Source organism: Xenopus laevis, chromosome 6S (genome assembly GCF_017654675.1).
Source record: "Xenopus laevis strain J_2021 chromosome 6S, Xenopus_laevis_v10.1, whole genome shotgun sequence".
Taxonomy (NCBI): Eukaryota; Metazoa; Chordata; class Amphibia; order Anura; family Pipidae; genus Xenopus; species Xenopus laevis.
Window position 1 is genome coordinate 64,020,064 of NC_054382.1, and position 144,179 is coordinate 64,164,242.

The window sequence follows — 144,179 nt, forward strand, 5'->3', positions numbered from 1 at the left end:
CGCGCTGGCGTGATGACACCAGCGCGCAATGGCGCCAAATTTGAAAACTATAAAAGGCTTTTTAAAGCCACAGGACCTTGACCGTGATAGGATCTTGTTCCTGGTGCTTAGTGAGTTTTGTATTTAGTATTCTGATTCTGGTTTTGACCCCTGCCTGACTATTGACTATCCTGACCTCTATATTTGACCCTTGCCTGAATATCGACTACTCCTTCTGCTGAACTCTCCTGTCTGATTGATTACCCTGTTTTGACCCTTGCCTGCCTGATTACGATTTACTTCTGCCTGCCTCGACCTGGCCTGTTCTGACGACGATTCTGGTTTCCCGTTTTTTCCCTTGACCCTCGGCCCAAAGTCTCTAGCTAACAGTCATGCCCCTCTGTCTATCCAGAACCTCTAGCCTTGCACCTTTCGTTTAAGTCCTGGTGGCATCCAAGTAGCTGAGGGCTCCTCCAGAGGCCAAAGGCAGTCACACAACAGAAGAAGCACGAGCCGAGACCAGGGTGCTTGGCATTTGTTCTGGTGTTGGGTGCCGACCGTGACAACTTCTTATTTGTGGGGTTTTCACTTGGTGTCTCTATGGTCACTTCTAGAAGTTATGTAATTGTGGGCTCTCTCTTCAGTGTTATGTCATTACAGGTTCCTCGTAAGAGCCTGTTACCCTCCCATTGGGAAAGAGTAGCTTGCTACATCCCGGTAAGTTTAACAAGGAAAAAGAAAAGATTATATCAAACTTACTGTGATCTTCCTTTCCTTGATGAATTTTGTGTCAGCCCACCCTTTTGCAGTAGTTTTAGAAGCATAGTACAAAGACGCCAGTAGTTGGGTGTGGTTGGCCTTTAAAGTTTTCTGGAGGGGACTATCCTGGTTAGTATGAAACAATCTTCCCATATTCTTCTGCCCATTCAAATGGTAGTTTTCCATTTTCTTCCACGTCTTTCAGGTTTGGTTGTCATTTTAAAGTATTTGAGATCATTTTAGCTGTGCAGCCTCTCATTTTTCTGAACTGCTTTATATGTTTTCCCCTCTCTAAGCAACTTTTTAATCAAATTCCACAGTTCATCAGAACAATGTCTGAAAGACCTGTTATGCTCTGATTTTCAGAGAGAAATGCAGAGAGAAAAACCAGCATGTACAACATTTGTTGCCTTCCTTCCTTGAATAAGGGCCATAATTGACACCTGTTTTTTCACAGAATGTATTACCTCACTAATTGAAATCCACACTGCTATTATTTGGAACACGCTATTATTATTTTAAACAAGCCTCAATTAATGATTCAATTACACAGAATCAGCAACATGCATGTCATGACTGTTGGGTTTGTTGGTTTTCTATTACTCTAACTAGTGAATTATTTGCCATGTAGAAATAGAATTTCTACCAAAAACAGTCGTCTATCAGATTAGTGGGTGGACTGCTATTATTCTGAACACAACTGTATATGTTGACCCGAGTGCACAAAGCCTAAGATTTGCAGCCACAATGTATCTGTGCTGATCCACTAACTTGCATAAAATATTAAAGATAATCTGCTGTTAACAACTTTCAAGGAATGGCGTGTTACTAGTATAGGGCTATCTTGGCTGTAAGTAATTTTAGTTGAAAAACACAGCATTTCTAGCCATATTCTTTCTTAGACTTTATTCTGTTAAATGTTACTTACAATATGTGACATTTTTGCTTCCAGTATACACATTCTCAGAGATTTTAAATAGCCACATGGGAAAAAGCATATGACATAGTTTTGCATTTTTTTTAAAACTGTGGGATATATTGCATTACTTCCCCAGAAAAAACGATTTTAAAAAAAAATTCTTAATATCACTCTTTAATTTTAAGATGGTACCAGGCAGTCACAGTATTTTCTAAACTGGGTCAGGTTCAACTGGTTAATCTGTTAATTTGTGCATGGCGTGATCTGAATACAGCACTACTCATCTAAGTTCCTTTTTCTAGAGCAACTGCTTTAAGTGCCACAGTCCTGCTTTCATCAGTATGATTTATTTTTGTTGGGCTAGGTTACTAAGTTTAAAGAATCACTGACTATGCAAATATGGTTCCAGTTCCTTACGTTTTACATTGCTTCTACATGAAAATTTGAACCGGAATAGTTGGAATGCACTGTTCTGCAACTATAATACACTCAACTTAGCAGTGTCAACATTGGAGTCCCCCCCCCCCTCTTGCGGAGGGTCTAGGGACAGGAGGGCCCAGATTGTGGGGTCTGCTATATAGAATTCCCCCCTTCCTAGCCACTCCACTATCTGCAAATCTGTGATGCTCACAAGGGATACAGGCCCCTCGGAATTTTTTTTTGTGTGTGGGGACCGGGTACGGTATAGTTACACTACTGAATACACCACTTTTGGCAGCTAATTGGAAATAAGGAGCCAATTTCCACCTCACTAGATTTATAAGTGCCTCATAAGTCACACTGGTCTCAAAACAAATGGAGTACAATTCAACAGAGCACACATGAGCAGGGCTGGAACTAGGGGTAGGCAGAAGAGGCACGTTCACATACCTCTTGCTTGCCCACTCCCGAATCTCTCCACCCCCACCCTCCTTTGCCACCCGGGTTGTCTAGGGTACCCGGCCCTGCTCAGGAAAGCACAGAGCCCACATAAAATTAGTCCCACATGTTTATTTTTGGTAGCTGCAACACTGACTGCTATGATATCTGTTATATTAAAACATTTCTGTTAGGCTTCAGTAAACTGGCAATTTCTTTTGAAAAAAAGAGTGCCTTCTTAGCTATATTAATAGGTTATGTATGAATGATAGCCCTCTCAAATATGGGAATAACAGCTGCAGTACTGACAGCCCTACTGTTCCATTTAAGTGCAATGTTTACATTTGAGTTTACCTGAAAAGATAATATAAAGGGGTTTATGTACTAAAAGGCACATTGGGCCTATTAACTAAGATTAAAATTTCTATTTTTGTCATGAATTTCTAAAAATATGTGGGGTTTGTGTAAAAACCCTGAAAAAATTCTAATACAAAAATTCACCAAGTAAAAGCTGCCAAGGTCCTATAGAAGTCAATAGGATTGTGCTGATCCTATTGGACCATTTTTAATCAGTTCGGCCTTTTAGAGGTTTTCTGGGGGGTTTTTTGCTAGCAATTATCCAATGTTTGAGATTTTCGTAATTTTAAAGAACATCATTTTTGTTCATGCTTATATTCAGATCATTTTATTAATTACATAGTATTTAGTTTTAGATAAGTTTATTTGTGGTTCTAAAACCGCTAAAATGAGTTTAAAAGCATCTTTAAAACATCTTATTGGTTGCTTTGGTTTACTGCACCTGGGCAAAATTCATCCCTTTTTGTTATATATGGGGGAATAAATGTAATAGTTTTTTTAGTTAAAAGAGAGAAGTGATGGGATAAGTGAACACCCCCTAATCTTGTAGGCAATAATGAATAATATATAGTACTGGTTTTACTTTGGACTAAAAATTATTATCTTTAAAATGGTCCCTTTATTGGAGCTCCCCATAGATTTGCTATGGTCCCTGTCCAAGTTTCAAACGAGAGGTGGGCATGTTCTAATGGTCCCTGCCAGCGGCTAAGTTGGGGGTGACAACCAATCACAGCCCAGTCACACAAGCAAAGACAGGATTCAGTTGCCTATTAGGTCAGCCTAGCTTCTGATTGGTTCCCAACCTACAGTGCAGTACTGCTGGCTCCCCTGCTTAGTCTGGGAAAAAAGACAGCAGGAAGTGGAGCAGATGGGCAGGAATAGAATATAGATAGTAGAATATCTATCTGGTGATGTTTTCAATAAACCAACCCAAAACACTACTTTTTCAGCACATTCCTTGTATATTTATAAGAGCACAATGTACTGACACAAATTAAAGTTCCCTTCCAACAAAATTAAATTAAATTGCTGGTAGGAAAATAAATGTGTGTGTGTGTGTGTATATATATATATATATATATATATATATATATATATATATATATATATATATATATATATATATATATATATATATATATATATATATATATATATATATATATATATATAAATATATATATATATGTCCAATGGTACCTGCACTCCAACCACTTATGCTTTCACGGGTGCTTGGTAAAAAATTATGTATGTGTAGTCTGGGCTTCAGTTGGGAGGTTAAAGTGATACTGACACTAAAAAATGAATTTTGGCATATGAATGTACATTAAATGTTACCTATAGGTCATGTTGATCATTTTTTGCTGAGAGGTTTGTTTTTGTAAGTAATTGTTAGTTGAAGTTCCTAAGCCTGACTCTCTGACACTCTGACTTTGCCAACCTGACTGTCCCATCTCAGCCTGTTAGTTACAGTTTCTAATGCTAACGGACTCCTGCTGCACAAATATGGCAGCCCCCTCATACAGGAACATGGGGGATCAGACAGGTAATGCAAAAGCATCATGCAAATACTTTATGGCAAAGTTAGAAGTAGCTTGCAAAGCCAATATTATAATAGATGTAAAAAAAAGTTTAATTTCAGGTGTCAGTATCTCTTTAAGCTTAGGGATCGTCATAAATTATCAAAACAGCACAAGCCAAATGATATTTGCCATAGAAGCTGAGACTGATTAATAATCAGAATATGCAGACTGCACTGGGTCTGTGAATATCAATCTCTACACGGTCGCCAGCTACTTTTCAGGGAAACAAACAAAACTGCTCAAGTTCAGGGAAGTAAGGTGGGGGGGCTTCTCCCTGCCATTTGAAAGTATAATTGTTTCCCTTCAGAGCAGTTAGGGACCGTCTGAAGTTTCCTATCTGCAGCAGTCAGAGCAAGTAAAGAGGAATTTCACTGCATACAGTTAGGTTTCTTATAAAAACTATACACATTTTTTAATTAAAGTATATTGGTGATAGATTTATTTTTCATTACAGTAAAAAGGGGATTTTAGTTTTTTGCCTTTCATTCCCTTTAAGTATTCATTCTGAAGGTATAGTTTTCCTTTAAAACAAATATGCCTCTAAACCTGCATTCCACTACACCTTTCTTGCAGAACCATGGAATACATCTATACATTCAGGTCAGCAATCTGCATGATGCTACACCTTCCCTCAACCATTGCATTTGAATCCGTTTTGTGAACAGCCCCATAGAAGCTTAATATGCTGTGTCTCATTTGCAGTGGAATATGTCCAGAAGGCACATAGTCAAATGATTAGAAATGCAAGATTGGGGAGTAGTAAGACATGTTTAAACTGTTCTACAGAAATGGCAAGTATTTGCATGCTTATTATATACACAACACACATTTTTGCTTTATTTGGAAGCACATTCCCTCGTGGTCACCATCCCCTTCAGGCAAGACTGGATTTTTAACCCATGCAAAAGCCTATGGATTGGCCTCATGGAGTAGAGCTCCCATAGAGCAACTTTACATCTCTGGGCTAAATTGTCTCAGGTTTGCAGTAATAAGATTTGTATAAAAAATGCAATCACCTTTTTTGATGATGTTAAAGTAGATCTAAAATCAAATAATGAAACTTCTACAATAAAAAAAAATGAATGCATATTGCAAAACTACTCAGAGAAACACCCTAAGTTTACATCAGTTCCTAGTTTGGGCTTAGATCCCCTTAAGCGTAGACATGTCTTTAAAGGTTGGCTTGGTAGATTCTCTGTCTACTGGGAATAATAATAGATAAACTATGAGCCACCAACGATGCCAGAATGAGGTTCTGCTCCCTCGTTTTCTAAGCCAAGAAATGTATGCTGATGCGGAGGATGGCCAGGGGTTAGGGTTTAGTTCTCCTTTAATAATGTAAACATCATGCAATATCGATAATGAAGACCAGTTAGAAAGGTGCATAGACTCTGCCAATTTATGAAATATTAAAAGTTTATGAACTTGCTCTTTAAGTTAGCATCAGTGCCTAATTATCCATACACTAGAGAGAGGGGTAATTCAGTGAAATTAACCATAGGCAAGGTCATTTTTAGTTGATTCAAACATAATGTCCTCCAATGTCTTTAGTGTTTGTCCCCTTGTCCAAATCTATGGTATGTAGTGTAGGGGAAGGTGTAGTTATATTTTACCACTAGAATGTATGCCCCTTTTATGCAGGAAAATATTTTGTCTGCCATTGAGCACTACTGTCCAATTTGTTGCTTAAAATAGAACACAAGGAAACACTTCTTTAAGTCAGTAGGGATTAAAAATAAATTTCAGGTCATAACAGGGAAGGCAAATAATGGGTGCAATGTGGGTGCATCCTACTTTTCTAAGCCTACATGAATTAGTACAACTCTCTGCTGCTTTCATACAGTAATACTTCTCAGCTATATCATATTTATGATCAAGTGATGTCTCCCAGATCCAGCAAAACAAATGACTGCAATCAGATAAGAAGTAGCTGTATATACTTTTAATTGTATATACAATACACAAATAGTTTTATTCTATCCAGTTTTAAAGATTATTTTTATCATTCCCTTTAAATTCTACACAAAATGAATCTCACTCTTCCAAATATTCTGCAAACATCCAATAACTGTTGCCAATACATTCAAATACTTTTTTTTTTCCCTTGAAATTTTAAGAGTAGTTTCTTCAGCCTTAAACCCACACAGGTTTTAAATATATTCACAAATATTCAAAAAAATACTGCTGATTATATTTCTAGTCAAGTACCGCGAGAAAAAAATATTATTAAAAAAAATATTCCACTTTGTCTTCTGTGTCCAGAAAGATATTCAGTTCTTTACAGCCAGAAGGAGGTGGCGTTATTAATGATAATGACAAAAAAAACCACAACAGATAACATTTAACACCAACATGGAACAAGGCAGGTGAAGAACATATGGTATAGATAATGCACATAATGTGATTTTATACCACACAGTTATCCCATTCTAATGGTTTATGAGACAGATGGCACTCAATAATTTGATAATCAAGGTTTCATAAATAAGGTTCACAGCTGCAGCCATATAGCTGTAGCTATAGTCACAACTGCAGCCTTCTAGTACTCCCATATTTAAGCCATGTATTATGGCTTTACTTCCATATTTTGGAAATTTAGAAAAAAAAGTAAATTTGACCTATAATGTTCTAAGTATGGATAATTCCACCATTGGCTATATTTTTTTAGTAGATGGTACTACTCTATACTGTATGAAAAACAGTTTTCTCTGACTTTTATGGTGGTGGATATGGAGCTACCAAACACAGGGACTTTGGGGACCCTCTAGGGGTCATTAACAAAACTCTGGTTTCCAATGCTGAAGCGCTAAAGGAAGTATGAGTACACTTCTCGCAGAGGAGGCACAACCCACAAAGGGGCACTGTCCTTACCAGTCACCATATGGCAGACATTCCAGATTACCCTAGCAAACATCTCGCATCCTGGGGTAATCTGGAACGTCTACCATAGGGTGACTGGTAAGGACAGTGCCTCTTTGCGGGTTGTGCCTCCTTCCGCTACCTAACTTGTGCATCTGAAGGAAGCATAATTAATGGGATGGGTAGGGGGTTGGAGTGGGTATGCCCAGGAGCCTCCCCTTTACTAATACAGTGCTGACTAATGGAGTCATTGCTGTATTTGTGGGGGAAGTACATGGTTAGGAAACACTTTTTAACAATATTTTTTGCACTTTGTGTCGAGCTTCGCAAATGACCCCTTCTGTCTATTGTTCCCACCATTCATTTTTTCTGTGTGCTAAACTGCTTCCACTGCAGTTTAATGTCTCAACATATGTTGGGGGTGTGTACAGGCCCAGATTTGCAGTGAGGCCATAAAGGCAGGGCCTAGGGCAGTATGGCGATCTGCTGCAAGGGTAGTTTGCTTGATTTGGCACCTCTAAGCGCTAGGCTAAGTGCTCCTTTATGGAGGATGCAAATGTGCTCCATCCTGTAGGAGGGAGGGGGCGCCGGAGGATGCTGGCCCTGGGGCTTCCCAGGGGTAAATCCAGCTGGGTGTGTAGTTTAATGTTCCAACAATGTGTATTGGACTATTTAATTGGAATGGCCCATACTTAATTTTATAAGGCAAGTGGGAATGTAGAGTATGTATAGTCTTCATGTTTACTGTTATATTAGTACCCTATTATGTGGGAATGTGTTTTCTGAAAACTTGGGTAGCATCCAGTATATATAGTTTATTAAAGGTTAAGGTAAAATAACTAATGGCACTGAATAAACCAAAAACAATCAGTCTAATAAGACCCGTGCCTTCCAATATGACATTGTACAGGTACTGAGTTTGTGTCTGATTTTATATTTTACCTGTACTAATGATATTAGCTTGCCATGTTGTTTAATTCCAATAGCTCCTGACAAGGGATAATATGGAGATTAATACTCTTGTGCCATTTTAAAATGATATATTAAAGATAAATATAATAAATGCTTGTAGCACTAAAATGTGTGTAGTAGCTTAAATCTATCAGCAGTTAGGCAATCGGTTCACTCTATAAACGAATAAATACTGAGGGTATGAGAGGCTACCACATAACCTAATAAACAGTGCAAGTCAATGAACTACTGGTAAACTACAGAAAAAATGATTAAAGAGTTGCACAGTTTAAGTCAAGGATTTTTCACTGAAAAAAATTAAAAAAAAAATTATTTATGGGAAAAATTATTGTGTGGTATAAAAACACTGTTACCTAGTAATTATAACAATAATAGAAATCCCTTTTTAACTTATAAGTGGACTGCAATAAACAGACAAGTATGGTGACAAGACATAACTGCCAAAGACAAACAGGCAGACAGTGAAAGCATTGCAAGGCTTCGGCTATCACTGGTATTCTGTCATATGATCTATGATCTTAAAAGGAGAAACTTAGATAATCTGATCCCAACAATAGGATGGCAGCTTTGTTACCAGCAGAGCTTTAGCTGATGCTTAGTTGGGGGACTGGTCAATGACGTTTCATGTATGTAAGAAGGAAAAGTCTCTTCATTACAATATTGCCACTTTTAAGTCCATAGGCTGTAAAGTTGACTGTACCATTTGTGTAAGCAAGAGCTTTTGTTAGGCCCTCTCTATGGTACGCATACCCAGTATGCTAAAAAAAAAAAAAAAAGTGTCTTTTTAACCTAAAATTCCTTTTAAAAATAAAAATAGCTTGAAAAAAGGCATGGAGCAACATTGTATCTGCTCTCGCAAAGAGCACTGAAATACAAAGTCCGACTCATTCTCCATCCTCTTTTATTTCAACTATGTCTGTAAGCTCTTCATTGTGCGGTAGGTCTGTCATTGCAGAGTCTTCTCCTTCCACGGCATTTTCTGTCTCGCTCTTCTTTTTCTAGAAGGCGTCAAGAGAAACCATTAAAAAGGTTGAGAACACGATCAATATCCCTGGATCATACAACTGTGATTGTAACAATTTTTGTCTTAATAAGACTTCAGCAACAGTTTTGAATTGCATTCTGTTACTGCATCATGGACACATTCATATTTCACATTTCTCCTGCCAGTGGGGAAGCAAGATAAACCTTTAACAAAAAGGTGGAATTTTTGTATTGGCACCTTTCAGATTCATTATTGTGTTAAAAATACTTATACATATTTAATATTTAGTGTTCAAAGTAATGAATTTGTAAGAACATGACAACTAATATATTATTAAAAACTCTGGTAATACATCTATTATTTTTCTCGCATTAGAGAGTAATTCTTACCTGCTTTCGATATACATATAATGATGCAATAGCAACCATGGTAGATTCTCCTACAAAACCAGCTAGAAGAGAACCTACACCTAAGGTGGCTCCATGGACCCTGTGAATATCAAGAAAAAAAGCTTTATTTACTAGAAATACAATGCAGGTATTGTTTTCTAAAGTTATAATAGGACCTTTATCCCTGGACCTTTAGACAGTACTTTATCCCTGACATCCAAAAAAACCATTAGTTCTGCAGTTCATTCTGTTATACAGCTGGTTAGCTGCGATTCTTGTTAGCTCTGACACAGAAGAGAAATTCCTGCACCTCTTGGAGAAACCAGAAAACATTTGGTCTAAAATTAGGTCTATGTCCTATAATGCCACTGCTTCTCCCTGACAGAAGACAGACACGAATAATAGCAGGTTGCAGTTTCTAATTTAGGTTCAGCAGTAAGACATACAAATGTTCATATCACTACATAAGTACATATTATAGGAGAAAAAAGAGTAATCATGATTTTATATTAAAGTATCTATGTGGATCTTTCATGCATCCCACCCTGGGTTGCAATTTAGATGTTTTGTCAACATCCATGCTGCTAACATATTGACTTATTTTAGGCACCTACAGATTGCTCTTCAGTCTGGTGTCCACCATATCTCATAAAATTAGTATTTAATAGAAATCATATCAAAATTGGAAGGGGTAGCTAGAAAGCCTCTATTGGCTAAATCTATAACTTAACCAAAAATCCTGCAGAAAAGCATTGAAGATCTAACCTTGAAACTTTTCTTTTGAACCACATACATTTAGAATGTGTGCGCTACTGATGCAAGTGTATTGTGAAGCAGCAGTCCATATACAAATAAGGTCATAAAAAACTATTCAACAATTTATATTAAAAAGCACCTATAACCCTGAGAGTCACACAAAGATCATGAGTCATGATTTCTAGCCACAATCACTCAATGTGTGTCACCATAATGTCTAGAGTTACTGGAAATTGTTGTGCATATGTAGGTTCCTGGTCAGCCAGTTCTGTTGTAGAAAGCAGATTTACAACTGCCCCAGCAAAAGATTTTTGTTCAGTGTAGGGATTATGACTGTGTACATCAGGTGGATGTGGTTCCAGATATGATATCAAAGGTATCAAGGCAGAACAGATAAAGAGGAAAACCTCAACGTTATAAACTGTTTGTGATCACCTAACCATTTACAAAGGTATATCTAAGCCTAGGCAGAACTCCAGACCCTAAACACTGAATGTATTTAGTTGGAACAATAGCAAATGTGTAGATGCAGTGGTTAAAAAGGTGAATTAAATAAAACGCTGCTGTCACACAGCAATCTTACACGAGTAAACATATAATTCCTCCAAAATAGTGCACATAACATATAAGCTGATTTGCTACAGACATAGATAATTATAGATAAGTAATTTACCCCAAGTAAGGCAAGACAATAAGACTAGAGATGAGGACGATAATTCTTAAGATTGAACTTGGTGCCAACACGAATGTTTTCTTGAGAGTCATCAACCAACCGGTTAGGTGTGCTCTCACAGTCACTGTGTAAATGAAAAAGGAAAAAATCAAAAAGACTAAACTCATGGACCACAATCTTTTTCTAATAACTGGGAAATACTGCCCAGCTAGGGTTCCTGAAGGAGACTTATTCATGCAATATTGCTTTACTGCCTTGTTTTTTTAACCTTGGCTGCCCAGAATGCATTAATTTGTTGACGAATGCTAGGAGCTGTAGTACAGACATCTCTGGGGTCCCAAGATTAAGAAAAAGAAGTCTACTGGTAAAAAAAATACAAATGCAATAAATTCATGGAATTGTTTTATATTACAACCCCCAACTCAAATAAACATAGACATACATATACCCCTAATTATTCATACTCCTGACAGACAAGTGACAGAGAACGGAGTGTGTTGTGGTATCGGATGCACTGTGACCGGATCTCCTCGGTCTATTTGTTGGAAACATTATAAAGGGTTTAGCAAGTAAGGTTTCCTTATTTAAATACAAAGGTAATCTTGTATATGTGTAAATCTGTTTAATCAGATTAGACTATTGCTCGTTACAGAAAGCCTTGGGTAGATGAGGTCCAATGTGGATAAAAGTTCCCCTAGGCCATAGTGTCAATCAGTCAATCAACAATTGTTTGATAGATACCACTTTAGGCAAGAAAACAGTAAAAAAAACAGGAATCAGAGCCATGCAACAGCTGCAAATGCTAATAAGATGTAGCAAACGTGGTTTTAAGTTTTAGTTAAAAACTTAAACTCTAAGAGACAGAGAAGAACTGGAAAATGGACAGGGCATTGCATTCATTTTTGATCAGATTTAATTAACTGATAAAGGAGAGGGAAAGGTATAATCACCAGCAGGTGTCATGCTATCCCACCAGTGATTTTAATGAATTACTTGAGACCTGGGGCCAGGGCTCCTATTTAGTGGAAACTGCACCTTCCCAGGCTAATTCTGGAGAAGCACCATGTTACAGTCTTCTTTCGCTTCCCATCTTCTCTTTGGTCCCAGGCTGGGTGTTCATGCATTGCAGAGTTAAAAGATTGTGTGACACTACTACATTATTACCCTGGTGCAGTTTTTAGTGAACAGGAGCACCAGCCCTTGATGATTATAATCACTAGCCATTGACCTTTCCTTCTCCTTTAAAAGGGCTTAATGGATTGGTTTTACTAATAAAATAAGCACATTGTAGGAATATAATGCTGCAGGACAATTCACTGAAACTGGAAGAAAGGAGATTTCACAACTGGTTAAGGGATGGTTTTGGGAGGGTTGTTAAATAACCCATAAGGGTATAATTGACTTAAACTTGTTAAAAATCACATGGTGTTTGGCTTGATGCTCCATTTGCCCATTTTATCTTGTTAATTACGCCCCTTAATCACAATTACTTGACATTAGTCTTACCTGGTACTGGGAAGAAGGAGAATATTCTCAATGGAATCACACACAGTTCAGCAAATGCAAAATCTACTCCAATTATATCAACTAGTATCTTCTCAGACACATTAGGGGTCCAGAACATCACAAAGCAGAGCTGAAAAAAGACAAGACATAGCAGATTAAAGAACCATTCTCTGGACATACAGTACCTCTGTTGTAGTAGGCTTAAACAAATATGCAACCATGAAATATTTAATGGGTATTGTTGTGCTGATTTATGTACAACACACATGTAACAGGAATTTTCAAGCCTAAGAGAAAACAAAGTGAAGGCCAATTGAAGATGAATTCTTTCTACTTCATATTAAAATATTTTTTAAGCAAAAAACCCCTTAAACAATAAAAAACACAATACATACTAAGACAACTACAATTGCAAATCATTCTTCAATATTCATTCTTTATCGAGTATGCAAATATAGCAGTCACACAGTGCTGTAGGAGACATGACTGATGTGTGCCTTCCAAAAAATGTAATGCTGACCAATATATTTTTTTAAAATCCCAATGCAACAGTAGGCATTGTAGCCAACAGAATGACTTATTGATTTATGGTAGTAATAGTGACAAGCAGTGAAGCAGACACATATTGTACACAAGAAAAACTAACAATCTATTACCTATTAACAAGTATTATTGACACATGATCTTCCATGCAGGGGCAGATTCATGTACAGGCTACACTAGGCTATATACTAGGGGCCCAGTGTGATCAGGGGCGCATTTCTAATTTCTTTTTTTTTAACATTTACTTGCACTGTGCACCTGCTGGGAGAAGGCGGACAGGATACATACAGATCCAGTGTCATCACTGGCGCACGCTGAATTCAATCCAGAGTTCCATGTGCCCATGGATACTTGGTGTATCCAAGGCCAGTTTGTGACATTATGGAGCATTCTCACAGTCCTGATGTGAATGTCACGCTTACTTTCCTGCAACCTCCCACAATATGAGGCACAGAATTTTACAATTCTTTCAATAAAAGCAACATTAAGCAATTGTTTCTTTACATAATGTCTATAATATATGTGGTTAGGGTTGACACCTGTCCAGATTTGACCTGGACAGCTCGGTTTTCAGAAGGGCTGCATGGGTCAAGATAAGGCCGGTTTTCAAAAAGGGAAAACTGGGCAGGATCCCCCCTGATTGACATAGCCCTGCCAACAACATCACTGACCCACCCTGGTGACATCATGGCCCTGTCCCCTGCCTGGATCGTGAGCCGCACAAAGGTGGCAACCCTAAGGGGCAAATTTACTTATCTCTGAATTTGCGCTAGGGAACCTTAATAAATGTGTTCTAATGCCCTACACATGTGCCCACAGTATAGTTTAGGTGCCATATGTTATCAAATGTATGGGGGAAGGAGGGTACCCATTTTCAGCCTATCACCCTTAAAAAAGTAAAAGACGCCAGCGTTTTTTGGCACTTCGAAATAAATTCAACTTTTTTTGGACCAATCCCTCTATTGCACTTCTCCTGGTCTGAGGTAGTGAAGTAAAGTCTGGTGCAAGAGGTAACATTCACGAAAATCCACAACTTAGTGAATTAGCGTAGTTAGGTCCCTTTGCCATAGCGCAACTTCGCCTGGCATAAGTGTGCGAAGTAGCACTAGAGTAGGTCACACTGGCGGATTTTCGCTAGCTTTAGCCACTTCGCCCTTTAGTAAATTTGCCCTATATGTGGTGTTTGTACATATTTAAAGCTGATGGGGTCAGTTTACAGCACATTTTTGAAGGACAAGGAAAGTTAAACTAAGGAAGTAGGCTAGAAATGTTGTACATTATGTTTTGTGCTTCTGTACCAGCCCAACGCAAACACAGCCCTTTTGCAGTAAAGATCTATGTCTCCAAAGATGCCTCAGTAGCTCCCCATCTTCTTTTCTGCTGATTCACTGCACATGCTCTGTGCTGCTGTCAGTTAGGGATCGACTCCTGTGACAAGTTTGAAGTCCTGGATCATTGTTGCTATTGACAAGCTGAAACTTTAGTCTGGTGCAATAAGTTCAGTATATAAAACATGGCATTTTTAGCCCTATTCATTTTTAGGGTTTACTTCTCCTTTAAGTGGTGCTAAAAATGAAGACTGTGCTTAAAATTACTACAATTTACTATGTCTATCCTTTTGTCTTTGCTATTTAAAAGGAAGAGGTGGAATGCAAAATATAATACTTGCTGTGGTATTTGGCCTGTAATAAAACAATGTAAAAGCTCAGTCTCTGTAATAAAAACAAGATGACAAAGACACTGCCGAGGCAGGCCACTAATAAACTACAGAAAGTAAGTACTTTAGTGTGGTATAGCATGATAATCAGCATGGAAAACCTTGAAAAAGGAACTGGAATGTTATGAAACCATGGTATGATTATCATTTCAGTCAATAAAGTCATCACCTTTACATCACTTTCAGGCCTGGATTTCCTACACAGGTGCCCCTAGGCTGCATGTTCCTAGAGCCCGTCCACCCACCTTCACGTGCACAACCCCTCCCCCGCCCCTACAATTTTGGGGCCCTCGCCACAGATCTGGGCCTGATCAGTATTATTGTAACTGTAGAGAGGGTGCAGTGCTGGGATGTGCTGTTTGGCAACAATGACCGACAAGACATCAGCTTACAATCGGTGCCAAGCAGAGCACAGTAGTCTCCTTGCAGGTGAAAAGACCCTGCATTATTTATTCTGCATTCATTAGCATTATGAAATGCTGCTGACTTATACTTAGCATGTGCCAGGATTCCTTACTGAAGCCGCACATTTGTACAATCTACAATATTTGATTCATTTAAAATTACAGGCATAATATTTATACACTTTAAATTCAGTGGGCTTTCAGTATACTGTATATACAGGTTTATTTTATTTGCCTTTTGTGTTTTCCTTTTCTACATTTTCATTTTAAACCTAGACATGCATACTTCTACTGTATATACTCTTCATTAATACCTTTACCATGTTTCTCCCTCCTATATCCTGAAAGGCACAACAATCTGCTACACTTTGTTCTTCAGTATCAATCCCATAACAACCATTGTCAATATGTTTAGTGGGAGACCCATCTATTTAAGGTCAACTTTTTGAACGCACAATTAAACTCTATTTCTCTAAAATCATGAATGCCATGAAAGATCTGATTATTAAAATGCTAAACAATGCACAAAAAACAGGAATACCTTTAAAACCTATCAATAAAATTTAGTTTTTTGGACAATTACTGGTGGAAAAAAAAATCCTCAAAAAATCTGAATGGTTACAAAAAAAGGTACGATAGGATCTGCACAGCTCCCATTGACTTCTAAAGGACCTTGACTACTTTTAGAACTTTCGTATTAGAGATTTTGTGTTTTTTACAATTATTGAAACTTACATTTTTTGAGTTTTAGAGAAATTTTTAAAAAATCACACATTTTTAGAGAAAAATATATGTGAAAAAAATCCAAATTATACTAAATCTATTTCTAGTTGGCCCCTTCAACAAAGAAGTGTATATAGTTACAGTATCTAGCAAATAAGGTTGAAAAAACACTGCAATAAGTTCAACCTTTTGTCTAACTAAACTCTGGTCTATGAAAATGTGACGTATTAGTAAACAATAAAGGCAAAAGCAGTTTTAAGCTGTGGCACAGCAGAGTTAATCTTTCCTATACATTAAACTCTGAGCTGTCATAGGAATAATCCATGCTTGCTGAGGATGTTGGGACACCAACAACTGTTTGGAGAACTACACAGTGACCATCACAAGTCTGCTATGTGACAGTAGCTTGTAAACATATCCTAATGAGTAAACAACAGAAATTCCATATTGTAAAGTAGTGGAACAAATATCCTTATCATTCAAATACAACAAATAATAAAAAATGAAGACCAACTGCAAACTGTCTCAGAATATCACTCTCTACACAGCATACAAACAATTCATTTTAGGGTTAACTACTCCTTTTTCTCTAACCCAAGGCTTGCCTGTTCTCCTGAATTCTAAATGACGCTTTCTTCTTGATTTCTGGACTGAGTCAATGGTCTGTCAAGCTGATACATCGAAGGCATATGTTTAATGTATTAAAGCATTTTTTTTTTAATTATGGAAGTACTTCAAAGCAAGTTTGGAAATTTGTTTTTTGCAAAATTATGGGAATGAGGTGCAGCTCAGGGCTGTACAGTAGTGATGGGCAAATAAATTCGGCAGGCATGGATTTGGGCGAATTTCTGCATTTCGCCGCCCACAAATAAATTTGTGAAACTGTGGTGAAATTCCGTCGGCATAAAATGTGCCACAACAAAAAACTGCGCTCATAAAATTGTTGCACAGCAAAATTATTCGGACGCCCATTGATTGAAATAGTCACGCATATAAAAATTGTCGCGTCAAAACTGGCGGCCGTCAAAATTGTTTGACGCCCATTGACTTCAATGCGTTTCATGAATATTTCGCTGTTTCATAAATTTTTCGGTAAATTCTTAAATTGTCCGGCGAATCGAAATGCCACTCTCGCATTCTTATCATCAGGATTGTCAGTGGTTCTTTTCGTGGCATTTTATTGGCTTGCTAAACTAAGTATGTGTGAACAGTAAATTCATAAAAGGCTTAACCACAAACACTTGTAACTCACTCAGTAACATTTGACCCTTACTACATTTACAAAGAATAGTGGCAAATACCAACCAGCTCTAGAAACAGGAATTTCATTGAGAAAGAGAATGCAGAAATAATATTCTGTTGCTTCTAAAGCTTAATAGAATTCTACCGAGCAATCTGTATGTGTGAATCTGCGTATTCTTTTACTTTCTCACAACGCATTCATATCTCCTGCAAGACTTGGGGGATTTCACACAAGTGTGTATATTTATTTTTAACCAAGGGTGAAATGTGTCAGGCAGTAAAATGTTTCTTGTCTGAGTTTGTTTCCACGGCAATAAGTTCAAACAGCTGCCAGTCAAGTGCATTCTTTCTCAGTGACAGCAACAATGACGTTTTATAGAAAGTTCTGCTGGGAATCTCGAGATATTTATATAAAACTCTGAAATTTGCTATGTATAATTGTTTTACTAGCCTGTGTTTTCCTACATTTATGCCATAAATAACTACTCTTTGATCTAGGCACTAATGTTAAACTATATAAATCTACAGTTGCCTCACAAAACATCAGATAAACATGGCTCAGCTTTGATTGTCTGACTCATAGTCATTATCTGCTCTGTGTAATAAACAATAAATCCCTCTTCTCTATTTCCATTCACCTGACTCTTTTTCCAGTTCTATTCTACTGGAACGAATTATGCAAAAACAGAGATACCGTGTGGCAACAGGCATGATCAGCAGTTCCACAATGATTCAGCATCTTTTTTCCACCCACATACACAGCAGTGCTCTTATAGAGAGAGTGTGGAAAACAGAGCAACTGAAGCAAATCACTGAAAACTGCATTGTTTCTGCAAATCAAGCAAAGCATATCTCAGAAGAATAAATGTGCATGAGTGCATGCCACAATCACAAGATCTAACATCTCCTCTCCAACAATACCTGCCCCTTCACAGTCACTGCATGTAGAAGACATTATATAAGTGATCCAAGGCAATCACTCCTCCCCATTTTTGCCCGATTGCCCAGGATTGCGACATGTAATTTGTTTAAAGTGGACCTGTGACCCAGACACAAAAATCTGTATAATAAAAGTCCTTTTCAAATTAAACATGAAATCCAATTTCTATTTTTTATTAAAGCATTCATAGCTGTTGTAAACTAATTTAAAATCTCAGCTGTCAATCAAATATTGTCTGCCACTCCTCTATGCCATGGCCATAGAGACGGGGCAGACAATTACTTTCACTTTCCATTCAGTACTTCCTAGATGTCCCAGCACTCCCCACATTCCCCAGTTCTCTTCAATGTTTAATTGTGTAACCAGGGCATGGGGATGGACATCAGGTCCCCCATTCTGGTGCACAAACAAGATTCTGAAATGATGCAAGACTTGCCTTAATAATAGTGTCCACAAAATTGCGCCTGCCTGCTTGCTATAATTATGAGTTCCCAGACTGAAGGAAACAAGATTCAAATAATTGACATTGTGTAGTTAAAGTTAATTTTGCTTGACTAATGTGATAAAATAGGATTTGGAATATTTTTTTGGGTGATGGATCCCCTTTAACATACATCATTTTTAATGAGTGTGAAAGCCAAGTCTACAGCTGGTTCTTCTACACCCACCTGAATGTGACCCTGAGTAAGTACAATCGTCTCTAAGAAGAAGACTTCTGGCACTCACTTTCCCGCACCAAAAGAATGATATGAATAGACATACATGGGTGTGAGAAACTGCTATGTGCAACATCGGTGAAGACATTCTCTTGCTTTTTTATCAGCAAATGTGTTTGCTAGAATACTGGGTCTCTTTTGCTACCCATGATCCATTTATTTACTTGGCAAATTGCCATATTTTACCCAAATTCCAGTTTTCTCCCAGAATACCATTGTCAAATTTGGTACCGACTTAGTTGCTTCTTTTTTGCAATTGTGTGAATGGCATCACTTCTAGTGCCCAAATTCAATAAAGGCATTCATATCTGATTCATTTGCAGCAAATCATTTATGCCCATGGATTAAAGATGCTACGGGATATGATATGCCTTTATTTGGCCAGTTTATTGCCAGAATAATCCAATAATACTATCCACAGTTCAGAGCTAACAAGTCACACATTTTGAAATAAGAAAATTAGTCTCCAGAATTTTTTTGTTAACTGTAAATTTTGAATGTTCCTATCTGAATTAGCCAAGGAAGTTATTATGAAGGAACCATTCAAACTATGATGTGCTGTTATATTATATATGTGGAACCTAAATCATGTATTACATGGACATTGAATTGGCATGTGTGATATTTATCTGCTACAATATTCCCTCTTATTCAACATTGTTTTAAAAGATAATAGGGTTTGATAAAAGTGTGTGTGACCATATGTGTTTGTATTTTTATGAATGTTATATAGTTGGTAAAGGAACAGATTGACCAGTTTTGCAGAGGGCTTAAATAATGCACATCTTTATGTACTTTTACAATAATAGATTTAGTTACATACAGATAACCAACAAAAAGAAAGGAAACGCCAACATAAACATGTCTAAAAAACTACTCTTTAAAATATTAATGTGCATTAAGGAGCCCATTTACTAACAACTGAATTGTGTTTTTTTTTACACAAATAACAAAAAATGTGTGGTTTTCCTATTTTTCTAAAAAGCTCTAAAAATTCAAGATTTATGAAGTGTAAACGCCACAAAAGCCTTTCATGCTAAACTTCAACAAATAAAAATGGTCAAGGTGCTGCAGAAATTTTCAAACCAATCAGAATGTTAGAGGTTTGGGGATTTTTTTTTGCTATGAATTGTCTGAAAATCTAGAATTTTTTGAGCTTTTCACAGTATTCAGATTTTTTTCAGATCGTTCAGGTCTTTTTTTTATTCCTTTGTACTTTCTATAATTTAATTGTGGTTTCAAAAACCTCTAAAACCACTAAAATCCGACCTTTTATAAATAAGCTTCTAAGAGTTGCCTTTAGGTCATGTTGATGGTATTTTCTACTGCGCATACGCAGCCGCACAAAGAAAGAGGAGGATGGAACATCGCTCTTTGGTGCTCACTGGTATAACCCCGGGCCGGTGCAGTTTTCTGCTGATAGGAGCACCAGCCCGGTGTTTCAGGTAAGTCAATACAATCACTTGGGGCTGCCTAACATTTGGCACTCCCAAGTGCTACAAGCCTTTACTTCTTTTTTAACAGGGCACTGGCCATTACACATGTCTGGAATTGCACAGCAGAGATGTTGACTTAAATACCTTCAAATTACAAGTTTCTTGGTAGGACATGCTTTAGGAAATAATGCTCAGTAATTATGTTATGTCAGAGCATTTTGCACCTATCAGGATACATACACTCTGCAGGATATGGTTCTCCAATTGACATTAAACTAAAGTGGCTGCAACTACTTGCATTCTGATGAGCATAGGAGCAGCATGCTGGGGTGCAAATAAACCATGTATTTAAAGTCTGTATTAGGCTTAATTTGCAAGAGATCAGCAGGGGTTAGCTACTAAAGAAAAAAAAATAATTGGGGCACTTTTGGAATGCAGATCCATGTTGGGTTCCATCTCAAAGTACCATACATTATATTATGCTGATATGTATACCATACACATAAAATAAAAGAAAGGAAACTTTTAACTTATTCCCCATTCCAGTGTAAATTATATTCCTAAAGCAATACATCAGCTAAATATATTATTTATTTTCTTTTAAAGGTTTCCCATAGAAAGCCATTTCACATAATCAAGGCTATTAGAGGGAAAGATACAGCAAAAACAATTCCAATCAATGTCCCCACTAAGCTTTTGTGCGCACACACACATTTTGAAGCCAGTGGTGTGCACAAATAATTTTGTTTGAAAACACAAGATTTTGCATTTATTATGAACTGTGCCCATAGTTTTTAAAATTGCACTCCCAAGTTGACTCCCAAGTTGAAGCCGCAAAGGATTCAGAGGAAACATCGCTGCCGACTAAAGAAAAACTACATATTGAATCTACAAAATTAGCCGGTTTAACCTACTAACTGCATTCTTCTTACCGTTAACGAAAGTGCCATACAAGCAAATGTGAAGTTTTTGATATGGGTTTTAGACACTGGGTTGCTGCTGTTCGCCAATTTACTGCCTGGGTTACTCTGCAAAAAAATAAACAGGTTTCTTTACCTTTACTCAGAAATATACAATTTGGCCTAGCATTTTATTGCTATATAAACAATATAAGTAAACCCAATTATACACAGTGTACATAAAAAGATATACAACTACTAAACAAGAAATGCATAAGAAAGCAAAGAGTTAAATTAATCAAATATAGCCTGATGGTTAAGATAGGAAAGTTATATCTAGTGTGAGTGGGACATTTTTTATAATGATTGCTATTTAATTAACCTAATATGTTTGAGCAATTACATATTTGTTTTTGTGTGTGAGTCAACAACTGCTGAACTCATAGATGAAGTGTTTTTTGTCTTTATGGGGGTCCTGAAGTGATGAGTGATGAAATAGGGCTGCTAATGTACTGGTTAAGTATAAACATATTCAGCCACCTGTCACATTTAAAATAACTCTGCTTCATATGTTATTTTTAATCAAATCTTATTGTTTTGTGCAGATGAGAGAGGTTGGAGATACCTTTCCCAACCTCTGTGCTATTGTGTTTAATCACCATTTGTCTGATCTAACTTGTTTCTGTTCAGGGAGTGGCAGGAATCAATGCCCGTGTGAGATGTGGAGGAAGGCTGCAGAGAAGCTGGTAGAATATGCACTAAAGTTATTCTAAAGTGTGCATTTACCCTGCCAACAAAATCTTTTAACCTATTCAGAGGCCACTATAATTCAGAAATTACTAGGGAGGGTTAATACACCATAGTCTGTCTGGGCCCTGAGTGGAGGAATGTCAATCTATTGTTATACCTGCTCTCTCATATAGCTGGAAAACAGTGCTCCAAACACTTAATAAAGACTTACACAGTAGCAGAAGAAAGCTGCAAGTTTTGTTTCTGAATCAATTTAAATAATATAAGTGACTGAGTGGTTAAACATAAGGACTGAATCCAGTCTATTGTTTAGTTATCTTTACCTTGTCAAAAGCAGGGTAGACAGCCCGAATTTCTGTCAGCCATCCATATGGCATGTGTCCAACTGGGTATGTAGCAGTAAGGATAGCCACTGCCTGAAAAATGCACAAGATCCATTATTAGATTTTAAGTGTAAAAAAAGTTCCCCTTACATTTCATTTTCCCCTATTAGCTGAGAAAGGTCCTGTGCTTTTCTGTGCTCTTCTAGAAATACAAAATCAAACTGTCAGGGTAGGAAGAAGAACATTTTTTTCTTAAGAAGTAGTTCCATATTAAAGTTAATGACATAAACATGAGAGCTTGTTTACTAACAATTAGTGATTAATTAAATTAGTACTAGTGCTAAATTAGTTACTTAAATGTTTTTGGCATTTATCTTTCTAAGCAGTAAATGTCGGAGGTCAGTTATACAGTCCATAGAGCAATGATGTTGAACCTGTGATGTAATAACTCTTTTATAGTATGAGATGCTGGAGAATGCAGGGAATTGTAGTGCTGTAGTAGCTGAATGTGTATTTATTAGCAAAATACATTTTCTCTTTCCATAATTCAACTTAATAAATACAAAATTCCTTAACTCTCTTAATTATTCATATTTTGCACATTCCAAAGGTGGCCATATATAGGGAGATCCGCTCGTTTGGTGATGTTGCCAAATGAGCGGATCTATCCCTGATATGCCCACATTGAGGTGATGCAGGCAATACGGGCGGTCAGATTGCGGGACCGCAAAAACAAACAGATGCGCCCGCGATCCAACGGGATTTTTTACCCTGCCCTATCAACATATGGCCGATTTTCGGCCAGATATCGATCGGTGACACCCGTTGGATGGCTCCACACATGGGCCAATAAGCTGCCGACTCGGTCTGTCGGCAGCTTTTATCGGCCCGTGTATGGGGACCTTTAGGCTAGTTGGCCCAAAACCTAATACATTTAAAGCTGGATAAGCACCACAGGTTTATTGAGCCAATTTTACACCAATTTAGAGTAAACATTGCATGTCATGCCTTGATTACAATCTCTTCTCCTAAATGCACTGGAAACCCCCGTCCTGTTTCATGGGAGCACAGACACTGCACATGAGCAATTACATTAACTTAATGGACATTGATCAATGGAGTCGCTCTTTCAAACTGCAGGAACATGAGAAAATTTTGCACAAAGAATGGTTTCTACAGTAACACTTGGTTTAAAAGCAACATATACGTCCATATTTAATTTGTTATGTATACCCAAGCTTTCCAGAACAGTAAAGTAAAGCAGTTCCTTTGTATTAGCCATTAACTACAGCACATACTATATTATCCATGGTGGATTAATAAGGTACAAATAAGCAGTTGAATGGAGATGAGATTTCTATCCAGTGTTACAGTACAGTTACAGTAAAGTAAGTCATCCCTTTGCCATTGACCAAATTTACTTTGAACACTGACTCTTTTCTCCATTCATTTATGCAATAGTTTGCTATTTCATCATATGCACCAATATAGGTCTTATTTCATACAGTATATGTATAGTATGAATTATAACTAACCCTCATAGATCAGAAATAGAATATCAAAATAAAATAACTATGGGAATTGTCAGTGTCTATCTAGTACACCTAAATATTTGACCTTATTAAATACTTAAAACTCATGAAAGTAATTAAATACAGGTATGGGACCTGTTATCCTGAATGCTTGGGACCTGGGGCTTTTATGGATAACATATCTTTCCATAATTTAGATCTTCATACATAAATATACTAGAAAATCATGTAAGCAATAAATAAACTCAATTGACTGGTTCTGCTTCCAATAAGGATTGATTATATCTTAGTTTGGATGATGTACACGGTACTGTTTTATTATTAGAGAGAGAAAAAATAATAAACAGGACATAATTGAATTAGAGAGGGTACAAAGAAGGGCAACTAAGCTGGTAAAAGGTATGGAAAATCTTAGCTACGAGGAAAGACTGGACAAGTTGTGGTTGATCAGGCTGGAGAAGAGGCACTTGAGGGGTGATATGATAACTATGTATAAATATATAAGGGGATCATATAATAATCTCTCTAATGCTTTATGTACCAGTAGGTCTTTCCAGCTGAAGAGAGGTCACACATTCCAATTAGAAGAAAGGGGGTTCTGGCTAAATATTTGGAAGGGTTTTTTTATAGTGAGAGCTGTGAAGATGTGGAATTCTCTCCCTGAATCAGTTGTACTGGCTGATACATTACATAGATTTAAGAAAGGGTTAGATGTTTTTTTTAGCAAGGTAGGGAATACAGGGTTATGAAAGATAGGTTGTAGTACAAATTGGAGAGGTTACAAATGTTTTTTTCTCATTCCTCTGGATTAGCAGTTAGGCAGGTTATATATAGACAAAGGTTGAACTTGATGGACGTCTTTTTTTTTTTTTTTTTTTTTTTTTTCAACATAACTTACTATGTTACTATGTAATTTTTACAAATTTGGATTATTTGGATAAAATGTAATCTATGGGAGATGGCCTCTCCGTAATTCGAAGCCTTCCGGATAACAGATCTCATCCTGTACTTAAATATAATTCATAAAATACATAATTCATACATCATTGTGGCCATTCTTAATTTTACTATAGTCAAGCCATTTATTCTTCAGCAACTTGTAAATAACTCACCCCAATTAGATAAAGCTTGGTGCTTTATAATTATAATCATTCTCAGTGATTTCTAATATTCTTGCATGTTAACAGTGCTATATGGTTCCCTATATGAATACCATATTTCTGTAACAATATCCAGTAAATCTAGTTTTACATGCCTGAGCCAACACTGCATTTTTCTTAGCAAACTTACTAAGAAGCATGATTATAAATAATTGCTCCCACTGAACAAAGTGCGAGTAATGGATATGCAGGTGGGCACACGTGGGCCATCCACCCACTACCTCTAACATGCACCTCTGGCACCTTGGGTGAAATTAAACAGGCATGCTGGGAAAATGTTGCATTATGGGCTACAACATAGGCAATTACTGTACTTTGTATTTAGTAATAAACTGTATATTATTTACATCACTTACTGCTATCATAATGAGAGAGCACACCTAATTAAGACTAATGGACTTATCAGTCAGCTTATTCAATGTTTAATACTAGATTTATCCAAATAATTCTAGTTTATCCAAATCTCTTAATATACACTTTAGTTTTCACACGTCTGTAACCATTTTTCTAGATAGGTAGGTATGGGGGAGGATTAAAAAGGCAGTAGAAAAAATCTTTTTCATATAGTATAACTACCATACAGAAGACTACACAGGCTGGGCCAGGGGGAAAGGGGGGGGGGCTTCAGGCATTCAAAGGGTCTTTTGTTAGAGCTCCCAACTACACCCAGATTACAAAATATTTTTAGTTAGGACCCAGCTTCTGAATGTCACATCACTGCTTTTCAACACATTATTTGTCAGAAAACAGGTGAGGGTATTGCAACACTCCAACACCACTACACTATCCAACACTCAAGGTTAGAGAAGTATGAGAAAAATGTGTAATATGATATCGTTAGTACAATGTCCCATGCATTGCTCAAAGGGAATTGTTATGTTTTGGGTAGCCTAGGATGAGTCGAGTATAACAGTGCTTTATTAGCAGGCTCTCATGCAGCCATGATACAACAGTAACTTTCACTTTCACTTTTAAGCTGTCAGGAAGTATGCACAGTATAAATCTGAGCACAGTGACATCTACAGGCCATTTGTATAAACACCACAGGAATTATATCTGTAAGTGCAATATAAATAGCAGAAACAGAATAAATGCAATTCTAGAATTAATGCTGGGCAATAAGGAGCAATACAGGGCTCAGATGACCTACCTCTGTGGCTGCAGTACTGCCCCCCAGGTCACGAGAGACAAAGAGGTTTACGATGGGCCTGCTGATTCGCTGAGTAGCCAATATTAATGCTAAAGGCCACCAAAAACTCAGCATCTTTTTTATTGTAGCATCTCCCTGCAGAATGAAAAGTACACACATTTTTGCAAACAATGAAACAGCTGGTTCATTCCGTTTCTGGTTTACAAGTCACATACCTTTAAATAAAATTTCCTCCTATCAAATAGAATGACACAATATACTACACAAGTTTTATTTTTAAGAAGGTACCTGTGCATTGATTTACAAAAAGATAATGTATCCACAAAAAAGTAGGGGGTGATTTATCAAGTTTGAATTTGAATTTTTGCCACAATGCGAATTGTTTATCACAAAAACTCACAAATTCGAATTATATTTTCAAAAACTCGAATGAATGTATTTATTAAAGGTGAACCTGTCACCCAAAAAAAATGTTTCAAATCCTATTTTATCATGTTAGTCAAGCAAAATGAACTTTAATTACACCATATAAATTATTTGAATCTTGTTTCATTCTGTCTGGGAATTCATAATTATAGCTACAGGGTTAAAAATATTTAAAATGTGCATTGTATTACTAGGATCTTTTTCATTGTAAACTATTGATATCTGACATGTGTAATATACTATATGGTTCTTAATGGCACTGACCTGTTATTTATGTGAAATGAATGTTTTCTACAGTTTTGCAAGGAATTGTTTGATAAATATGTTTAAAGTATGGGCATACGGAAAGGAGACCCAAATGATCTTATATGTAATGTTGCTTTAACATCAGAATGTGATGTGGCAACATGTCATTGGTTTTAAGCTTTGAGGGAGGGATCTCCATGGGTTTAAATTTTGGAGCCAACTAGCATTACTAGTGCCTATGATTAAAGTGGACCTGTCATCCAGACACAAAAATCTGTATAATAAAAGTCCTTTTCAAATTAAACATGAAATCCAATTTCTATTTTTTATTAAAACATTCATAGCTGCTGTAAGCTCATTTAAAAATCTCAGCTGTCAATCAAATATTGTCTGCCCCTCCTCTATGCCAGTGCCATAGAGGCGGGACAGACAATTACTTTCACTTTCCATTCAGCACTTCCTAGATGTCACTGCTCTCCCCACATTCCCCCTGTTCTCTTTACCGTTTAATTGTGTAGCCAGGGCAAGGAAATGGACATCAGGTCCCCCATTCTGGTGCACAAACAAGATTCTGAGATGATGGAAGGCTTGTCTTAATAAAACTGTCCACAAAATGGCTGCTTCCTGCTTGCTATAATTATGAATCGCCAGACTGAAGTAAACAAGATTCAAATAATTTATATAGTCTAATTTAAGTTCATTTTGTTTGACTAATGTGATAAAATAGGATTTGGAATTTTTTTTTTGGGTGACGGGTCCCCTTTAAGTACCAGTGGGTAGAAATGCATAGGGCGGAGCATCAATGGGTCAGTATGCTTACTTTTTTACAGAATGAAATATTTTTGGAGTATAATTTTTGTAACTGATATTTGGGCCCTTTTGGACTGGGGGCTGTATTCCAAAAAACTTTGGCCCTTAGGACTGGCCTTTTATACGCAGCAGTTGGGTGTTATTAGTACTAGGCGTTTTTAAGCCTATAAACACAAAACATTTGAGACATTCAAGTTTTTTTTCATGATTGTATTTGTGTATATATATTCGGATTTTTTTTTATAAATAAGCAAACATTCCAGTTTTTTAAATTGTGAATTTATTTGAAGTAGAAAAAAACTCACAAATTGAATTTTTGATAAATAAGCCCATTAATGTTATGGGGCTGGGGTCACCTGGATGTAAAAAAAATGAACTACAAAAAAATTTTTCTATTTGTTGTTTCTTCTATTCTATTTGTGATTTAATTCATTGATACACAGTAAGACTGGGCTTTAGGCACACCTTAGTCTATGACTATTCTGGATAAAAGGATCCATACCTGTTGTAGTGAAACACAAAAAAGGCATAACCATTAACTTCTTTCTGGTTGGATGCCAGTTAGTAACCTTATTGGACAACTCCTCTGATTGATATCTTATTTTATTCTTATGGACAAGCTGAAACTGAGCATTTCATTATCACATGGGCACATGCTCAAACAAGAACAAATGCTTTATAGTTATAATGATTATTGTGCAAATATTTTCCCCTTCTAAGGCTACATATGGAGCATTGTTTTTTGTCACTGCAGCTGATACTTGTTCCTGAGGGGTTTTCAACAAGCACATATGTTCTTGCCTCTGCCATGACACCACTTTAAGCAAGTCTTGCATGAAATCTAAAAAGTAGGTTTAAACAGAATAGAAGAGTTGCTGCTTTTTTCTTCCATTCTGGCATAATTTTAAGTAACAATGACATTTTCCGATATTCCTGTAATAATGCATTATCCTCTACAGGGCCACTGGGATCAGAGAGAGAGAGAGAGAAGATAGATAGATAGATAGATAGATAGATAGATAGATAGATAGATAGATAATATAGTTGGGCAGTAAAATGAGCTTTCATACTTACTCCAATTTCTGGCCCACTACTCTCAGGAATCTTATCATGTATGTTCTTATAGTAACCTAAGCACAAGGTGGTGCAGCGTACAAGGGCTCCAATGTACAAAGATAAGATTGGGATAAGAAGCGGCTCCCTGCATTCCAGGTGACTGTGGAGCAAAATAGCTACAAACACAACCTAAGGATCAGGAAAAGAAACATTTTTTTAAAATATTTCAGTGAAACAGTTTAGATTCATGGTTCTGATTTGTGGCTTTCTTATAGATTTTTTAGATTATATAAGAATGTTAAAGGTTTTTTTTTTTTAATAAATTATGGATCCCGTGAATAAAGCACCTTCTTTGCATTGTAATAGATTCATATATCATAACATAGTAATAAAACAGTCAGACATTTACCAGGCAATGTTATATTTAAAGAATTAAAGTGATTTACTGTATGTGTCTGGGTTTCTTAAGAACTCTTCACAAGAGCAGATAATGTAATTATATATATCTAAATAATCCTCTGAAAAGCATTTTCTCCATTAAAATGTTGGTTACATGTTGTTTGTATTTTTTTTAACTGCAAGAGCCATTGAATTCACTTATTCAGACATTTTTTACATGGCAAGTATGCTTCTATACTGCATTAGTACATTAACTGCAACAAAACAATATTTAGGCTAATGTTACAAGGTACATTCTTCATAGCTCACTAAGTTCTACAGAACAAAGAACGGAGTGAGGATTTTGACAAGTGGCAAACCCCGACCACTGTATCTCTCCCAGTAATATCATAAGTCATCCTGACCTGCCTTGAAGGTTCTGCAACTCAAAAACAAACAACTCAAAATGACATCAGCTGTGTGACTTATATTCTGAGTCACAGCAGTCAATGACTAGAAGGCTTTTCAGAGCTTTAGTACTGATAGCTCAAATGTTAAATCTCCCAGCGCTTTGACTTTGTGTACATTTATTGGATAAATGTATCCTAACAAAACAACATTTCAGAAGGCATGCCTGTTTAAACAATAACTGCAAGTTAAATCAAAGTTAATAGGGCAAAATATTTCAAATTAATCAAAATTAATCAAAATTAATCACTTCAGGAGAAGATCAAGCTTCACTAGGCTACATCTATTGAATATCTCATAGTCTTCCCACAGTTTCTCAAGTTCTTTATTTTATAAAACTCCGAATATTTCTAACTATTTTGTTAAAACCTCTCCAAACTAAATCCCGCTGACTTTTTTTTACCGAATTTATTTTCACGAAAAAATCTGGTGCAAAAAAAAAAGTGAATTTTTCAATTGTATCCACTGGAAATAAAGGTATACAAGTATAGAATTATGAAAGGAGCTTTACAGTTTGTAGAAAGGTATACTGTGACAATGCCTATTCAATAACAAACTGCAAAATATAGATATCCCACAGGCTTTCTCTTATTGTTACTTGTTAAAGGAAAACTATACCCCCCAAACAATGTAGGTCTCTATTAAAAGATACTGAGTAAAACAGCTCATGTGTAAAACCCTGCTTCATGTAAATGAACCATTATTATAATAATATACTTTTTTAGTAGTATGTGCCATTGGGTAATCATAAATAGAAAATTGCCATTTTAAAAAATAAGGGCCGCCCCCTGAGATCGTAAGATTCACTGTGCACACATACAAACCACATGTAAGGTCACATGAGCCAATTAACAGACAGAGTTCTGCCTTTTGCTTCCTCACTTCTTCCTGTTACAGTTAGAGTTGTAGTATTTCTGGTCAGGTGATCTCTGAGGCAGCACAGATAGAGTCACGAAATGGTGGCTCAAGGCAAGAGATGTAAAAGGGCAATATTTATGTAAATATATATTCCAGTTTGGTAAGATTCTTAAATATGTCATTCAATTTGATATAAACTATCTGTTGCTTAAGTATTCATTTTGGGGGTATAGTTTTCCTTTAAGATCAGGGTGCCAGGTGGCAGCTCTACAAGCAAGTCAGAAACAAGTATTATAATGTAGGCCAAAAAATGCACAGCAGTGATACACCTTCTACCTGTTGGAGAAATTTATTAAGCAAAACCTGTCACCTCTACCAAAAATGCCGCAGCGATAGCTGCAATTCTGCTTAATATATGAAAAGGAAATATACTACACTTACTTTAATCAGATCATTCAATAAGAAATATTAGGTAAAATATAAAAAATCACAAATATTTATTTCCATCTATATATGCAACCTGAATTGGAGATCAGTAAAACATAACAGGGAAAGCAATTCTACTTTTATGCTGAATAAAGTAACATAAACAAGGTACAGCAGCCTTAGTGACCATGAACATATGGCACAAATTCTCTGCGGATACATTTTATATTAAGATCTGTTGGTATATTACCGTATATACTCGTGTATAAGCCGACCCGCGTATAAGCCGAGGTACCTAATTTTACCAAAAAAACCTGGGATAACGTATTGACTCGTGTATAAGCCTAATCACACACACACACACATACCGTACTATACACACAAACTCCCCACACATATACTATATATAGCTGCAACACAAATATATTGAATCCAGAAGGGCCAAGCACCTTGAATGTAGTACGGTACATGTGATTTGAACAATATTTATGTACATAAACGGACACTAGCCTGCAAGTGAGTGAGGATTGGGCCTGCAAGTGAGGGAGGATCGGGCCTGCAAGTGAGGAAGAGGATCGGGCCTGCAAGTGAGGGAGGATCGGGCCTGCAAGTGAGGAAGAGGATCGGGCCTGCAAGTGAGGGAGGATCGGGCCTGCAAGTGAGGGAGGATCGGGCCTGCAAGTGAGGGACTGCTACCACCGCACTCCTTTAAGCCGTTCCCTGTCCCCAGTCGCAGGAGCTGTGAGCCTGCTCTTACCTGGGTTTGATCCAGGCAGCGCTCCAGGCGATCCAGGCGGTGCTGTGTTCATAGGCCCTGGCAGCGGGGAACGCAGGAACCAGCGGGTCAGTAAAGGTGGGGGTCGGGTATTTTCCGTCCATCCTCCCGGGTAATTGCAGGCTTAAAGGAGCCTGCAATTTCTCGCCTCCTGCCAGCCCCTCACATCGTCTCAGGGAGGCGGCGGCAGTATTGGTGGTGACGCGGGCGGAGGGAGGGACGCTTACCTCACTCCGTGGGATCATGGAAGTGCATGCTGAGCATCAAGCTGCTCCCAGCATGCATCACTCACGGCGGCGCCTCCTCCCCTCTGGTAGTTCTGCAAATTTACCGGTAAGGCAGCGGTCTTCAAAATACCGGTACATCATCTACCAGAGGGGTTTTTTTTTATACTGACTCGCGTATAAGCCGAGGTAGATTTTTTCAGCACATTTTGGGTGCTGAAAATCTCGGCTTATACGCGAGTATATACGGTAATTACACAGGCAGTGTGTTATTATAAAGTCCCTGTTTGAGCTGTAAATATAGTTACATAGTTAATTTGGGTTGAAAACGACAAAATAAACTAGGATTAAACACATCCTTTCCACAGAGTTTTGGTATCTTTAAATTAAATATTAAAACTTTGTGCAAATCTTCGACAACTAGCAGGGCACTGCCAATACAGTCCGAACACTTAATAAGAATGCATTCATTGGAAAACTGTTATTTCTAAGCAATGTTTTCTGATCTGTTTTATTTACTGAAATGTTTTATGGCTTTAGTAATTAAAATGTCTATATCATACTAAAAGTGAATTTAAACAGTGAACTACCCCCTTAAGTGTTTCATACTGTAGTATTGCTTTCGAAAACAGCCCCATTACTATTCCATAGATGAGCCATCAAAGCATAACTAGATAGTTAATTAGATAGGTAATTCAGGTACCTATACTAAGCTAACTGTAGATCCTAAGATCAGGGTATTCCACAACCTCAGTGCCCTCACCATGACAGAACCCACACCCTGGATGAGTACTGTAGTGGATGCCCTTCCACTGAATACTGTAGCTGTCCTCATATGGGTATGTGCAGAATGAACAAGTATCCCAGAGCCACAACACCTAAGAACTTATAATGCTTTTTTGTTGCCTAAAAATCCTATATCCATAATGAATATGTTATCCATATGGAGTATTTAACCTGTTAAATGGCTGTTTCACCTACAAGTTAAGTTTTACACTTGACAAACGTGGTGAGGCCCACCATGTGCACACATTACTGAGTATGCATCAAACAAATATTACTCACAAATAATTGCTTTAGCACTAAATCCAGAATTCAGTTTTGGAATCTGGCATTTTTCGGTACAATTTAGCCAAACTTAAGTGCCTGGTCGAACCCAAACTGAATCTTTAAAATCACATGACTTTTTGTCACAAGAACAAGGAAATTACATTCTTTTAACCCTGTGCACAAAATGTGCTAGCCCTAATTCGGTACCATGCTGAAACCTTCATGAAAGATTTAGGATTCGTCCGAATCCTAAAATAGTGGATTTGGTGCTTCCCTAGCTTTTTATACATCTACTTCTAACATACACTATGGACTCTCTGGTACCAGCGAAGGAGGAAACTTGTATAGAAAATGTTTATTGTAAAACTCTATTCTTCCAAAGCAAAAACTTCAGAAGAATGACATATTGAACAGACATACACTGATGCTGCAGCAAATTTCGTGCTTTGCAAGGACCTCTATACTCTTCATTCTCCAAGTTTGCTACCCATGCACTTTTATACATGTTTTTTTCCTATTAAGCCATGACACAAGGAGAAATAAATGCTGGGCGTGAGGCGAGTAAGAATGAAACTTTATTTATTGTAAAATTAAGCATTAGCTGTACTTTAATATCTATACTTACTTGTGCTATGACATCAGAAATGGAAGCACAACCCACTAAAAAGCTGTATTTGTGTTTTAACAAAATTCCGGCATGCGTCCAAGCCTATAAAAGAACAGAGCAAATCCAAATAAATGAATTTAAAAGAATATCAGGTGGAACAAAGCTTGGTCTAATAATATAATGCATAATGAAAGATCAAATAATTAACATTGTAAAAGTTAACTTCTATTGTAGAATCAGATTGAATGTAAATGTTACCTACATTCCAGACAAACTTTTAATTTCATACTTGCTTCTCTCTTGTTTTAACAAGACACAGGTACAGTTAAAAAAAAAATGCTGTTCCAGTTTTGCCACATTGTGAGCCAATGATCCCTAAATCCCAAACCCGGATGGTTTAATTATGTGTTTCAGGGGCATTTCACAAACCTGACTGACTTGTGCATTACTGCTAAACTTAAAGGACTTCCTTTAGTTAAACAAAAACTGTAGGGCAAAGCATGGCTATTGAGTTGGTACATACATCCTTCATCTCTGACTCCTCAGTTTATGGTACTGCCAACTCCTGTTTTGTAAAGGAACAGTAACACCAAAAAATGAAAGTGTATCAAAGAAATGAAAATATAATGTACTGTTGTTCCGCACTACTGTGTTTGCTTCAGAGAGACTACTTTAGTTTGTATAAATAAGCTGCTGTGTAGCCATGGGGGCAGCTGTTCAAGCTGGAAAAAAGGCACAGCTTACATAGCGGATAGCAGGTAAAACACCATTGTACTGGTCAGGGATTATATGTTATGTTCTATGTAACCTGTGCATTTTTTTATTTTGTCCAGCTTGAATGGCAGCCCACCCCATGGCTACATAGCATCTTATTTACTGTATATACAGTAGAACCATGTTAAGTTTTTCAGGGGACCAGAAATGGTGTAAAATCAGGGAAATGTATTATGAATAATATATAGGTGGGACCACAAAACAACAATGTAAAATGAGGAAAAACTTAAAATCAGGGGATGTAAAATTGAGGTTTCACTGTAAACTATAGTAGTGTTTCTGAAGCAAACACACCAGTTTTACCATTGCATGCTAACAGTATATGTTAATTACTTTAAAACACTTTTTTAGTGTAACTGTTTCTTTGTTATACTAATGCATTTTCCGTGTTGATTGAAAGAAGTACACCAATCACTGCCAAATCTCAAAAATATAAACCACATCCTTTGGTAATTCTAAAACAAAATCAAAGTTAAACTTGTTTTCTCATATCTTCCTTCATAGAAGATCTGATCTGATTATTTTAAGTGCTTGTATTTAAAATGATTAAGGGATACTGTCAAAAAAAATTCAAAATGAATCAGGCAATAGTTCTGCTCCAGCAGAATTCTGCACTGAAATCCATTTCTCAAAAGAGCAAACAGATTTTTTTATATTCAATTTTGAAATCTGACATGGGGCTAGACATTTTGTCAATTTCCCAGCTGCCCCTGGTCATGTGACTTGTGCCTGCACTTTAGGAGAGAAATGCTTTCTGGCAGGCTGCTGTTTTTCCTTCTCAATGTAACTGAATGTGTCTCAGTGGGACATGGGTTTTTACTATTGAGTGTTGTTCTTAGATCTACCAGGCAGCTGTTATCTTGTGTTAGGGAGTTGCTATCTGGTTACCTTCCCATTGTTTTTTTGTTTGGCTGCTGGGGGGAAAAGGAAGGGGGTGATATAACTCCAACTTGCAGTACAGCAGTGAAGAGTGATTGAAGTTTATCAGAGCACAAGTCACATGACTTGGGGCAGCTGGGAAATTGACAATATGTCTAGCCCCAGGTCAGATTTCAAAATTGAATATAAAAAAATCTGTTTGCTCTTTTGAGAAATGGATTTCAGTGCAGAATTCTGCTGGAGCAGCACTATTAACTGATTCATTTTGAAAAAATGTTTTTTCCCCATGACAGTATCCCTTTAGGAGTCTGAGTCTGTACATTTTTGGCAACTGTGACTCCTGATATCCTCCAACTCCACAGCTCTGGGGCAAAGTATTGATCAGAGTAAGAGTACATACACAACAGTTTTTGACTAATTCACAGTGCTGACTGCCATTTATAAATCCTGAGTTTGGCATTTGTTTGAAGCAGTACCAGGCCAAATATAACTGGCAGCCAAGGCAAGCTCAGCACCCTCGATCCCTCCTGTGATGGGGGGCTGTAATGAGAGGAAGGAACTACTATCCAATGCTGAGGAGCGCTTGTTACCGACATGCAACCAGCCAATGGCAGCTAGAGACACAAAGAGTCAAACTATGGGTAGGTAGGTGTATGTGTCTCACACCTTTCCCTTGTTGCGCTCTATGCACATGCATCTGTTGCCCTGGTCTAAAGATGCCTGCTTGACAAAAACACCATCAAAAAATGTAATTACTTTAATTCTGATAGCAGTGCTTAATACAAAAACCTTATGATAACAAAGCAACTGCTACTAATTGATGGTAAAATCATTTAAAATTTTTCACAGAGATTTACTGATGTGATTAAAAATGATGCTCTTCTTAAAATGACTCATTGCTTCACCATGAACAGGTAGTCGACAATTAGTTCTGCTGGTTTCTGAATCTTACCATGGCATCCATGAAGGGGAACGCTGCAAGATAAAGGAAGGCCTTCCTTGTCTTACCTCCCACAGACTCATCCACATGGTGCAGCTTATTTATAATATAATAGCCCAGGTCACTGTATGCTGTGAAAAAAAAACATTAAAATTGGGTGAAAAAAATATAAAATGTAAAAACTTTCATACATAGCAGTGAAAAGTCTTATTTATTCTCTGTGAGTAAACACTGCTCAATAATATCTAGACAAAGTAGACAATGAGCTATGTGCTGATGTAATAGTCAAAGGTGGTGCAATATACAGCTGACAGTGCACAATTTGACAAATGCATTCACAGGAACGGCATTTCATGCTTTGCTGAGTTTGGATATTATACAGGCTGCGAGCATTACTTAATAACATATCTTGTGTTTTTTTTACCTCACTGCATACATACTGCATTTCTATTTCAAGCACAAATGAATCGAAAATATATATATATTTGAGTCCCTTAGATTTATATGAGGTGTATGACATGGATCCGCAGGTTAGTATTAATAAGTTACACTATATACATCAATATTGAAGTTACACAGGTTATATTACATATAGACCATGCAATGTCAGTGTTCTTCCAGCTAACCAGTTCAGTTCTGAGACAAGATAAGAAACTTAAAACTTAACTTTTAATAATAGTTGTTAATAAAAAGGTATAACAGTATACACACTGCCAGCAGTACCAAACCAAAAGGTGCACTCTTCCTAAAGCTTGGAAGCAGTGTGGGACAGTGAGCAATTACTACCTATCTACGTTGGGAACGAGTCCACCTATGCTGCCCGTCCTATTGGTTTCGCTGAAGATTTGGCTTCTTCAGGGGCATAAGTGCCGGGCACATGTCTTCTCAGTCATTAATTGCATGAGCGAATACTGAAGGATGGCATGGCAAGGGTATTTAATGACAGAGAAGACACGCAGACTGTACTTATGCCCCTGAAGAAGCCGAATAGCATAGGGCGGGCAGCATAGGTGGATGGTGGGGGACCAGCTCCCACACGTTCCCCACGTAGATAGGTAGAAACTGTGGTGGGGGATTGATTGGAAGGGAGGATATTGGGGTAGACTTCCTGGAAACTGCATTGAGCAGTAGCGGACTCCGTTTAAATTATTCAGCAACAAGTGCTTACCCCCACTACTCCACCTGATGCCTATGGTTTTTTAATTACTTGTGTTTTAGGGACACGATCCCACACTGCTTCCAAGCTTTAGGAAGAGTGCACCAATTGGTTTGGTACTGCTGGCAGCGTGTATACTGTTATACCTTTTTATTAACAACTATTATTAAAAGTTATGTTTTAAGTTTCTCATCTTGTCTCAGATCTGAACTGGTTAGCTGAAAGAACACTGGAATTGAATGGTCCATATGTAATGTAACCGGTGTCACTTCAATATTGATGTATAACGCACAAATGAATCCCAGAAATACCATACCTATGAGTGTGTGAAACACAGCGGCTATAATGCCGGCCACCACCATGCAGAGCACGGCCTTCATGCGGTCCCGCTTACTGTTCACGAAAACAAGGCCAACATTCTTGAAATCACTCATGGGACCAGTGAAGAACTTCATAAGTGAATATGCCAGCCCATAGCTAGCCAGCATTTCTATGGCATCCTCCTTTACGGCAGCAATCCCCCGATTTAATGCCTGTGAGGGAAGAAAAAACAGGCACTTTTGAACTAGATGGATAGCATTCACATATTGAAAAAAATATTTTTGTCATATTATGTGACATTGCTGACCCATGAAAAGACTGTGACATCCTGCACCCTGTTTATTCATTTGTTAGTGTGTGTAGGGAAGGGTGATTCATAGTTTTTCACATTTTGGCACGTGTTGTAGCACTAAGCAAGAAAATAATGTACGCTTTTTGAAGAATATTTTCAGTTTAATGCATGCTTTTCTGGTACCTTTCAATCTCAGTTTATATTTTGCCATATTCAGCCACCAGACATATACTGAATGTTCCTTAAAAGGGTTGTTCACCTTTGAGATGACTTTTAGTATGCTGTCTAGTGTGATATTCTGAGATAATTTGCAATTGGTTTTCATTTTTTATTATTTGTGGTTTTTGAGTTATTAACTTTTTATTCAGCAGCTTGTCAATTTGCATTTTAATCAAACTGGTTGCTAGGATCCAAATTACCCTAGCAACCATGCACTGATTTGAATAAGAGACTGGAATATTAATAGGGGAGGGTCTGAATAGAAAGATGAGCAATAAAAAGTAGCAATAACAATACATTTGTAGCCTTACAGAGCATTTGTTTTTTAGAGGGGGTCAGTGACACCCATTTGAAAGCTGGAAAGAGTCAGAAGAAAAAGGCAAATAATGATAAAAGTATTAAAAATAAATAATGAAGACCAATTGAAAAGTTGCTTAGAATTGGCCTTTCTATATTATATTAAAAGTTACCTTAAAGGTGAACCACCCCTTTAAAATGCAAATAACTGGAAATTGTACCAAGTGGTCCAGCATAATCTAGCACTTAAATAAAAGTTGTGATCAAATGGGGCTGCAGTTTCCATAGGTGTTGCAGTGTTTTCCACTGGGTTTAGCTGCACTGCTTAACTGCAAGTCTTAATTGGTCCCAGTGAGAATTACTGTTCTCTTGTGGGGAGAAAAAATAGATTGTCTGACTGGATTATGTTTCCATCTCTAAAGCTAAAGACCCTTAAATGGGTGGTTCACCTTCAAACAACTACTTGTTTTCAGATAGATTAGCAGAAATAACGACTTTTTCCAATTACTTTCTGTTTTCTATTGTCACCGTTTTTCTAATATTTAAGTTGTAAAGTGTCAATTTTCACCTTCTAAAGCAGCTCTGGGGGGGTCATCGACCCTGTAAACTGTTTTAAATGAATACATTTAGTTGATACATTTCTTATCTTTGTCTCTGCTGAGCAGAATCCCTGAGTTTCATTACAGGCAGGGGTTAGACTTGATACGATAGTTGCTAATACTCCAGATATGCTGCTGAGAAATGTATCTAACTAAATCTTGCAAAATTGTAACAGTTCAGACTCTGCACGGAATTACTGAGCTGCCAGACTCAAACACCAGAGATACGAACATTCAACTTTAAACTTAAGATTTTGGAAAAACAGTAAAAAATAAATAATGGAAAGTAATTAAAAAAAGTCTTTATTTCTGGAGAACAATCTGAAAACAACTGAACTGAAAAAAGTTTTTGGAAGGTAAACAACCCCTTTAATGCTCAGTGGGACCATCATGTCATGCAGCCATTTCCTATGGAATCACTGGTACACACTGCATGGCAACCACAATACTGGGAACTTACACAACCACTCCCACCATAGTCTAATGTCAATTGCTTTTGTGTTATACAAAAAATGTACAGACTCCTGAGTTCAAGACAAGGTACTAGCACTCTGGTACTATTATTATTTATGCTACAACAACAAACCAAAAGAAAGTAAATGTGTTGTGATATTGTATTTCAGCTACAATTAGAGCTCATACAGGTGACCCCTTTTTTCTGTAATCCCCTGCATTCAGATTAAAGGAGAAGGGAAGGCTCGATGTACTTTGGGGTGCCAAAAGTTAGGCACCCCCAAGTGATTGTATATACTTATCTCACACCCCAGGCCAATGTTCCTATGAGCAGAAAACTGCTTCCAGTGAGCAATCGGCTTCCTTCTTCTTTCTTTGCGTGTGTGCGCATGTGGAGTTACATGAAAAGCCAAACTTTAACGAAGAAGTCAGCTATTTCGTTCTACTACGCATGTGTCTGCCCTGGGATATATTAGGAAAGAAGAAGGAAGCCGTTTGCTCCATGGTGGTCACTAGAAGAACCCCCGGACAGGTGCAGTTTTCTCCTGATAGGAGCAGTAGCACGGGTGTGAGCTCAGTATATATAATCAATTGGGGTGCCTAACTTTTGGCACCCTCAAGTTCATTGAGCCTTTCCTTCTCCTTTAAATTCGTTTCACTGCAGGGGAGCGCAGGAAGGAATGCTGCATATCAAACGGGTCCCATACTGACACAGGCACCTATAAGCAGAAAATGCAAGTGAAACGCAACATGTGGTTTTCCATCTGTGTTCAGGGAAAAGTGCTTATCTGTGTGAGCCTTTAGAGGTGCACGCTGGAAAGCTCACATCAATATCCACTGACAACAATGCCTAGATTAGGTTAGGTTACCCAACATCAAGTTTGAAATTACTAACACTTATGAAGTTACTATGATGCTTTGTGAGCTGTCACTGAACAGTCACAGAAATCCCCTGTGACCACCTATAGCTTAAAGTGGTAGTATTGCTATTGATGGCAATGGTACCATAACAAGACATTTTATAGTATTTTCAAGGTAATACAATGTATTCCCTAAAGTATCAAAACACATTGCATTATATACACACACAGATACTGATCAGTGAAGGGAAGTTCCACTACTTGCTGAGGAAACTTGATGGTTAATAACTTTTTCATTCGTAAGATCTATTTTGACAGTTTTAAAGGCTTGTAATAAATGCCTCTATAAAAGTAGCTGTAAATGTATTACTGATCTCTACTGCAAATATGCTGAGAAAGAATGTGATGTACCCTTGTACTTTATTGTGCATAGTAAAACAAAGAGAAGATGATGCACACTGATTTCTTTTAAACAATTCCTGGCTGCGTTGCAATACTTGAAATTCTATAAAACTAGTTGATTGTCACATTCAGCAGATGAATTTGCACACTGATTATTACTGATGTTAATGAGAGGTGTATGGTTTGGAGAGCAGCTTCCAACACAGCTCATTTGTTCCTTGGAAACCCTTCTGCCTTCTCTGATTTCTCCTGCTGATAAAGAAGCACACAGCACTGACAGACTGGAGCACGGCCATCAGCCAATTTTAGTCAGTGCTGCTTTCAGTGTGTCCATTCCAAATTATACAAAAAGAGGAATCAATAACCATTTGATATGTTTTCCTGTCCAGTCAAATGTACATGGCATACAGTGAGGGTTACATGAGACAGTGTAAGCAGACAAAATGGCTGCAGGTTTCAGTTCAGTGCTTCTCCAGCAAACAGTATAAATGGAGGTCACGCTGATCTCTTTTGCACCTTGTACAGTAATTAAGTCCTTGGACAATGCTTCCAAAATCACTTTCAGTTCAAAAGCAGCAGCAGCAAAATTTAGGAATGTGCCTTCTGTTGCAGCACATTTGGTCCAGGCTGTTCAGGTTAGACCTTTTGCACTTCAAAGAGAACACATTGTCCAGTGTTATTTATTATGTGAGGGAACTGGTAAAGGGTCGTTTGCAAGTCACTGTGTAACAGTGGGTCATAACAAGGTTGAGTTCACTTAAATATTAAAAAAAATTACATACCACAGTTTTGCATATTATTACTAGATTATCATGCTGTAGTATTTATTACAGCACAAGGGAATGTATGGGTACTCTTTTGGTAGTATGTTTATGCAGACTGCTGATGCATGTGTAGGGGTCTGGTAAATTAACCACCCCTAATAATATTGGCAGGCAAATCCCCAGTGGTATAGACGCCTAAATGGGTCCTAACAGGGGACCTATTTCATTATTCTGCCTTAAGCTATGCCCCTGGGTGTTCACAATAGTGACCAGTAGATGGCACTGTGCTAAAGTATAAAACCCTTGGTAGCCATGCACTCAGGGTCTATCTTGTGCTGCCTCTAGCCTGAGCAGACAGGCAGAGCTTGAGTGGAACCTAGACAGGTTGGGTCTAGTAAGGATAGGATACTCACCTTAATAGGTCACTCTAGGAGTGACAGATAGACAGGCTATTTAGCTGAGCAGCTTGAGGCTCCTCTTTCAGTTTGTGAGAGGGATTATGATCCTGGGTACTAATTGCCCAGAAGTAGGGACTAAGTGTACAGACCTAGGGATGTGAGTTTCCCCTTAGATTCCACTTTGGGAAAAGGCTGAAAGCTGGGTGTACCCTGAGATGCTGTTGTGTACATTGCCCCCATCTCTGTGGGGGACAGCTACTGACCAAAGGTGCTGTACATGCCTATCCACTGTTGATCTGCTTGCTCTTTATGTACACTCCATTGAGGATTGTTCTTGTTCAATTAATATGTTCATTGGTTGAGTTATAAGAACCACTGGTGCCCAATTATTGCACCCTGTCAGTTATACTACACCCAGCCTTCACACCATTTGCGAGGGCTTACTCCCTAAGAATTAAGGTCTCATCCGGAGCACAGTATTGGGAGTGGAGCTCATAGTTCGAGAACTGTGCACTCAGTTTACTACAGCGCTACAAATGCTACTGTATGTCATGTCTTATGTCACGTCTTATAGAAATACATATTATATATAAAAACTTTCAAGCAGGACTCTAGGTCAGTTATTTAAATACTGTAAAAGTCAGATATATAAATTCTGTATATACTGTACATAAAAACTACAACAGCTAATTATCACAAATTCGGTGTGCTTGATGGCAATTGATAGAATACATTTTAGATGGCATGACTTATCAGCAATGTGGTTACCACACAATGTCTTTTTATATGTAAACAAAAGTGCTATTTACTGGAAAAAAAAACATTTACAGCCACAGAATGATCTTTTTTGGTTTTCCAAAGCACATTTTATTTTTACCCCAATAAAGTTAATTTTGAAAAAGAAAATCATATGTTTTAATGCCAACTGTACTATAGTCATTTATTTGTTTAAGGCCTTCCATGAGTTTAAAAATATCCAGTGACTTTGCCCTGCCATAAACATCTTAAGACGCTTAACACCCACAGCTCACTAGGTGGTTTATAGCAGCACAAAAGAATTTGTATAAAACCGTTCCCATAAGGATAATATATGCAACAGAATCCTCCAAACAGAATACTATTTTCTGGTTTGTGGACTTCTAATGGGTTAATTTATGTTTCTTAATCACAAGTCATTGTTTAAAATATCTAATGACTGGCCATGGAATTACTACTTAACGATAGGAAAAACATGGGAAATGCAAGAGGAAGTTTGTATTATTTTGCCATACAATACACAGCAAAACAAAACATCATATAATATTGCACTATACTCTCTTAATATCAAGATGAGAAGAGAAATGTGCTGTGTGTGAGAATGTGAGAAATGAGGGAAATTTGAGTTAAATGAAAGGGAATTTAAGTGGAAGTGAGCAGAAGTTCAGTTAGAACACATACCAGGACTCCACAAGTCAAATAGGAGTCCTATGGCAATGAAGTTAAAACTTAATTTTTAACACTAACATGAATTAAAATGTATAATTATGTTAGAACACCAAGGTGTATAATGAAAGTATAGAGTATAGAGTAAATGGCAACCTTAATCAGACAGTGAAACTCCTCACAACTATGTATACAGCAGTAGTAGCCATATCTTTGGTGTATGGATAAAAAACAACATTTAGTTATTCTATCTCCATCAAAGTGAATCCTAGAAGCAAGGTAAATGTGTAAATTAGGACAAAAGTGGACAAAACTGTAAATCCTAGCTTCAGGCTCTCAAATGGGAGTTATAGTAGCACATATTATGCAAAACTGGCTTTTATAAAATCACCATTACACTGCAGGCAAGGGTAGGGGGAGGGGGAGTTCTGACATTATAATGTATAATGTTACACAATACTCAATTGCACCCCAGTGTGCTTATCACCCACCCAATACCTAACAAACTAAGGCCATACAGTGTGAGCAGCCGAGTTTCCATTGCCCAGAAAGTCAAAAGAATTTTAGGGCACAAATTATTATTATGAACGACTCAATACCATGTCTTATTATAGAATAAGGCAGTTGCTCTGATCAAAGTAGTATACCAAAATGCACCAATCAAAAAGGTTTAAGGGCTGTAATCATACAAGTTGTAAATCAGGCTTACCACAAAGCAAATCTAACAGGGAAAGAAGTCCTGACTGTGTAAACGACTACCCAATTGCACCCCAGTATGCTTATCATCAGGGCCTGAGTTCAACCCGAAGTGTCCTTGGCCGCTTGTAGGTCCTGCCCCCCACTTGCACCCTGCTGCTGTAGGTTACCAATCGCCAGTACTGTAACCTCACATAAAAAGAAATCTAGAGCAAAGGCCAGACTAAAAGAAATATTGTCCATGCAAAAATGAACCTACCAGAAAATACATAGAACTCAAATAATAACACAGGTATGGAATCCACTATCCAGAAACCCATTATCCAGAAAGCTCCGAATTACAGAAAGTTCGTCTCCCATAGACTCCATAATTATCAACCAATCTAAATTTCAAAAACAATTTACTTTTTCTCTGTAATAATAAAACAGTACCTTGTACCGGATCCAAACTAACATTTTATTAATCCTTAATGTTTACATGATTTTATAGAAGACACGGTATGAAGATCCAAACTATGGATACTGAAGAAGCTGTTCGGATGAGTAGTGAAACATCTTCAATGATTACTCAGCAAGTCTAGTTGTTTTATAATTACCTATACTAGATATACCAGGCATTTCCAAAGTGCGGCCCGGGGGCGAATTGCGGCCGATTTTCAAATTTACACCGGCCCTCAGCCTCCTTCATGAAATTAATAATAATGAGGCCCCCAGCACAGTGTGATCAGGAATTGCGTAGCCGTAGCAGTAATATTTGGGCACATTAGTGAAATGATCTGCCACTTGGTCTACACTGCTGCCTGTGTGCTGAAGGTGTTAGCAATAGACACGTACTGGCACGTAGATGTATCGCATACTTCTTTAGGGCTGAAGGTGTCAATAGACGTACTGACGTGCCAGTACAGTAAACTAAAGATGTATGGCGGCACTGCGTTCCAGTACGTGTCTATTGTTAACACCTTCAGCACACAGGCAGCAGTATAGACCAAGTGGCAGATCATTTCACTAATGTACCCAAATATTACTGCTACAGTTACTCGATTTCTGTAATTTAATGTTAACGGTTGAAAGAATTGCGGGCTGAATGGTCGGCCCCCACACATTTTCACCTCACCAAATCTGGCCCTCGTTGCCAAAAGTTTGGGCCCCAGATATATACCATGACCTGGATGAATGAAAATCTTCACAGTCATACGGAAAGATCTGTTACCTGGAAAACTCAAGGTCCCGAGCATTCTGGATAACAGGTCCCATACCTTTACTCTTAATTGATATAGTGAAACATTTAAAAATGCTTTAAGTACAGACTAATTCAATATAAGTTCCTCCTTAGAAATTATTTAAAGGGGACCCGTCACCCAAATAAAATATTCCGAATCCTATTTTATCATGTTAGTCAAGCAAGATGAACTTTACTTACACTGTATAAATTATTTGAATCTTGTTTCCATAAGTCTGGAAACTCATAATTATAACAAGCAGGAAGGAGCCATTTTGTGGACACCGTTATTAAGGCAAGCCTTGAATCATCTCAGAATCTTGTTTGTGCACCAGAATGAGGGACCCGATGTCCATCCCCATGCACTGGTTACACAATTAAATGGTTATGAGAACTAGGACATGTGGGGAGAGCAGTGACATCTAGGAAGTGCTGAATGGAAAGTGAAAGTAATTGTCTGCTCCACCTCTATGCCTAAGGCATTGAGGAGGGGCAGGCAATATTTGACAGCTGAGATTTTAAACAAGTTATGTTTAAAATCAGCTATGAATGCTTTAATAAAAAAAGAATTTGGATTTCATGTTTAATTTGAAAAGGACTTTTATTATACAGCTTTCTATGTCTGGGTGACAGGTCCACTTTAACGCAAAACAGATTACACCGAATGGGACAACTCTCCACAGCCGCATGTAAGAAATGTGGAGATAGAGACAGGCCCTATTGGCATATGATATGGACATACCCCACAGATACTAGTCTAAAGGTGGCCATAGACACACAGATCCTATCGTATGAATCGAGGATTCGTACGATTTTCGGATCGTGTATGGCGTGTGCCGACATCTTTCGCCCGGCGGAGATCGGTCGTTTGGTCGATCGGTCAGGTTTGATTTTGACCCGACCGATCCCGCCGGAACCCAGGGCACATCGTAATCGGATTGTTCGGCCATGCGGCCGAACAATCAGATTACACCCGATATAGCCATGTTTGTTAATGGCATATCAGGGAAAGATCCGCTCGTTTGGCGATGTTGCCAAAACGAGCAGATCTTTGCATCTATGGCCACCTTTAGGTAAGAAAAGACTTGGTGGACACACTAGCACTAACTCACATTGGGGCTCATTTATTAACGCAGCGCAGCGCTAAAAAGAGCGCAGTGGCCAGACATTTGCCCAGCGCATGCGAGTATTTAATAATGTAGCGCACGATACCTTAACAGTGCGATTTGTGCGCTAATGTAGACACAAGACAGGTGCGACGTGTGAAACTGCGTATCAGCTGTCGCAGTGCTTATAATAAATTGTGCGCACAGGAAGATACCGCAAAGGTAAGGATTAGTTGTGCTCATGTATGAATGCGCTGCTTTAATTAGTTGCGTCACATATTGCGCATATTGCGTTCACTTAGACGCATCTGCATTTGTTTCTGTGCTAATATTTGTTTGGTTGCAAAGGTGTTTAGCCTACCTGATACCCTTAAAGGAACCTTGGTCAATATAAACATGTTGGGTGGAAGGCGTGGTTAATATGCACTTTACAAGGGTTGTTCATCTTGAATATACTAGCGCAGCTGGGCAGGAATGCGCATTTTGAAGAGCGTTACTATTACGCCACGAAGAGGCAGGCGTAAAAATTGTGGTGCTGTTGCCCGGGTGCAGTTTTGCACATATACAGACGCAAATCTGCGACGGCCGCAGTGCAAGCGCATTGTAGCCACGCCCACAGCCACGCCCCTAACAACCACGGCATCGTTTGCGACATAAATGCCCAATCTTTTGCGCAATGCGCATAAACAAAACCATCGCAAAAGCTCTGTGTTATGCGCAATATCACGCAAATATATTAGCGATCACGCTTGTGATGGCGCAGACAACCTTTTGCGTCCACTTATGCGCTGCGCTGCTTTAATAAATGAGCCCCATTAACTTCCCTGAGGTGTATCATCTGGGACTAGTAGATGACCTTTTTCCCACAGACCATAAAAGGGTACTGATATGGTCCTTGCTTTTTTTATGCCAAAAAATTGATTATGCAATGAATGGCTCCCTGTCCTCCCAAGAAAGGGGCTTGGTTAGAGCATGTTAATAAAATTCTGACTACCCCCTCCCTTTTACCTTCTGTACCCCTTCCTCTTATGTTTAAAATTCAATAAAAATATACATGTTTAAAAAATGCTTTGAGTATAAAAAAAACTGCTTTCTTTTAAGTAAAAAGAATTGTTTCTATGTAATTATCTGGAATGTTCTTGGTGGTAGAAATAGGCATGAGCTGAGCTGTGAGAATTAGCACACAGAAGATGTATCAGCTGTAGATCATGCTTAATGAGCAAATCTATTTATAACACAAAACTGCCGGGAGACATTTAACTGAGGCACGGTTCCTATTATTCCAGTGAATGTTTTTTATGATTTTTTCAGAGGGCAAGTGTGCCACATTTTAGGAAGCCTTTCCCAGTGAAACAAACATCAGATTATTTTAGTTTATTTAAGGTTTATTAACGTTATCTAAAAAAATCGATTTTAGGTGATTTTAATGTATTGAACTCACAGTCTTGTAGAATCCTTACACTGTAAATGGCTTGAGCTGAAATTAAAGAAAGGTACTGCACCTTAACTGTGCATAGGATCTTTCTACAGGTATATATAGAACCTTGCTTCTTGCTTAGATAAGCACATTGGCATACCTCACAACATTTTGGAAATAGAAAGAGGGACAGGTTTGTTGTGTGTAGCACGGCGCTTTGTGACTATGCCCATTTTGTGGCCACACCCCCTAATTACCATGTTACTTTTACAAAATTTGGCAGGTTATGAAACTTTGAACACTTTTCTGTGTTTTTTATGTGCTATTACAGTTTTGCTAATGAAGGTGAATTGCCCTTTAAACTGCAAGTTAGTTTCCCCAAGAGACCTGCTCATCTTAAATTGTTACAAATGTATCTATGTATTTATTCTGGGCTCTCTGCCAAAAGGTACGTAATAATTAATCCAGCACACGAAGTTTGCTCAAGGGTTATTACCCGTGTTTAATGTCAAGCCAAACAGGTTACAGGTAACAGGTAACCTGTTTGGCTTGACATTAAACACGGGTAATAACCCTTGAGCAAACTTCGTGTGCTGGATTAATTATTACGTACCTTTCGTTGGGGGTGCCGTCCTCCTATGATCCATGCACCGTGAACGTTGAAAGAGGGACCAGGTGTGCATCTGCATTTCGTTTGGCTGAAGCTCTCTGCCAAAAGCCAATTAAGTTAGAAACGTATATTTTTCTGGCTGTTCAGTGCAGAAGATCAAAGAGAAAGTCGGGACATTTCAGTACCAAGCCTAGACCTGACCCCCACCGACATTCACACAGGCCTCTGATCTCCCTCCCAAAATTTAATTTTTATTTAATTTATGTGCTCTCAGAGGAGGGTTTTGGCAGCCCCTGTAGGATTCTGTAGGGCGTGGAAGTGGCCCCTTGGGGAGTGCAGGGGGCCCTGGGGCAGCAGCCCCAGTGGGCCCGGCAACCACCAGTTCAACCCTGCAGATGTAGATTATCCACTTCCAGGTTCAAATAATTTAATTTCTGGGATTGGGCCAAATATTTGCAACAGGTAGTAGTAATTTATCTGGAAATATGATACATTGTGAGCATAAAACATGGCTATTTGTACCTTTTTTGGTGGATTTTATGAGTACTTATGAGTCTTGGGAGCAAAAATTCACCTTCTCCTTAAGTGATATGTGACAAAACTAAATGGAGCTGTAGCATTACATGATTAAATGTGAACTATTGCTATTATAAACAATCCTCGGAAGTGAAAGCTTCATCACTTCTTTTTACAAATACAATGAAACCTCATTTTGCATACCCTGATTTTAAGTTTTCCCACATTTTACATTTCCATTCAGTCTGCACCTCATAGACATGCAAAAATCACTTTTTGCTTTAGTAAGAGTATTTCAAAGTATTTCAAAGTTAAACTGACTTCTGTGCTTATATCCTTTGAGTACTTGAATTATTTGCTATAACACATTTCCCCTATTTTACATTTAGCCAAAATGTATATCTTTTTTTCCTGGTCCCCTAAATTTAAAATGGGAGTTCCACAGTACACATAATATGTTTTCTTCTTTCTAGTTCTGAAAGCTTTGTAATTGTGCTTCCTCGACCTAATATTTATTTCTACTGCAAACCACTCAAACATGTGGTTAGTCAGTATTAACTGCAAAAATTGCTGCATGCAAAATCAGTCAGTGACTCAAAGCAACGCTGAAAAAGTTAGCCTGAGAGGTTTACAAATAAACAACTGTAAAAAAAAAAACTTTTTTTTTCCATTGACTACAATTTAGTAGAATTTAATAATACTGATGGTTTCACTTCAATGAGCCCACAAAACAGATTAGAGTGCAGCACACTTAATTATTACTTATAGCTTGGATATTAGATATGCCAAATGTCCTGGCCATATCCAGTAAGAGTAAAGAATGTATTGTGTACCAGAAGATTAATTTACTTAAGCTAAAAACACTGGATTTATCAAGTACTAGGCTTCAACCCTATCGGTATAATACAGTGAATCATTCTCAATAAGATGTTTTGCGAGTGAACAGTCTCTTTGTTATGCTTTCCTCCATTCACAGTGCAAAGAATGCAGACACAGAGAGAAGACAGATTTTGTACTGGGACCAAGCCAACTGAGAGCACATACCAACCCCAAGTGATCCTCTGCAAACGTAATCTCTTTATAAAGACCACTGCATTTGGACCAGAGAAAGGAAAGACAGGAATGCAGAGGTTATGTTTTGCTGTTAATGAATTTTGTCTGTCCAGATAAAGTGTGATCATTTAAACCACTGAAAGGTTGCTAGGTCAGTGACCTTCATAAGCAGCTTTAGAGCAAAAACGGAGCATTCGGGGAGATATGTTAAAATCTTCAAATTTTAATCATCCAAGTTAAAAGAAATAACAGCGTGTCAAGTTACATCAGATCATCCGCTTTACGCGTTTCATGGCATCTCGCCACTTCATCAGAAGCGTATAACTGATCCCACTCCATAGCCACGATTAAATAGCACCTAGTCCCACCCATAAAATACATTAACCCTTTCATGATACCATGAATTAGATCACATGTTAATCAAATATTCGTTTTGCTAAATATGACTATATAAGTAAGTAAGTCCTGTAGCCCGAGAATGAATAGTAACACAATATATACCATATAATTTTAGCTGTCACATTAATTATTGTTGCATAAACATAGGGCTACAATGTAAGGTATATTTCAGCAAGAATGAAGGCTGTCTGGGAATAAAGAAATACCTAGAATACACTAAGGCATAATATATGCATAAATTTACTAAAATATCATAATACATCCTTATTTCTATATCGGTATGGTGGCTATTGACATTCAAGCTAAACCATTTCAATTATAATTAGAAAAAACACGACAATTCCCAATCCTTATTCAAACCCCCTTCCCTTTCCAACGTTTGTAGACGATAGATCCAGTATGCTTCATTTCTCAGTAGCCTTTTATCCGCATCTCCTCTTCTAGACTGTATAATTGGTTTATCAATAATTTGGAAAGAAACATTTTTTCTCCCCTCATGTTTTTCTAACAAATGTCTAGAGATTGCGGACCTCTTATCATTTCTATCCACCGCCGCAAGGTGTTCTAGGAACCTAGTTCCAGCTTTACGGACCGTCTTCCCTACATATTGGACACCGCATTGGCAAGTTGCCAGATATATTATGCCCTGTGACACACAGTTAAAATATTGCTTAATCGGGAAAGAATACCCAGTCCTCGAGCTTACAAATTCTTGCGATTTCTTAATATATTTACAAGAACCACATCTATCCCTACCACATTTGTAATTACCTCTGTGTTTTAACCAATTTTTTGAATTGGATTCTTTTGAGTTAAAAACACTTTTTGATATATGGGAACCTAGGTCCCTAGCTTTTTTATATACAAAGGACGGTTTCTTTTCAAGTTGTAGTTTCAAGACTGGATCCTGTAAAAGAATATCCCAGTGTTTCCGTACACTTCGTTCTATAAGGAATGTTCCTCTATTGTACGTAGTACAGAATCGTAGTCTGGGGGCTACTTTCTCTAAATTATTTCTATTACTCTTATTGGAAAGTAATTCGGACCTGTTACTCAATACTGCTCTATCGTAAGCTGCCTTAATTACTGACTCATCATATCCCCTTTCAATAAAGCGATCCCACAGTTGCATTGCCCTATCATGGAAATTTTGCCAAGTAGAACAGACCCGACGTAATCTCAGGAACTGTCCCACTGGAATTCCTTTCAGGCAATTTCCTGGGTGTGCGCTTTTGTGATGCAATAGAGTGTTACGTGTTATTGGTTTCCTGAATAAATCCGTTTCAATGTGGCCCTGGTCTATAAAGAATGTAACATCTAAGAAGGCTATTCTGGTTTCATGAGTTTCATGGGTGAAGGCAAGCCCTTCCACCACATGAGAGCAATATTGTACAAATTGTGTCAGGGACAATTCGTCCCCTTCCCAAATCCCTATACAATCGTCGATATAACGAAAGAAACGTATTATATGTGAACTAAAAGGATTAGTATCTCCAAAGATGTGGAGTCTCTCAAGCCAACCCATGACTAGGTTGGCGTAAGTGGGAGCAAAGGATGCCCCCATTGCGGCCCCACATCTTTGGAGATAGAATTTGCCATCAAACATAAAATAGTTAGTGTCCAACAAAAATTTAATAGATCTAATAATAAAGTCACCTTGTGCTTCCGAAATCAAATTACATTTATCTAACCAATATTGAATAGCCGTCACCCCCACTTTATGATCAATCGATGAGTACAACGATATCACATCCATGGTAAACCAGCGATATGTAGATTTCCAATTCGTCCCTTGTATTTTATTGATACACATCGTTGTGTCTTTCAAATAGGTGGGAAGTGCTTCCACCAGCGGACGTAACAGGACATCTACATATTGTGACAACCCTTCGCTCAGAGAACCTATACTCGCCACAATGGGTCTACCCTGTACATTCTTGAGGGACTTATGAACCTTTGGTAATACATGAAAGATGGGGATCACAGGATTTTTACACTCCATTCCATCTTTATCTGCAGCTGTTAAGACACCCCGATCAATACCGTATTGTAAAAGGTCATCTAGTAGTTTCATATAGATGAACGTAGGGTCACCTTCTAGGGGGCTGTACATGGTATCAGTATTAAGTTGTCTCATCACTTCAGCTACATACACCGGGGAGTCCATAACCACCACAGAGCCCCCCTTATCAGCATTCTTGATAACCAACTGTTTGTCTTCCTTGAGGTTCTGTAGTGCCTTACGTTCCCCCCACGTCAGATTCCTACAAGTTTTAGGACCCTGTTTGCCCAGACTAGAATCTATATCCTGTTGTACCAGTTTCTGAAAAAGATCAATCTGGACACTTTTAGAATGTATAGGATAGAAATCCGACTGTTTCTTTTTCCCTGACCTTATCATCACCTCTGATCTATCCCTTTCCATCACATTCTCATCTAGTAAATCATTCATTATATTTATAGTGTTAAGGTCCTGAAAATCCAAAACTTGCATCTCATACGATGCTTCTGATTTAGAGTGTACTACACCAATTTCCACCAAACCCATATCACCTGCAAATGTGGCCTGTTCCACCTCATCCTGAACAGGTGTAATTATTGCATCCAAACTTGTGCACATAGTATCCTGTGTCATAGTATCATTCACATTATCAAGTAGCGTTTTATCAGCAAAATGTCTTTTGAGTGTCAAAAGTCTCACAAATTTATTCAGATCCAGAATCGCCTCAAAAGCATCCCCATTTGTCTCTGGCACATAGTTGAGACCCCGCGATAGTAAATTAAGTTCATCAGTGGACAGTTCCCTTGTAGACAAATTAATTACATTATTCTGTGGGGCCGAACTATTAGCCATAGAAATTGCAGTATCAATGTCTGAAGTAACAGAGTCAGTAGGGCATTCCCCATTCATACTCACCACCGCGTCTTCTTCTTTTTCCCTTTGGGGTATTTCCCTTGATTTGATGAGGCGGGAGGGCCTTGACCTACGGCCCCCTCTCCGTCTCGCTTTGGTTGGCTTTGAGAGCGGGTACCCACCGGATCTTTCTTGGGGGTTGATTGGGTCATCTGGTCCGGACCTCGTTTCCGGTAATCCTGTTCCTCGTCCTGATCGCTGCCTGAGAAGTCTGTCTCCGACATTAAAAAAGAACCCGGAGAGATAGAGTGTACTGGTCGCCTTGAATCATCCTCCTTAATAAACTGTACCGGAACAGGCCACATTTGCAGGTGATATGGGTTTGGTGGAAATTGGTGTAGTACACTCTAAATCAGAAGCATCGTATGAGATGCAAGTTTTGGATTTTCAGGACCTTAACACTATAAATATAATGAATGATTTACTAGATGAGAATGTGATGGAAAGGGATAGATCAGAGGTGATGATAAGGTCAGGGAAAAAGAAACAGTCGGATTTCTATCCTATACATTCTAAAAGTGTCCAGATTGATCTTTTTCAGAAACTGGTACAACAGGATATAGATTCTAGTCTGGGCAAACAGGGTCCTAAAACTTGTAGGAATCTGACGTGGGGGGAACGTAAGGCACTACAGAACCTCAAGGAAGACAAACAGTTGGTTATCAAGAATGCTGATAAGGGGGGCTCTGTGGTGGTTATGGACTCCCCGGTGTATGTAGCTGAAGTGATGAGACAACTTAATACTGATACCATGTACAGCCCCCTAGAAGGTGACCCTACGTTCATCTATATGAAACTACTAGATGACCTTTTACAATACGGTATTGATCGGGGTGTCTTAACAGCTGCAGATAAAGATGGAATGGAGTGTAAAAATCCTGTGATCCCCATCTTTCATGTATTACCAAAGGTTCATAAGTCCCTCAAGAATGTACAGGGTAGACCCATTGTGGCGAGTATAGGTTCTCTGAGCGAAGGGTTGTCACAATATGTAGATGTCCTGTTACGTCCGCTGGTGGAAGCACTTCCCACCTATTTGAAAGACACAACGATGTGTATCAATAAAATACAAGGGACGAATTGGAAATCTACATATCGCTGGTTTACCATGGATGTGATATCGTTGTACTCATCGATTGATCATAAAGTGGGGGTGACGGCTATTCAATATTGGTTAGATAAATGTAATTTGATTTCGGAAGCACAAGGTGACTTTATTATTAGATCTATTAAATTTTTGTTGGACACTAACTATTTTATGTTTGATGGCAAATTCTATCTCCAAAGATGTGGGGCCGCAATGGGGGCATCCTTTGCTCCCACTTACGCCAACCTAGTCATGGGTTGGCTTGAGAGACTCCACATCTTTGGAGATACTAATCCTTTTAGTTCACATATAATACGTTTCTTTCGTTATATCGACGATTGTATAGGGATTTGGGAAGGGGACGAATTGTCCCTGACACAATTTGTACAATATTGCTCTCATGTGGTGGAAGGGCTTGCCTTCACCCATGAAACTCATGAAACCAGAATAGCCTTCTTAGATGTTACATTCTTTATAGACCAGGGCCACATTGAAACGGATTTATTCAGGAAACCAATAACACGTAACACTCTATTGCATCACAAAAGCGCACACCCAGGAAATTGCCTGAAAGGAATTCCAGTGGGACAGTTCCTGAGATTACGTCGGGTCTGTTCTACTTGGCAAAATTTCCATGATAGGGCAATGCAACTGTGGGATCGCTTTATTGAAAGGGGATATGATGAGTCAGTAATTAAGGCAGCTTACGATAGAGCAGTATTGAGTAACAGGTCCGAATTACTTTCCAATAAGAGTAATAGAAATAATTTAGAGAAAGTAGCCCCCAGACTACGATTCTGTACTACGTACAATAGAGGAACATTCCTTATAGAACGAAGTGTACGGAAACACTGGGATATTCTTTTACAGGATCCAGCCTTGAAACTACAACTTGAAAAGAAACCGTCCTTTGTATATAAAAAAGCTAGGGACCTAGGTTCCCATATATCAAAAAGTGTTTTTAACTCAAAAGAATCCAATTCAAAAAATTGGTTAAAACACAGAGGTAATTACAAATGTGGTAGGGATAGATGTGGTTCTTGTAAATATATTAAGAAATCGCAAGAATTTGTAAGCTCGAGGACTGGGTATTCTTTCCCGATTAAGCAATATTTTAACTGTGTGTCACAGGGCATAATATATCTGGCAACTTGCCAATGCGGTGTCCAATATGTAGGGAAGACGGTCCGTAAAGCTGGAACTAGGTTCCTAGAACACCTTGCGGCGGTGGATAGAAATGATAAGAGGTCCGCAATCTCTAGACATTTGTTAGAAAAACATGAGGGGAGAAAAAATGTTTCTTTCCAAATTATTGATAAACCAATTATACAGTCTAGAAGAGGAGATGCGGATAAAAGGCTACTGAGAAATGAAGCATACTGGATCTATCGTCTACAAACGTTGGAAAGGGAAGGGGGTTTGAATAAGGATTGGGAATTGTCGTGTTTTTTCTAATTATAATTGAAATGGTTTAGCTTGAATGTCAATAGCCACCATACCGATATAGAAATAAGGATGTATTATGATATTTTAGTAAATTTATGCATATATTATGCCTTAGTGTATTCTAGGTATTTCTTTATTCCCAGACAGCCTTCATTCTTGCTGAAATATACCTTACATTGTAGCCCTATGTTTATGCAACAATAATTAATGTGACAGCTAAAATTATATGGTATATATTGTGTTACTATTCATTCTCGGGCTACAGGACTTACTTACTTATATAGTCATATTTAGCAAAACGAATATTTGATTAACATGTGATCTAATTCATGGTATCATGAAAGGGTTAATGTATTTTATGGGTGGGACTAGGTGCTATTTAATCGTGGCTATGGAGTGGGATCAGTTATACGCTTCTGATGAAGTGGCGAGATGCCATGAAACGCGTAAAGCGGATGATCTGATGTAACTTGACACGCTGTTATTTCTTTTAACTTGGATGATTAAAATTTGAAGATTTTAACATATCTCCCCGAATGCTCCGTTTTTTGCTCTAATTCTATGGATTGATCCGGTTGGGGACGGATGCTACGTGCAGCATGGAGGTGAGAATGTGATTGAGTTGTGATGCTCCCCGTATCTGGTTCGTGTTTTCATAAGCAGCTTCAATTACAATAAGAAAAGCTGCAGAACAAAAAGTGCAATCATTTGAAAAGCCAAAAGAACAAAAATAAAGCTCTATCTTCTAAGGCTTGTGACACACGGGCAATCTCCCCGAATCTGCTCATGTGTCACAAGCCTTAGAAAACTCAAGTCTATATCATTCTATAATTTAATTGTAAGCTGAATATCCCCATATCTATATCAGTCCACTGTGTAACCCTGGCCACACGCAGACAAATTAGGCCAGTTTGGTCATTTTCAACCAAATTGGCAGGTCATTGTTCTTTGTAAAGTAACGCTTTTAGAGGCCTGAGCTGCAACACTGATGAGTCATGTATTAATTGGCAAACCAGGAGCCGGATGTTAAAATAAAATCAATGTCAATATGTCCCACATCTGTGGCTTGCTTTCATATTATCTAACTAATCAATCAGCTAATCAAAAATAGCCCTGCATGTGGGCATGCTACACTTGCTACATAGGCATAAGCTATTAAGGAAGAGTGAGTAAGGTTGAAGAGGAATGTAATATTTGTGCTGTTTAGCCATAGTTCTTTGTTAGTCATCTCATAATCAAAGTGTTCCTTTTTATTACTCTCTATAAAGATCAATGTATATATACTTGTTACAAAAAGCAGCCCCAAATACATTAATAGCACCTTAAACGTTTATAGAATTATGATCAAATATAAAGGCAACTCCTGTAAGACTAAGAGATCTTCAACATACTAGATTAGTGCTGTCCAACTGATGGCAAGCGACCCCCCCTCCCCTTTTGTGGACCCCAAAATGAAAGTTTGTCTGCTGTGACTGCTTCCTTTGTGTAAGCTTAAAAAGGTATTTACAGTATTTACTGGTATTAACTGGCCCCTTCATTGTTTACATCTGAAATTCAGACAGTAAACTCCTGCATCACACCCCTAAACCCCTGTACTTTTCACATCTCATACAAACTGCTGGAGGGTTCCCTGCATTATGTCACTGTATGTAGCACAGTATGAACTGTCCATCTTAGAGTCATGATAGGTCTCCTACTGTATTCTGCTTTCCCTATGCTCCTTGTGTGTGCCATACTCAGCCTTCCCTACCTGTGTACGCCATCCCTATGCTCTGTGTGTGCCATACTCTGCTGCCTGTGTATCCCTTACTCTGCCTGCCTTATGCTCCCAGTGTGTGCCATACCCTGCCTGCCCTATGCTCCCAGTGTGTGCTATACTCTGCCTGCCCTATGCTCCCATGTATGTGCCCTACTCTGCCTGGGAAGTGAGCCTGGTTTATTCTGGGGGTTTATTAGCATTTGGAAATTATTGTTAGGGGCCCCTAAGGTGTTTAATTATGTGCTGGGGGGGGGTGCAGTGTTATCCACAGGGGAGAACGAGGCATATAGATTTAAGGGTATGTTTTAATATGACAAACATTTTTCACATATGAGTGATGAGTGATATCCGTGCAGTGAGCACCAACCATTTGGTAATTAGGTGTGCTACCACCATTTATGTGGACATATATATATATATGCTAAATAATTCACATTTAAAATCTATAATTGTTTACATTTGGTTCTGACTCTGGTCAATAAACCATCTGGCTTCTTCATTGTTTCAGGGGTCAATGACATCAAGAAATCAAATTAATCCTGAGGTTTGATTTTTATTGTTGCCAAGTTGTCTAAGCATAAATGTAAACATCTACTTGTACAGGTCACTATAAAAAAAAATAAAAGAAGATGCTTGCCCAGTTTGATCATCAATACGATTGGCCAGATTTGGCTCATTAAATTGTTTGGATCATAAAACTCATATATATTACCCAATAATTGAGAAACCTATGTGGATCTGTTTGCAGAACAAACAGGTGCAAAACTGGTGCAGAACTCTACAATAAAGTGCCAACTCGGATTGCAGTGGCTGAGTTGGAAGCTCATATCAGCCCATGAATTGTTAGCTTTACACCTGAGCTGATATGATTTGTTTGAGGCTTGGGGGATGTGCTCTCAAAAACCTCCTGAAGTAGAATTATAGTATGAACACTTCTTCCAGTTGCTGAGGCCTGCCACTGTGCCACACATCGTGGTGCTGATTTGCTAAAATAAGTGCCAAATAGCACAGGTAAGGTTTCTCATCACAATCAATCAAAAACTAGTTATGATCAGTCTACTATAAGTGAGAAAATGAAAGCAAAGGGCTGATTGGTTGATGTGAGTAACAGTAGTGGAACAATTTTGCACCTGAAACGGTTATACCATTCACTGAAAGAAAGTGTGCCAACAAAGCTTTTTAAATTTAGATTCAGAGCATTGTAATTAAAAAAAAACTGGTGTAAAAGTTTTCTGTTTTTGTTTATATATATTTGAAAAAAAAGAGGATAATAAATAATAGTGTTGCTTTTAAAACTTAATGGAAAATACTTTAAGTTCAAGCATTCACGTGTAGAAAAATGTATTAAAGCTTATTAAACTCTCAACAAAATGCAGCTTCTAAGTAAATTGGAAAAAGATTACTAATAAACTGATCAATTTATTCATTAGCCTTTATTTATATATATTAATGTTTATTCATGCAGCGCTTTCCAGAGTTTGCATTCCCATTGTTCTGCTCATAAAATAAAGAATGCTATTGAAGCTTGGTAGAATGAAAAATGTATTAACATTCATTCAATGTATTAACATTCAGTGTCGGACTGGCCCACCGGGACATCAGGAAAACTCCCGGTGGGCCCAGGTGTAAGTGAGCCCTCATGCTGCTAAACATTTGGCTTATTTCCATGAGAACAAATAGGCTGAATAGATGGAATAATAGATTATATAGTATGTAAAGAAAAGATATACAGTAGTATAGATCTTGCGCAAAAATAAAATAAAACACTGGATGCGCAAAGTACAAAGGGATTCCGTCCCTAAAAGATTAAAACAATTGGTTTGATATGCGCTTCCGTTTATAGAATAAAGTACACCAACTTTTGTGTCCCCCAAATGTCTCAAAAGTTCCCTGTATTCTACAGGAATCCGGAGCCAAAAGATTTGTCCCGATATTGCGTTCACACCTGGCGATCGCTTCTTGTCTTTAAAATAAAAGAAAAGACAAAACGCAACAATGTGAAATATCGTAAGAGCCGGTATTAGGGCCCTGCTTAGTTAGTACTCACAGGATTTCCCAGACACGGCTACAGATAGAAACCGATCCGCAGTGTGGCAAAGCTCAACCCGTCCCTCCAAGCGGTGTTACTGCTCTCTTCACGGTATGTTGCGCTCACTATCTTTGCGATCTCGCTCCTGGACGCACTAGTTGCCTCGTGTCCCACAGTCTCGGCGTCTTCTCATCCACTTCCTAGTTCAACCAGGGTCAGATCCTCACGGGATAAGTTAGCGGATAAGAGATGCCTTGTAAGGATAAAAAAATAGTAATGGCATATAAATTCCTTATCTGTCCATGCGTCGCACTCTCTGCACCACTCCGTGTGTGTTTAGTCCCCAGAGCTGGTCCCACTCGCGTGCCAGCAGTCGTTCTCCCTGTGGTCCGGATTTCGACCTCTCTCAAATCCACACTTATTCTTGGAGCAGCTTCACTGTTTCAGACTTACGGACTCCTCACTTTCTGTCCTTAGTCTGCATCCTCCAAACCCTACGTAGGGTTAACATTTACTGCAGATTGCACTTGGGCAGTTTTTTAGCCATAAAACCTGCATCTCTTACTTACATGTTTCTGGAAATTCAACATAGGAGAACACTGCTGTTGCAACCATGCAGTACCCCCACCATCACCACCAACACCAACTAATTTTTTGGACAGCCCTCCAATTCTAGAACCAACACCACTACTTTTAACACATGAAGAGCAAAAGCCCTAAAGTGTTGTATAGTAGGCCACAAATTAAAATTCTCTGTGGTAGCACAGCTTAAAATACAAAAACACTGAAAATGTCAAGTGAAAGGCCATAGTGCTTAAGCCAAGTGCTTACTTGTCAGGCCACAGTGCTCTTTTCTAAATATTTTTTTAGAGAGCTGGGATAAAAGTAAAGCAGGAACAATGGTCATTTTAAATGGCATCAAACAAGAGTTTTTTTTTTGCTCAAAGCTTTGCTCAAAGCTGGTTAAAGGAGCAATATATTATTATTATTATTATTATTATTATTTAACATGACTTAAATAAACAGGACTTGTTTTGAACATGAAAAATCTGTTTTTATTACTTAAGCTGGCCATAGACGCAAAGATCTGATCATACGGATTGAGGATTCGTACGATTTTCGGACCATGTGTGGAGAGTCACGACATTTTTCCTCCAGCAGAGATCGGTCGATCGGACAAGTTAAAAGATTTAATTCAGCTGCCGATAGTATCTCTGCATGTATTGCCGATCAGACAGTTTTCAGTTTGAGCCTGTCACTAGCTTTTGTCGGCTGATCTGTTATTTTACTACTTTATTTGATCTGAATGATTAATTGCAGGTTGGGAGATGGGGAAGTTCAATCGTTCGAGGATTGCATCTATGCCCAGCTATAAGCTAAATGAGGCAAACAGTGAAACTAAAGTTACTCCATGTTGGTCCTTGCAAGGTAGATAAGAATTAGATTACCACTACAGAACCCTCTCTAAAACATTTGTTGTCACTGTTTAGTTTAGAAGGAATCCATTATGCATCTGGTAATCTGATTCCTTAAGGGTAATATTGATGAGCTGGAAAGAGTGCAGAGATATGCAACTGAACTGGTAAATAGAACGGAAACTATGAGAGTAACTATCAAAGTTTGGAAAAACATACACTGTTCACATACATAGTACTTCCTTCCTGCTTATTTGCATTTCAACATAAGTAGGAAATGCATTATTGCGTGCCAATAAATTAGTATGAGAAACAGGTGTTCATTACAATAAGTGCAAAAAAGTATAAAAAAATACAATACACATAATTATAACTTATTGTTACAATACATATTTAGTGCTTATTATCAAGGAGACAAAAGAATGCATTAATAGCTTTCAGTCTTAATGTTTAATGGAACAGGAACAAAACAATGAAAGGGTTTTGTGTTCATATATATATAATGCACTGTTACTTGCACTGGTAACTATTGCAATATACAAATAAGCTGGTAGCCATAGCAACAGTCATTCAAGGTAAACTGGGCTATAGGGCATGCATTTACACAGCTTTACGCATAGCAAATCAGCTGTGTACAATATAATGGTTTTAGCAGAAGAAGCTCAACACATGTTATATTTTTTGCCTATTTAAAGAAAACATGTATAAATAACTTTCCAATATTAAAGTGCTTTAAAAGTTGTTTGTAAATGTAAGTGCACTTCGACCAAACTCTCGTGCACTTTTTTACCGTATTTATAAATAAATTTACTAGAAAAAATCTGGTGCAGGAAAAGACTTCTGAATCGTACTTTTGGTTTTGACGCCTGAAAACTTTTTTTTTTTTGGATTATTGCCCAAAAACCCAATTTTTTTAATTATTGTACAAATCCAGAGCAGATCACAATATCTTCCAATTGTAAAGGGAACATCTACCATTGACTTCTACATGATACAGGTTTGAGATGGAGTACTTTTTTACTTTCAGCAGCCTAATAAAGTATAATAAATCTCCAAAAATCCTAGGTTTCTTTTCTATGAAAATTTTTTTTCCCCCTTTAAAACTCCAACCATAAAAAATTTGAGTTTAGTAGATAACCCCCTAAATTTTCAGGTGTTGCATTTTAAAGTAACCTAAAAACAAAATATGCATCTTGTATGCATCTCATTTACCATTACCCTTAAATGGGAACTATCGTGAAAATTTAAAATAAGCTTCTTCATACTGAAATAAGATATTTTCTAAATATAATCAATTACAATCCTGAACCTTTTCTGAATCAACCAAATTACTTTTCACTATCCCCCTCTCAGCATCTGTTTATCTTCATTCTCTCTTCATGCAGAAGTTGGGAGTCAGATTTTCATTGATTCCTTATTCTTTCTTCATGCTGGAGTTATGAGTCAGATTTTCATTGATAGATCCAATATATCTTTTAGAATAGCTCCTTTCGCCTAGAAGATGTATTAGAGCTTATTCTATTAAATACAACATAAATCCCTACATGCAGGATTTGTGCTAAAGTCAGTTATTATTTAAATTTTGTTTTTACTGGAGTCGGTTTTGAGTGAGCTCTAATACATCTACTAGGGGAGTGAGCCCCCCTAAAATGATATATTGGATCTAACTGGCAATGAAAATCTGACACCCAACTCATGCATAAAGAGAGAATGAAGAGAAACAAATGCTGAGAGGGTGAGAATGGAGATAAACTTGATTATTTCAGAAACAGTACAGAATTTTAATTGATTGTATTTAGAAAGTTTCTTATTTTATTAAAATGAAGATTATATTAAATTTTCATTTTCACAATAATAGACTACTGTATTATATTAGTTCTACGTATCTTTTTGCACATACAGTTACAGTTCACTTGAGAATAGCCAATGAAAACTTCACCAAAGATGTTAATCTGGTACAAACCATGATCTAGGGAAGGGATCCCCAACATTTTTTACCTATGAGCCACATTCAAATATTAGAAAAAGTTGAAGAGCAACACAAGCGTGAAAGAAGTTCTTGAGTGCCAATTATGGGCTATGATTGACTATTGGTGGCCCCTATGTGGCCTGGCAGCCTACATGACGCTCTTTTTGACACATGGTTTTTATACAACCAAACTTGCCTCCAAGCCTGGAATTCAAAAATAATCATCTGCTTTAAATCCACTGGGAGCAACATCCAAGGCTCACGAGCCACTGGTTGGGGACCACTGATCTAGGAAGAAGGCGTATCTAAAGTTCAATCTGCAAGTTTATTACCCTCTACCCTGTGTGGAGCTAGACACTGAGGTGTGCTAAGATTGAATGTTACATCTCTGCACTACAGTCATCTCTTTCTTCCTCTCCAGTAAAATAAATATGTTATTTTTTAATAGGGAAGGATTAACCTTTAACTAGGACAAAGGAGATCTGCAGGTTTGGAAAGGTCACCAGACCAGGCCCCAGAACAATAAATCTTTCAATGACAGCATGAAAAAGCAACAGTGCCTCTCAAACTATGGTGAATCATTGCTTTGTAATACGGTAAATAAAAAAAGAGTATCAGGTGCGCCCAAGTACATTATCTTGCTTCTGCGGATTTTGTACTTTTACTGCGTTAAGTAATCTATACTAAAACATAAGCATTGCACAACATATGTCGACAAAGCAATCTATGGACCAGTAATGATTATAATGTATTATAGATAAACTTTTATTATGTTATAGGATGACTTGTTCTTAGCAACTTTTTCAGTTGGCACTTTTAGTTCTGTAACAATCTGCCTCATTCTTTTGCCTCTTTCCAGCTTTAAAGTGGGGGGGGGGGTCAGTACTCCCCCCAGCAGCCAAAAAACTATTGCTCCCAAGGTTATAATTGTATTGTTATTGTTAATTTTTTTAACTTATCTTTCCATTTATATTCTAGGCTCATTAACTCAGATAGCTGCTGATTGATTATCTCTGTCCACATGTGTATATAGTTCTAGGCCAACCTTTGTTATATCCTCTTGGGTGTCTTCTCGTTTCTAAATGTAACTTGGAGAAAAAAGATTGCATACCCACCTACACACACACACACACACACACACACACACACCCTAATCCAACTTTTACTTGTATGAATGGTCGCTGTGTTGGAGTCATACTTATTTCTGCACTCACATCCAATCTCTTGCAAATCTTGACACTCTCAGTCAGGAAAAAACAAAAATACAATTCCACTCATTAATTGCCTACAACTTATCATCTCTATAATCCATCCTGAATACAGCTGCGATCCTGATCCACCTTAGGGTGGCCATACGCGGAGAGATCCGCTTGTTTGGCGATGCCGCCAAACGAGGGTATCTCTCCCCGATATGCCCGGTGGGCAATATCGAACTAATCCGATCGCGGGCCCTAGGGGATCCTAACGATGGGTAATGGCCGGTCGGATTTTAGTCCTGTCCGATCGACATCTGCCCGACTTTCGGATATCGATCGGGGAAGCACATCAGAGGGCCCCATATACGGGCCAATAAACTGCCGACTGTCTGTCGGCAGCTTTTATCAGCCTGTGTATGGCCACCTTTACTCACCAAACTACTTTCTGCAAATCCCTGGCTACCAATATTTGCATCAAACCTTAACTACAAAGCTCTTGGGTTCTATGTTTCACCTTACATTTCAAGCCTCATCTCCAGATATTTTCCAAATCCACCATTTCCCTCCTCTAATGATCTAAAACTTTATTTTGCTCTGGTAACACATGCATGGCTCCAAGACTTCAGCAGTGCAGCCCCCTATCAGTGGAATTTATTATCCCATGGCATCAGACACTCCAATTCAACCTAGAGATTTAAATGTTTCCTAAAAAAATCATCTCTTCTGTAAAGCTTACCTGATAACCTTATGGGTTTTAAATTAATCTAATTATCTCCTCACTAATACTGCCATAGCTGTCACTATTTTTTTTTGTCTAGTGGTTTTTAAATTTATAAATATTATTTAGTAGATTTTAGGTATGCTTTTATTGTAACCAGTAACCTGTAAAATCACAAACATTCTGAATGGTAGATCTTATACCTACCCCTAATCACACTAATTAAAAATTACACAAAGCTAATAAAACATGACATTTCCCATGGTAATATATATACAGGTAGGGGACCTGTTATCCAGAATGCGTGGGTCCTGGGGCTTTCCGGATAACAGATCTTCATGCTTTAAATCTACTAGAATTATGTATACATTAAATAAACCCAATAGACTGGTTTTGTTTCAAATAAGGATTAATTATATCTTAGTTTGGATCAGGTACAAGGTACTATTTTATTATTACAGAGAAAAAAAGAAAAAATAATTGTTAAAAATTTTGATTATTTGGATAAATGGAGTCTATGGGAGATTGGCTTTCTGTAATTCGGAGCTTTCTGGATGACGGGTTTTTGGATAATGGATTCCATACCTGTACCAATAACCTCCCAATAATAATAATGGTGGTGTAAGTTAAAATGCTAGAACAATTTACCCATTAAAAAAATAATTATAATAATTTTTTTTAATAAAATATGTAATATATTTATTCCACTCCCCAAGTAGATACAGTAAAGTCAAACATTTCTTCCAAGTGTGCATTATAATGTTGATGCCAGCAGCAGTTATACTCAGCCATAACTGTTTCCATAGCAATGAGAACTGTAGGAGGTATACTGCACGAAAAAAGAAAACATTCTTGTTATTTCATTTTGAAAACATAAACAAAGATTATGGGCAATTGTTGTGGCTAGAGAATTAAGTGATGTACCAGAATGTTTCTCTCTAGACTGAGTATCAGTAAGAGACACCCTTAACATCCACTAAGTGGCAAAATTTCGATACCTTGGGATTATAACATCTAGGGATACAGTACCTCACTACCCAAAAAACTTTAACTCTCAGATTTAGGGAAATTTAAGTCTGAGGGGGGTGGCAGACGGAGAGATTAGTCGGCCAGCAACAAATCTTCTCTACTGCGGGCGACTAATCTCCCTGAAATGCCTTCCCACTGGTAAGAATACAAATTGCCAGCAGGATGGCATACGAATCACTTCAGATTTCTGAAGTCGCCCCAAGATTCCTTGTGAGGCAATTAGTAGAGAAGATTTGTCGATGGGCGACTAATCTCCCCCCCTCTGCCACCACCCTAAGTCATTGGCTATGCTTTCCTCTACTGAGGCATGGTAAACATGTTAAAAGGTAACCTAACAATTGTTTCACCCAAAAGAGGTGCAGGATAAAGATCTAGCACTCCAGATGGGGAGAACAATAGTATTTTTTGCAAATGTTAGGGAACATGCATGCACATGATGAGGACGTGCCCCAGATCACTCATTATGCACATATGTCCAATGTAGGATCAGTCAACGTGCCCCTATTTTTACATTGCATGCATGTGCTTAATGAGCAAGTTGGGGCACTACCTCATTATGCACCTGCTTGTACCCCAAAAGAACTTGCAATAATATTGCATCCCCCATGTAGAGCGTCTGCTCTGTTAGCGAGCACCTCTTGTGGGGAAACCAATCTGTTTGTAATATGCACCCTTAAAGTTGATCCATGTTAATATTCCCTAATAGTCTCTGCTGTCCTAACAAATTGTTCTCTGTGAATATTTTTTAATTCAGAGTACTAAAAATCGAAATGTATTGTTTTAACATTGTTTTATGAAGACAAAATGTGTGCAATTTGCATAAGTATTCAGTCACTACACATTGTTATGCTATCATTAAAGGAGCAATAACACCAAAAAATTTAATTGTTTTAAAGTAATGAAAATATCATGTGTGTTGCCATGCACTGGTAGAATTGTGTGTTTGCTTCAGAAACGCTACTATAATTTATATAAACAAGCTGCTGTGTAGCAATGCTGGAAATTGAAAAAAGGCTATATGGCACAGTTTAAATAGTGGATAACAGATAACACTATTATGTTCTACAGAGCTTATCTGCTGTGTAACCTGAGCTTTTTCTTCTTTGAATGGCTGCCCCAGGGCCGGAACTAGGGGTAGGCAGAGTAGGCACGTGCCTAGGGCGCAAAGCTGAGGGGGCGCCAGGCACGTACCTGCTCTGTCACCTACCCCGTGTCCGGTCCTGTGTCTCCCTGACTGGCGTTGGTAATTTCTGTTTTAAATGCGCATGCACGCCGGTGCGTATTTTCGTGCATGCGCGCCGTTGCGTATTTTCGCGCATGCTCGCCAGCGCACACTAAGCCGGCGCCGTGCCCGGCCAGGTTGCCTAGGGCGCCTGGCCGGGTTGGCCCAGCTCTGGGCTGCCCCCATTGCTACACAGCAGCATATTTATATGAACAATAGTAGTGTTTCTGAACCAAGCACAGCAACTTTACCAGTGCAGGGCAACATTGCATATTTTTTTTATTACTTTAAAACACTTTCATTTTTTGATGTTACTGTTGCTTTCAGTCTGTAAGTTTTAGATACAGTAGTACCCCTATTGTATGTCCCCAGGTTTTATATTTTACCAAAATTCATAATGTTTCAACAAGGCCCCATTCAGGAAAACACTTTCTATCTATCCTGGATTTCATTACTGGTTTACGCCCTTTTGACGTGGTCCCCAGGAAAATGTACTAATGTTCATTGTTCTACTTTATGTTGGGGTAAGAACATACCAGCTCATTCCCACCCTTGTGGGAACACGAGAAAGTAACCTGAAGATGTGGTGAGCAGTTCCTGCATAGAAGGATAGATGGGTGCTGTGTGGTTTTGCACCATTCTAATGATTGCAATACACAGGGTAGTAAGGTACTAAACACTGACCAATTAGCCCTAGCATATGTCATGCACAGCTTTCTATTGTTCTATTTGTTCATGCAAAGACCATGAATGATCATAACAGTAGCCACTGAAAATATTCACTTCTACCTAGAATTGGCTGGTCCTTTATTTCAGAAGAGAAAAATAAAATCTGTATAAGGTCTGTGGGTTAAGGGAGGCAGGTTACATAGTAATATAGTAAGTAAGGTTGAAAAAAAGACACACGTCCATCAAGTTCAACCTTTCAGTTTTTTTTAGTTTTTTTTAATCTGCCTGCTAGTTGATCCAGAGGAAGGCAAAAAAAAAACAAACATCTGAAGCCTCTCCAATTTGCCTCAGAGGGGGAAAAAATTCCTTCCTGACTCCAAAATGGCAATCGGACTAGTCCCTGGATCAACTTGGACTATGAGCTATCTCCTATAACCCTGTATTCCCTCACTTGCTAAAAAGCTATCCAACCCTTTCTTAAAGCTATCTAATGTATCAGCCTGTACAACTGATTCAGGGAGAGAATTCCACATATTCACAGCTCTCACTGTAAACCCCTTCCGAATATTTAGGCAGAGCCTCTTTTCTTCTAAGCGGAATGGGCGACCTTGTGTCAGCTGGAAAGACCTACTGGTAAATAAAGCATTAGAGTGATTATTATATGATCCTCTTATATATTTATACATAGTTATCATATCACCCCTTAAGCGCCTCTTCTCCAGCGTGAACATCCCCAATTTGGCCTGTCTTTTCTCACAGCTAAGATTTTCCATACCTTTTACCAGCTTAGTTGCCCTTCTCTGTACCCTCTCTAATACAATAATGTCCTGTTTGAGTTTTGGAGACCAAAACTGTACGGCATATTCTAGATGGAGCCTTACAAGTGCTCTATACAGTGGAAGAATGACCCCCTCCTCCCGTGACTCTATACCCCTTTTAATACAGCTCAAGACCTTATTTGCCCTTGATGCTGCTGACTGGCATTGCTTGCTACAGCCAAGTTTATCATCTACAAGGACTCCAAGGTCCTTTTCCATAATGTATTTGCCTAGTGCAGTCTCATTAAGGGTATAAGTGGCTTGGATATTTTTACATCCCAGGTGCATGACTTTACATTAATCAACATTGAATCTCATTTGCCACTTAGCTGCCCAGATTGCCAGTTTGTCAAGGTCGTGTTGCAAGGATGCCACATCCTGGATGGAATTAATTGGGTTGGATAGTTTTGTGTCATCTGCAAACACTGATACATTACTTACAACACCCTCCACTAAGGTGTGGGGAAATACTGAACTAAAATAAAGTCATTGAATTATAACAAACAATTCTTGGAACATGTTTTTACGTTTGCTTTTTGGTGTGCCAAGCTTATGCCATGTCAACTCAATGACACAGAGCCAATGGAAATAGATTGTGCACTTTTCCAATCTGTTTGTTTTTTTCTTCATGCTGAGACAACCGCACAGAAAATTTCCAACAAACTCGTGACCTCATTACAAATCCATTTTGCGGTATATCAAATAAGTCAGTATAACTAATTTTTCACATAAACACAACACACAAAAAGAGATCTGTGTGGGTCCAAATGGAGAGATAAACGAATGGGTTACTAGACATGGGTAGACACCCTCAACAACTTCTTAAGAGGAAGCCATGATTAATCTCTTTAGACCACATTATGTGTAATTTGGTTTGGCACAGCAGTGGGTGCCTCACTTTAAAATGCTCATTTGGAACAATTTATTACAATTTACAGTGTGAAATCAAAAACATATCTGAGAGAAGTTCCTTATTCAAAGTCTGTATGAGTGTAATAGACATCACCTCACTAATTCCCCCATCTCAATAGTCTATGGCACAAAGCTGCTTATATTTACATTGGAACACTTCTTAAAATTCTATTTCATAACTCCTCAGTTTTCAGAAAACAGAATATTTTTCTCAGAATTAATGCAAATGTTGATCATTAGAATGTTATCCTGAGTAATACTCAAAACAGATGAGAAATACCGGAACAAGCAGAACTGATTCTATTTCAGGGACACTCCTCGTAAACTGAATGTCTGTAATCAGACCATGTGATGTGAGTACTGCAAAACTGTCTAGCTGGAACATTAGGAAGGTAAGCATCAGAGTGGCAGCAATTTTGTTTACAGGAACTACAGCATAATGGGTGATTTTTGTAGAAACAAGTTTAGCCTAAAAGGTTGTGTCAATGTTAGGTGAGGAAAAATAATTTTCATGACAAAGATACTTTCATAATACTTTAGTTTTGGCAAACTGACAATCTGTATATTTTTAAGATATGAAACTGGTAGTAATAGTTCATTTTGTTGATACGAGGCAAGCTTTTCTTAGTCTAAGACATTGGGTATGTAATTGCATAGCATTCACGTGCTCTTGTGAGGGTGCTGTGTCTTGGCTGCTGCCTGGTAAAATAAGCTGGTAGAATATTTGGTAGGTGTTTTGGGAAAATGATCCCAAACAATATATTTGTTCCATTAATATTAATAGTTTGGAACTTCCTTATGACCTTATGACCATTATGAAAAGAAGGTTTAGGGTGGTCGTACACTGGTTGAGCCTGTAGTGTATTTAATCAGCCCTCAAGCCAAATGGACCATACACCTTGCATATACAGGGATATCATTCATTTAGACCAACATCCCAAAAGATAGGAAGGATGGAAGGAAAAAGGAAATGCAGCCCCTCTCACTGCCTTACTTAAAAATTACATTTTCCGTTTATGCAAAGGATGGCTGACATACAGTACATGGCCAGATGGTCAGGCAATGAATAAAACTGGCTAAGGTGCCTTACAAAATCTAGGCATGTATAGCCGGACCATTATGTGCAGGTATAGAAGTCACCTCAGATAAATATACATTGATAAAACTGCTTTACATGGCTTTTATGACATCACAGTCACACAAATAACTTTGTGTTTGTTCAGGCAAATCTAGTTAGTTTTAGTACTGAAAATCCACCTGAATGGCATGGAAATACTGCCGATCATGATGTAGAAACTAATACAGGTATGGGATCCATTATCTGGAAACCCATAAACCATAAAACTCAGAATTACGTTCATCTCCCATAGACTCCATTTTATCCAAATAATCAAAACATTTTTAAAAAGATTTATTTTTTCTCTGTAATAATACAACTAATTTTACTTGATCCCAACTAAGATATTATTAATCCTTATTGGAAGCAAAACAAGCCTATTGGGTTTATTTAATATTTACATAAGTTTCTAGTAGATCTAAGGTATAAAGATCCAAATCATGGAAAGATCTGTTATCCGGAAGACCCCAGGTCCCAAGAATTCTGGATAACAGGTCCCATATCTGAACCCTTAAGAGAAAGTTCTATTCTCTGCATCTGGAGAGTCAAACCTGGCTTGTTACAGGTCTACTAAAATACATACAGGCACACAATTTGTTTTAGACAATTTTTTTAAAAAAATTGTCTAAAACACTCAGATAATGTGAAATCAGGCAGTGGTGTTGGAGGGATGGGGCAGGGCAAGGGGATCAGCAACTGGAGCACGGCATATACATAAATACATCAGTCCAGTCCAGGGTACTATTCTGGAGCCACGCCACCATTACTCAGGGTCGGACTGGGCCGGCGGGGCACAGGGAAAAAACCCGGTGGGCCGGGCTCAGGTCCGCACCCACATGTGGCTCAACGCCGTGACCCCCTTTGTTGGAGGTCGCTGGAAAACTATTTTGTATGCAAGCATGCGCACAACCAAGGCGCCACACACATGCTCATAGACGCAGCGCTGTGCACATGCGCGCAGACGCGACACACTGGCCGGCAATGCAGGTGGGTCCGGAGGGGGGCCCTTTGGCAGTAGCCCCGGTGGGCCCCGGGCCCCCCAGTCTGACCCTGCCATTACTTGTCTTGTCCCAGGGAACTCTTGCAGTTGTACTTCTTAAGTAAAACTCTACATACAATTTTGATCAGATGAGTAAACGAGTAAACAGACATGTAGTTTACACCTCAGATTTTTGTATCAGTCCCATTACATTTTGACCCACACAGCTACATTTGATTGTGGAGTGTATCCCTTAGAGTAAAATATGGACATTTAGGGGCCTATTTACTAAACTCTGATCTGGCTTTTTGGGGCAAAACTTTACTATGAATGTATTTGTTATGAAACACACACGCATTTAGCATATAAAAGCTGAGTGAAGCTCAAGACAAACACAGTGTCTGAAATGTACAGTGAAATGAACATCAAGTAAATCTTAATAACTATCAAAGCCCAGGCAGAACAGCTCATAAATAATTCTGAATCTGTTTGTAAGAGAAATTGAAATGCTGGATTAACCATTTTTATCTTTAAACTCGATGATTTTACCAGCTTTGAATAGGTTTGTCCCATTTCCTGGGATTCCTGCCCTTCACAGATTGTCAAGTAACAATTTATTGTATCAGGAATAACATTTTGAGACAGGTTTGACTTATCCACACAGATTGTCAAAAAAAGTAACAATTTACTGTATCAGGAATAACATTTTGAGACAGGTTTGACTTATCCGCACAGGAAAGTAATGTCTGGAACTAAAACACACACACACAATAGTTGCACTTGGTACATAGAGTAGGTTATTGTAAATATACATTATTACATTTAACAACTATTAGTATAGTATATTGGGATCATAAACAAATTTGATTTTAAATTAGATATCTAGCTTACTGTGTGCTGTATCTATTCATTCTTTGAATATTGGCAATATTACATATGAGGGTTTCAGGGAGCAAAAAAATGGGAGCAAAAAAATGGGCGATTAAAGAAAGGATTACAACAGAAAAAAATTACATAAATAGACTAATAGCATTTTGCAATGTAATATTCTTTACCAGTTATTACATTGTTAATGTTAACTGTGCATAATTCATCTATCATTACAGAACAAGGTACAGGTTTACTCTCAAAAAGCCTTTCAGCTGGCAAGCAATCATATTTGCACTTTTCCTTCTCATTTTAATACTCTGTAGCCTGAGACACAGACCATAAGGAGGACTGTGTAGTATTCTGTACTTCCACATCCACTCTCCTATTAAACAGCTTTTGTAAAACACAACAGTGCTAAATCAGTGGTTTTAGACTTTTTTAGTTCAAGTCAGGCCCCCTTAGCTAATAAAAGTTAGAGCTACAGGAATATATTAGCAAATTGGTCATAATACTATAGTTCTACGTAGTCCATTTAGGCCAGCAAAAATGTTAAACTGCTAATCTTAACTGAGCTTCAAGATGGCTTTTAGCTGTATTTAGTAAAGCAAATAAGCATCCCCTAATCTCACTCTGATTTTCAGCAGAGTCCCCTGTCTCTGCTCTTGATCCCTTAAGAGGCTAGCCCAGTTTGAAAATTCTTGCTGAAACTGGTGATTAATTACCTTGTAAACTACAGAGAGCAGGGTCCTCTTTACCTTCTGTATTGATCTATCTATTATTGGTGCTTTATAAATACATGTTAATGATAATACAACAGTAATAAATCAGTTCAGTAATTTAAACAGCGGTGGGTAAAGGTAACCAATGGCCAGCATGCACCATTTTTACATTAGCTTTGCAGCTGTAGTAAAATATAAGTCCTGACAGGAATTAGAAAATTACACATATATTCTTTAAAAATATATATACCCACCCAGCAGAAATCAGCAGAGATTTAGAGCCTCACAGCACCAGACACACCAAATCAGCTGGAACCAAGAGGCACACTACTCCTGGAGGCTGAAAGTCTACTGACACACAGCAGGCTTGGGCCTATATATCTGAGGCCTCGTGCCCTGAATCACAGGAGCAACATCCATAATGAGAGAATCACGCAATCCAAGGACATCCTTCATAATTTCTCCAGGAACCACCACAGCTCAGTAGTGGCCTGCATCTTCTCCACAAGGTACTGTTATTGATAGTGGGACAGGGGAACCCCACACCTATTTCAAGCCAACCCATAGACTTTGGGACACTATTTATATGGGACAAGGTGACCACAGCACTAACCGCCTGTGTGCTTGGGCCTGCACTACAACAATAACGCTTGGTCCTGCAAAAAAACTTACATAAACCTGCATAATTCTATCCATAACCAGGACTGCAACCTGACTGGTTTACTACAAGGGAAACAGACTGAGCAGACCTCAGGCTGGCAGCCAACTCCAGAGGTAAAGCAACCACTACTTTCCCCAGCCATAAGGAATTTCTACCCGGCTTGGTCTCAGAACCTTGAACTACATGAGTGATACCACAGCCAATACACATTGCAATACCCTGATTTAACTTTTAAGCCATACAGTGAGCATACCATTTACAAGACATCAAACTTCCCTCATTGGTAATAATCAATCATCCGTGGCACTACAAACACAAAGCAAACACAGATTCCAAAAACAAGACAGTCCCCCATAATTACAATGATCCCCATCTGCACAGCAGAAGCGGAAGACTACCAACAAACTATTGAAAGAGCACATAGGATCGGACAAAATAGGAACAAAACACAACCAGTTATAGCAAAATTCCTAAACTCTACGTACAGAGACTTGATTCTACAGGCATACAGAAAAATGAAAGACCTGCAAGTGCACTGCAACAGAATACTAATCTTCCAGGACTCCACATCAGTGTCTCAACAGAGGTGAGAATTCACTCCTGTCTGCCGATACCTACTGTATACCAAAATAATATTCATTCCTCACTCATATACCCAGGCAAATTGAGAGTGACACTGAATGGCCAAACCCATGTATTCACCAAATCGCAGGCAGCCTTTTGATAATCAATGGTCTTTATAATTAACGCACGTATCACACAAAGAGCATAGGCCATTAGGCTTCTTAATCATGATATGCCACCACAGCTTTTTTCTTTTTTAATTATTTTGATATTGATGAATCTATAAATATATTTTCTTTTTGGATATTTTAGATGATGCTGTGTTTTGTTAACACTTTGCACTTTAGTATGTATTGTTTACAATATATGCACAATGCAGTCAAATTATGGCTATTGTTAGTGTTTGTATAGCACTACATTTTATTTATTATATACTTAGTATGTATTGTTTAAGGCATTTCACTAGTATATTGTTATTTAAAATTAGACAATTTTGGAATGATCATGGTACATTTCACTACGGGTTGTGCTTGTATAACTTTGTATTCGACAAATAAAGGAACCTATCTATCCTAGTTCCAAAACTAATACCCCACAAGTAACTCGCCCTAGCTCTCTCTAAAATGTAGATTTTAAAATACTATCCACAATTATAGCCTATCGACTCCAACTTTTAATCCCAACTTTACTAACTACCCATCAACTAGTAATTGTGTGAAATAAGCACATATACTCCTGAGCCTAGATGCAGAGAAAGTCTTCAATAAAATATTATGACCCTTCTTATACCAGGTGCTTGAAATTAGAAAATTGGGTCCCACCTTTAAAAAATATATCCACACATTATATTCCAATGCAGAAACACAACTCCTTCTTAATGACCAGATCACAAACCCAATTGCCATACAGAGGGCAACACAACAGATATGCCACCTGTCACCTTTACTATTTAATCTGACCTTAGACCTCCAAAACATGACAAAATTCCAGGGAATTTGGATAGGCTCCCATGTAACGAAACAGACGACCTTCTGTTATACATAGGAAACCCCAAACAAGCCCTACCACATATATTCACATTAATAAACCAATTTGGACAAATTTCTCCTTACTGTATCAACATAGAAAAATCGGTGGCTACTTAATTGGGCCTGAAAAGCACACCTAGAAGGAGTGTAAAAAATAATTTCAAATGTGCTAAAGACAAAATTCCCTATTTACCGGTAGGCATACAACTAGCAAAATACCCCACTGAACTATACTACTATAACATCGCAAATGGCATAGAAGAACTAACTACATAACATAAAAAATGGCAATCATATAATCTTTCCTTTATGGGCAGATCTAACTAATTAAGATGATTGCCTTTCCAAAATTGCTCTATAAACTACAAAACGTACCAATATTGATAGCTAAGTTACAACATAAAGTTACAACAATACACTCTAAATGGAGGACTGAACTTCCCCAATATCAAACAATATAATGGTGTCGCCCTTCAGACATGTAAAAGACTGGATAAATACTCTGCAATATTGAACTCTATACAAACACCATGCAGGAACAACAATTACTCACACGCACCCACCTACTATACTTACAGCAGGAACTAATGGCGAAGCGGTAAATAACCCATTGTTACATTCAACCTGGCTAGTATGGCAAACAATACAGAAAAAAAATCTCTGCCACACACACTACACATCCCACTTTTACAAAACCCAGAGTTTCAAAGTCGCCAAGCACTACAGATCTAACAAGACTGGGACAGGAACTATGACTGGAACTATATGAAATTTACTTTTACAAAAACCGCAAAGCACCACTCACATACACCCAAATGTGAGATAAATATCCCTCATTATCCAGGAGTGTTTTTGCTTTCCTACAAGCCCAAACTACTACTATCCACCACTATTCACAGAAGGACTGGGATAATACCCTAGACAGCTTTCTTTGGAACCCTAGTAATGGGAAGGGAGACATATCTTTTAACTATAAATTCTTAACAGAAAATATAGACCACGAAAACTTGACAAAGGGACAGAGACAATGGACAGTGGACATGAAGCAAATTCTTGCAGCATATAAACAAATGTGGTACTCTTTACTCCACTGGTCTTGTACAAAGCTCAGTGGGGTCCCTGCCTGACCTAATGCACTATGGAACATTTTTGGCTCCAGGTATGCAATCAAATACCTGGTCAATTATATACCCATCTTCACAATGGACAATATTGGAGGCGACTCCAGACCCCGCCATACATATGACCAGGGGAGCCAAAATAGACTCCTACTGATCCTGTCAGCAGTCACTAAAAATACCATTCTATAAGTATGGATTTGTGAACCTCCCCCCACACACACACTATACTGTTCCAATAAAAGCTATTCTTCACAGACTTGGTAGAAGTGAATACAAAACAGCCCAAAAATTCATTGAAACATGGGAGATGTTTATTAGCATATGAAAAGTTCAAATATACAATTGTTTCCATACCACTGACTGGTACATAACACAGATCTAAACCACAAATTCAACCTTCTGAAAAAAAAATTTGGTATCAGAGACCTTGTTAAAAACATGATACCTAAGATAAGAACAATTTTTGTTTATTGGTTTTTCTTTTTCTATTTGTTTGTTTTCCTTCAAGTTTGCTTATATTAAAATGTATGTTTTTACAACAATACGTAACCGTAGATTGGCGGTGCACATATTGATCCAAGAACGATACCATTGAAACAAACACCGTCCTTTCAGTTTTGTGCCCATTCATGTCTTAATAACTGGACTTGTGAAAGATGATATCAAACAAATAGAGTTCAACTTCTCACTGAATGATATATATGGAGTTTCACGTGCACTGTACAACAATTGATCAATAAAAATGAATGTTTAAATAAATATATATATATATATATATATATATATATATATATATATATATATATATATATACAAACACAAACACTGCAGTACATTGGCCTAAAAACACTTTGCTCCAGTAACAGGCCCATATTGTTATCTTGTCATCTCCTGTGCTCTTCATTTGCAGGCTATTCTTCCCTCAGGCAGCACACAGCAACTAACAACATATAATTATATTCCAATTGCTTGCACTCACTCATCCTTTCCTGTCATAATACTCATTCTATTTCTATGTACACTATTTTTAAGACTATTTTAACATACACAACTTTCTCTAACTGAACTGACCTTCCTTCCTCTATTACACTGTTTACAATGTCTTTCAGATTTTGCAGTTTAGTGCTTCTATGTCACCTAATAAGATGTCAGTTAAAAATAATTTATTTATCTTAAAGGACAGGGAAAGGTCAAACTGCACTATCTTAGTTATGTGTACCATAGTATGTTCGGTAAATCAGAGTGCTGCTCTGGGTTTCTTAAGGCCCCCATACACGGGCCGATGAAAGCTGTCGACAGATCAAGTCGGCAGCTTATCGGCTCGTGTGTAGAGCCCCCCTACGGGCTTTCCCAAACGATATCTGGCCGAAAGTCGGTCAAATGCCGATCGGGCAGGTTAGAAAATCCCCTCGGATCGCACAATCTGACAGCCCGTTTGGCCTCCATTCTGATCCGATCGTTGGGCCCTAGGGCCCACGATCGGATCAGCCCGATATCGCCCACTTCAAACATCACCAAACGAGCGTATCTCTACGTCTATGGCCACCTTTAGTTTGTCTGCAGTGAACCTAGTTTCGTACTAGGCTCTTTCCGTACAATCTAGTACTCATCTTACATTTGTCAATTTCCTTTTCTTTTGACAACCCATTGGGCCATGGCCCACTGCATGTCTACTTTTCTCTAATGCTGGTCTGAAATTTCTTGATTTCTTTTTCCCCTCTTTGCATAGTGGGTCAGCGCTGCGCAATATGTTGGTGCTCTAAAAATACATGTTAATAATAATAATATGTGTTATATTAGGATGTGCAACATTAGTGTCAATAGATGTACATCATCAGGCAGATTGAACAGCTATGTACTGGGAATGAATTATGCTGAGAATATCTTAAGTAAGCTGTCTAATATAAAATAAATAAATATAAAAATATATATATTAATTTATATATAAAATAAATATACATAATATAGAGTTTGCTTGAAGGCATTAGGTTAAACAGACAGCATGTTTGGTCTACAAGAACCTTTCCTTCCACTTTAAGGATCAGGGCACACAGGCAGATTCGGGGAGATTAGTCGTTCTTTGGGGTGAATAATCTCCCTGAACTGCCTCCCCTGCTTTTCCAGCAGCTAAAATGTACATCGCTGGCAGGACGGAAACTTCGGGCGACTTTGGAAAACGAATTGCTCCGAGTGCCATCCCGCCGGCGATTTACATTTTAGCCAGCGGGAAGACAGGGGAGGCAGTTCGGGGAGATTAGTCGCCCCGAAGAATGCCTTTATTCTTCGCTGGGCGACTAATCTCCCCGAATATGCCTGTATGCCCTTACCCTAAAAGATGATACTCCCAAAAATAATAAAGATTTTTTTCTTTGCATAATGAAAGAAAATGTAGGGCTAATCCATAACCAAATAGCATGAAACCAGCACAATGTGCCCATCTAAGTACAGGCATGTACAGACAGTACACCAGTTAAACAAATGTTCAGTACTAAAACGTTATCTTCACAATCAAATGTCCAATATCCAAAAAGTGAATTGCAGCTTCCTGAATCATCCCTTTGTGCAGGAGTAGAACTACAAGGAAGCGCACATCAGATAAAAACTATATAGTATAGTAAGTTAATACAAACTGTGTATATACAAAATGATGTCTGAAAATGACCAATAAAATCCACTTAAATTGACTAATGCTCTTGTGTGACTTCTCCCTAACGCAAACCCAGTCCCAGTGAGTCAGCCTACTCACTAGGTATAGACCAGTACAAAGTTGAATGGAAAGGAATAAAGGTGCACATGGTCCTGCAGCAGATCTTCAAATGCTCCAGCAGTGAAACAATGTTCCATTAAATAAAGAAGCCAGTATATAGTGAAGCAAGTTTTAATAAATGAATAAAACACAAAAAATTGCTACTTACAAGACATCCAATATATCACATAGAAAAACAGATGAATACAATTTAGTCCAATGCATTTCACATGGTTAAATGCCCAACTTCCTCAGGGACAGGATTTATAAACACATAATTTTTTCATTCCCTACATCCCTTTTAGAGGTACATTTTAAGGCCTATGGTGACATCCACCAAATCATGCGATTGCGCAAGTGACTTAACACATATATGCATCTAACATGCTCAGTATATGAATATTGATACCATCCAAACCTCCATATTGGCACATGTTTACTAAAGGGGGAGCTCCTAAAACAAACTTGCTGACAGACAGTACAGTCTTGAAAGCTGAGGCCTTTAATAAGTTTCATAGTGTTGTTTTTTTTCCTGTGTAGCTCTTTCACTTTCAAGTGTTATCATCAATACTATAATAAATGAATTCATTAGGGGAAAGTAAATACAAACTAGAGAGGTACATTTCCTGAAGAAAATGTGAGTGGTGCTTGCCGTGGCAAAACTCAGGCCCAAATCTGATTGGCTGTTGTTGCCCCGCCCCTTTTTTTCCTAATTGTGAACCACAGTCACTCAGTGACTAACATACCAAAGTTTGGGAATGCTGTCATTTAATGTGTAAAAATGGCAGCATTTCTATTTTTTTCTATTGAAAATCAATGAATGAAATTTGATTGGTTGTTGGTGGCTCCGCCCACTTTTTCTAAACTTGAAGTGGAAACCCCCAGCGACCACATTTGTGATATTCAAGGTCCCTGACATCAATACTGAGAGAATGGCAGCCTTCTTAATTTTTCCCATTAAAACCAATCAAAGAAATCTGATTGGTTGGTTTTGGCTCCACCCACTTTTCTTAATTTTAATCCCAGTCCCCCAGTGACCAACTGTGCCAACTTTGAGGAGGCTGCCATTAACCGTCTAAGAGCGGCAGTAGTTTAAAATTTTCCTATTTAATTGAATGGCTGAAATTTGATTGGCTGTTATAGACTCCGCCCACTTTTTGTAAATTTTGGCTGCAGTCACCCAGTGACCCACGGTGCCAAGTTTGGGAGCTCTGGCTTTATTACTGTGAGAATTACAGCTGTTTACATTTTCTCATTGAAGTCAATAGGGAAAATCTGATTGGTTGTTTGCGGCTCCGCTCACTTTTTTGGGTCCCCAAAATAGGACAGAAAAGTCACAACACCCCATTCCCGAATAAGCTGAACGGTTTGACACCTCATTCATGGGTCTGCGACAAACTAATTATTCGATAAATTCCCCATTATAAGTCAATGGGGCAAATTTGGGGACCTCTCCTGCCCCGGGGGTAAAACTTATACCCTCGTGTGGGGTATCATCTGACACAGGTCGCAAACCTCTTCAAATGTGGTAAATTTAACGTTTCTACAAGATTCCCTCTCTGCGCTAGAATCCGTCAAAAGTTGGCCTCAATGTTAATCTATGGGACTTTTCGGGGTGGTTAATTGCCCCCGCAAGGGGCAATTAACCACCCACCCCTTAGAAAAGTCATACCACCCCATTCCCGATTAAGCCGCACGATTTGACACCTCATTCATGGGTCTAGGACAAACGGTGCGGGACTAGTTACGCGCCAAACTTTCATACGGAAGAAGAATAAAAACTAGAGAGGTACATTTCCTGAAGAAAATGTGAGTGGTGCTTGCCGTGGCAAAACTCAGGCCCAAATCTGATTGGCTGTTGTTGCCCCGCCCCTTTTTTTCCTAATTGTGAACCACAGTCACTCAGTGACTAACATACCAAAGTTTGGGAATGCTGTCATTTAATGTGTAAAAATGGCAGCATTTCTATTTTTTTCTATTGAAAATCAATGAATGAAATTTGATTGGTTGTTGGTGGCTCCGCCCACTTTTTCTAAACTTGAAGTGGAAACCCCCAGCGACCACATTTGTGATATTCAAGGTCCCTGACATCAATACTGAGAGAATGGCAGCCTTCTTAATTTTTCCCATTAAAACCAATCAAAGAAATCTGATTGGTTGGTTTTGGCTCCACCCACTTTTCTTAATTTTAATCCCAGTCCCCCAGTGACCAACTGTGCCAACTTTGAGGAGGCTGCCATTAACCGTCTAAGAGCGGCAGTAGTTTAAAATTTTCCTATTTAATTGAATGGCTGAAATTTGATTGGCTGTTGTAGACTCCGCCCACTTTTTTGTAAATTTTGGCTGCAGTCACCCAGTGACCCACGGTGCCAAGTTTGGGAGCTCTGGCTTTATTACTGTGAGAATTACAGCTGTTTACATTTTCTCATTGAAGTCAATAGGGAAAATCTGATTGGTTGTTTGCGGCTCCGCTCACTTTTTTGGGTCCCCAAAATAGGACAGAAAAGTCACAACACCCCATTCCTGAATAAACTGAACGGTTTGACACCTCATTCATGGGTCTGCGACAAACTAATTATTCGATAAATTCCCCATTATAAGTCAATGGGGCAAATTTGGGGACCTCTCCTGCCCCGGGGGTAAAACTTATACCCTCGTGTGGGGTATCATCTGACACAGGTCGCAAACCTCTTCAAATGTGGTAAATTTAACGTTTCTACAAGATTCCCTCTCTGCGCTAGAATCCGTCAAAAGTTGGCCTCAATGTTAATCTATGGGACTTTTCGGGGTGGTTAATTGCCCCCGCAAGGGGCAATTAACCACCCACCCCTTAGAAAAGTCATACCACCCCATTCCCGATTAAGCCGCACGATTTGACACCTCATTCATGGGTCTAGGACAAACGGTGCGGGACTAGTTACGCGCCAAACTTTCATACGGAAGAAGAATAAAAATAAGTTTGCAAGATAACAGTAGTGATGCTTTGCTTCGCAAGCACCACTAAATAACAGTAGTGATGCTTTGCTTCGCAAGCACCACTAACTAGAGAGGTACATTTCCTGAAGAAAATGTGAGTGGTGCTTGCCGTGGCAAAACTCAGGCCCAAATCTGATTGGCTGTTGTTGCCCCGCCCCTTTTTTTCCTAATTGTGAACCACAGTCACTCAGTGACTAACATACCAAAGTTTGGGAATGCTGTCATTTAATGTGTAAAAATGGCAGCATTTCTATTTTTTTCTATTGAAAATCAATGAATGAAATTTGATTGGTTGTTGGTGGCTCCGCCCACTTTTTCTAAACTTGAAGTGGAAACCCCCAGCGACCACATTTGTGATATTCAAGGTCCCTGACATCAATACTGAGAGAATGGCAGCCTTCTTAATTTTTCCCATTAAAACCAATCAAAGAAATCTGATTGGTTGGTTTTGGCTCCACCCACTTTTCTTAATTTTAATCCCAGTCCCCCAGTGACCAACTGTGCCAACTTTGAGGAGGCTGCCATTAACCATCTAAGAGCGGCAGCAGTTTAAAATTTTCCTATTTAATTGAATGGCTGAAATTTGATTGGCTGTTGTAGACTCTGCCCACTTTTTGTAAATTTTGGCTGCAGTCACCCAGTGACCCACGGTGCCAAGTTTGGGAGCTCTGGCTTTATTACTGTGAGAATTACAGCTGTTTACATTTTCTCATTGAAGTCAATAGGGAAAATCTGAACGGTTTGACACCTCATTCATGGGTCTGCGACAAACTAATTATTCGATAAATTCCCCATTATAAGTCTATATGATTCCTAGAGATACAGCCCCCACCTGGACTCGCTTCTGCGCAAAAAACGGTAATCACTGGGGAGAGAGGGGGCAGAATCGCAAGAGCCACCTCAGACGGCAAGGGGCACAGAATCACCTCTGACACTATCTCATCTATATGAACAAGTGTGTTTTGAGGGAAAACTACAGACCATTGCCCTGCATCCCTTACCATTGTATTAGATAACACCCTTCAGTTTAAAGTATAGGTGTATTCATCAACTAAAATTGCTAATTGCCCCACCTTCCACAGTTATGAATACTACACAAAAAGAAAGAACTGTATAGATTTATATTTTGAAGCATTTTAGATAGGGGCCAATTATAATGAGCACACAGGGAAAATAACTGATTGGGAAGTGGAGACACTGGAAATAAATCATCAGCATGTGAGAGAATAATAAACACTTACCTCTAACCACATTAAATGATTTATTATTATAATGATTTCTCAATTGTTAGATGTGCATGATTGCAAAGTAACCCTATTCAGGATACAGGAAATATTTTAGTCTCACATATTACATGTATACTAGAGGTAAAACACAGGAATTATTATAAACTGTCAACAATTTAACTATAGAGCCTTATGTAATAAAAACCACTAAGCTGGTTCAGGTGCAGTAACCTGTAGCATCCAATAAGGATTTTGCTTTTAAACATGACCAGTAAATGCTACACAATGATTGGTTGCTATTGCATTGCATAACCCTTTGTCAGCATATGTGACACTATCACTTGCTTCAGAAAGCAGCAGCATATAGTATGCTACAGCAACTGCAAGCTGCCACAGATCACGAGACAAAAACTCTTTTCACTGAATTGCCTGCCACGTTAACAGAATAATCCTTCATTTGTTATAGAGCATCTTTTTACTAATTCAGTGTGTTATACTTGATAACACATGATTATTATAACAACAGTCATATTTGAATTATTGTTTAGTATTCCTACAACATGGTGCTTTAAAATATGTACTGTATGTATAGCTTATGTGGAATGTACTTTTCTCTTCTTTTTTTAAACTTGTAAAACAAAAATACAAATTAAAAGACAAAAACAAATGGGATTTTAGTCTAAGGGCACATGCATTTTTCTGCCAGAAAGACTGCATCATGCCATTGCATTGCATCCACCTGTCATTGCACACAAGGAGTGGATTTTGTGGAGCTAGCCTAAGGGATCAAAGTGTAACCACATCTATCCACACAGGGAAACCTTAAGGGCCACTGTCATTCCCATATATTTTCCCCTACTGGATTTGTGCTCTAATAACGCCTATTAAAAAATGGCCTGGGAGAGCACTAGAGCTCACTCCTAGTGCAGGCAGTCTAGTGCTTCCGGGGCCATTTTGGCCAGTTTATTACCGCCCCCCCCCAACTGGAGTAGTTTCAAATTTCAGCAGCTATTTACTATAGCACTCAGGCAGTGATGTGACTGTGACACTGAAATTTAAAAAGAGAGGGTCTCAATAGAAAGAATGGAAAATGTATTGTTTTTAAATTATTTGCCTTCAACTAACTCCTTCCATCTTTAAAATGGAGGGTTCACTGACAGGCTAAAACGAATGCTCTGCGAGGCTGCAATTTTATTGTTATTGCTACTTTTTATTATTTACCTTTCTATTCAGATCTTCTCCTAGTCATCTTACAGTTTGCTAGGTTGCTAGGGTAATTTAGACCACAGAAACCAAATAGGTGCTGAATTTCCAAACTAGAGAGTTGCTGAACAAAAAGTTAAAACATTTTTTTTTTAAAAAAAAAAATATCGACAAAGTATAAAATATAAAGACCCACTGAAAATTGTCTTAAAATATCTAACACTGCAGTAAGAATTCCTGCAAAATGTTGCAAACCTAGCTGTTAGCCACAATCAGTCACAGAAGAGCCAAAATTACTAAAAATGTTGGCTCTAATATTTGTTACTTACAAGCTTGTGTAAACCATGCCATTAGATCTTAATAAAAATGAAAGTGCATAAATTATCAAATGCAAGTTTTATCTTATATCAACCAGGCCTTGCAGTGATCAAGGTACTGTAGAACTCCAAACCAAACCATGCTTACTGTTATATTTGCAGATGTTCTCTGAGTGATAAACTAGAGCTACTAAATTCAGTTTAAAGCCAAACTGTATATTTGAAAAAGATAAAGCCACTGTTGCATAGAAAATAAGTGTTTATGGAATGTACTCAATAAGTAATTGGAAGTGGGATCTCCTGCTACAAAAAATTCAGTTTATTTAAAGATACATTTATGTAAGAGTTTCTATACAAATTAAATATTGCTTTCATAATGCTAGTAGTAACCAAAGCAATTGTAAAGGAAGGACAAAAAGTATACAGTATTTCTATAATTAACGATAGCTTTATTTAGAGTGACCTTGAAATCTGATCTATGGTACTGCTGCCAAAATTAGGCTGCTGCATGTTTATTACAATACTACCTGAACAGCCAGTAATGTATGTCACTGTATGCTAAACTGAATGTACAGCATGTGATCCAGTCTAGGAATACCAGTGACTCAAATAGACACAACCAACTGTAGACATATACTTTATAAAGTGGGGAGGAAAGATCTAAAGTTGGCTATGCATGGCCAGATTTGGTTAGTAGTTTGACTAACTTCAGATAGACTGCCTGATCCTCTCAGTAAGTATTTCACTTCAGGGGCCAACAGACCATGCTGATCTGGAACTTTAATATCACTTCTAATATTCTCATATTTTATAAAGGGCAGGTACATATATAATTTACAGGATATTCATGGCTCTAGTGTATTATACAGTGGCAACATATTCTGCAATGCTGTACAATAAATAGGTTTATACACTAAGAGAACTAAACCCCCCACAGTCAAAAGTCACTGCCCCCCCTCCCCCTGCACAGTGTTACAGCAGAATTGTGTCCCCTTAAGAAATAGTGTCCGCACATGCAGAACAGTGCAGCAGAGCACAGGGGCGCCATGTTCGCCAGCCTCGACTTCTTCGTTAAGCGATCGACATGTCTATATATGGCGCATGTGCAGCTGGAGCCGGAAAGCTCTGTAAATTTACTGAATGACAAGAAGAGGATCCGGAAGAAGCCGAGGCTGACGAACATGGCGCCCCTGTGCTCCTCTGCCCTGTTCTGTATGTGCGGTCAGTATTTCTAAAGGGGACACAACTCTGCTGTGACACTATGCAGGGGGGATGCGGGGACGAGGACTTTCGGGGGGAGTGGGGACTTTTGACTGTGGGGGGGTTAGTTCTCCTTTAACTGATACAAAAGGTGAAGAGGGCCCTTCCCAAAAATAGGTTACTGTTATCATATTATACATCACCAAGAACTTCCATGGCCAAATAAAGGTTTAAAGGCCTAGTGGTTTTCTTCAGATTATGAAACTCCAAGTTGACATCTAATATCCTCATATTTTACAACAGGGGTGCATTATTTATTAAAATACACAAGTTTAGGTAAGTCATGTGACAAAAATTACATCACTAAGCACTGATTTATCTATTGACATCACTAAGCCACATTTTTACTGTTATAATTAAAAGGCTAGTCATCATTCTTGTGTGTTATATATATATACAGTAGTTACACACACATGCATACACACTCACAGAGAGAGTTGGGTGAGTTTTGCAAGTTCATACAGGTGAGTATGTTGTAGTACATCATTTAAGTAACATTTAAGTGGCAGATAGCCTAAATGGTGTTATTAAAAGGGTTGTTCACCCATCATGCTTGATAAAGGGGCTCGCCCCGAAACGTTGCACGTCCGCACTTAATAAACGCAAGGGGTAACCCTGCATAAAGTTCCTTGTGTGCCAGTGTGTCTACCATTTTGTTCACCTTCCAAACACTTTTTCAATTCAATTGTTTTCAGATTGCTCCCCATAAATGAAGACTTTTTTCAATTACTTTCCATTATTTATTTCTTACTGTTTTTTCAAAATCTAAGATTAAAGTTTAAGGTTCCTGTTTCTAGTGTTTGCGTCTTCCAGCTCAGTAATTTAGGCGCAGACTCTAAACTGTTACAATTCTGCAACATTTACTTGATACATTTCTCAGCAGCATCTCAAGAATTGGCAAATATTGTATCAGCTAACAGCTGCCTGAAATGAAACCCAGAGATTCTGCTCAGCAGGGACAAAGATAACAAATGTATATCTAAATGTATCAATTTAGAACAGTTTACAGGGTCGGCGACCCCCCTCTGCTTTAGAAGGTGAAACATGACGCTCTACACTTGAATATTAGAAAAACAGTCACACATAGATAATAGAAAGTAATTGGAAAAAGTCTTTATTTCTGATGAACTATCTGAAAACAACTAGGTATTTGAAGGTGAACAACCCCTTTAAAAGAGAAGGCTAGTCACAATCACTGGGGGTGCCAAAAGTTAGGCACCCCCCCGTGATTGCTGATTTTCCATCTCCTCTAAGGTTACTGTGAAAGAAAAAAAAGGTATTTTAAAAGTGGACAATAATGAAAAGGAGTCAGTACCTGAGCTCTGAAGATTGTGTGCTACCAGATCTATTAATGGTGCACACAGACACTTACATGTAAATCATAAATGTTGTAAAACTGAAGTTTTTTGTTATAAAAAAAAGGAAGTGTTTCCCTGCACTGATACGCAATGTTAATATGCATAATGTGAAATTACATAACCCTTCAGGACAAAGAGCACATGTTTAATGGCAGTGCGTTGAATATTTCAGAAGCATGGTGCATGGGGAAGTTTAATGATAAGGAAGGAACAAGATCAGGCAAAAAAGGCTATTTTTTCTTAAAGAAGTCTAATTATATGGACTACTGTATATACTTATAAGTATATGGACTACTGTATATACTTGTGCCCTAATTCAATGGGAGTCATGAGAAGAACCGAGAAATAAAAATATATGTTCCCCCTGTCAGTGGCTGACAGGGGGGGGGGCATGAGGAAGCACTTAGAGCTTGCCAGATCCACTAACCTCTCTGTAACCTCCCACCCCCACCAATTTACAAACAGTATCTCTGGGTAAACAATGCCAGCATCCTACTCACCTCAGCATGACATTGTCATTCCTCACTGACCCTGTGCCCTGGCATACACAGGTTTGTTCCCCCAAACATCAATATCATTCTGACAGGCATCACCAGAAAATGCCAGCATTATACAAACACACACATGGCTTTATCCATCAGCATCAATACCAGCAGGTGCTCAAACATGTATTATTGCTGTGCATCCGCCACACTCTCTGGGCTATACATTACTGAATTTGGCTTCAGTGTGTGAATTCACATACACATTTCTAGAATGTTATAGACATATACATTGATTACACATTGTATAAATGAAAAATTGATAGATGTAGACAGATGAAAAATAAAGTAATATACTGAATGCATGGATAAACAGTTGGATAGAGGACAATGATGTTATAGGAAAGATGAATGGCATGTATATGGAATGATCAAGTGTTATAATGTTAAATCAATCTTCTATTATATATAAAGATGATAGATGATAGAGAGAGAGAGATAGAGAGAGAGGTGATATATAGATAGAGATAGATAGATCGATAGATAGATAGATAGATAGATAGATAGATAGATAGATAGATAGATAGATAGATAGATAGATAGATATGATGATAGATAGATAATAGATAGCTAGATAGATAGATAGATAGATAGATAGATAGATAGATAGATAGATAGATAGATAGACGATAGATAGATAGATTAAATAGATAGATAGATAGATAGATAGATAGATAGATAGATAGATAGATAGATAGATAGATAGATAGATAGATATATGATGATAGATAGATAATAGATAGATAGATAGATAGATAGATAGATAGATAGATAGATAGATAGATAGATAGATGATAGATAGATAGATAGATAGATAGATAGATAGATAGATAGATAGATAGATAGATAGATAGATAGATAGATATATGATGATAGATAGATAATAGATAGATAGATAGATAGATAGATAGATAGATAGATAGATAGATAGATAGATAGATAGATGATAGATAGATAGATAGATAGATAGATAGATAGATAGATAGATAGATAGATAGATAGCTATAGACAGACAGACGATAGATAAATGGGTGATACCAAAATGAATATTATATAGATACTGGATCCCCAGACTGATGCCATAATGGCAGTGGCTATGAGAGCTGTGCAGCATGCAGACAATAGGGAAACAAAATGTAGAGCGGAAGGCTGAAGTACCTGCTCGCCGAAGTCGATGGCGATGTTGGTGATGCCCAGAGGAACCAAGAAGCGGATGAGGGGCCAGTAAGGCGTGAGAGATGGCAATTTCACCATAATCCCTGTCGGTCAGTAAACAGCCCAGGCACATGGGATGATGATACAACAGGACTCCAGGAGCACAGCGATGTGAAGCAGCTAGCAGCAGAATAACGGTCCGCATGTGGATCCCTTAACAAGAAATGCGAGGAATCATGTCCATCCCTGCCCTCCCACTCAGCAGTGATCCGCAGCCAGCAGCAGTAGGAGGGACAGCCCAAAGATCTCTGCTGCTGACAGATTATTTTCCATCACCCATTAGTGCGGGGAAGGTAAAAAAAATATTAGCGCCGGTGACACACACAGGGGAAGAGAATGTGTGACACAAACACGTTGTTCTGTTGCCGGGGCTGAGAGAATGTCATGTGAATGTGTAGCCGGGAGCTGCCGCCGTTGCTTATAATGTGCGTGTGTGACTGACAATGTTTTTCTCCTCCCCCATTCACTGTGCATGACATAAAAAAGGGGGAGGTCACGATGTCTTCTGGAGCTCATGGGAGCCACCGTGTGGCAGTGGGACCGGTTGCTGGCAGTAAACAGGGGGATTCAATATGGCTGTTAGATGACAGCACACAACCTTACACAGGTCTAAATAAGCGTTTCGTCGAGGTGCAATGGCAGAATCCTAGTTTTTGGGGATAGAAGGAGAAGCAAGCTTTTCACCAGATTCCTACACAAAGAACATTTTCGTGGTCACGTGGTAAATTAGAAAAGCTTTTGATAGTAATAGCCAATGTTATAATATAGTAACGTGCACAAAGATTACAGTCATTTCAGTGAATATTTTCAGTGAATATTTTCAAATTCAGTGAATTAACATAGCATAGACTATTACATGCTTCCCTGTGTGTGTATATGCATTTCAGTATTATAAAGGACTGTACTTTTTTGCCCCCTATTCATCTGTGTGGAAAAAGGGATATGTCACTAAAATGGGACTCTCAACCGTCACTAAAATGGGATTCTCAACCGCACATAATTCTTGGGCTTGGCTATAAGGCGCTAGACTCACGGGCAGATTTATCAAGGGTCGAAGTGAATTCGAAGGAATTTTCGAAGTAAAAAAATTCGAATTTAAAAGTAAGTTTTTGGATCTTTCTTCCATCGAATAGGATTCTACGACTTCGAATTTACTTCGAATTCGATTAGAAGTAAACATAGTTTGAATATTCGATAATTGAAGTACTGTCTCTTTAATAAAACTTCAACTTCAATACGTCGCCAAATTAAACCTGCCGAAATGCTATGTTAGCCTATGGGGACCTTCTACAACCATTTTCTAAGTCTTTACACATGGAAGTGAAATCGTTTGATTTAATCGTTCGTTCGATCGAACGATTTTACTTCGATCGTTCGATGGCCAAATTCGGTGAAAAATACTTAGACTTCGATATTCAAAGTCAAAGTATTTTAATTCGATGGTCAAATTTCAAAGTATTTTTTACTTCGAAATTCGAACCCTTGATAAATCTGCCCCTCAGTCTCTCAATCACCTTACACACAGGTTAGACTAACATTAGGTACCCCAAAACACACCAACACCCAGAAAATTCACTAGCTGCCACCATCTGTCATTAGCAGATGATACAAACCTAATGTGACCCTGCCCTCTATAACCGGTAATAACTCACACTACCACAATGCATCAAACACTCTCTCCTATGGTAGTTAGTCAGGGTAAGATCTTACTAGTTCAACAAGCACTTCTGCAGCCAAAGGGTTAATTTGCATTCTAACACACTTTCCTGCTAGCCATACTAGTTATTAAACATATAAATAGGCAACTTCCCCTTTCCACACATACACAGAGTTAATACACGTAGGCACAAGTATTCATATGGCCAATGAGTTTGCACAAGGACAAACGTATTAAAATGTATTATATTTTATATTAACAGTAACAGTGCATGTATTTAAAATAGTATATTACAAAGAAGACATAGAATTGCAAAAACAGTACATAAAATATTAGGGAATAAAACACTAAGAAAACCCTATGAACTTTACCAAGTTTAGAATTTCCTGTTGTGTCTCTGAGTTAGGAAACACTGGGCATACAGTCCACGGATATGGAGCCTTCTTGAATGTCATGGGGTACTGGGTCTATCACATTTTTATTGCCTGCTGGGACATTCCCTCATTACCTTATGCAAGAGGTAGGAGTGCCCAGGAATGTGTCACAGTGCATGCGTGAACTCCCTCTGCGCCACCTTGCGAGTGCGCGATGGGTGATGTGGGAGCAAGCTGGCCGGCTGGGATGCCTAGGGTGCCCAGCTGGCCTGGCCCGCCTCTGCTGATAGGTATAGGCAGGCCCTGTTTGGTATCATTAGGAAGTGTAAGTTGTAGTTGATTTAAGAAAGATGTAAGTTATGAGGATGTGAATCCTATGATACAGGAAATATGGATCCTTTCCTATAATCCATATTTTTCTACTAACTATCCCTCCCTGCTGCTCTAGCGCCACAGCTTTGTTCTTTGATCAACTGATCAAAATAAATTTGCATATCAGCAAATAGTAGGTCTTTTGTAAACCTGCCACAATAGACATGTAATTCAGTGCAATTGTGCTTTTGTGCATTACTCCCAGGTCAATTGTACATTACATTAAGCTTTCTGCCAGTTATTAGAGAAAAACAATAAATGTAGTACATTGGGCTTTGTACACCATGAACTTTTGATATACAGTACCTGATACTTTAAAGAAGGTAAAGTAGCTGGAGTGCAAACACATTGAACAGTTTGTTTACAAACGCTTTGTGAGGCCTATAGTTCAGAGTTGAATTATCGTGAATTAAGGGGTAATTCAGCTACATGTAGACGATATTCTGAGACAATTTGCAATTGTTCTTCAATTTTTTAGTTATTTAGCTTTCTTCAGCAGCTCTTCAGTTTGGAATCTCAGCAGCTATCTATGGTGTAATTTACCCTAGCAACCAGGAATTGATTTTAATGATTGACTTGAATGTGACTGGAATGTGAATAGTAGGGGAATTGAATAGAATGATAAGTAATAAAATCTGTAAATAGAAATAGTAGCCTCTCTGAGCAATCATTTTTTGGCTGTCGGGATCAGTGACTCCCATTTGAGATCTGAAAAAGAGGCAGAAGTTAGGGTTGCCACCTGGACAGTATTTTACCGGCCTGGCCAGTAAAAATGATGGTTGATCCAAATGTTATTAATAGGGAAAAAAGATAAATATATAGGAAGGCCGGTATTTTTTTCCAGAAAAGGTGGCAACCCTAGCAGAAGTGGAAGGCATATAATTCACAATCTAGAAAAGATGGAGACCAATTGAAAGGTTTCTAGGTTTTCAGGCTATTTAGAATAAATTAACACAACTGAAAGGTAGGCGTCCCCTTTAATTTAGATCATTTTTAAGTATTGGAGTTCAAGATATTAATCCGATCAGCCCAATCTGGCCAAGTGTGGGGGTTGCCAGACAAACAGAGGCTTATTTATTAAAGGTTGGATTTTAGTGGTTTTTGAAAATACAATTAAACTCTATTCTAAGTATCCCATATAATTTATTAAAAGTTCTAATTATAAAAAGTACGAACATAATAAAATGCAGAACAATGCACTAAAATTTGCAAAATCTCTAAAAAAAAAAAAAAAAAAAAAATGTTTTTTTTTGGATAATTACCAGCTAAAAAAATCAGTATACCACTAAAAGTTCAAATTGTTTTAAATGGTTCAATAGGACCAGAGCAGCTCCCATTGACTTCTGTGGGGCCTCAACAGCTTTTACTTGGTGCTGGTTTGCGGTTTTTACAATTAAATGTCATATGTTTTGAGTTTTAGTGAAATAAAAAAAACCTAACCATTTTGGAGGAAAACATAAGATTTGTGAAAAAATAAAATTTTTTAGTAAATCCGCCTCACAGTGATATATGCTTGTTTGGCTACCTCAGACAAAAATCCAGATCTCAGTGTGTAGCTATAGCTAGTTTTACCCAATATGATTTTCATTTGACATATTCCTTGTTTTACCATCATTATGCGTCCCCTATCGTTTAATATAAGGACCTTAGAGGAAAATTATACCCCCAAAATAAATACTTAAAGGACCAGTAACATCAAAAAATTTTTTAAATAGTATACGAAAAATAAACACCAAGGCAAATTAAACTTTTAAATTGCAAAGCCTTTATTAAGAAACTCCACTTCCTGTCCTCTTCAGAAACGGCGAAAGGGCGACCATCCATCATGAAGTGATTGATTTCTCCTCCCTGGCTATTCTAGTGACAGCGAGTCTGCAGCGCTTTTTCCAAGCAGCAGGTACTGGGAGAGCCGAATCAATGGGGTGTGCATGCCACTTGCTCGCCATAACTGTGCCCATCTGACTGAGCTAGCAGTGCCCGCTGCTGAATCCTCCCAGTTGGTTACGATTAAGGATAGAAAGATAGAAAACGGCATCTCGTCTCCTACTCAGTCCATGTCTCCCAGCACTCAGCGCTGTGCCCAAGGTAGAGAGTCGGGACAGCAGCAGCAGCAGCATGTCCAGCCCCCACAGCATCCCATCCAACAGGGCCCGCTGCTGCCTCCGCCGCGGAGAGCAGAGTTACTTCAGGGCGTCTTACTACAGCCGCTTACCTCCCTCTGTCGTTCGGCAAATGGCGATCGGCAGTTGTCTCGTTTATTCAGTCACAGTGGAGGTTCCGTGTAGCCGCCTCCTCCAGCCTCCGCAATCAAGGATAAAGCGAGTGAATGTGCCGGCGGCTCCTCTCCCCCTTCAGCTTCTCAGGTCACTTGCCGTGTAGCTGCCTCCTCCAGCCGCCGCAATCAAGGATACAGCGACTGAATGTGCCGGCGGCTCCTCTTCCCCTTCTCAAGTCACTTGCCCGTGTAGCCGCCACCGCCGCAATCGCAGCGGAGGATTCCTTTCCTGAATCCTTGCCTTCTACTGCAGCAGCGTGCAGCCTCCATACTCATGGACCTGTTGGATGGGATGCTGTGGGGGCTGCCGCTGGACATGCTGCTGCTGCTACTGTCCGACTCTCTACCTTGGGCACAGCGCTGAGTGCTGGGAGACATGGACTGAGTAGGAGACGAGATGCCGTTTTCAATCTTTCTATCCTGAATCGTAACCAACTTTGAAGATTCAGCAGCGGGCACTGCTAGCACAGTCAGATGGGCACAGTAATGGGGAGCAAGTGGCATGCACACACCCAAAGGGCTGTCACTAGGATAGCCAGGGAGGAGAAATCAATCTCTGCAGGATGGATGGTCACCCTTTCGCCGTTTCTGAAGAGGACAGGAAGTGGAGATTCGGTAAGTTATTTCTTAATAAAGGCTTTGCAATTTAAAAGTTTCATTTGTCTTGGTGTTTATTTTTCGTTGTATACTAATGAATTTTTTTTAAAAATTTTTTTTGATGTTACTGGTCCTTTAAGCAAAATAGAGTTTATATCAAATTAAGTGGCATATTAACGAATCTTACAAAACTGGTATATATATTGAAGCAAATATTGCCCTTTTACTCTCTTGCCTTGAACCACCATTTCGTGATGGTCTCTGTGCTGCCTCAGAGATCACCTGACCAGATACTGCAGCTCTAGCTGTAAAAGGAAGAAGTGTGGAAGCAAAAGACAACTGTCTGTTAATTGGCTCGTGTGACAGTTTTGGGTTTGTTTGGTTTGTTACTTTGCACTGTGAATCTTTCCTTATTTTTTAAAAAGGTAATTTTCTATTTATGATTACCCAATGGCACATACTACTAAAAGTATATTATTATGAAAATGGGTTGTTTGCATGAAGCAGAGTTTTATATATGAGCTGTTATATGCAATATATTTTTTATAGAGACCTGCATTGTTTGGGGGTATAGTTTTCCTTTAAAGGTCACCAAAGAGTTCTGTTATTATATAAAGGCATACAACTAAACCCTCCACAGAAATCAATCCTACTTTCATGTTTTTGGGGTCCATTATTCATTTTAATACTTAAAAGGGACAAGCCAAAAATAAAGGGTAAAGAATACTCGCAATTTGTAAACACAATTGCTTATGAAAGACTAATCTTCCAGTCTTCCTTTCCCTTCTATTCCTTCCTCTGCTTGACCTGACCTGCTTGACTTAACTACCTATATCATTTTGCAGGAGTCAACACCCTTCTAGCCATGATTTAAATTCCCGCTATGTTTTATGCTTCTCCTGCTTCTATTGGTTACAGAGCATACAAAATACTGAGGAAACTGGAGTCTTGATAGAAGAAGAGGTAACTACCATATACTGTATTTAATTCTAGTTTATGTTCCCATTAAGGATTTATGGTTTATGTGTGTGGGGAAGTTAAGGTAGAAGGGGGAAGCTAACTTTACTAGTTAAAGTCTAAAGGTTAATATTAACCGGTTTCTACCCTTGCTTACACCCAGCTTGAGCTTACAAAAAAAGTCAGGTTTATTTGATGTCCTTACTAAATAATTTGCACCACTAACTTAAGCTCTGTTTCAAGGCTGTGTAACAACAACATTACAAACTCATTAAGATTATGTTCGGTGACTTTTAACTCGTCTTTCAGGAAATAATAGGTTTTAGGCTGTTCTCCTGTCTGATTTAACATCCTTAAAGGGGTTGTTCACCTTTAAATTAAGTTTATTATGATGTAGGGTGGGATATTCTGAGACAATTTGCTTTTGGTTTTCATTTTTTATTATTTGTTGTTTTTCAGTTATTTAACTTTTTATTCAGCCGGTTTTCAGATTGATATTTCAGCAATCTGGTTGCTAAGGTCCAAATTACCCTAGCGACCATGCACTGATTTGAATAAGAGACTGGACTATGAATGGGAGAGGCCTGAATAGAAAGATAAGTAATAAAAAGCAATAACAATACATTTGTAACCTAACAGGCCATTTGTTTTTAGATGGGGTCAGTGACTCCCGATGGAAAGCTGGGAAGAGTCAGAAGAAGGCGGCCAATCATTCAATAACTATAAAAAAAGGAAGAATGAAGGCCAGTTGAAAAGTTGCTTAGAATTTGCCATTCTATAACATACTAAAAATTAACTTAGGGGGCATGGCTACCGACTCAGTATGAGAGGACACACTTTCGAGAGGCTCCGCCGGCCATCGTCTGAGAAACTCTCTCTAACTTGCAACCATCCCGGTTGCTCTGCCTCAGTGGTCCACAATGGGTCCTGTTAGGACACAGAAAAAAAGCTACAAAAACCGCTACGTGGCTCAAAAGGTTTGCTCTGGAAGGAAGACATACTAAATATGGCTGCGATAACTCTATCACTTCTACGCCAGACTCCTCTCCCCCGCATAGCCCAGCGACAGCACCGGAACCCACAATGGCGGAATTACTTGCTGAAATGAAAGCTACCAGAGAAACATGCACCACGCTGATTACAGCTAAAACGGAAGAGCTGAAGGTGGAGTTCTCTATTCTCAAACAGGACATCCAAAGGCTCAGAGAACGGACAGTGGAAGCAGAGCGGCGCATTGACTCAATAGAGAATGTATGTGGGACGGTTCCTCAGCAGATCATGGACCTCTAGCAAGCTCTATCGACATCCCAAGCTAAAATAGATGGCTTCAGAGAGAAAGTAGAGTGTGTGGAGCCTGAGAAGTTACTGGAAACTTGGATAAGGGATACTTTTGATGTTTCTGCACTTTCCACAGCATTTACTGTGGAGAAGGCCCACCAGATACCGATGAGACCCCCAATTCTGGGTGCACCCCCTAGGGCACTAATTGCCAGCCTATTGAACGCCAAAGACAGAGACACTCTCCTCAGGATGGCGAGGACCATGGAACAAGTCCCCTTCCAGAACTCCAGGATCTTGCTGGAAGTCCAAAGGCAACGTTCACAGTTCCAGGAGGTCAAGAAAAGGCTACAGGACAAGAAAATTGAATATGCCATGATTTACCCTGCCAGACTGCAGGTGCACACTAACGGCAGCACTCAGTTCTTCTCATCACCACAGGAGGCCAGTGCGTGGTTGGTTACTGCCACATAACAGTGCATTTAAATTTGTATGGACCCTAAGATGGACGTGACTAACGATCTTTGCAACCTCTCAGGGGACAATATTCACGTGAGCATGTTTACTATATTGAAACTGCACTAAGTGATTAAAATGCAAGGCACTAATAACATGCATTGGTTTAGTTTCAGTATTCTATTTGTTGCTGTATCACTGCTGTTTACTGTATAAATGGTTAATGACTCACTATAATGTTTTAAATGTTTACATTTGGTACCCTGCTAGATGGCCGACGGGCCCCAAAGCATATTGCTTTTGTTTGATCTTGTAACTTCTCAGCTGTTTAATACAGCCTAGAGCAGTTTAATTACATTCCACTAAGATGGGTTTAGTTGGGGAGAGCAGAAAGGGAGGGTCCCCATACACAAAAGTGCTGGGGCAGGGTATTGTTCTTTTAAAAAAGTTGTACAGGTAGCATCAAGATGTTTGCACTACATTGCACGCAACCCACTCCCCATATACAGGAGGGGTATCCATCTTGATCTGAAAATCTGTTAATTTTCTCTTACTTTCAGTTAAGTCAGATCCCAAGGGCAAGTTTATATTTCTGAGATGTAAACTGAACTCAAAAGAGGTGATTATTGCCAATATTTACATCCCACCCCCATACTCAGATGAATGTGTAATCCAATTATAAAATTTGTATCAGACTATCCACATGCTCAAATAATTTGTGGGGGGGACTTTAATGCAGTGTTAAAAGAACAACTAGACAGGCTAAGAGGTGCAGGGACTAATACTACCAACCACCCATCTAATTTAGCTGCCTTAATGGCAGATATCTTCTTGGTGGAAGCGTGGCGCTATTGTTTCCCCTCACAAAATGTGTTTTCTTATTTTTCAACAACACACACGCAATGTCTAGAACTGACATGGTGTTTCTCTCAAGGGACCTGCTTTCGGACCTACATGAGGCCCAATACCACACCAGGGGTATCTCTGACCACACGCCCCTTAGGATTACCTGGCATATTGGTGGGGTGGGGCAGGACTTCAGGCAATGGTCCTTTAACCCTGTGTGGTTCAATATAATCAATAACGACAAAGCCATAGCGAGTTTCATCACAAATTACTTTTTGCTAGATCACGCCCCAGTCTCTAAGTTAGTAGTATGGGAAGCCTTTAAGGCCAACCTCAGATCAACCCTCCACAAGAGATTGTTGCAGTAAAAAAAGTCTTTCATCGCCAAGAAAAGCAGTTAAGCCAGCAGGGAGACTCTCTTACTTCACAACTGCAAACACACCCCTCGGCACCCGTTTGCCAGAATGAGAATATGCCTCCTATATGCTTGACAAAACCAAGAGGAAACTGCTTTTCTCCAAGGCAAACTACTATGAACATGGGGGAAAGGTTGGAAAGATTTTGGCATATATGGCTAAAGTGCAAACTGCTCCATCGATAATCACAGACCTCTATAACCCACAGGGAGTGCTCCATAGTCACCCTTAAGATATACTAGGGATTCTGCATGAATTTTATAGCCACCTCTATAGCACAAGATTGTCATCCTTTAATAGTGAGATAGAAACCTTTCTTGCCAATACTCACTTGCCCACCTTGCCAGCTGAACTTGCCAATGAGCTAGAAGCTGACATCTCTTTACAAGAACTGACTGAAGCCATTGAGGCTTTCTACAATGGCAAGGTGCCAGGCCCCAATGGTCTCCCAATGGAGATTTACAAGCGTTTCACTATGTGAGACATATAAGGATACAATACTACGTAAAAGCCTACCACCTTCTATGTATAGTGCCACTATTGTATTGCTAAATAAACCGGGTTAAGATCCTAAACAGTGTGATGCATACTGCCCAATATCTTTACTTACAGCCGACGTTAACATTTTGGCTCCCACAAAACCAGTGGCACAACTTCTATAGACTCAATCGTGCCCTTAGGGATAAACAAAGGAGTCGCTGCCTGACGGTCTCTACCCATCCCTCATGCGTTATATTAAAAGGGGGCATACCAAGGGCCTGGTCTCAATGCTATATGCTAGGTTACAACAGGATGTTCATGGAGATGTGCAATAAATGGGAGGCAGATCTGGGTGTTGTTCTGGGTGAGGAATGGGAAAAGTGCAAGAATCCCCTCAACTGGTATCTCCTAACATTAATTAAAATATATATTCTATACAGGGCATACTACACACCTGTTCGACTAAATCACATTAACGTCAATAACCCGGATGTTTGCACTTGGTGTACGATAGATAAGGGAACTCTGTTACATATGCTGTGGCCATAGTTATTAGCCATAATACAAGAATTAAAGTTGAACCACTACCAGTCACTCTTTAGCAATTACCCAAAAATTACCCAAAAATTTTAGAAATCTTGCCCCGCCTGTCTTCTCCAGTTGAAAGCCAGTGATGCATGACACATGTATCACGGAGCCCTTGGTTGGATAGGTACCCACTGCATCCACAACAACCCAATCCGGTGTGTAACATCTAATAACTATGAATATATGTACATTAATGTAATCCCAAACCTATTACTATACACTTATGTTAAGAAAAGCGTTTGCTCTGGGTGAATGGTAAGGTTACTAATCATCAATGGCACATTGACTATGGACAATGTATATACATGCGCAATTACTGTTCAATAGTAAATCAAGCATTTCCAAGGCTAATATTTTATGTATTATGCTTATTTTCTTTTCTGTTGCTTTTACATTTAATAAACTAAAAAAAAGTTTAACTCAAAGGTGAACCACCCCTTTAATATCTCCTCTCTACCTACGTTCAGACTTTCCAGTGAGGCAGCCTTTCCTGTTTTTCATTTCAGCTTCCTACACATTTTGGTTTTGCTTTGATGACTTACTGTACTTTTCACCCACCCTGTACATTTGAATTTTTTTTTTGCAAATGAAATACTTTCTGTGTCTGATTATACCTTCTCAACAAATATTATCAGCTAGTGTGAATCTAGTGTGCTAAGCAAATATCTAGATTCCTTAAAAAATATTAACCAAAATGCACATTGAAAGTCAAATCACTTATGTCATTATTATTCATCTAGAAAGAACTGAATTATTTCACACAGAAACCCAATGACAGAGCTGCAGGTTCTTTGCAGAACCAAGAGTGTACTGTTGCAATGTATATTGTATTGGTATATTGCTGTTGTGATAGGATAGGGTTCAAAAATGCTTCTCTCCTCTTATTTATTCCCCAGCAGGTATCCATATACAGTGTATGGCTGCACTTTGTTTTTATTATTAAGTTCTTGTGTCAGATTGGTTTAAACTACTGGCAACTAATTTGGTAGTGTTTCTTTTTTTTTGCATCTATACATCTTGCGATATCATGAATATCCTTTTTAATTTTTTCTTTAAAGGAACAGTTCAGTGTAAAATTAAAGACTGTGCAAAATAAAAAAAGTTTCTAATATAGTTAGCCAAAAATTAAATGTACAGTATAAAGGCTGGAATGACTGAATGTCTAACATAACAGATCAGAACACTACTTACTGCTTTTCAGCTCTCTAACTCTGAGTTAGTCAGTGACTTGAAGGGGGGCCACATGGGACATAACTGTTCAGTGAGTTTCCAATTGAGCCTCAGCATTCAGCTCAGATTTAAAAGCAACAGATATGACCCATGTGGCCCCCCTCAAGTCACTGAGTGGTTACTGCCTGGTAACCAACCAGTGGGAACCAAGTGAGCTGCAACGCAGGAAGTAGTGTTTTGGTTATTATGTTACACATCGAGTCACTCCAGCCTTCATACATTACAATTTTGGCTAACTAACTATATTGAAAAGATTTATTATTTTGCACAGCCTATTTACCCAGTTTTAATTTTTTACTGAACAATTCCTTTAAACTTTTGTAAGGATACTTGTCCTTAGAAATTAGAAGAAAACTTCATTCTGATACCTTCCATAATATATAATTCATTATACTACACAATGTCTGCTTGGGCTGGCTAAATATATGCCTATTAACACTATTTCTGTTCTACCCTGGCTGTGTCTGCTTGCACACTTGTGTGTTTTTGACCAAAATCTGCCATGTGTGTACAGTGGCGTTACATACACACGACATACAATCAACTCATGCTTACAAACAAAAACTACCGTAACACACTATTGTTTGTTTGACTTTTATTAGCATTTAGCTTTAATAAACCACCTGCCCCAATCCCCTCTGGCGTGTGTTGGCTACTACAGAGCACAGAAATAAATATGCACAGAAGGTAAAAATAAATAGTATGAACGAAATATAGTTAGTTAGCCAAAAACGTGACTTGAGGGGGGGGCACATGGGTCATAACTATTTGCTTTTGAATCTGAGCTGAGGATCAATTGCAAGCTCACTGAACAGTTATGTCCCATGTACCCCCTTAAAATCACTGAATTCCTCAGAGTTAGAGATCTGAAAAGCAGGAAGTTGGATTATGACTATAATGTTAGACATCCACTCACTCCAGCCTTTATAGATTGCATTTTTGGTTAACTAACTATATTACAAACATTTTTTATTTTGCACAGCCAATCTATTTACCCAGTTTTTATTTTTTACATTGAACTGTTGCTTTAAGATAGACATCTGTCTTAAATAATGAATTTAATAAGTAAATGTATATGTTTCAAATTACATACAAATTTAACTTAAGAACAAACCTGCAGACCCTATCTCATACGTAACCCAGGGACTGCCTTACATGGGGAGAAAACACTGTGTGCGACATTATTCAGAAAGTTGTCAATTGACTGTTTCAAAGTGTGATATCCTGCAGAATATTTATTGTTTAACAGTAGTCTCTGAAGCAAAAGAGGAAAGTGACTGCTAAACAAACAGATAATATATGAAGGTCCACAGCTGGATTGGAGCTTCAAACTGAGAGATGGAAAGGGTCTGTATTTATACATATATTCAGACATATGTTAGAGCCAGGGCCTTCTATAAACCACCATGTCATGGAATGTTGATGTGTTTAGGTTGCAATATGTCATCTGTAATTAGTGTATTCTAATCATTGGTCAGTTTTTGGTGCACAATTAAGAGTCGCAATGCAATAAAAAGTTTAATGACACATTTTAAATTGCAACATGCAAAGGCTTAGTCTTAATTTTGAGCAAATGTGTTCTCTTCACAAGTTTTTATTACATTTCCCCCTAAGTGTGCTGCTCCCTAAAAGTCTTACGTACTTCACAACAGGTAGTGCACTTCTAACAGTACCACTAGTTTGAAAATTGAAAAGATAAATAACCTACAGGTGTTCCCCTGTTGTCTTAGCAGCTCTGGACAGTAACAGTATAGACATTTTCCTATATGAGCTAAGTCTCCATAAGATGATGAACAAAATATTTTATAGCTGATATTGAATAATAATTATTCTTATTTCAAGATATATTTTAACAAAAGGTACAAACAATCGGGAGTGGTCAAACTTTATTCTTATGCCAACATCTTTATGCCAACATATTTATCAATCATTTGGTTTCTTTTTGGAGATTTTGGGTAATAAAACTCTACTAGTTTGCCCTCTTTCTGACTACACTAGTATGCTAAAGTAAACTTTTGATCGATGAGCATTTTTATCCTAAAGCTAACAAATGTACCCTTTCTATATATTTCTGAAATACGTGAACATTTCTTAACATTTCCATTAAATGTCTATTAAAGTCCATTTGAGGTTATACACACAGAAGGTTGAGCAATTTTGGTCAGGGGATGTGATACAGCCCTGGGTTGTGCCCTGTCCTGTCCACAATCTGCCTCATTTCCTTCCTAAACCACCTTGGCCAACCCAAGCTCACCCCTTTTGCATATGCTGGGCCCCACTTAAAAATATGAACTGCAACCTATTGGAAAAAACGCCACTTGGCATGGTGCCTGGATATTGAGTTTCTTATATAAATATAAGACAGGGTCCTCTTTGTATGCTCTTAAACTTTTCCTAGCATATGTGCACGATAATGGAGTCGGTGGTGCTTTGTTTGCTTTATTAATTTCCCATTGCAAATGGCTATCCTACTGTAAAGGATTTATACTGATTGGCTCATGCTGTCTACCCTTAACATTCAACTTGAGCAAGTGACTGGGATGTACAGGTATCAAAAATCACCAAAGCTGGCCATACATGCAGTATGTGTGAATGGCCATCATTATTTATTTTCATCATCTTTCTATTCCTATTTATATTCCAGTCTCTTCTTCAATTCAATGCATGGTTGCTAGGATAATTTGGACCCTAGCAACCAGATTGTTGAAACTGCAAACTAGAGAGATGCTGAATAAAAAAGCTAAATAACTCAAAAACCTTAAATAATAAAATATTAAAACCTATTGCAAATTGTCTCCGAATATAACTCTCTACATCATGCTAAAAGTTAATTTAAAGATGAACAACCCCTTTTAATTTTTTTTTAATATGTCTTTATTGTTTGCACCAAACAGATCCATGTAGAAACAACAGAATGAAACATGCCAATACAATCATAAGTAGGACCACAAATATATACTGATTTAGTCCTACACACTTTTCAAACGTTCAGTGATCAAAAGTGTACATTAAGGGGCATATTTATCAAGGGTAGAAATTCGAAATTAAAAAACTTTAAAATTTGAATTCAAAAAGACCAACTAAAATGAAGTCAACATTTTTTGTTTGGCCGAATAGGTCAGTTTTAGATTGAATAGGTCCGTATTCGGTCCGTATTTGGACTATTCCCTAGACAAAGTACACAAAAAATAGCTTTTAATTCGAAAATTCACCTCGAATGAAGGTCTAAGCATTGCATTAGACCTTTTTCCTTCCCCCCCCTTTAGGGTTGCCACCTGGCTGGTATTTTACTGGCCTGGCCGTTAAAAATTATGGTTGATCCCAATTTTATTAATAGGGAAAAAAGATTAATATATAGAAAGGCCGATATTTTTTCCAGAAAAGGTGGCAACCCAAGCCCCTTTAATTTTTAATACCTGTTCATTTCTGGGTCTATTATCTTCACTAGTATCATGCCCTGTTCTAGTCACCACAGGACACAGGATTTACTGTTGCTATAATTTTGGGTAATGGTTTTGGATAGTTAAGTATATTTTTCTGTTACTGCTGTTTTACCTTCCACAGGAACTAGCTGTCATACAGGCTGTCACCCAAGCCACAGACAAGGAGGTTTTCCCCTTGTGGTCCAGACTAAATTAATAGTCATTTTAAAAAGTTGAATAACTGAATTGAGAGGAAATCAAATCCACCACTCAGCATGACTCACCGTCCCACAGAATTCCGAAGCAGCTGTACTACTCGACAGCAAACATGACAAAACTAAGCAAATGTTGTTCCTGGTGTTGAAAATTTAGGTATGAAAAACATGTTAAATCCATTCGGTTTTTTTTTCAAAGTGCAAGTTTCCGCTCTTTTCTTTCTGGACATCAAAGCATGTATTAAGGGCACAAACCCAAAGTGTATTAACACTGTCATCATATGCACATTACATAATGCAGGGATAGCCAACTTACAATTTTTAGGCTGCAATTAGCTTGTGTACCATAATTTTCATTTTAAGGAAAATAAAATAACAGTACATCAATCAGTTTCAAAGTTCTACCATCAAGGATGATGTGCACAGTGAACAACCTCAATTACTTCAGGGAAATTCAAGTGTACAATGTTGCATTAATACAGCTTTTATCATTCATTTGAGAGTTCAATAAGATCAAATCATCTTTCTAATTTCTACGTATTATATTTTGCTCTTTAAAGTAACATCTGCACTGGATGCTGTGGAATGTAAGTTAGCTAAGAATACTGTATATACTCCATTACACTATGGGGAAGTTTTATCAAGGTTTGAATTGAAAATTCAAATTCGAAATTAGAATTTTCAAAAAATGTTATGGTCAAAACTGTTAAATTCGACTAGGGAGTTATTAAATTTGGATATGAGTTTTTCAAAAAGTTAGATTTTTGAGATTTATCATACTCTGGCCCTTTAAGAACTCCACTATTCACCACCTATAACCTGGCGAATTGCTGTTTATTAAATGGGAGATGTCCAGGGGATCAATTTGGAGTTGTTTGCAGCCTTCCTGACATTCAAGTTTTTTTTTAATCCGATTTGAGTTTTCCGGTCGATTTAAAACACACATTTCGATTGGTCGAATTTCAAATGTATGGGCATTAAGGGAATTTTTTTTAAAAACGTACATGAATTCGAAATTCAACCTTTGATAAATGTGCCTCCCCATGTAAATCTAAGTATCTGGTAAAAGTCCATTCTTAAATCTCATATAGGCTTATGTGCATAAAAAGCAGAGATTGTTTTTGCCATATGGAGACACTCAACCCTTGGGTGCTTTACAGAAAGAGGGAAAATTGTGAGCTGTATACTATATACACTCACAAGTGGAGAGCACAAAACAATAATCACTTGTTGTGGATGTCAGGTTGGTGTCTTCAATCAGCTATTAGGACTAACTAAAAAGGCTAAAACCTACTAGAACTGCATATACAATCATCACAAATGCAAACCAATCACATAAAGACGATATACTTAATGATCACAATCATAGCAAAATAAAAACAAACAAAGCTCTTAAATGCAATTAGACATGGCATAATGGATCACTCTTTAAGCATATTAAAAATATCAATACAAGTTCTTCTCCATAAAAAATTGAACAATTTTAAAATCTGGTACATGCATTGGTCCAAGTTTTTCATATAGAAGAAATAATAGTCATGAAGATATTGGAACATTTTTTTAGAGCACCAAATAGGCCAGTTGCGGCAACGCAGCAGGCACACTTCAATGTGAAATTTATTATCAGTGTCCTTTGGTTTTAAAATTCCAAGTCCAGTATATAACACAGCTCCATGCAAAGGTAATTTAAAAAGCCTTTATTTAGCTCATGGCTTTCGATCTTCAACATTACAACGGGGGACGGCAATGGAGTCTAATGTGGCCCCGTCATATGCAAACATCTTTATGAATAATTTTGAGAACAGATATATATATATACCAATGATAGCTTCCAAAAAAACTGTCTGTTATGGTTAAGTTTTATCAACAATGTGTTTGCAATATGGACGGGACCACAGGAGACCCTACAATTGTTCCATGAACACATAAACACAGTGTTACCCCATATAAAATTTACTATGCATGCAGACTTGCATAATGTACCGTTTTTAGACACTAAGGTAATTAAGGAGGGGGGATCACTTGACTGACCTCTATGTAAAAGCTACAAATAAAAATACCAAACTCCATTATGACTCCTTTCATCCGGTACAGACATGGAAGTCTTTACCCAAATCTCAATTGTTGAGAGTATAAAGAATTGTTTCAGATGATCAAAGATTGACTGAGTAGTTAGACAGCATGGAGGAAAGATTTGTACAAAGAGGGTACCCAATGTCTCTCCTAAAGAAACAGCGGGCTATGGTCAAATCACAGGATAGGGACTGGCATGTCCCATCAAAAGAAAAGGTGAAACTTATACCCTTTGTCTCTAGATATACCACGGCCAGCCGAGAGGTGGCAAAAATTATAAGAAGACATTGGGGATCACTAAAGGATGGGCTACCGGAAATTAAGGTCTTTAAACAATTTCCGGTGATGTCCTATAAAAAGAACAAAACCATAGGGTCCCAGTTAATCAGATCAGATGTGGGGGTCATGACAAAAAACAACAACTATTACGGGCAGGGAAAAATCTATTGTTTCCATGTTTATCATATAATTGTTGTTCCAGTTGTCTGAAAGGGGACACCATTTACCACCCAAGAAAAGGCAACCACATAAAAATTAAAGGGTGCTATACTTGCACCTCTATGTATGTAATATATACAATTAAATGTCCATATGGTCTTCTATATGTGGGACAGATGACCAGTATGGTGAAAGAACGAATTAGAGAACACAAGTCTGCCATCAAATTAAAAAAAACTAGATCAGGCTGCCTCAGCACATTTTACCGAAAAGGGCAATGGAGTGCACCAACTAAAATTCCAAATAATTGATCATGTTCCCACATTACGCAGTGGGGGGCAATAGAAATAAAGAATTATTAAAAAAAGAAGCCAAATGGATTTGTTTGTTAGAAACATTGGAACCCCATGGCCTTAATCAAGAATATGATCTCCACCCCATTTTCAGATAGTTTCCCATATGACAGGTGAGAATTTTATTTAGGTTGTTTTTAATGTATATTTATAATATTTTATTATTTTACAGATTTGGATTAATCTGTGCGGATTACCATACCAAAACAGATTTATTAAAAATGAATGACTGATGAGTCAGAAATATGAACCTAAATGTTATTCAGATAAGTGATACAAAAAATTTTTTTTCTCTTTGTGGAACTGTTGGGAGAAGTGATACAATGTAACCAAAAGATGGCGCTGTTAGAGGAAGTATAAATTGTTACACAGTAAATGTATCAGTAACTTAAAAAAGGGCTGGATACAGGCCCGAAACGTTGTAATGTTGCAGATCTAAAGCCATGAGCTAAATAAAGGCTTTTTAAATTACCTTTGCATGTAGCTGTGTCATATACTGGATTTGAATTGACTCGGCTGGCTAGTGGACCACTGGACACGTGCACCGTTGTACAATAAGAGGTGGAAATCGGGTGAGTACTGACTAAAAAAACTGCCATTGACTTTAAAATTCTAAGGGCAGTGCACAGTAATCTTTATTTACGTGTCATTTTGATAGTTTGTATGTCGGAAAGAGAAAATGGCAGTTTAAATGCACAATCAATGAACATATCCAAAATTGCAATATGCTTACTAGTAAAACACATTGTTAAAGAGCTCATTCATCTTACTGGTTACTGCGCCCGTACAAACTTTGTGAATGTGTTTTTTTGAATCCAGATAACTGCTCAGATAGACCCCTGTAATAATGACCCCTAGCTATATACTTTGCAGAGATTTAGCTTTTTTATATAGGAAAATCAGTCTTTGTTTTAAGAAGATAAAGCAAAGCCACCAGAGTCTTTAGGGGAATCTTGCAGTATTGTATACTTTTATATTGGTCCCCAATGGCCTACAGTACTAGGCTTAGCTATTGCTTCTATCCTACTTCTGCCTTTCTTGAAGCAATGGAACTGTTGAGACAGCTCCAGGACATTTTGATCTTTGTGTTGCAGATGTTATACATTACACATACTTACTTGTACAGTCATGATAACACATCTAAGGCATTAGTGTTTTCCAGGGAAAAGAAACCATCTTGTGATAAAATTGAACTTCCCTTTAAAGGAGAAGGAAAGGTTAAAACTAAGTAAGCCTTATCAGAAAGGTCCATCTAAATATACCAGTAAACCCCCAAAGTAATATTGCTCTGAGTCCCCTGTCAAAAGAAACACTGCATTTCTTTCCTTCTATTGTGTACACGTGGGCTTCTGTATCAGACTTCCTGCCTTCAGCTTAAACCTCATTGCCCTGGGCAAGAGCATGCTCAGTTTGCTCCTCTTCCCCACCCCCCACCCCCCTCCCTTCTCTACTGTAATCTAAGCCCAGAGCAGGGAGAGACTCAGGCAGGAAGTGATGTCACACCATGTTAATACTGCAGCTCCTATCCTAAACAAACAGAGAGTTCTAGAGCTTTTTACTCAGGTATGGTAAAACATTCTACAGAATAAATATAGCATTCTAGCTTGCACTATTGCAGCTAATCTATTGGCAATAAAATCCCTCCATAGCTTTCCTTCTCCTTTAAGGATATTAATAAAAGTGTTACAATGTTTTTGCCATTCTTTTAGTCACCCGCAATTACCTCTTTATAAAAAATCTTAAAATACAGAATCTTAAAATAGCATAAAGGGGTGGGCAACACTTCCAAACTTAAGTGTTTGGATAAGCTTATCCCTACAAAAATAAGATGTGCAGCATGTTATATAATAAAACACAACTCTGCTGTTGTTATCAACTGTGGCATTTACCAGAGCTACTGTAGTTTATGCCGGAGAGGGCTTACTCAGACAGACATTTACTAAAATTTCAGCTTTGTTTATGCTGGAATCTAAAAGGTTAATATAATATTTCAGGATAACATATTTTGGGGATGTTTTTTTTTAACTGACATCAATTATTTTGATTGGTGTAAAGAGGGTGAAGATGGGTCTGGAAAGGTATCTTAATTGATAATTTATACAAACTGTAGTGTTAGTTTTATTCTCTGCCCTTTAGTAACATTTCTTTGTTCTTTTTTGTCTCCTAGCATTTTTACTACCCTGCCAGTGATGATAGTAGAGTGACACCCCTACAGATGAGTATGGTACATAGTTAGTTAAGTTGGGTTGAAAAAAGACCCATTTCCTTCAAGTTCCACCCCTCCAAATGAAACCCAGTAGTACATTCCCCTACTTGGTTAAGTGGTAAGGCTCTATAGGACTTCAGTATGAGAGCTGGGCAGAAAAGGTATGTATTTAGAGCGCAAAAGAGAGGGGGCGCTAGCTTTGCACCTCAGTTACCAATACCCTTAGTTTAGCTCTCTATAATTACTGTTCTGAGGCCAGCTGAAACATTGGTGATGCAATCCTTTGACTGCTTATACTAAGGGAGAAAAACAGTCCAGTGTGGCATTACTCTTAGAGGAGCTTTAAGGAGAAGGTCAGGAGTGAAAGTTATCAAGGCAAGTTGGATCAGAGGAGGGTTTCTACATGGGTCACATTAGTCTCCGCCTCAGTGGTCAGTTTTATCAGGTGCCATGTGTTGTATTGATATACCTTAAAACTAAATGAGTCTAATATCACTAACTGCTAATTGATTGGATTAGATTTCTGGAACAGAGGAATATGATACCCTTTTTATTATAAACCCCACTGTGAAAAGGATTGCATTGTGCTAGGAATTTCATTACTAGTAGCTACTGTGTCCAGCAAAAACACTTCTATCTCTTCTGTGAAAAAAACTGTAATTTCGCCAATCACTTTGTTGCCAGGTTTTATGCATTACTTATGAAATAAATAAGGGAATGATTTATCAAGGTTTGAATTTGAATTTTTGCCACAATTTGACATTTTTTGCAGAAAAACGTCAAATTATATTTTCAAAGACTTGAATGGCTGGTATTTATTAAAAAAAAAAAATTGAAAACTTGGATGTAAAAAATCGGCATATAAAAGCTAGCACGGCTATGTAAAAGTCAATGGGAGCTGTACCAGAAATTCAAGCCATTTTTTAATTTGAGATTCTTGGGTTTGTAAACTAACAAATTTGAGTTTTTAAAGCCTATACATTTCGAAAAATTTTAGTTTTTTCATAATTGTATTCAATTGAGTTTTTTATATTAGGATTTCTTCATAAAAATTTTTTTTTTTGTAAGTCTTTATTTTGCTTTTTCAAGTTTAACATGGGATACAGAAATAAAGATAGGGAGGGTATATCAGTCTCACATAGCATCTTGATCTTGCATAAATTGCTATCAAAGGAGGAGTATGAAGAGGGGTTGGGGTGTGGGGATAAGAGGTGGGGGGGGGTAGGGGGGTGGGAGGGAAAAGGTGATGGTAACTGCATCGAATGAGAAATGGGTAAGGGGGGGTGGTTGTGGGGTAGGAGCTGTGGAAGCAGGTCATGAGTTTTGTTGTATTACTATTCTTTTCTCATTATTAGTTTCGTAAATTTGGGTTAATGAGAATGTTTGATGTTGTCATGCTTGCTTTTCTAATCTTCTTATTTGGGTTATGACTTATGTTCTCCATTCCGCCCAGATTTTTCTAAATGTTTTGGTTGTCCCGTTTTTGATTGCCGTTAGTTCCTCCATCGCTTTAACGTATTCCATTTCTTTTAACCAGTCAATTATTTTGGGTTCTTCTGTACTCTTCCAGTATTTTGGGATTATTATTCTCGCTGCCTGTAGCATATGTATTGTAAGTTTGTCTGTTATGACTTTGTTATCTGTTGTATCTAGATTAAATATTGCCATCTCTATGTTGTTGGGTATTGCTTTGGGTCTTAGTTTTCCTATCCTGTCAACTATTTCACTCCAATAATTCCTTATTTTTTTGCAGGTGTACCAGATGTGGCTGAGGGAGCCGACTGCCTCGTTGCATCTCCAGCATTTTTCGGATGTCGTTTCGTATATCTTGTGTAAGTATTCAGGAGTTCTATACCATCTGCTAACTAGTTTGTAATTTGCTTCTTGTGTTCTTGTTGATCTTGAGCCTTTATGTGTAGTTGCCATTATTTTCCTCCATGTAGTCTGCCGCATTTCCGTGTTGAGTTCTTTTTCCCATTGTTTCATGAAAGGTGTTTTTTCTTCCTGGTTTTCCTTGATTAATTTTTTATAGAATTGTGCGACGGGATGTTGTATATTGTTCTGACTCAGTAGTTTTTCCCATTCCGTTGACGGTCTTGCTTTCTGCGGTATTTCTTTGGCTTTCAGGTAGTTGGTTATTTGCATGTGATTCCATTGGTTTCTCGGGTGGTATCCCCATTGTTTAGTTATATCGTCCAGTGATATCACCTCTTTATTCCTTACGAAGTCAATTAGTTTTGTGGACTCGTTGTTTGTTATTGCCCATCTATTTAGTAATCCTCTTTCACAGCTGGGTGGAAAACCAGGGTTGTTTAATAGCTCTAGGTCTGGGGACGGAAATGGTGAGATCTCTATTTCTTCTTGTAGTTGCTTCCAGATCTGTAATGTGGCTCCAATTGTGGTATGTTGTAAGAGGTTTGGGGGAAGATCCTTGTAGTTGATGTTCATTATATTTCGTAGGTTCCCTTGTGTTTCGTACTGTTCTATTTCTTTCCACAATTTGGAGATTGCATCTCTTTTCCAGAGCCATATTCTGTGTAGGTGCGTGGCTAGATAGTATCTTTCCGGGCATGGGAGGGCCAAACCTCCATCGGCTTTTTGTTTCAGCATTTGTTGATATCCAATTCTTGGGTGCTTTTTCGCCCAGAGGAAGCTCGTCATTTCCTTTCTGACTTTTTGGAAGAAGATTTTGGGGATCTTGATTGGGATCATTTGGAATAAGTATAGTAGTTTGGGCATTATCATCATCTTCAACACATGGGCTCTGCCCATCCACGAGATAGATTTATGTTGCCATTGGTTCAGGGTGTTGCTTATATCTTTTAGTAGTGGTATGTGGTTCAATTCATATAGTTTGTCCAATTTAGCTGGGAGATTGATGCCTAGGTATTTTATGGCCTGGTGTGCCCATTTAAATGGGAATGAGTCTTGCAGTCGGTTCGCTCTTTCTGTTGGTATGTTGACGTTTAGTATTTCTGATTTCGAGTAATTGATCTTGAAGTTAGACACAACTCCGAATGTTGAGAATTCCTGTATTATGTTGGGTATTGATATTTCTGGTTTGGTTACTACTAATAATAGGTCGTCGGCAAAGGCCGCTGCTTTATGTTCCCTCTTGTTTATTTGAAGGCCTGAGATGTTCTTGTTTTGTCGGATGGCTGTGATTAGCGTCTCCATCACCAGGACGAACAGGATCGGGGAGAGAGGGCATCCCTGTCGTGTGCCATTAGAGATTTTGAAGGGGGAGGATAGTATCCCATTAACTTTTATGCGTGCATGGGGGGCGTTGTATAATGCCATTATTCGTGCAATTATAGTAGGGCCGCATCCAAAGGCTTTCATTGTGGCTTTGAGGAATGACCAGTCCACTCGGTCAAACGCTTTTTCTGCGTCAGTTGTCAGTAGGAGCGTCGGTGTGGCGTTTTTGGTAGCAGATGATATTAGATTAAGGAGTCGGGTCGAATTGTCTTTCCCTTCTCGTCCTTTCACGAATCCCGTTTGGTCTGGATGTATCAACAGTGGGATAATGCTTTGGAGTCTGTTCGCTAATATTTTTGCATAAATTTTTTGATCCAAGTTTATCAGTGAAATTGGCCTGTAACTTCCGCAGGTTGATGGATCTTTGTTGGCTTTGTGGATTACTGTGATTTGCGCTTCTTGGGCCTGTTTGTGAAAATTTTTTTCTGCTGTAATCGAGTTGAAGTGTTGTAAGAGAATGGGTATAATATGATTCTGGTATTCTTTATAGAAGGCTGCGCTGTATCCATCTGGTCCTGGACTTTTATTTGGTGGCAGATCTTTAATGACTTTAGTTATTTCTTCTGTCAGTAGTGGTGCATCCAACTGTAGTTGTAGGTTTGCCGGTATTTGTGTTAACTTTAATTGTTTTAAGTAATGCTCAATTTTTTTGTCTTTGGTTTGGGGTGACATGTCTGTTTTTAAGTTGTAGAGTTCTTGGTAGTATTCCTGGAAACAGTTAGCTATTCCAGGGTAGCTCTGGTGAAGTGTTTGTTTGTTATCCTTCATTTGTGCGATGTAGGTTTTGCTTTTCTGTGATTTGATAATTTGAGTGAGTAATTTGGATGGTTTGTTCCCCAGTTCGTAGAATTCTCTTTTGCATTTCAGGTAAGCTTGTTCTGTATAAATATCTAATAATTGTTTTAGTTGGGTTCTTTTCAATTCTAATTCTTCCTTGACTTGTTTAGCTAATGATTCCTTGTGTTTATCCTCTAGCATTTTGATTTCTTGTAGTAATGTTTGTGTATTCGCTTCGTGTTCCTTTTTTATCTTGGAGCTCAGAGCAATCAGGTTCCCTCTAGTCACTGCTTTTATTGTTTCCCATAGCGTGGAGGGGTCTGTGTCTGCTAGGTTATTGAAATCTATAGTTTCCTGAAGTTGTTCTTGTATTTTGTTTCTATTATTTTTGTTTAAGAGTATTCTCTCGTTGAATCTCCATGCGAATGTCGCCTTTGTAGTGTCTGGAATCTCTATTTGTGTTACGTACGGAGCGTGGTCCGAGAGGAGCATATTGTCTATTTGTGTCTTCTTTACTGTATGTAGCCATTTCTGATTTATAAACATGTGGTCAATTCTCGTATAGCTGTTGTGTGAGTTTGAGAAGAATGTGTAGTCTCTCTTTTTTGGGTTGTGTGTCCTCCATATGTCGATTAAGTTTAATTTATTCAGGTGGCCTTTAATTTTCTTTAGTGTCTTGTATGACGTGGCTGATTTTTGTGATGAACAGTCCATCATCGGATTTAGTGCTACATTTAAATCTCCTCCTAACAAGAGGATGCCCTCCGCAAAATCCTCTATTATTTTCGTTATGTTTTTTATGTAGTTTTCTTGATTTCTGTTTGGTATGTACGTTGAGCATAATGTCATTCGTGTGTTGTAGATGTCTACTTTTAAGATGACAAAGTGTCCTTCTGTATCTATTTTTGAGTCTATCAGTGTAAATGGGACATCTTTATGAATAAGGATTGCTGTTCCTTTTACTTTGGCTTCTGGATTTGTGCTAGTAAACACTTTGTCGTACCACTTGCTTCTGATTACGGTTGCGTGAGTGGATTTTATATGAGTTTCTTGTAAGTATATTATTTTTGCATCATGTTTTTTACAGTTGTTGATGATCTGTGCTCGTTTCTTGGGGTTGTTTATCCCATTAACATTTTGCGACCAAATTGTCAGTGGGATATTACGTCCCATAGTAATATATATAATGTGGTGTGCTTTTGGTCTTACTCAGTTTGACCTGCTTCCTTTGGGGGGGGGGGTAAGAAACCTTATTATAACAAACATATTATACATTTCTATGCAAATAGACAATTATATGCAGTTGCAACTTTATTAACTTTAACAACTATTGGGTCTGAACCGCCTTTATGTGCGGAATTACCACCGTGGGGGGGTGGTTAACTGGTGTAGAAAATAACAGTCATTGAACGTGGCCCACTGACTTTTCAAAAGTGAATGTCTGTTGGTGGGGCTTTCAGGACAGTTCTGAAACATAAACAGTTATTTTGCAGGTAATGGTATACTCACTACTCCGCCCAGTCTTTGTTCGGTGTTCTTTTGTTGGTGTCGTTTTCTTTGGGGAATTGGCTTCTCGGCTTTTTTGGGGTTCTCTGTGTGAGAGGTACTTCCTGCCATGTGTCGTCCTCTTCTATTGCCTGTTCTCTTTGGCCTTTGTCTTTGTCGTTCCATCCTTCCATGGTGACTTCCTCTAGTTGGAATTTTCCCATGAACTCTTTCAGGTCTGCGGGTAGTCGAATTGTTGCTTGCACTCCATCTTTGTTTGCCATAAGGCTAAATGGGAATCCCCATCTGAATAGTATGCCTTTGGTCTTCAATTGGTCTGTCAGCGGCTTAAGTTGTTTCCTTTTGATCAGTGTGGATAGAGATAAGTCTTGGAACAGTATAATGCTGTAGGTTTCAAAGGTTATCTTTTTCATTCCTCTGGCTTTGGATAGTATCTCTTCTTTAAGTGGGAAGTTGTTTATGCAGCATAGAATGTCTCTTGGGGCTTCTGGCGGGGCATTGCGCGGTTTATAAACTCTGTGCGCTCTTTCAATTGGTATTGGTATATTGGCGTCTTTCTCCAGTATGCTGTGGAAAAGTCTGTGGAGTGTGGGTGTTATCTCTTCTCTAGTTATGCTCTCGGGGATCCCCCTGACTCTTATATTATTCCTACGGCTTCTATTTTGTAGGTCTTCTATCTGTCTGTGTAGCTCAGTAAGTTCTTTTCCTTGTCTGCGTATTGTGGCATGTAAGTGCTGTTGGTTGCTTACCAGCTTTGTGTGTTTCCTTTCCAGGGTATCTGTTCTGGCTCCCACACTTTCTAGTTCCTGTTTGATGCCCTGCAGTTCCTTGCGGATTTCATCCGTTACCGTGTGCAGCATCTCCTTTATGTCATTCTTGGAGGGTAATCTCCGTAAGTATGTTTGCATGTCTGTGGTGCTGTCGGTTTCGCTTTCTCCCTCCGAGGAGTCTGGTATTTGAGATGCCGCGTCCTCGTGGTCCTCGGCCCTAGCGGGCGCCATCTTGCCTTGCGGGTCATCGCGGTTTTTCTTGTAGAAGAGAGCGGGGATATCTTTATGTTGCCCCGAGTGTTTCGGGGTTTTCCCGCTGTCTTTGGTTGCTTTGGGTCCGTTAGATTTCCCCATATTTCTGGATGTTCGGTAGTCAGTGGGCCTACGGTCGAGCGGAGCTCTTAACTATGCGGCCATTTTCTTTCAGCATTGGTCACGCCCCTTCATAAAAATTTTTTTAAAGTGTATTTATTTGAAGTAGAAAAAAAACCTCACAAACCATAAAAGTTCAAGCTAATTTCAAGGTAATTGAGAAGAGAAATGTCTGGCAGTACTCAATTAGGTAAACAGTGTGTAAGGTTACAGGTGCATAACAGTGCCTCAAATTATCATAATAGTGGACTGATTTATTTTTTAAACCATCTGGCAGTGTGGCAGTAATTCTTTTATACCATCAAAACAGCTTATCTGCAGTAAGGTTAAATACACAATTTAATTAAAACACATAATCACTTTTAATTAAAGTTTGACGTAGGCTAGAAAGAAAACAAAGCGTGCATTAAAAGCTAACGTAGGTTTAGTAAAGATAAAGGGATTCCGTGTTTTTCATCTAACTTGCTTGTTGTTCTTTGTTGAGTAAAACCATACAATCTGCATGCTAAAATTACTTCCTCTGTGTACCGTTCAAACTCCAAATACATACAGACAGGTGAACTTGCTCCTCATAAAACTGACCATGTGTGAATGAAAGGTGACTGTAAGCTTTACTGAGGTAGATACTGATTTGAACAATGTAAAATCTCTATAAAGTGCTACAAATATGTGAGCACTAAATAAAGGATAACAATAATTTGATCAAATTGCAAACTTTCAGTTCTTAAAAGAACAAACCAAAGCAGATGATTACTGGTCTTGCCTCAGTTCAACCATATTTCCAGCCTTTTCTCTGATTCTCTGAGACAAACTTAATGCACTCACTGTTGACACAAAAATTACATGTTTTCAGTGCCAGCAGATTTTTTACACACATGTTTGCTGGTAGATACGTACATCATTAGGGGTATTTCTTTGGTGCAACTTTTAATTTACCAAGAAAGATTAGATATCATTTTGTGGACAAGAATGTAATTCCACTTCCATACAAACTATTTGACTCTAAACTTATAAAAAATTAAAATAAATTGAACTTGTTAAAATGTAATAAAGAGAATAAAAATTTTCTTTTGCATGCATGAAACACAACTAATATACCGTTTACCTGAGCATGCTGATTAGGTATAGTTTTTATGGAGGTTCTTGTATGTACCATTTATGTCCTTATTTATATAGAACTATTTATATGTACTGTGTTATGTACTTTACAGTACATTAATATGTGCAGATAAAGATTATGTGCCATGTGTTGAGACAAAGAAGGAAGGCATTTATTGCCCTTTAGAGCACAGCACAATTCCTTAAAGGAATTGTTCAGTATAAAAATAAAAACTAGGTACATAGGCTGTGCAAAATAAAAAATGTTTTCAATATAGTACAAAAATGTAATCTATAAAAGCTACATAATAAATAATATCCAGAACACTACTTGGTTCCATGTATTGGATACCAGACAGTAACCAATCAGTCTTCTACCCATTCCATTGCTTGTCTAAGTTGGTCTGTCTTATAATAATCATATTTGGAACTGCCAATCCTCAGTTTGTTTGGTGTCTTTTTCCTGCCCAAATGAAGTTTAAAATAACTGTTTGTAATTTATCTATAGCTGATTTGGGTACTGATATAGGGAGAGTATCAAAATAATATAAAATGCGAGGGAGTATATTCATTTTAACCGCAGATATTCATCCTAGCTATGATAGATTGTATGCGTTGCAGGTTTGAAGGTCCTGTTTGAGAGTGTTTAGAAGAGGGATGTAATTCTGTTTGTACAAGGTTGTATATTCCGATGTGAGTTTAATGCCCAAGTATTGATATATTCTGGGGGCGAGCGGTATGGAAAATTAATCTGCAACGATTTTAAATTGGATCCCACTATGTTTAACGGGAGTGCCTCAGATTTCTCCTAATTGATTTTATACCTGGAAATGCTTAATAAATCGATGAATGTTTGGGGGGATGTAAGTAAAAACATCATCTGCGTATAAACTAATTTTATAGGTGTCTTTCGCCACTATAACACCATGTACATCAGGGGAGAGTCATAAAGCTGCCTCCAATGGCTCTATACATATGGCAAAAAGTAACGGGGAGAAAGGGCAGCCCTGTCGTGTGCCATTGTGTATTGAAAGAGACTCTGAGAGCATCCCTGGTAGCTTAACTTGTGCTGAGGGTAAGGAGTAAAGTGAGTGCAGCGCAGTAATGAAAGGACCTTGAAAGCCCATGTTATGTAATGTTTTATACATAAAACTCCATCTCAGGCGATCAAACGCTTTCTCGTAATAAATTTGTTTATACCTGCTCAGTAATTTATCAGCAGCTACAATTTTTAGGTTTTTAAGGGCATTACTCAGGGAAATGATCTTAGAGAGGTTGAGAACTGTTGGTCAGTTTGCCTGCCTTTTTACCACCTGCTGTAAGGCTGCCATAAGTTGTTGGTATTGGTTGATTTTGTTTTTCTTTAGAGAGGAGGAGTAGGCTATACAAACCCCTCTAATTACAGCCTTGTGAGCTTCCCACAATATATTTTGTAAAGGGGTCGAAGGCTTGTTAATGTGAAAGTATTCTGTTAACTGAGTCACTAATTTTTCCCTTGTAGTTGGAGATTTTAACAGGTATTCATTCATCTTCATTGGTTTATACGTGTTTGTAGTTTGTTTGTTTGAAGCGTTAGTTCTATCGGGGCATGAAATAGGATCCGCCCATGAAATAGGATGTATTTTTGTTGTGTGTGTGATAGAACAAAGGGAGGATGATAGAAAGACATAGTCTATTCTAGTGTGGACTTTATGTGCATGGGATAGAAGGTATAGATACATTTTGGGTCCTCCATACATCAATCAAATGGTGGGATCGTAACAGGGTCAGAAATTGGGCAGAGTTTCGTAGTATAGGAAAAGGTCAGCAAGCACTCCGGAAACCTCTTGTAGTAAGTAAAAGTTATTGCTTTATTTCAAAATACATTAAAACCATTGCATCCTGACGCGTTTCGTATCTAAGCGATACGTAGTCATAGGCATAATTTCACAGAAACTTCTAATGGCTTTTTAAAGGAGTTTTTAAGGAAATGACATCATCCTATGCTAGTAATCCGATCAAAGCCGGTATTTAACATTCATTGGAAACTCCTGATATTAACTATTTCAAAGCTGTAGTGCACCTTAAAATGCCGCTTTTAAACAAATAATCTTAAAACCTTTATATTATAAGGAAAAAATGTTATTGAAAAAAAGCTCATCAAAGAAATAAAATAGAACCTACGAGAAATACATATATAATAATATAATGATGTAGTATAATAATCAGCTCTGTTGAAAACCAAAGAATTAGATTGCTTCACGCTTAAATCTTTTTTTCTTTTTAAATATATATAGGATTTCAGAGCATATTTTATCAATTAAAATTCTTTTTATTAACTCTTATTTATTTTTCGGCAAACATTTTAAGCCAAAACTCTGTACGGTTCTATATAGTTATTGAATTTTACTCAGATGGAAACGACTTAACGAGGATAACTAAGGAAAAACTAAGGAAACAATGTAGATCAAAGCTGAAGTTGTAGCTAAAAAATTGAGGCTAAAAAGCGCAGCGATCTTGGTTGCTAACGTGATATGTACCTACAATTAAACATAACTTTTCAAAGAATCAGTTTTAAAGGCTTGTAGTTACAAGAAATGAGACAAACTTAAGGAATAGTTAGGAATTTTTAAGCAAATAGACATATAAAAATAAGATGTTCAGAAAATAGTGATAAAGTATTCAGAAAAAAGTATTCAGAAAAAAAGTATTCAGAAAAAAAGACTCACACCAGGGTACTCAGGAGCCTAAACATGACAGGCTATATCAAATCTAAAATTGAGACCTGTAGGTTGTCGAGTCCCTAGTGTGAAAATCCAAAAAGCTTCTCTATGGAGAAGTTTCTCCATTAAATTCCCTCCTCTATATGCAGGCTCAATTTTTTCTATACCCTGAATATCCAGATATTTAATGTCTCCATTGCCGCATTCAAGAAAATGTCTCGAAACTACTGAGGAATTTCTCTGAGATGTTATATGATTAATATGCTCCCTCATTCTATTCTTTAAATTTCTGGAAGTGCACCCGACATATTGTATGCCACATTTTGAACAACTAAGTAAATAAATAACAAACTTAGTGTTACAATTTATGAAATAATTCATTTTAAAGGATTTGCCTGTGCTGTTATTTTTAAACTCCTTAGATACTAAAATCCTTTCACATGTAACGCACCTATTTGCACCACATTTATAGGTGCCTTTCGTTTGTAACCAGGTTCCTCCTTTTACTTTACCTGGTACAGCACTAGGTGCCAATAGGTTACCTAATGTAGGTGCTCGTCGTGTGACGAATTTACAACCATCCTTAAGAATGTTATGCAGACTTACATCACTGAACAAGATGGGTAAATTTTTCTTAACAATTGTTTTGATCTTCTGGTATTGCCTGCTAAAGGAAGTAATAAACATAGGTTTATCATTTATTTTGTCGTTATCACTATCCTTATTTCTTACTTTTTTATGATCATTCAAAAGGGTCATTCGGTCAGTCCTAAACGCTTTTAGAAAAGACGATTCCAGAAGATTAAAAGAATAGTTTCTCTGAAGGAGACGGTTTTTTAGATCAACCGATTTTTTAACAAACTCTTCATCCGTACTACAATTTCGTCGGAGTCGTTGAAATTGTCCGAATGGTATGGCTTTGAAAACATGTTTTGGGTGACACGAGTCAGCTCTAAGTAGTGTATTACCTGCAGTCTCTTTCCGAAACACTGTACTTACTATATGCTTACTCTTATGGGTTAGCTCCAGATCGAGAAAACTAATTTTATTCTGACTAAATTCGCTTGTAAACCGTAAATTACAATCATTCTGATTTATTTTATCAACAAAATTATTAAACTCAATCTGTGTATCTCCCCAAATAAAGAGCAGGTCATCATAGGGATGGGCGAATTTTTTCGCCTCGTTTCGCCGAAAAAATGACGCTCATAGACTTGTATGGAGACGTGCGTCAAAAAAAAAGACGCGCGACAAAATAATTTCGCCGCGCGACAAATTCTTTTTGACGCCCATAGACTTTAATGGGCGTCTGCGACATTTCGCCGCCGGCGAATTTTTGGCGAAGCGAAACGGGTCAAATTCGCCCATCCCTCATCCACATATCTCTTGTAGAATTTTATATGATTTAAGTTGTTCAATATGCTTCCAAAAATGCGGGTTTCTTCCCACCTGTTTCGTAGTAGATAATAGTAGTATGGAGTGAGAGAGAGCTTGTCCTTCCCTGGCGGGGGAATGCATCATATTAAAGTCTACAGCTAGTAATACATTCACATTATTAAAAGAGGTAGCTTTTAACATTATTTTTCTCAGAAGTGACAAACGGTCTCTTATTCAATTATAGGTGTAGTTCCCAAATGACCAGAGAGAATTAGGTAGTGACCTAATGGATCTGCTATATGAGTGGAACAAGTAAACTGGCTATTTTTGTGAATCATAACGGCTAATTCTGCTTAATTTTGCGAGCCAAAGAAACAAAATAACAAGTAAACTGTTAACATATTGAATCATCAAACTTTGGGTTTGAAAGAATTCCCGACCGTATTCCATTAATTCTTTTTGTAGAGTGTCCCTGGTCTATTCCAGAAGAGCAGGGTGACCCTGCCCGTAAAACGGGTATGTGGAAGGGCCCGCAGGAGGGGCTATGAATGTAAGTGTCGAGCCTTCTAGTGTCCAGACTTTATCATGAGTGGTAGGTTTTGAGGGATGTTTTTCCAGACGACAAAAATTATAACATCTGGGATTACCTCAATGTATCAAACCTCAGTATTTTCTATGATTAAAAAAAAAGGTTCCTCCTTTTAATAGTTTAAATATATTTTAGTGGTCGTTGGGGATCCTGTGTTTTGAGAGCATTGAGGTTTAGGCGGCACTGTGCTCCAGGATGAAGAGGACCTAGGAGGTGGTGATACTGGAGCTTTTGGTGGAGGTGAAGAATGTATTTCTTGTAATCCATGCTGTTGTAACAGGTGGGGGCCATTCTTTGAGTCGCGCAGAACATATTGTCGATCATCTTTGGTGACTTTCAGCCTAAAGGGGAAACCCCATCTGTATTGCAGGCACTGTTCTTTAAGCTTTTGCGTTATTGGCCATAGCAGTTGTCGTTTGGCCAGAGTTGTTAGTGAGAGATCATTGAAAATTTATATGGTAGCCCCTTGGTGTATAAGTTGCTGCTAGTATTTTTTGTATTACAGAGTCTTTACTTTCAAAGTAATGCAAGCTTGCCACTACATATTTGCATACCCCCCCAACTGTCCCGTTTTTCGCGGGACAGTCCAGCTTTTATCCGCCTGTCCCGCTGTCCCGGAATATGGCCTTAATGTCCCGCTACACTGTGGAGCGATATGCGATCTCTTAATGGGACTTCTTTACCACTGCGCAGGCTGGGGTTGTGTTATACTGAATTACAGCTCGTTATGAAGCTCCTATGTATTATGCCCTTGTTTTCAGCTCGCCCTCTCCCTGTTTAAAAAAATATGTAAACGGGAGGAAAAATAACCGGATGTGTGCAAATTCTGCGGCGTCCCAAAGGGAAGGGCAAATGGAAGTCGAGCCAATCCGGGAAACCCGCTGGGAGGCTGGAAACACGCGTTTGAATTCAGCCAGCCAATGGCACTCCAACGAGAGGGCTGCCGCACCAAACGCGTTACACGTTTAGTTCGCTGGCGAGTGACGTCGTTCTCCGTGCTCATTGCCCGAGCGCCGACACAGATGTTGCCCCAGATGCGGCTGAGATGTTGCTGCGTAGAACTCCCAGCATGCATCAGGTTACAGATTCTGAGATTCCGGCTCATCGTGAAAGTGCGTTAATGGCATCCAAGGCTACTATAGGCCATTTGCTTAAAATATTGCACAAGCTGTGCTTTATGAATAAAAATGGACATCAAACAAATGTCCCCAATGTGAGACTCTTTTGTATTGCGGTAAAAGTAATCCGCACGCTAAATGTGGCATCTGATTGGTCCGTTGAGTTGGGAACGTGTGCCAATCGTGTTAGCCCCATCCACAAACTCGCTGGTCCTTCTGTGTAATAGAAACGGAGGGACTGTGACTGTTGCGACCCTGCAGCGACACTGGCTTCCCGATAACCGAAACAAAAATGTCGGCTTCTGCTGCGTATCCATGGAGGAACACGGTGAGAGGGAGGGCGGAAATGCTGTTGACTGAAGAGTAGCGTTGTGGGGGCGGAAAGGCTATTTTTTTCTAAGCAATAAGGCAATGATTAAAGTTATATATATGTGTGTATCATTGTTATGGGAATAAAGTGTCTGCTTGGTATTTCTATTCTCTGTATTGCTGGGCCTGACAGGAGCCGCTGATTAAAGGGCTTGTTGTTTATCATTAAAGGAGGGTTTCACCTTTAACTTCTAGTATGTTACAGAATGACCCATTCGAAACAACTTTTCAATTGGTCTTCATTATTTATTTTTAATATAGTTTTTTTGATTATTTGCCGCCTTCTTCTTCTGACTCTTTCTAGCTTTCAAATAAAAACAAATGCTCTGTAAGGGCAGAGACTAGGATTACCACCTCAGGGCATACCTCCCAACTGTCCCGCATTACGCGGGACAGTCCCGCTTTTATTCGCCTGTCCCGCGATCCCGGATAGCAAGGAGAGATGTCCCGCGGCTGTTTGGATTCCTGCACTTCTTGTCGACTTCCGGGTTCAGCACTTCCGGCACAGCAGAGGGGAGGAGCAGTTGTCTCCTGCTTCGGGTGTTTCCGGCTGGCATCTTCCGGCTCACGCTGCATTCTTCAGTCTCAGCTCTGTCTCGCTCAGGTCAGGACGTCACGATCTCCCTGCTGGATGTTGAGTGATGATCACTCAGTCCTCCGTAATATAATTAGGGGAGCAATTACTGAGAAGGGTTATTGGGGGGGTAGAGGGTGTCATGAAGCGCTGGCACCACAATGTGCCATTAAATGCTGAGAGCCACAATGCTTCTGCCACACACTGTCATTAAATAATGGGGGCCACTTTCTCTGCTTTTTGTTAGTGCACACTGTGTCTCTGATGCTGCCATGCCAACCAAGGGGAAGGGGTGTGTTTTTCTAAAATGGGCGTGCCTTTGGGGGGTGTCCATCAAGTGGGCGCGGCAACTTTTTCTGTCCCTCTTTCCTGTTCTCAAATGTTGGGAGGTATGTATTTGGGCAAGTTAGAAGTGTTAGTCCCCAAAGCTCTATGAGCGCTGTCCATTCTCCATGCTTCTAGAGGTAGGTCTGGGTTAATGGTTGAAAAAAGGCTCCTGAGGTATTTACGCAAATCAGGTGTCAACACAGAGTTTGGGATACCTCTAATGTGTAGGTTGTTTCTCCTTTCTCTATTTTCAGTGTCCTCTTGCATTATCTTTAGGTGTTCTATCTCCCCTTTAAGTGCCATATTTTCATCTTAGTTGCCACCAATTTATCAGTGCGTTCTCCGATAACTGTTATGTCTGTTTTAACTCCGAAATGGCATTTTTTAATGTGTGGGAGCTGATTGTGGAGAGATTGGAGTTGCATATTGAGGTACATAGCCGTAATCGGCTTCTATGTGTCACCTTGCATATTATGTCAGGCTCTAATTGTGTGCTTGCAGTGTCCCCAGAGTCCCGCAGTAAATCGATTTCAGAAGATTGCGCAGGAGATTCAGGTGCAGTGGGCCCAGTGTTGTTGCCATCTTGTGTCTCCTCATCAGTGTGGGCGGGATGTTTACGTTTAAAGAAAGGTGATATGGTGCCATTCGGGTCTTTGTGTCTCCTCCGGCCTATGCTTGCTACTGCCCCTCGTACCTCCGTTGTAGCCTTGTTGGATTAAATTTAGTAGCTGAATTCAGGCTTTTTTGTAAAAAAACAGAGCTCACTTACATAGCAGCCATCTTGTGTGAGCGCCAAGCCACACCCCCTACACCTTTTTGGCATTACACAGCTTAGGCTCCAAATATCAATGAAATTGTCCTTATCACTCCCTTTTAGACAAAAAAAATTAAAAATAAGGAAAGCTGGAGAAAGCAGATAAGAGTAATGTAATAATGAAATACAATAAAAAAAAGTGATGCTGTGCTTTTTAATCCTTTCCATTGATAATAAATTGTTTAAGCATCAATTTTTTTTCTTTACATATTTTTTAAACTTAATTTTTCAGTTAATGTGTGTACCATTGTATTTTTATCTGAAGTCTTGGGGTTCCATTTATATAGGCTAAATATTTTAGTTTCCATAATATTGTAAGTACAGATATGGGATCCATTATCCTGAAACAAGATATTGTATCCCTTAGACTCCTATAATGAACTAATTAAAATTTCTACAAGTGATTTCCTTTTTCTCTGTAATAATAAAACAGTAGTTTGTACTTGATCCCAACTAAGATATGATTAATCTGGAAACAAAATGAGCCAATTTGGTTTATTTAATGTTTACATGATTTTCTAGTAGACTTAAGGTATGAAGATCCAAATTATGGAAAGATCCATTATATGGAAAACCCCAGGTCCTGAGCATTCTGGATAACAGGTCCCATACCTGTATACATTTTTTTTTTTTTAACTTATATTTTATTAAGAATTTTTTTTTTCTCCAAATAGAAATGTACATTATAGAAATAACATAAAAAAGAAAAGAAAAATACAACAAAGGAACAATAAAAATACAAACAACATATAGACAACAACAAAAAACTCTTTTGATATCCATCAAAGGCTGAGCATTTATTTTCATGTATAGTCTCCCTCGAGTCCTCCTCCAACGTATCTCCATTTGTATATTTTGCTTATTCTCCCTTTCGTCCCCTGGAGCCCCATCTCTCCCCCCTCTATGCGTTCTGACATTGGGCCACATTTCATCCCTATATCAATATTATTCCGTATTGAGGAGCTTCCCTCTTTTAAGCTTCTAATTATACAGTATATAGGCTTCTCAACCCCCATATAAGCCCCACATACTCATCCAGAGATAGTAACAGCCCATTTCCACCACCCTATCTACCAATTGTGGCTATCAAGTGATAAAGAAAAGGAGAGAGAGAGAAAGAGAGAGAGAGAGAGAAAAAAAAAAAATAAACCCAGAAATTGTATATCCCCGTTCAAATAAATATAGTTTACAAGCTTGAGTGTGAGCTTGAAGTGTAAACTTGAGTGTGAGCCTAAAGTGTAGGCTTAAATGTGTGCTTAAGGTGTGAATTTAAATATAATCTTAAGTGTAAACTTGAAAGTGAGCTTTTGAGTGAGAGCTTAAAGTGTGGAAGCTTAAGTGAGAGCTTAAGTGTGAAGGTTTAGGTGTGAGCTTGGGATGTGACCTTAAGTATAGGTTTGAGGTATGGGTTTAAGGCGTGAGGTTGGAGGTGAATTTAAGTGAAATCTTAAATGTGAGAGCTTAATTTGTGAGAACCTCAGTGATATCTTGAAGTGTGGGTTTAAGGAGTGACTTTGGATGTGAACTTGAGGTGTGCGCTTGATTGTGAACTTGAAGTGCAGACTTGAGTGTGAGCTTGAATTGTAAATTTAAGAGTGATCATGAAAGTGATCTTAAATGTGGGCTTGAGGAGTGAGCTTAAGTGTGTGCTTAAGTTCTAAAGAGAAAAAGACTACTCAGTCTCTGGCATTTTTGCAAAACCTTCCAGTTCCCAAGTAGACCATATTTTAAGCTGTTGGGGAATTTTATTTTGTGTATAGGCTATATTTGCTTCAAACAGCTTATTAGCATTCACTCTTCCGATATTTTCCTTAATGCTCGGGCCCTCAGGGGATTTCCATTTCGATGCTATCGCTATCCGAGCAGCCATCAAAATGTGATTAGCCAACTTTTCGCCCGATTTTGATAAACCCACAAAAGGTCTACCCAATAAAAAAGTAGTTATATCTAGTGGGACTTGTATCGTCAACACCCGATCCAATATCTTCTTAATTTCTGTCCATATTGGTTTAACAATTGGGCATTCCCAAAAGATATGTAATGTAATGTTCCTATTTCTCCACAGTTTCTCCAACACTGGGACGTATGATCTGGGAATAATTTATGCAATCTATCAGGTGTATAATACCAGAACATCAGTATCTTGTAGATATGTTCTTTCTGTCTTATGCATGTACTCATTTGCCTTGCATTACGCCAGATACCCTCCCAGTCTTTTTGGGATATTCGGTTCATTGTTTTTATATTCCACTTAGCCATATAATTATGGTGTCCAACCCCTATTCTAGATGGTCCATTGAGAAGCCTATATATCATAGAGATGAGTCCCTTTTGTGGTAGGCCCCTCTTAGCTAATATTTCAAACGCTGTACTCCCCACTTCTTTTGCCTTAATACAATACGGATATATAAAGTGACGTAATTGAAGGTATTCAAATAGATATAAAGTGGAGTATGGTGCTAAGTTTTTTAATTCCTGAAATGTTAAAGGCGTATAGGTACGTTCATCCAGCAATTCTCTTAGTGTAAATATACCCGTTTGCCCCCAGCGCTTACAAAAAGATGGATTCATCCCTGGGGGAAAATTGGAATTCTGTAGGTAGCTTATATTCAAAGGATATTGTGATATCAGCTCCCTTTTATGCCTTAATTTATACCAGATCTTCAAAGTAAGTTGGGTAGTCGACAGCAAGCCCTTTCCTACCTTATCTTTAATATTAGCTGCCCATATTCGAGTATTAATAGGGATTTCCGGCTCCGCTAAATTTTCAATATTAACCCAAGCATTGGGGGAAGTTTGAGATGACCAAGCCATCACTTGTCTTATTTGAACTGCCTCGTAGTATGTCTGTATACAGGGCACCCCTAATCCTCCTAAGGTCATAGGTCCTGTTAAGACTGATTTGGCTATTCTATGACTTTTTTCTCCCCAGATAAATTTGTGAAATATATTTTGAATCTCTTTTAATGTCTTCCTAGGAACCATAACCGGTAGGGTTTCAAATAGGTATAAAAAATTTGGTAAAATATTCATTTTAATTGCAGCAATTCTACCAAACCAAGATATCGAAAAGTGCGCCCACTTCACAAACGATCTCTTAGTTAGATTTATAAGAGGATTAAAATTGGTTTGATATAATAACTCATATTTTGTTGTAATTTGGACGCCCAGATAAGTGATAGAGTTCTCTTTCCATCTATAGTCAAAATTTGCCTTCATATTTTGAAGTTCTCCTACTGGTACATTAAAGGATAAGGCCTCAGACTTTGACAAATTTAATTTATAACCTGAAAATGTGCTAAAATCCTTTATCAGGGCGTGCAAACCAAACAACGATGCAGTTGGTTGAGTTAATGATAAAATAACGTTGTCCGCAAAAAGTGCGATTTTGAATTGATTAGGTCCAAGAGGAGCGCCTTATATATTAGGGCTCCCTCTTATCGCCGACGCCAATGGTTCAATGCTCAGTGCATATAACAGGGGCGAAAGAGGGCAGCCTTGCCTCGTGCCATTTGTTATTGGAATAGGCTTGGCTGATTGACCAGATAGCTTCAACCGGTTTGAAGGTTGGCTGTAGAGATTTTTAAGAGCTTCGAAGAAAGGGCCTTTTAAATTCAAGCTAGTGAGCAATGTGAATAGATAGGTCCAATTCAGCCTATCGAATGCCTTTTCAGCATCCAAACTTAGAACAACAGCAGGAGTACCTGTTCTATTAAGTATTTCAATAAAATTGATCACCCTTCTTGTATTGTCGCCAGCCTGACGTCCTTCTATAAATCCTACCTGGTCCTGATGTAGTAAATTTGGCATTAACGGAGCTAATCTATTTGCCAGAATTTTTGAAAAAAGTTTAAGATCAGAATTTAAAAGAGCTATAGGTCTATAATTTGTACATTGTGTCAGATCTTTACCTTCCTTGGGTATAAGAGAAAGATATGAGGTCTGTGTGGAATTAGGTATTGGGTTTCCCTGCATATACTGATTAAATAGTTTCACCATATAAGGAGAGAGAATATGTGAAAAGAATTTATAGTATATATAAGGTAGCCCATCAGGTCTAGGGGTTTTACCATTTGGCATACCTTTTAAGACCTGCGTTAGCTCTTCCAATGTAATATCCTTATTTAATAATTGCAGATCCTCCACTTTAAATTTAGGCAGATTGAGATCTTTTAAAAAATCATTAACAGACCCCAATCTATGTATACATTAAGTAACCCAGAATGACCTCCATCTTATTTATAGCTGGGAGGACCTCAAAACTCTTATATAAACAAATTGGTTACCAACTCTTTCTCTTTCTTCCACTATAATACAGTTGTATATGCTTCACTGACATGTAGCACTGAAAATAAACTTCCTCTGAGAATATAATTCAGGAGAACCATTGTTTTCTGTTTATGTCACTATGTGGCACCGCTGTGAATTAGGAAAAAGGCTGTATTTAACCATATTCATTTTGGTTTTACATGCTTCAGAACAAGCAATGGGTATAATTGGTGACTTCGGTTTGGACCTTATTCAGGAACGGAATTTTATGAAATCTATTTCCTGTCTCAAAAACAAGACAAATAAAAAAAAAGAAACAAACACAAAAACATTCTGATATGTAAAACTCTGAATGGAAAAAGTAATATTTCTTATAGTTACCAACAGAAAATATAAAGATTAGATGTAAGTATTGCTGAATTTATCAAATAGTGACTAAAGGAAGAGGAACAAAAGTTAACTCAGTGAAATACCAACAAAGCAGGTTCTCTAGGTTAACAGAAAAAGAATGTTTTTATAAATATAAATTAACTGATTTTGTCAAATTGTTTACATTTAGAAGGGAACATTTTAAAGGAGGTGTTCTGACACTTGAATTAACACACATACACATTTGTTTATTTTCAAATTCATATTTAAAGGAAAAAAAAACCCCAAACAATTTAGGTCTTTATAAAAATACATCACACAGCTCAAATGTAAAACCCTGCTTTGTGTAAATAAACCATTATTTCAGTGATGCTGTGATGGTGCGGCGTGATCCTTCCATAGGCTTATTACGAATGAAAACAGGACTTCAGCCTATGGAAGGATCGCTCCGCCCCCAGCCCAGTGTCACTGAAGCAATATGGAACATCTGTTAGTAGCGTCAGCTGGTCTGCTGCACCAAGGTTCGCGGGGCTGGGGCGGCTTTGAGGGAATTATTATATAAAGCACTACGTATCTTGACAGCGCTATATAAATAAATGATGATGATGAAATGATGATGAATTATTGCGGTTGCAACACATACTTGATACTGACACGTTCTTATGATTTTTTAAGGAACGTGTCGGTTTTGCTTTAAGTATTAATTTTGGGGGTATAGTTTTCCTTTAAGACACAAAGAGAACCCATATTTTTAATGTGCTACATATTCATTTAAACTGTCCTACTTCATTTGTATTTCACATTAAGAAGCACCTGATACATCTGCTTTTTGGGGCTGTAGGTCAAACACATGAATGTATGGAGTGAGGGAAATGTTAACTGTTATCTCTCCTTTCTGCAATCATGCATGGGCTGTTTTTAATCATTTTTAAGAAACTACTCTAAATGTTATAAGATTTTAAAAGAATGTTCCAGTGTGTTCTTTCAAAGAGTTTAAAGGTCAATAATTTAAATCATAAGTGACATATTAAAGAATCATAACAAATTAGCATAAATTACTGTGTTTCATACAAACCAGAGGGTAGAATTTAGCCTTAAAATTACAGGTTATCTATATGGGATTATCCAATTGCACATACGAGTAGAAAAGTATATTTTTGATGAAAACGTAAATTGTCATGTCTCCTTCTGATATTGGTAAATTGCCTTTGCATACAAGTATATATGGTCTTATCTAGTGTGAACTCCATTTAACATTTTGTACTTAGTAATATTATCAGTTTCATGGCCAGAATCTTGTAGTCAAGCAAATACCTGTACTTATCCCCGCCTCCCTAATTTGGAGAATTAAAAATATGTTCAACTTGCAGGGTGGGCTTGTGGGTCAAGGAGGTAGTGGCTATAAAATAGGTGGACACCAAGGGGCAGATGCACTAAGCCTCGACTGTTTTTTTACCTCGACTTCGACCTTCGATTCGAACGATCGAACTATCCTCCCAACAGGTGAATAGTCAAATTCGAGAAATCGAAGTGGACAAGTACGATTATCGAAGGATGTTTTAGTTCGACCATTCAACTCTACTTGAAGGATACCTTATTTATGAAATCTTCACCCGAAGTTTTATTTGTACCCCATCTTTGACCTGCCGAAGTCCATTTTGGACTTCGATATTCGAAGATGATCGAATAGTCGAGGGAAATTTGTTTGTCTTCGATTATCTTTGCTGGTGCTCTCCACTGTTGTGGGTGTATAGTGACACCTAGGGATCACTTTATAAACTGCTTCTTTAGTTCTGGCTGCACTAGAGGTTTGGTGAATTACATTAAAAAAAATACTGGCACCAGAAACATGTTTGTTTTTGCATGTATTTTGCATCTATCAGAACATCAGAAACTTGATTTTCAAGTAGCAATGGCTTACAAAAGTCTAACATTATTTTTTATTTCTATTTTTTTTTCCACATCACTTCAAATATTAATTGGCCCTATCTATCCTTACGCTTCACTAAATGGTTAAATGTTTAAAAGCTGCATGGAATGCTGGGAAACACTGGCTTACTCATAAAAACCCCCACCAGATGCCATTTGACTTTTAATTATTTCAAAATGGACATTTTGGCAGCCGCCATTTATGAGGCACAAGAGCAGGCGGAGGAGCAAGAACAGCTTGTCCCTGCTAGGATCAGGCAGCCTTGTCACTTCAGGAGACCTGTACTTTGTTTGGACCAGCTGCCTGATGATGAGGTTGTGAGTATATTCCGCCTGAGTCGTGCCACCATAGTGCAGGTTTAAGGTCTCATCAGTGAACCTGTGACGGCACGGTCTCAGGCAGTACCTGGGATGTACAAGCTGCTTGCAGTTTTGCATTTCCTGGGCACTGGCAGTTTCCAGCAGGTTTTCTTCAAGCCTCATTGGCATGAGCCAGCACACCTTTGGGATACTAGCACAAGTGCTGAGGGCACTACTGCAGCACTCATGAAGGCTCTTTTCCTTCCCCTCAACTCAGGCAGAGTGGATAAGATTTTTTTTCCTTATTGGCCAATTTCCAAATTGCCTAGGAGCCATTGATTGCACTTATGTTGCGCTCACACCACCTCGCCATCACCAGGAGCGCTCCCATTCCATCAATGTGCAGGTGGTGTGTGATTCCAACATGCGCATCATGAGTGTGAGATCTTGCTTTCCTGGAAGTGTCCATGATGCCACTATCCTGCGTCAGTCAGCTCTCCATGACCTCTTCACCCGAGGAGAAATGCCAGATGGCTGCCTTGTGGGTAAGTTCTATTTTCAATTTCATACAAAGACACTTCAAAATATTATTTTAAAGGTGATATGTATGTATTTTCAAGAAATGTTTCCCTATTTGCAGTCTGGCTACAATTGATGCACTATGCATCTTGGTACCTGTTGTTTAGTTCAATCAGCTAACTTTGTTAGGGCTTTTAATTCTTGGCACCTGATTCAGTTTACATGTGTGATGTGTTAAGGGGAGGATTTCTTAATGGATCTGCACACACACAATTCTTTGCATTTGGGGGGGGGGATTACCTCTTTTATTGTGCCACCAATGTTGGTTGCCTAACCAAAGGGGTAAAGTAAGCACCCCAACAGTAAAGAATTTGTGTGTAGATCTGTTTGTAAAGATTTTACCAGAGGGAAGAAGAGTGCTTGAAAGGCTCATCTGTGCCCACTTTTAGTTGTAAGTTGAACAAACCACACAAATAGATAATTTGTACTAGTTAAGAGTTCTCAAGGGTCAAATAGTGGCACATATTTTTTTGGGCCCTTATTCCTAAGTGCATTTTTTGTGATTGTTTGCAATCTTGTCAGTTACCTTTCAAACCATGTTATTCCACTGTAAATCTGGTCATTTGCTTAGCATTTAGGCCTCTTACAGACGAGCATTTGAAGCTACACTCCCCTGCGTTCTGTTTTTATGCGTTTAGCCGAAGGGGAGCGCAGGAGTAGACGCATTCAGTTGTTTTCAATGGGGCTGTACAGATTGAGACGCAACATGCTACATTTTTCCTGTGTTCGGTGAGTACAGCCCCATTGAAAACAACTGATTGTGTCTACTCCTGCGCTCACCTGCGGCTGAACGCATAAAAACGGAACGCAGGGGAGCGCAGCTTCAAATGCTCGTCTGTAAGAGCTCTTAAGAATATGAATTCCCCCTATTGTAATGAGGTTTAGTGATGTAATGATCTAGATCAACTCAATAATGTCTGAAATCCACTAATTCCTAGGTCAGTTGTTTGCCCTTGATATGTTTGGCTTGTCATGAGTGTTATATGTCAGGTAATAAGTCTTTTGATTCTATATAACCAATCCCAATTATTAGGCCTTATATGATTGATGTGAAATTACATTGTTTTCAATGGATATATGGAAAGTAAACAATTTTTCTACTTTTCTTACAAATGAACAGCCTGCTGACGGTGATGTGCTGGCGTGCCCCTAGCAGTCTGGTAACATCTTATGCTGTAAGCAGAAAAATGATGAGAAACACATTTAACATGTGTATACACATATTCAAGAGAAACCATTATCTGTACTGGTCATTTCAGCTTTCTGGCCTCCTACTGTGTTATGGTTATACTTCACGTGTGTCAAACTCTACTTTATTATCTTGGTACTTGCCCACAGAGGATACAGACATGGACACTGACTGATTAGCCACGCCTCAAACTCGGTTATTCAGGTATTTAGCAATTACTCTCCGCTAACAACTTACCATATTATTTGTGTGACTTTGCAGCCTCTCCATGTGCAAACTTTTTCTGACCCACTAAATTGGACTCAACACAAGCGACAGATGTGATGAACTGACAGCTGTTTGGCTCATTTGAACCTCGGTGGAGTCACCTTTCGAAAACATATTATCAGTAAGTAGCAGTGTTTGTTTAGCAATGACAGGCTTTTGTGTGGCTACTTAAATTTATTTTGATTTGTGTTAATGCATTTTTCTTGTTTGATCCACAGGTATGGCTTCTTCTGTTTTCTTGTTTGAAATGACATTACCCATGTTACTATTTTGGACAAGCGCCTTGGCAAAAAAGAAAAAACAAACACACCCAGTACTGTTTTAGTGGCTTTACTGACACAATCTTTGTCAAAATCCAAAACAGTTGAACAACAATAAATAGACAATCTATATCTGAATAAAGTTTGTTTGTTTTTGGAACATACAATAGTTATTTAAAACCATTAAATATGTACCTTAGCTGGAAGGCACAGGAGGAATTTTGTCTCAACATATATTTCAAATTATAGCAGCCCCTATAGACCACTAAAGGGCAAAAGCTTTACAAAGATTTTTCAAAACATTTGTTGCATGACATTGCTAATGCACCCCAGGATTCATCATGGTCAACTTTACATTAAACAGTATCCAAAAATGTGTCCCTTGATAAGCTTGTGTCCAAAACAATAATATAACAATCAATATGATCTACAAATGACACTTGTCAATATATGACAATTTGGCCAGTTTAAAAGTATCAACAATATGAGATTAGTGCTGGCCAGGTAGAGTGTTGGACACCCAACAATGCTTGATAGTGCAAAGTAACAATCAAGGCTTTGTACCTTTAAGGCATATCATACACCTTGGACTTGCTATTTAATAAGCACAGGTAGAGGAGGAGGAGGTAGTAGGCGTTAGCACCTATTATGAGTGCTGGGTAGCCAAAGTAGGCCAGAGGTAGCCAACATAACTTCTTGTGCATAGTAACAACCATTTGTGCCTTTAAGGCATATCATACACCCTGGACTTGCTATTCAATGAGGACAGGTGGAGGAGGAGGTAGTAGGCGTTAGCACCTATTATGAGTGCTGGGTAGCCAAAGTATGCCAGAGGTAGCCAACATAACTTTCTTGTGCAAAGTAACAACCATTTGTGCCTTTAAGGTGTATCATACACTTTGGACTTGCTATTTAATGAGCACAGGTGGAGGAGGAGGTAGTAGGCGTTAGCACCTATTATGAGTGCTGGGTAGCCAAAGTAGGCCAGAGGTAGCCAACATAACTTCTTGTGCAAAATAACAACCATTTGTGCCTTTAAGGCATATCATACACCTTGGACTTGCTATTTAATGAGCACAGGTGGAGGAGGAGGAGGAAGGCATTAGCACCTATTATGAGTGCTGGGTAGCCAAAGTAGGCCAGAGGTAGCCAACATAACTTTCTTGTGCAAAGTAACAACCATTTGTGCCTTTAAGGCATATCATACACCTTGGACTTGCTATTTGATGAGCACAGGTGGAGGAGGAGGTAGTAGGCGTTAGCACCTATTATGAGTGCTGGGTAGCCAAAGTAGGCCAGAGGTAGCCAACATAACTTTCTTGTGCAAAATAACAACCATTTGTGCCTTTAAGGCAGGGATCCCCAACCTTTAGAACCCGTGAGCAACATTCAGAAGTAAAAGGAGTTGGGGAGCAACACTAGGATGAAAAATGTTCCTGGGATGCTAAATAAGGGCTGTGATTGGCCATTTAGTAGCCCCAATGTGGATTGTCAACCTACATTGAGGCTCTGTTTGGCTGTACACCTGGTTTTTATGCAACTAAAACTTGCCTACAAGCCAGGATTTCAAAAATAAGCACCTGCTTTGAGGACACTGAGAGCAACATCCAACGGGTTGGAGAGCAACATGTTGCTCGCGAGCTACTGGTTGGGGATCACTGCTTTAAGGCATATCATACACCTTGGACATGTTATTTAATGAGCACAGGTGGAGGAGGAGGTAGTAGGCGTTAGCACCTATCATGAGTGCTGGGTAGCCAAAGTAGGCCAGAGGTAGCATATGTTAACATATGTTAGGTTTGAAGTAATTACAGAAAAATACACAAGCAAAAGTGTAGTATTTCAATTCTTTGACCCTTACATGTAACATTTTGGGGCCAAGTGAATGTTTTGGGAAACACTGCAGCATTACTATAGAAATATGTTAGAGCAAATGCACTTTGATGTTTGTAAGTGCTTTTCCAGATGTTATTGGAAAGGGCGGCAATGGATGGTAGATATGGCACACCTTGGTGCTGATAACACCATAAATAGACAAATATGTTAGAGCAAATGCACTATGATGTTTTAAGTGCTTTTCCAGGTGTTATTGGAAAGGATGCCAATAGATATTAAAATGGCACCCCTCAGTCAAGAGAAAGCAACATGGTCTAAACAATGGGATGTGTTTTTGGAAGTCAGTCCCATTGCTGGGTAACGGACAAAGTCACACCTGAAGCGTCAATTGGGCGAATTTCTTTGCCGGGATAAAATGGGCAAAGAGGCCAGTGTCAGTTGGAGAAGTGACACAGACTGGAGCTAGGGACGTTTGCACTTGTCCCCTCGGACAGGACCTTGTCCCCTTCCACTCCCCCTTCCTTCCTCTACGCTGTTGAGGAGATGCAGGGGGTGGAGGGGGAGCAGCAGCAGGACCAGGGACTGGACCCTCAGCAGAACCCCCTGGTTGGCGAGGCTGGTCTCTAATAGCTGCCACCAGGTCCTGGATGCTTCGTTGGATGGTTTGCTCCCTGTTCCGCATGCCGTCACGTAAGGTGGCATGCATGAGAGCAAACCATCTTCGCATCCAGAGATCCTGGCGGTGGTGCTGGCGATCCAGCATGGTCAGAAGCCCCATAAAGTCCCGATGTCTCTCACCCAGTCACTGTTGTTCCTCCTGTGGTGGTCCCCCATTTGCTGCAGCTGGAGCAGCGGCGGCAGGAGCAGCAGCACCCGCTTCGGCAGCAGGAGCAGCAGCACCCGCTTCGGCAGCAGGAGCAGCAGCACCCGCAGCAGCATCACCTACAACAAAAATCTAATATAAATATAGATACATTTATTGGACATGTGCATAACCCATAACAAAAAAACAAAGGTAGGAAAGGAAGCTCACAAAGCTAATCTTAGAAGATAAATTGGTGGTGGATGTTTCCATGTTTGGGTGTGTGTGGGGGGGCTAAATCATTCCAATACTGGAGTTGAAATGGAACATTAATCTGTATATTGGCAAAATATATGTTTTTGTTTGCCTTGTTTGCCATCAGCTGCAAGTTAAGGAGATTGTATGACACATACAATGAGAGTGGTGATTGAACCTGGGAGAGGGGAGTGAAACTTGACAGAGTGGTGGTAAAGGAGGTGGGAGCAAGATGGGAGAGGGACCCTACAGGTGGAGAGGGAGACCGGAGAGACAGCATGGAGGGAGGAAACTACTATGAGGCATGAGGAGCGAGAGTAAAACTTGAGACGGTGGGATGCTTGGAGTGAGGGGGAGCAAGAAGGACCATGCGAAAGGAAAAAGAAACGTGTATAGTCAGCAGGTGAGAATGTACGCTGAGCAGAGCCAACAGTCAAGGGCAGGCACAAAGACATCAGTAGGATTTTAAAGCGGCCTGAGAGAGAGTGAAATAGCAGTAGCGCTGTATGGTGATTTGAGGCTGCCAGTCAGAACGGGAGGGGCACAGGAAGTGGAAGGGAGAGCTGCAGAGGCAGAGCAGCAGAAGAATCTGATCTAATTTACACTTTGGTCCCATAGGGAAATGCTAAAAATGTATATTCTATCCAAAATCTGGCTTTAACAACCTATTGGTTCTCATTAACACTGAAGAGGCACATAAAGTAGGCTGCATAAGGGACTCAGTAAATGTGCTTTGCATGTTTGTGACACACACACACAGACAAATAAAGGAAGGGCTTATTAGGTAAAACATTGCTCTTACGTCTGGGGGGCACCACAGGTATCACGTCTGGTGACTGGGCGCGCCGGGGAGCTCGGTGTATTGTAATGTGAAATAGGACATTAGTAATGTTGCAAACAATTTGAGGAAACAACTACATTGGCCACAAACACAAACATGTCGGTACCTTGAGCTTGTGGGGCTCTAGGGCTATCTGCAGCCTCACCCTCTTCCTGGGTCTGCTGAGGATCAAGGTCCTGGTCACTGTCCGTGGCTTGGGGCGCTGTCCGCGGTGGTGCTGCAATTGTTAAAAAATTTAAAAAAAATAAAATTGTCAATCATAAGCTACTACAATTGTACTTGTTTATTAGGCTGATTGACAGACCTGCAACATGTTTCTGAAATATTTAAGTTGTCCTTTAAAATATTAACTCAAATGTAATGGGCCAGGAAGGGAGATGGTAAAGTCCAAGTGGAGTCTATCAGGGCACTGCAAGGGAGATGCTAATGTTGAAAAGTTAAATACATGACACAAAGGCACTGTTTGCAATGATGTGAGCAGTACAGAATGTAATAGATGACAATATAGCTGCTGTAGGCTCTACATATGTTGCTTCACACTTTTACACACTGAAGTTAAAGGGGTAGTTAACCTTAAAGTAATGTTTTCCAATGGTGCACAGTATTATGTTTTTTTTTTTATTATCAGCTCTACAGTAGACAATTTCCAAAAATGTGGTTGCTAGGATGTAAATTACCATAGCAACCATGCATTCCTAGAAATAGGAGACTGGAATAGAATGATATGATATTCTAAAATGATAACATAACATACTTCAAAAGTTAACTTCAAGGTCAACCACCCTTTTAATCCACTTTTTAAACATTTCTGCTCTAGTGGGGGAAATGGTTAATAAACGTTTGCCTTTTTGCCAATGTTACAGCTGCACGTAAGTAACTACTACAAAAAACAAACAACAATCCTGGAAACATAAATTCCTCTAATGGCAATTTGGAGCAATATTTAAGCAAAGAAGCTAAATTCTAAAGGGGAAATGAGCTATTTAGGCAAATGATAAGAATGTGGATAAAAGCAGTAAGAATGTTGTGTATTAAAATGTACTTACTTCTCCAGTCTGTGTCCTGGAATGGCCCTTCCAAACCTTCACAGACCTCTCTGCCCATAATGTCCAGAAGCCGGCGTTCAAAAGGCTGGAGCCTCAAAGCTGGTAAAGTGCCCCCGCCGGTCTTCTGGGCCTTTGATTTCCTGGCAGCAAACTTCGCCCGTATCCAAGGTCCCTGAAGCGCTTGTACACAGTGTTGCAATCTCTCGCCTACAGCGTTGACTTTGTCCGTTACCAGCTGCCAGATTTTTTTCCGTCTGGCAGCATTGATGCGCTGGGAGCGACATCCAAACAACACATCCCATTGCGCGATGACTTCATCAACCAGTGCTGCATTCTCTTGACTGGTGAATCTTCGGGCCATTCACCCACTGGGGCCCTCATCACCGTCATCATCATCCTCCTCCTCTGGCCTCCTCTGTGAGGCAGGTGTGGGTTCCTCCTCCTCTTGCCTCCTCCTGGCAGTGGTAGCTGTAGTTCCAGCCCTGGATGAGGTGCCGGACCTGCCACGTGTCCCCGATGTTGGGGGGGACACGTGGCATGCCCTGGGGGAGGCCCTACTTCCCCTGGCTGGGGGGCGGGACCTTCTACGTGTCACCGATGTTGGGGGGGACATGTTCCCTGGGGGAATCCCTACTTTCCCTGGCTGGGGTGCGGGACCTTCCACGTGTCTCTGATGTTGGGGGGGACATGTGGCGTGCCCTGGGGGAGGCCCTACTTTCCCTGGCTGGGTGCGGGACCTTCCACGTGTCCCCGATGTTGGGGGGGACATGTGGTGTGCCCTGGGGGAGGCCCTACTTCCCCTGGCTGGGGTGCGGGACCTTCCACGTGTCCCCGATGTTGGGGGGGACATCTGGCGTGCCCTGGGGGAGGCCCCACTTCCCCTGGCTGGGGTGCAGGACCTTCCACGTGTCCCCGATGTTGGGGGGGGACACGTGACATTCCCTGAGGGAGGCCCTACTTACCCTGGCTGGGGTGCGGGACCTTCCATGTGTCTCCGATGTTGGGGGGGACACCTGGCATGCCCTGGGTGAGGCCCTACTTTCCCTGGCTGGGGTGGGGGACCTGCCATGTGTCCCCGATGTTGTTAAAAAGTTATTTACTAGAACTTTACAGCCAGAGGAAATGATCTACTTCCTTACAGGACATGTTGTTATATTCCTTTCTTGCTAAATATCAGGTCCTGGCAGCAACTTAACATTTACACAGCGTGCTCTCATTTTCATCAGAAAAAGCACTTTTTACACCTTCAAGTATTTACAGGTTGATAGCCTGTTCTTAAAAACATGTAATCATTTTTGCTTTCCATCTTCCATCAGCCCCTATTTATTTTCAAATAATATTACCAATGTAAAATTGTTGAACTCTCCACTGCAGAAAATGTTGGTACTGTATATAAATACAAATACTAGATTTATATGCAAGTAACATTTAGCCACCTGGTGGTGAGACAGTATGTTTACTGTTTCCATATTTTTCTAGTGCTGAGAGAGATATAATTACCAAAACAGTGTCAGAAGTCAGGCCCGGACTGGCAATCTGAGGGTTCTGGCAAATGCCAGAGGGGCTGCTATAAGGTGCCATAGAAAGTCAGTATTTAGTGGGCTGGTGGGGGCTGTTTGGGCCTCTGTGTGGGCTGATTGGTCCTCTATGTACCTGAAATGCCAGGGTCTATTTTAATTCTCAGTCCGGACCTGAATGTAGTTGTAAGTTTCACTTTGTAAATCACTTTGAAATGGATGCAAATTAACATCATTCATTAATGAATTAATTATGTGTAAAAAAAAATTGGTGATTTGCACACAAAAACTGAGCTTTGCACTGCATCCAAATTTGTGCAGTTCAGTGCACAAAATAATGTGCATTTCACAGTAAAGCACTTTTGATCCATGATCACAGATACAGTCATGTGAAAACGTAAGTACACTCCATGTCAATTTTTAGTTTTCAAAATACAGATATTTTATCATTGATATCAACAATATTGGTCGATAAGGGTCATATAACAGATAGTATGCACTATTTACATTTTGTAGTCCATTGTGTAATTTAATAAACATAAATGCAAATTTTACATGTGGAGACATTAATTACACCCCTATATTCATCACTACTTGAAATAAATAAAATTAGAATCAGGTACTTTTTAACTTTTTAAATGCAGCTATGAAGTCATGTACCTATATCACTGGTTGTGTCCCAAATTTGGAAAATTAATTGAAAGTTGTGAGTTTGTGAATATAGGTACACCAACACAGGACTTTGCAGCAAAATTATTTTGTATGACCACTACATTTTTCGATCTTTGGCTCTTTTTTTTTACTCAAAATATCTTTATTTTGTTCCTGGATCAACAGAATAAACAATCAAAAATGTTATATGTTGTACTGTTTGCTTTCATGTATTATCTATATAATGATTTAAAATATTCATTTCGCTTTTGTTGGCATAATTGAGGAACCAGGTAAAATAAGAAAAAATACAAATCAAAATGAAGAAAAGAAAGAGAATTTAGTATAAAGGAAAATGAAAAGAAAAAAGGAAAGAATTGAACCCCCACTCAGCATATTATATACTTATCATACATTTGTGTTTTTTTTCTGTCAATATCACTGCAAGATTTTGCAAGAACCTATATTAAAACCTCAGACATGTAGTTTAGTTTGCTCTTTGTTGCTTAAGTTACTCAGGTTGTTGCTAAAGTTACTCAACTTACTCAGGCTGTCGCAGCAATTCAGCCTTAGATCAGAAAGCAAACTGTTAAAAAAAGTTTCTCAGAATCCCAGAATTCATCACAAGACCTACAGGAGTACCAAGGCAAATTCCAGGACTTCTGGAACAATATGCTCTAGTAGTAAATATAGGGTAGTGACAGTATTTGGCCGCAGTACCAAAATATGTGTTTGCCAAAAAACAAAGACAGCATTTCACCAGAATTCTTTGCAGTGCATGGTTAATAAAAATGCTATTAATAAGCAATAACAAATTAAACAAACAGCAAAATTAGAGATGCACTCTAGTGTGGAGGGCAAAAAACTGTAAAGAAGAAGCCAAAGCAGTGCAAAGACCCATTTATCTTTTGCTAATGGGACCAGCAAGTCCTAGCATAACCCTTCAGTCACACAGCTGCAGTGTACATTGAAATCTTCAAATTTACATACACAAATGTGTTTTGCCTAAGGTTTAATGCAGTAAAATCCCTAAAATTTTGCATAAAAATGGTCTCAGATGCAATATGGAAGCATTACCATTATTTGATTTGACCAGAATTAAACTATGGCCTGTGCTGTTAGGAACTATATATATATATATATATATATATATATATACATATATATATATATATATATATATATATATATATATATAGAGATGCATATGTTACCTGTTGCATCAAGCAACTTTAGGGATGGAAACAGTGGGACTACAAATTCTAAAGCAAGCTTACTGGTAAATCCTCCATTCGTGTCTTGGTAGGCAAAATACACAAAAATACACACACCTATGATTTGTTCACATGAGAATATAATACAATCGAGGTTTAACCCTTTTAGCACTGCACTGACCTTATTTAGTTTGCCATACTTACATATGCTTTCATGAAAAACACAAGAAAATCATGGAATTCTCAATTTTCTTGAGTTTCTTTGTGCAAGCATATAATACAAAAATGATTTAAAAAGCTAACACTCCTGGAACAGTGCTTAGTATGAGGCTATGGGAGTAATGTAATAAAAGTCGCAAAGAGAAAAGCAATTCGCACAAATTAGAGTAAAAATTCACATCTCAAATGTAATATTCTTCCTTAAACTATTAGTGCATGGTGAATTTTAATTGTGCATTGTCAATTTTAATTGCGCACTTTTAAGAAGAACTTGAAGGTGTTGAAATCTTTTGGAACAAACATAACAATTTTTTCAGTAAGTAGTTTTATTACATTGACTGCGCATTGGCACAAGCTATAAAATTCACAAACTTTCTTCTACTGTCGGAAGTGGTCGCTAAACAGTTTCCAGGGTTCGCAAAAGCTATATTAAGTTCACGCAAAGCAAAATGTGTTTGTGTAAAGGCATGACATTTCGCATTACCGACTTTTATTACATTCCCCTATATGTGTTAATTTTCATGTATCCTATCTGGTGGCCAGCATTTATCATCATAAGGGATTTCTTATCCTTTAATAAAAGTTGATCCTAGTTGGAAAATAAAAAATTGCATAGAAAAATGTTTTATTAAGTTTGGTCTTACGTAATTTATTACTTAAGGTCTGTTATTTTTGTGCATGTAGAGAAAACATTCCATAATGGTTATTACTAGTTTATCTACAAAAACATTTATGACTCAATTTCTGAAGTAACAAAAAGAAGAAAAACCAAAATAGATCTGCACTTGCGTACCCAGTGTACCCACTCTTCTACCACAACTTCATTTAAAATCCAGTACCATTTAGCTAGAGTTACATCAATGATATTTGTAAAGCCAAACAAGCCACAGAAGAGGATATAAATACAACAAGTATCTTGAAAGTGTAGGCTGCTTCCTGCTTGTGGTTTCTACATGTACAGACTGATATGATGTATTATCTGCACTCGGTTAGCCGTAAACTTACTTGACACTAAACCATTATCCAGCATAGTTTCTGCCAAGCTGAGTTCTTTTCCTGTCATATGCAAGTTGAATTTTACTATTTTTTTTAACTCAAAATGGGGTCATCAGAGCACAACTAGACAAATTAGGGAACGTAATGATCACAGTGGATTTTAATTACTCTGATATTGACTGGAATAACAGTACTGCCAGGTAAGTTAATGGGAACAAGTTTTTAAACTTGTTGCATAACAATTTTATGGCACAAGTTTTTAAAGAGCCAACCAGAAAAAATGCTATTCTGGATCTAGTGATCTCTAATGACCCAGAACGTATAGTGAATTTGCAAACAGATTTATTTATATTCAATTTTGAAATCTGACATGGGGCTAGACATTTTGTCAATTTCCCAACTGCCCCATGTCATGTGACTTGTGC

General features: G+C 38.5%; 1 protein-coding gene across 1 annotated transcript; it reads right to left on the reverse strand.

Annotated features, from left to right (window-relative positions):
• Nucleotides 1–6,382: 6,382 nt before the first annotated feature.
• On the reverse strand, nt 6,383–89,749 carry ankh.S (ANKH inorganic pyrophosphate transport regulator S homeolog). Its single transcript, NM_001090455.1, is given in 12 exon segments — nt 6,383–9,284; nt 9,661–9,760; nt 11,090–11,213; nt 12,596–12,725; nt 21,249–21,344; nt 22,289–22,381; nt 26,131–26,265; nt 28,687–28,857; nt 33,473–33,556; nt 36,060–36,178; nt 37,520–37,736; nt 89,275–89,749. Coding segments are annotated over 12 exon segments (1,479 nt in total). The 5' UTR covers nt 89,371–89,749; the 3' UTR covers nt 6,383–9,170.
• Nucleotides 89,750–144,179: the final 54,430 nt, after the last annotated feature.